This window comes from Dasypus novemcinctus, chromosome 22, assembly GCF_030445035.2.
Source record: "Dasypus novemcinctus isolate mDasNov1 chromosome 22, mDasNov1.1.hap2, whole genome shotgun sequence".
NCBI classification, from domain to species: Eukaryota; Metazoa; Chordata; class Mammalia; order Cingulata; family Dasypodidae; genus Dasypus; species Dasypus novemcinctus.
This window is the reverse complement of record NC_080694.1, coordinates 63,657,544-63,780,651: the sequence shown is the minus strand read 5'-3', so window position 1 is coordinate 63,780,651 and position 123,108 is coordinate 63,657,544. Positions and strand designations below refer to the sequence as shown.

The 123,108-nt window shown below is 42.1% G+C and overlaps 4 protein-coding genes and 2 pseudogenes across 6 annotated transcripts; 2 read left to right on the top strand and 4 right to left on the bottom strand.

Moving 5' to 3' along the window:
• The first annotated feature begins 4,480 nt into the window (after positions 1-4,480).
• On the top strand, positions 4,481-20,487 carry LOC101433851 (integrator complex subunit 13-like; annotated as a pseudogene).
• ZSCAN31 (zinc finger and SCAN domain containing 31) lies at positions 15,550-30,592 on the top strand. Of its 2 annotated transcripts, none has more exons than XM_012531243.4 (4): positions 15,550-15,646; positions 26,606-27,080; positions 27,844-27,988; positions 28,494-30,592. In XM_012531243.4, exons 2-4 carry the CDS (start codon positions 26,700-26,702, stop codon positions 29,273-29,275), a joined length of 1,308 nt encoding a protein of 435 aa, XP_012386697.1. In that variant the 5' UTR covers positions 15,550-15,646; positions 26,606-26,699; the 3' UTR covers positions 29,276-30,592. The 2 variants fall into 2 exon arrangements, with proteins under 2 accessions (XP_012386697.1, XP_004474232.1); XM_004474175.5 differs by having other exon boundaries at positions 15,553-15,714.
• A 3,069-nt stretch (positions 30,593-33,661) lies between these two features.
• On the bottom strand, positions 33,662-62,685 carry PGBD1 (piggyBac transposable element derived 1). The gene is made up of 5 exons (XM_004474188.5): positions 62,313-62,685; positions 60,011-60,477; positions 58,748-58,895; positions 44,496-44,592; positions 33,662-42,140 (listed from the first exon to the last, which is right to left on the bottom strand). Exons 2-5 carry the CDS (start codon positions 60,431-60,433, stop codon positions 40,580-40,582), a joined length of 2,229 nt encoding a protein of 742 aa, XP_004474245.2. The 5' UTR covers positions 60,434-60,477; positions 62,313-62,685; the 3' UTR covers positions 33,662-40,579.
• Positions 62,686-69,415: 6,730 nt separating this feature from the next.
• LOC101422252 (zinc finger and SCAN domain-containing protein 26) lies at positions 69,416-83,963 on the bottom strand. 2 transcript variants are annotated; one of them, XM_004474181.3, is made up of 4 exons: positions 83,645-83,963; positions 77,088-77,573; positions 76,687-76,804; positions 69,416-72,857 (listed from the first exon to the last, which is right to left on the bottom strand). In XM_004474181.3, the coding sequence occupies exons 2-4, from the start codon at positions 77,505-77,507 to the stop codon at positions 71,953-71,955; spliced, it is 1,443 nt and encodes a 480-aa protein (XP_004474238.2). In that variant the 5' UTR covers positions 77,508-77,573; positions 83,645-83,963; the 3' UTR covers positions 69,416-71,952. The 2 variants fall into 2 exon arrangements, with proteins under 2 accessions (XP_004474238.2, XP_004474239.2); XM_004474182.3 differs by having other exon boundaries at positions 80,777-83,946.
• A 5,811-nt stretch (positions 83,964-89,774) lies between these two features.
• Positions 89,775-91,081, bottom strand: NKAPL (NFKB activating protein like). The gene has a single exon (XM_004474179.3). It carries the CDS (start codon positions 91,079-91,081, stop codon positions 89,855-89,857), a length of 1,227 nt encoding a protein of 408 aa, XP_004474236.2. The 3' UTR covers positions 89,775-89,854.
• A 20,653-nt stretch (positions 91,082-111,734) lies between these two features.
• Positions 111,735-114,800, bottom strand: LOC101421365 (cation-dependent mannose-6-phosphate receptor-like; annotated as a pseudogene).
• Between the last annotated feature and the right edge of the window lie 8,308 nt (positions 114,801-123,108).

Sequence of the window (123,108 nt, the reverse complement as noted above, 5' to 3'; positions counted from 1 at the left end):
GAGCGGGAAAGTGTTACTCTGCGCTTTTTAAAATGTATTTTCAATTTTAGAGCTGATTGCATTACCTAATTAAAACATTAAATATAAATACGTAACTGTTTTAAGGAGTCTGCTGAATTGTTTCTATAGAAAACCCAAGATTCTAACATTTAAATTATAACGGTTAATAAGTTGGTTTATCAAGGTTGCTGGATTTTTAAAAATTCATATTCACAATTGCTTTACCCATCACTTAGAAAATGTTATTTTTAAAAGAGCAGTTATAGAACAAAGAAGTACATAAAGTACTTTAATGGGAACATAAAACCTTATTTATTAAGGAAAGAAGATGGTGAAGATGTATATACTAGGTCTATGCATAGAAAAATTAATTATCATAAAGATTTCTTCATAAATTAATGCACAAGTTCAATGTAATGCCAGTCAAAACCCCAAGTGTGTTCATGGAACTTTAATTGATTCTAAATTCATAAGGAAAAATGAAAAAGTGAAGAAGATCCAAGGAATTTTTTGAGCAAATGAAGAAGTTACAGAAACCTATTCTATCTGATATAATCAATAATCAAACGGAAAAACTGACAGAACATGCACAGGCAGTTCACAGAAGACGACTTTTGGATGGCCCATAAACGTTAGTAAATATGCTTAACTCAGCAGTAGAGAAAGGCAAATTTTAAACCACTCCCATAACTCAGCAAAATATTAGTCTTTCAGAAACATTTGCTGATTAGAATGTAAAACATTGGCAACTCTCATAAACAAGTGTTGTGCGTGTAAATTGGTACACACATCTTCAGAACCAATCTCAAAATATATAGTAAACTTGAACACAATATACACATTGGCCCAGCAACTTCAAATGATTGAACCTGTAGGAGTTCTTGCACATAAATAAGAATGTTGACTGAATAACTATCCGAGGCCAGTCAGAATTTTAGGTACTCAAAATACACTGGTGGGAAGCGGATTTGGGTCAATGGATAGAACATCCACCTACCACATGGGAGGCCCAGGGTTCAAACCCAGGGCCTCCTGACCCAGCGTGGTGAGCTGGCCCATGTGCAGTGCTGATGTGAGCAAGGAGTGCCCTGCCATGCAGGGGTGTCCCCTGCGTAGGGGAGCCCCATGCTCAAGGAGTGCGCCCCATAAGGAGAGCCACCCAGCGCAAAAAAAAAGTGCAACCTGCCCAGGGAGGCACCGCATACACGCAGAGCTGATGCAGCAAGATGATGCAACAAAAGGAGACACAGATTCCTCCGGGTGCCACTGACAAGAATCCACGTGGACACGGAAGAACACACAGTGAATGGACACAGAGAGCAGACACCTAGGGGCCAGGGAAGGGGAGAGAAATAAATAAAAAATAAATCTTAAACAAAACAAAACATAAAACGGTGACAAAAAAAGACAAAGATCTCTGCCCATATAGAGCTAATATTCCAGTTGGGGTGGCAAAAATTAAACACTAAGTAGAATAAATACATAAAGAAGAATGTTTTATAGCAAAAGCAAAGATGGCACTCTATTAAATGTGGGAAAAAAAGATGGGGTTTGTGCGATATGAATAGGATTAAGCATTAAAAAAAGAATGGTGGCAGCGGACTTGGCGCAGTGGTTAGGGCGTCCGTCTACCACATGGGAGGTCTGCGGTTCAAACCCTGGGCCTCCTTGACCCGTGTGGAGCTGGCCCATGCACAGTGCTGATGTGAGCAAGGAGTACTGTGCCACGCAGGTGTGTCCCTGTGTAGGGGAGCCCCATGCGCAAGGAGTGCGCCCCATAAGGAGAGCCACCCAGCGCAAAAGAAAGTGCAGCCTGCCCAGGAATGGTGCTGCACACATGGAGAGCTGACACAACAAGATGACACAACAAAAAGAAACACAGATTCCTGTGCCGCTGACAACAACAGAAGTGGACAAAGAAGAAGATGCAGAAAATAGACACAGAGAACAGACAAAACGGGGTGGGGGGGAAGGGGAGAGAAATAAATAAATCTTCAAAAAAAAAAAAAAGAAGAAGAAGAATGGAAGTGGACGAGTGCTATTGTAAAAATAAATATACAAACAAAATAAAATCCGGGTAGAGAAACTAAGAAATCCTGGAAGGGGAGAAGGTTAACTGCAGTATCAAATAGGAAAGTCAATGTAAGCCATGTTGAGGAGGTGACATTTTAGCCAATATCCGAAGGAGGTGAAGGAGTTACTCTTGGGCATAGCTGAGGAGGAGTGTTCCTGGGAGAGGAAACAGCAAGGAGGCCAGTGTGGCTGAGGTGGAGTGAGCAGGGGGGAGCGCAGAGATGAAGTTAGGGAAGCAACAGGGCTCAAGTCATGTAAGGCTCCTAGGCCATTGCAAGAGCTTGGCTTCCAAGCGAGATGGAGGTCTTTGCAGAGTTTTGAGGAAGAGGGTGGCATTCTGACTTGTACGACAGCTGTGGCTGCCGTACTGAGACTATGTTGTAGGGTAGCAAGGGAAGTTTGCTGAAAGCTTTTGGGAGCAATATACCAGAAATGTGTTGATTTTTACAAAGATAATTTATTAGGTCAGCTTAAGTTCCGAGGCTGTGAAAATGTCCAAATCATCACCAGAGATGCTGTCTCACTGAGGGTTGGCTGCTGGAGATCCTGGACTCCTGCCACCTGGCAAGGCACAGTGACAGCTCTGCGGTCTCTGACTTCTCCTCCAGGCTCACTTTCTCCCGAGCTCAGCTGTGGGTGATCAGGCACTTGGCAGTGTCCGCTCATCTCTCCCCTCTCGTCCAGGCCTCCTTGCTAGTTCTGCTCAGGCTGCTCTGTCTGTGGCTTCTTCTCTCCCGTGTTCCTTGCTGAGCTCCTGGATTCCTTCTCTCCATCTCTGTGGCTTTTTCTCTTTGTCTGCAGTTCTTCATTCCTCTGTTTTCAAAGGACTCCAGTAAGAGGGTTAAGACCCACAGTACTGGAGCAATCTAATCAAATGGCCCATACTGATCTAATCTAATCAAAGGTTCACAATAGGTTCAATATAGGAACCTAATTTTCTGGGATCCACAAAAAAGACTCAAATCAACACACCACCCCAGTTTTCGCAGGTGCCTAAGGGATTGCAGAGAGCCTGGCCACCACCCTGACTCTTGAAGATGTTGGAGCCTTCACCGCCGCCTTTGGGGAGAGCATGGCTGCCTCTCCATCAGAGTTCCACAGATGACTCTCAGACCTTGAAATCTCAAGGAGTATGTCTTGCAGGGTTTTTGACATTGTTTGGGACCCATAACCCCTGTTTTCTTTCTAATTTCTCCCTGTGGGAATGGGAATGTTTATCCTATGCCTGCCCCTCCTTTGTATATTGGAAGCAGATAACTTGTTCTATAAGTTTCACAGTTCCACAGAGGGGAATTGTGCCCCAGGACAGACCACACCTATAACCTATTTTGATGAGACATTGTACTTAATTTTGTTACTGAAATGGCTTAAGGCTTTTGGGATATTGTGATAATATGAATGTATTTTGCATGTTGTAAGAGCATGTCTTTTTGGGGTCCAGAGGGTGAAGTGTTGTGGTTTGAAACTGTGTACCCCCAGAATCATGTTCTTAAAGCTAATCCATTCATGTGGGAGTAAACTTATTTTATTTTATTTTTAAATTTATTTATTTATTTCTCTCCCCTCCCCGTCCCGGTTGTCTGTTTCTGTGCCTATCTGCTGCATCTTCTTTTTTGTCCACTTCTGTTGTCAGCGGCACAGGAATCTGTGTTTCTTTTTGTTGCATCATCTTGTTGTGTCAGCTCTCCGTGTGTGCGGCACCATTCCTGGGCAGGCTGAACTTTCTTTCATGCTGGGCGGCTCTCCTTACGGGGCGCACTCCTTGCGCGTGGGGCTCCCCTATGCGGGGACACCCCTGTGTGGCACGGCACACCTTGCGCGCATCAGCACTGTGCGTGGGCCAGCTCCACACGGGTCAAGGAGGCCCGGAGTTTGAACCCTGGACCTCCCATGTGGTAGGCGGACGCCCTATCCACTGGGCCAAGTCCGCTTCCCTAAACTTATTTTAAATAGGACTTTTTGATGAGGTTGCTTCAGTTAAGGCATGGCCCAGGGTGGGTCTTAATTCTCTTATTGGAGTCTTTTACAGGAGAACCTAATTCAGACATCGAGAGAAAAAGCCAGAGAAGCAAGAAACTGAGAACAATGAAAGCTGAAAGAGAAGGGAGAGACCAGCAGATGCCTTGCCAGGTGAAAAAGGAGTCCAGCGTCACTGGCAGCCAGTTTGGGAAGAAACTGTTGCCTGATAATGACACATTTTGGACATTTTTCTCGGCCTTAAAATCGTAAGCTTGTAAGCTAGGAAATTGCCATCGTTAAAGCCAATGCATTTCATGTCGTTTGCTTTGAGCAGCTCAGCAAACTAAAACAGAAGAGGTCTTATTTATCATCACTTGCCTTCAAATGGGATTGGTCCCCTCATGATGTGGTACCACATTAAGGACTCAATATTAATTTCTGCCAGAAAATGGGCATTCAGCAGGAACTGGACACGGCTGGTGACAGGGAATTCATGCTTTGGGCCCACAAGAAGCTTCCTTTCCTGCGATCCTTTCCACTGTGCTCATGAGGCCACTGGGGTGGTCAGTGGCAGAGGCTGGCTGATACAAACCAGCTGGGTCATTTTGTCTGCTTATTCACCCATTATATCTTCCACAGATGTTCTGTGATGGACTTCCACATTTAATACAAAGATCTTCAAACTTTCTCTGACTCTCATAAGTTCATCCACATGCCTTTTCCCCAGACCTTCTTGTTTTCAGTCTTCTGATCTCTTTTCTTCCAGGCCCCATTCAAATAAGCCACGACATTCACCATTGTCCATGAACGTATATGTACTCTTACCTGTGGCCATTCTTTCCATCCAATAGGCGACCAAGTCTCTGCTCGGCCCACTGGGTGGAATTCACCTGACTGCTAATTCTCAGGGCCACACTTGAGATGGGCCTAAAACAGCTGCTATCCATTTTCAGCTTGCCCTGACATACCAAGTCAATTCATCCATGCCTGAAACTCTGCATTTTTCCTCTGTCAATTGATGACGAGGACCCTCCCCACAACCACCACCGCCACATACTCAAAAAGCCATAAGGGTAAGCTGAGGGAGAGGCTCAGCTAGTGCAAAGGAGAAGAATAACAAGAGTGTGGGCAACCTACTCAGACAGCTGACTTGTGCTCCAGCCCTCTCCATGTCCAATCCTGAACATCCAACTCCCATCTTATGATAGACCATTGCTTCATCTTGGTGTATCTGACAGAACTGTTCATGATGGGCAGCTCTGGCCAGGTGCTCTGTCTCTACCACAGCCCAGTAGTATACAAGGAGGTGTTTTTTAAAAGAGGTATAATTCACTATGGATGTTCTAGCATTGCTCCAGAGCCATAGAGGTCTAGGTTGTGATTCTTTTATTAGGGCTTGTTATGAACTCCGCCCAGAGTGTTTTCCAGACGGAATACTTGCAATAACTGTAAAACCATTTGTATTAGTCAACCAAAGGGGTCCTGATGCAAAATGCCAGAAATTGGTTGGTTTTTATAAAGGGTATTTATTTGGGGTAGGAGCTTATAGATACCAGACTATGAAGCATAAGTTACTTCCCTCACCAAAGTCTATTTGGAGCAAGATGGCTGCCAACATCTGCGAGGGTTCAGGGTTCCTGGGTTCCTACGTTCCTATGCTCCTGGGGCTTGCTTTTCTCTGGGTTCAAAGTTCCTTCCTTCCTGGGACTGGCTTCTCTTTCCTCTGCATGCTGATTTCCCAGGGCTCCAGCTTAAGTCTTTAGCATCAAACTCCAATATCAGAAACCCTCAACTCCGTTCTTCACCAAGTGGTAGGGACTCAACGCCCTAATCATAACTCAATCATGCCCAGGTACAGATCAGATTACAAGCATAATCCAGTATTTCTTTTTGGCATGCATCAGTAATATTAAACTGCTACACTGTCATACATCCTTTTTTGCCTTGAAACCAATTCAAATCTGGCAGCTTTGTTGCCATTCAGTAAAAAGGGTCAGAATTTTTCCCATGTGTAACCTATGCTGCTTCTAGAACCTGAAGAAGCAAACCAGGTGTCTTCCTTCCTTCTTAATGATGGAAGTGTGAGATGCAATAATTTCTTTTTACTTTAGAGAGGATGGCCTGGAATGTCCTGGACATCTAAAATCTACACTTATGTGGCTAGCAACTGAATCGTTGTTGTGTGTCTCTCCCTCCCTCTAGAGCACATGTATCTTACCAAGGCCTCCAAAATATTGTCATTTTTTCTTATGTGGTCTGAATAACATATCATCAATAGAATGAACCAATATGATGCCCTTAGGGTTGTGGACATTGTCTATAATATGATAGAGAACAAGAGAGTTCACATAGTACCTAGGAAACAAACAGAAATGTACACTTTTGTCCATCTTATGCAAACACGAATGGCTCCTGTTTCTTCTTTTCAAGAGAGATGGAAAAGAACACATTTACCTGATCAATAACTGCATTTTATGTACCTGCAGCCATGATAATCTGTTCTAGAAAATATGTCTGGCATTGTAGCTGAACTGGAACTACTATTTGGTTGAGCTTGCAATAATTAATTGTCATTCTTCAGGATCTGCCTAGTTTTTATAGGGTCCAGACTGGTGACTTAAAGATGGGAATGTGAGGGCCCTTGCATTCTTTTTGTCTTAAGGGGACATTAACCTCTCTTTTGTGCTGTTATTCTTTTTGAAAAAAGTTATTATCATGATTGTGGCAGATGTAGGAATTTCAGAAGCCTCCAGTTGGCTTTCTCCACTATGATAGCTCTTACCCCACAGCTCAAAGGGTCAATGTGTAGTTCTTTCAACTCTCAAGTAACTGTCATATGTCCCATTCATAGACAAGGAAAATGACCAATGCAGGCAGAGGGTCTCTGTGTATCTAACATGACCCTGATCTGGGTCAGTACTTCATTTATTCCTTGGCCTCCATGTGCCCACGTGCTAACAAGGAACCATAATGATGCCTTGGGTATTAAAGCACCAGTGTCAACTCAGACTTTGTGTCAATCAGTCTTAAAAGTGTTTGAGTATTTCCCCTTTCTCTAGTGTACATTTAACCAAATAAATGCCCTGGGCATTTATATAGATCCCTTCGTGGAAGGATTGGGGGAATCCTTACCATATACATTTGGTGTAGCATCAAAGGGTCTTTCCTCATGAAAAGGTAGTAGGGGGTGTGTGGATTGTTAGTGGCAATAGTTAGATGATGTCCTTTCATAATCTGTAGCAGATGTTCCACAATAATGTAGGGTGTTGGTGGAGGGATGATGAATGGGAATTCTGCACATTATGCCTGATTGTTTTGTAAGCTTAGATTATAATCAGCTGGCAGACTTTCTGACCTTACATAGTATGCTCAGTCTAGCATGCTCACTTCTCTGAGCATTTTGACACCTGTCTCCACCATTCGCCACAGCAGCGCTGTATTTCTACTTCACTTACTGTGCACAATTGCTTTTTTCCCCACAACATTCTATTATGAACATTTTCAAACATTCAGAAAAAGTGGAAGAAATCTATAGTGAACACCATATACTCACAAACCTAGATTCTACAATTAATATTGGACTATGGTTGATTTATCATATATCTAGTCTTCTCTCTATCAATCCATCTCATTTTCCTTAACATGTTGTATATCAAAGTAAATTGCAGATATCATCAATACACTTCCTCCTAAACATTTCAGCATACATATCATAGATTTCAATGTTTCTTTATAGCACTTTTATTCTGAGATAAAATTTTACAGAAAATATAAAATGTATGTATCTTAAATATGCATTCACTGAGTTTTCACAAATGCCTACACCTCTGTAATCTAAGCCTCTATCAAATTAGAGAACATTACTGTCGTCAAAGAAAGTTACCTCATGCCACTTCCCAGAAATTCCCCCACCATTCTCAGAGACAACAACTCTTCTGATTTTTTTCCACCAAAGTTTAGTTTTGTCTGTTCTCAATATAAGTGGAACCATGCTTTCAAGTGCCAAATTCTCAGTGTATTAGCACCATCTCCCAGGCCCTTGCCAAAGCATTAAATCCCACATCATGGGAAAGTGCCTCCAGATTGATACACTCTTCCTTATCCAACTTTGTATTCCATTTCCCTTGATCCAGCTCTCTCAGGATCCAATCCCATATATATGCTCCTAGCTCCTGACAATGCATGTTGGCTAGGTCTTGCAGTTCCTTTGGCATATAGTCACTTTCCCTTATCAGATCTAGTTCTTCCCCATTTGGGTTTTGTTGTGACGAGACCTTCAGATTTGGCCCGTGGCTATCTGTGAAGGTAGGGGTGGATACTGAGAGGGTACATTCTGTCTTTAAAGCAGAGGCTCTGCATCATCTTCAACCAAGCAGGGATGATTAGCTCTTATCAGGGAGGCACGGAATACTTCTGCAGGACCAGCAAGTACGGAGAATGGAGAGATTCAAGACTTCTGAGTGCTTTGATCTAATATCCCTATCCTAAATTCTCTGTTTTCCAGACCGAATAATCTCGTTGATCTGTCTTTATGTTTGCTGATTCTTTCTTTTGCCACTTCAAATCTACTGAACTGCACTAGTACTTTTCAAGTCCTGAATTTCCATTTGGTTCTTTTTTTTTTTTTTTGCCCCACCCCCACCCTGCTGATTTCTGCTGTTTGTGTCCATTCACTGTGTGATCTTCTGTATCTATTTCTCTTCCTGTCTTCCCTTCTTGTCTTTCTCCTCTAGGATTCATCAGGATTCCATCCTGGGGACTTCTGATGTGGAGAGAGTTTCCCTGTCAATTGAGCCACCTCAGTTCCTGGTCTCTGCTGTGCTTCACCTTGACTCTCCTCTTTGTCTCTTTTGTTGCGTCTTCATCTTACTACATGACTCACTTGCACAGGCACTGGCTCACGCACTGGCACTAGGCTTGCTGTGTGGGTACTCGGCTGGCCATGCATGCACTGGATCGCCAAGTGGGCACACATGCAGGCACTGGGCTCACCACAAGGACACTTAGCTCACCACGTGAGCACTTGCCTGGGCACTCGGCTCACTGCATGGGCACTGGTTCACCATGCAGGCACTTACATGGGCACTTGGCTCACCACAAAGGCACTTGCATGGGTGCTTGGCTCACCACACAGGCACTCAGCCCGCCATGTGGGCACTTTGCTTGCCATGTGGGCACTTGTGTGGGCACTCAGCTCACCATGTGGGCACTTGGCTCATTGTGTGGGCACTCGGCTCGCCACACAGGCACTGGCTTGCCACACAGGTATGCTTTCTCTTCTTCTTTTTCACCACGAGGCCCCAGGGATTGAACCTGGGTCCTCCCATATGGTAGGTGCTAGCCTCATCTCCTGAACTACATCCGCTTCCTAGTCAGTTCTTTTTTTTTTATTTTAATTTTTTTTATTAAATTGCTGTTTTTAAAAAAAAGATACATAGATCACAAAAAACTATTCAGTTCTTTTTAATCATTTCCATCTCTTTATTAATATCCTCTATTTGAAAAGACATTTTCTTTTGTCATGTTTTCCTTTAGTTCTTTGAACATATTTATAATAGTTGTTTGGAAGTCTTTGTCCACAAAAACCACCATCTGGGTGGTTTAAAGGGTGTTTCTATTGCCTAATTTATCCCCATGTAAATGAGTCATACTTTTCCAGTCCTTTGCATGTTTCATAATATGTTTTGTGAAAACTGGATATTTGAGAAAATATATTGTAGCAACCCTGGAGGACACTGGTTCTTCCTTCCCCAGGGTTGTCATTGTTATGTGCTTGTTTATTTATGTTTCTAAATGATTTTGTTGAATTAATTCTGTGGAGTTTATTTCACCCTGTGGTTAGAAGCTGCTTATGTCCCTGATCAGATTTTCTTCTTTTGTTTTCATCTTTTATCTTGGCTACCTAGGTTTGACCCCTATATCAGCATAAGCCACTTGTCAGTCAAATATTGTGCCTACCTGCAACATCAAAAGGCTAGGCCTTTTGAGTAAGGTCCACTATTCTTGAGTAAGGTCCACTATTCTTGAGTAAGAACTTCTTTATAGCCTCCCTAAGAAAACCTAAAATGAAGCTTCTTTAGGATCAAGGAGAGTTATCAGTAAATTAACTGCCTTCCAGAACAAAAATCGTTAAAAGAAGAAAACATACACCATAATTCTTATAACACATTATCTTCAATGTCCAATTTATAATAAAAATGTCTAGACATGCAAAAATGCAAAAATGGCCCCATAACCTACCTCCTTCAAGAAGTATGTAGAAAAGACCCAGAGATAACCTAAATGTTGACTTAGTAGACAAAGACTTTAAAGCAGCAATTTTTATAAATGTTCAAAAATTTTAAGGAAAATAATCGTGTTAATGAGTGAACAGGTGGGAAATCTTGGAAGAGAAATCAAAACTACAAAAGAGTAACTAGCTGGGAAATTCTAGTTCTTAGTACATTATCTTAAACTAAAAATTAACTTGAAGGAAACGGGTCTGGGTAGAGAAACCGAGAAGGGGAGAGCGGGTGGGAGGGCCCTGCGCTTCGGGGGCCGTGGCTGTTAGCCGGTGCTGTGGTTGGTACTTCGCTGTTGGGGAGGCTCTCCGGTCACTGACGGGAAAAAGCAGCGGGTAGAAAACACTGAGGGTCAAGGGCATTTCTTTCTCCTTGGCTCCGCGCTCTTCCCTTTTGGTTCGCGGCTTGGCGTCTAGCCCACCAGCCTGGAGAGGGAGCTTGCGTGGCTATCGACCAGCCTTCTGCGCACGCAGGAGCCTGAGTGTGTGCACGAGCTGGGGCATCTGGAAAGTCTGGGAAGAACCGATGTGCTGGGAGGTGAGCGGGAAAGCTGGTCCCTTCTCTGCGGTAGCAAACACTGTGGACTCTGAGCTGACCTTCCTCACCCGGCCAGCAGCCTTCTCCAGAGGGGCTGTGCTCCATAACCTCTGTTCCTTTCCACTGCAGGACCAGATAAGAAAGTTAAAACGAAGATTTTTTTTTCTGCCTCTCATAAACAGTCTTTGTTGTAGATCACTGCCCCTCCATGGCAGAATCATGCAGACTGCATGTGGAATCTGACATGCTGGTAAGTAGGACCCAAGGAATCATCCCTCTGGCTCCCATATCTAAGTCATTGTGCACCTGTTCGGTAGAATCTTCCATGGCCTATTGTAGAATAATGTATGATACATTTCCTTTCAAAAAGTTGGCGAATTTCATTGTGAGTGACTCTGGAGCACATGTTTTAAATTCTTGGGCTCAAGAGGACCAAAATTTGCAGAGCTGATGGCAGTGTTAGCTGCTGTTGGGCCTCCTAAACTTCATGCAGACCTGAAGTGCTTCAGTATGCTGCGCGGGCTAGTTGCAGCAGTGGAAACCCTCTGCAAAATTACAGAGTACTAATATGAGGCTCCCATGCTCCTAAGGGAGAATGCAGAACGTGTTGGAAATAGAGGAAGGATCATTTGTGTTACTAATGCAAAAAGTGATAGCGATGTGCAAATGCTTGAGGACTGTGCCCAAGAGACAACTCACAAGCATAACAAGCTTGCTGCAAATTCAGATCATTTCATGCAGATTGAGAAGTGTGGGTTAGTCCTGTTCTATGCCTACCCAGGTGGTGAAGACAGCCTTGTGTCTGATCGTCCTGAAAAAGATTCCTCCCCAGTTTTAACTAGCAAAGTCCACAGTGCTCATGCAGGATGGCATCTTGCTACCACATTGAATATTTTAGTACAACAGCATTTTGACTTGGCTTCAACTACTATACAAATATTCCAGTGAAGAAAGAACAGCATGCAAATACATCTGCCAGTTATGATGTGGAAATACTTCATCACAAAGATGCACATGTAGATTTCCTAAAGAGTACTGATACCCACTTAGGTGGCAGCAGTAGAGTAGCCTCATTTAAAGAAACAATAACATTAAAGTGGTGCACGCCAAGGATAAATAATATAGAATTAAAATATTGCACTGGAGTTTATCGGATTTCACCTGTAGATGTAAATAGTAGACCTTTCTCCTGCCTTACTAATTTTTTTCTAAATGGTCATTCTGTTTTATTGGAACAACCACAAAAGTCAGGTTCCAAAGCCATTAGTCATATCCTTAGTAGCCATGTAGGAGAAATATTTTTGCATGTCCCTAGCAGTTCTCGATCCATTCTAAAAGACTCTCTGTATTAGTCAGCCAAAGGGGTGCTGATGCATATTTACCAGAAATCAGTTAGGTTTTATAAAGGGTATTTATTTGGGGTAGGAACTTCCAGATACCAGGCCATAAGTTACTTCTCTCACCAAAGTCTATTTTCACGTGTTGGAACAAGATGGCTGCCAATGTCTGTGAGGGTTCAGGCTTCCTGGGTTACTCCCTTCCAGGATCTTGCTCCTCTCTAGGTTCAGGGTTCTGTTCTTCCCAGGGCATGCTTCTTCCATGGCTCGGGCTTCCTCTCTTCCTGGGACTTGCTTCTCTTTCCTCTGTGGCTTACTTCCTAGGACTCCAACTTAAGGCTTCAGCATCGAACTCCAACATCAAAACTCCAACATCAAAAACCCTCACTCTGTCCTTTGCCATGCCTTTTATCTGTGAGTCCCCACTCACCAAGGGGTGGGGACTCAAAGCCTTAATGATGTGGCCCAATCAAAGCCCTAATCACAATTTAATCATGTCCAGGTATGGGCCAGATTACAAACATAATCCAATATCTATTTTTGGAATTCATAACCATATCAAACTGCTCCACCCTCCTTCAATTAGTGAAGGCTGTGGAAGAAGAGTTACAGATACCAGATTACAGATTTTGGTGAATTTTTGAGGGAAAACAGATTAAGTCCTTTTCCAGACTCCAGATATAAAATTGATGGAAGTCTTGAGATGCCTTTGTAATAAGCAAAGGATCAGTTAGAAAAACACATGTTACTGGCCTATGGTTAGAGGAGGAGAGTAATAAATTAAAAAAAAAAAAGATAATTTAGAACGTGGAAAAGAAGAGTTGGCTGAAGCAGAGATTATAAATGATGCTCTCAATTCCTCAGAATCTCCAAATAAGAAGCTTCTTGTTGAAATGGATGAAACTCCACCAGTGGACAAATCAAAAGGGCCAGTGTCCTTATTATCCTATGGAGTAATAGAATCAATACCACCAATTCCAGGAAACATGAGGAATTTACTGGACATCTGAACTCTGTTAATTATAGAGCTGAGTTATATCAACATCTTAAAGAGGAAAATGGGATGGAGACCACAGAAAATGGAGAAGCCAGCTGGCAGGAAAGAGTGATCTGAGGAACTAAATTTAGTATATTGCATAAATATTTTGTGTAGCATTTGGTATAAGTATTTTTATAGCAAGATTGTATAGTTATGGTCCCTGGACTGGTTTTTACATTTTGAAAATATTTCGGCTAACTTTATCTTTTTTGCACTAATTTTAAAATTGGCACATATGTGAAAAATATACCTTTCAGATCTGTCTTAAATCACACAAATTTATATTATGGTAAAGGGTGTTCCTCTGGAAATGATTTTTTAAAAAAAATTCTTAGGCTTCTCTTTGCCAAATTAAAGTATCTGAAAAAAAAAAAAGAACTTGTTGGGACTAACATCAGGTTGGAGATATGTGAATAAACAGTCAGTATACTAGAAGACAGATCCATAGAAACTTCAGTGACCTGTGGACATTTTTAAATGGTCTAACAGTCATGTAATTGGCGAACATGAACTACATGAACAAATTTGAAGTGATGGTCAAACTTCCCCAAATTTGGTGAAAAACATCAATATCCAAATCCAAGAAATTCAGTGAACTCCAAGATGAATAAATACAAAGGAAATTAAGCCTGGGTAAATCAAACTGCTCAAAACCAAAGAGAAAATCTTGAATGCAACCAGAGAAAGAAGAGCCATTGCATATATACATATAGAACAATATATATTCTCCTATATATATATATAACAATGATGTGAATGATAGATGACTTCTCAGAAACAATGTAAGCCAATGGAGAGCAGAATTATATCTTGAAAGATTAAATGATAAAAAACTATCAACCCAGAATTGTGGATTCAGGGAAAGTATCTTTCAAAAATAACAATAAAATAGACATTTTTAGTCAAATGAAACCTGAGAAAATACATCTCCAGCAGATCTGCACTGAAAACAAAACAAAACAAAACAAAACAAAAGGAAGAACTTCAAGCTGAAAGGAAATGATAGGTGGAAGGTCAGATCTACGAGTAAGAATGAAAAGCATCAGAAATGATAAATACGTATGTAAATATAAAATTCTTGATTTAGTCTTTGTAATTTCCTTCAAAAATAAATGACCATTTAAAGCAAAACTAATATCATTTTAATGGTGTTTATAAAATGTAGCATTAAAATATGAGAAAAAAGAATAAAAGAAAATATATGACAGTAGCATCACAAGAAATGGGCAAACAAAAGACATTTACTGTTTTAAGTTTCTATTGTAAAGGGTGAAATGTGAAGAGTGAAGAATGAAGTAATGCAACATTATTTCCAAATTAAAGATGTATATTGTAATTCCTAGAACAACCACTAGATTAGTCCCATTTATTCCCATCGCGGCATTTGTTCTGAGGTAGATTTACTGTTAGGTTAATGAAATGTAAGTTGCTCCACATATCTCTTTGAAGGCCCTCGGGTGGCCCTAGCAACGGGTTCACAAGTTTCATATGCTTGTAAAATTTGCAAAGGTTATATATTTTAGCAAGAAGTGCTTAAAAACATTGTGGATTTTTTCCTTTCTTTTCAATTTTGACTCCCCTTCCCTCATATTTTCTTCTTGTTGGCTTGCAATGAAATAGTCGTAGGCAATTTGGGGTTATGGTAAGAGGATATATGCCATTTACACTGCAATTTGTAAAGATATTTTCAAACGACTCAAGAAGATGATAAACTACACAAAAATAATTTTTTATTGGAATGTGAGAAACAAAACCAATAAAATCAAAACAAATTATTCTGACATCAAGAAGGAAATTATAACCCATTTCAGATTATACCATAGCAGTAGTTCATTAAGAGGAAAAGCTAAGTTTTGAATAGCACAGTGAATAGGTTCTTGGATTTTTTGATGATCTAATGAAGATAAGTGAATCACATGAACACACTGAAGAGATTTAAATTTCTTGCACATTTTTATTAATTTTACTTCATCTTATTTCGTTTCATTTCCCATGCAAACCAGTTTTATGCAGTTGCCTGTTTATCGGGTCCACGTCTCCTGAATCTCTGTATTCTCGTACCCACCACCACCATCAGCCCGGGTGATGAAATCCCTTCCGGCGCTGTTCTGTGTTTCTATGACCACCTGACTCCCTGAGGTCGGGAGACGCTCGGCCGCACAGAAACTCCTCACTGGGATTTCTCTTCACACCTATCGGGCTGGGATTTCGGGATCGGGTTTTTGTAATAAGGTGATAAGAAAGGAGCAACCGCCGGATTTCCTAGTGAGTAGAAGAAAACTCTTAGGGCGGAAAAAGCGCCCTATTTTCGGCGACTGGTCGCAGAACGATGACGCACTTCCGGCGTCTGCGGTTCCTCGGCTGTCCGGGTATCGCGACTCCGCCAGCGAGCGGATCTGGAGCTTCCCTGGGCGCAGACGGTGAGTCTGAGGTCCCGGACCGGACCCGCTGGGCCCCGCGGAGATTTTATGTTCGTGCCTTGGAGCAGGTTGGACGGGGACTTCTGCGCAGGCGCGACCCCCCTGCGCCGGCACATTCCTTGCCAACGGCGGGGTGGGGGCGTGGTGGGAGGTCCCGGTACGGTGGACAGAGAGACCCCTGCAGGGGGCGGGGCTTGTGACGAGACGAGAGGTGAGAGGTGGGCGAGGGAAGCGGGTGCAGGGCAGGCTTCTGTCCCGCCAGCTGCCAATCTGGGCTCGGGGCCCCTTCTCTGTTTGGCCCAGTCTCTTCTCTTGGCATGAAAAAAATATATAATTTTTTAGTTTTACGAGAAGTTTCAAAACACAGGAAAGGAAGGAGAATAGTATAATGAAGTCCCATATACTTTTTTTTTCTATGTAACAATTGTTAACGTCATTTAGTATTTGCCACATTTCTTTTTCCTTCACGGTTTAAAATAAATTGTCAACCCTAGATAGTTCCATGTACATCTCTAAAAATTAAGGATAATTCCTAAATAACCACAAGAAGTGGACTCACTTCCCTGATATCTAACACATAATTCATTTTCATATTTTCCCTAGTTGTCCCACAAATGCCTTCTGCAGTGGTCTGTACTAAGATCCAAAGACCACTCATTGTGTATGGCCATCTGTACTCTTTCATCCCAGAACAATGCTGCTTACCTCTTCCCTTCCCCCATCCCATTGCCTTGTTGAAGAGGAGATCCCGCCATTCCTTCTGTAGAGTATCCCTATTTCTGTGTTGTCTGTTTCCTCTTGGTATTTAAGCCCTTGCTGTATTTCTTTATCATTGCAGTCACCCTTTAGGATTTATTTTACAACTCCAGTAGTTTATGATTTTCACTATCTCTTTGTTGCTGTTCCTAAATACATTGAAGCTAATTTTTAAAATGCACACTTGTGCTCCCTCTGGCATGTTTTTAATTCAGTGAAGATGAGGATGTATTAGCAAACTCTGCATTTGTTTCAGTCATTTTAAAAATCATGTATGTGCTTCCTGACACATAGTAGGCACTTAGAGTAAATATTTGTGAATTCCCTTTTGACTTTCAGATAATGTGTAGAAACTAAATATTGAATTTAGGATGAGTTCTCTTCTTCCAGCAGTACACATCCAAAATTATGACATTATATCTTTAGAAAAGTGCACGTTTTATGTTTCCATATATGATGTATTTAAGCTTGTATGTACCTTAGAAAAACATGTTCTTAAATCTATTCCATTCCTCTGGCTCTAAACCCACTGTAAGTAAGATATTTTGATGAGGCTACTTCAATTAAGTTGTGAAGTTGTGGCCCATCTCATTCAGGTGGGACCTAATCTTATTACTGGAGTTCTTTATAAGTGGTATGAATGGAGATAGGGAGGGAGTTGAGAGAAAGAGAGAGAGTGCCACAGAAGCAAGAAGCTTAAAGCAATGAAACTCGGTGGAGAAGGGAGGGACCCGCAGATACCGCCATGTGCCTTGCCATATGGCAGAGGAGCCAAGGCTTGCCAGCAGCCAGTCTTTGAGAAGAAAGTATTGCCTTGATGATGCCTTGATTTGGACGTTCTTTTGACCTCAAACTGTAAGCTGATAAATTCCCATTGTTTAAGCCAGCACATTTCATTGTATCTGCTTTGAGCAGCCTAGGAAACTAAAACAGATTTTGGTACCAGATGAGTGGAGTGCTGCAATTGCAAATACCAAAAATGTTAAAAACAAAGCAAAAACAAAACAAAAAACCCACAAAAGGCTTTGTAATTTGGTTATGGGTAGAGGCTAGAAGAATTGTGAGGTGCTTGATAGAAAAGGCCTAGATTGCTTTGAAGAGACTATTTGGATGCTAAAGGTACTTCTCATGTGGCCTTAGAAGAAGATTGTGAATGTGTTATTGGAAACTGGAAGAAAGGCAATCCTTGTTTTAAAGTGGCAGAGTACTTGGCAAATTTGAGTTCTGATTGAACTTGGTGTTGGGTGGAAGGCAGAATTTAAAAGCAATGAGCTTGGACTTAGCTGAGATTTCCTAGCTAAGAATGGAAAGTGCAGCCTAGTTTCTCCTTGCAGTAAAATGTGAGAGAAAGGGGTTAAGCTCAAAATTGAACTCATGGGCACACACACACACACACACACACACACACACACACACACACACACAAAGAAATTGATGGTTTGGAGAATTCTGAGCTTCTGCAAAGCTAGTCCTCAGAGACTAGTGCTCCATGTGAGGGTTTAATTAAACATGCATCCAGTCAGCCATTTGATTTCAAGTCAGGATTGGAAATGCAGTTATCCAGAAAGGATTTGTGGAAAGTCCTATTGTCTGATGGTTTGGACCCCTGTGTACTACAAACAACAACAAACAACTTTTTGTGAGAGCTGTATTGTAGCAGTTTGATATTTATAAATTCCAAAAATAGATATTGGATTATATTTGTGAATTGGCCTGTTCCTCTGGGCATATTAGATTATATTAGATTCAGAGGTTTCACTTTTACTTGATTAAATTATGATTAAGGCTTTGACTGGGCCACATCAGTAGGATGTCCCTCAGTGGGCCGGAACTCACAGACAAAACTACATAGCAGAGGAGTGAGTTGGAGTTTTTGGATGCTGGAATCCCAGGAAGTAAACACATAGGAGAACACAGAGGAATAGTGACTGCTCCATACACATGGCAGAGGCCCTGGGAAGAGAGAGAGCCTGATAGTCTACCTTGTGGAGAGAAGAGAGCAGCTGAGCCCAGAGAGGAATGATCCCCAGGAGAGATGAGACTTACCCCAGCCTACAGCTGATACTGGAAGAAGCTGGGACCACAGAGCCTTAAGAGGAAGAGAAAGGCTGAACATCGGCAGCCATCTAGATCAACATGCGGCAACAGACTTTTGTGAGGGAAGTAACTTATGCTTTGTGGGCTTATGACTGTAAGCTTCTACCCCAAATAAATACCCTTTATAAAAGCCAACAGATTTCTGGTTTTTTGCATCAGCACCCCTTTGGCTGCTAACACATGTATAAATGGAACCACTGCCAGCTTGTACTAAAAAGGACTGGTTGAAGGAAAAATGACCTCAACGGATCATAGTAGCTGAGGTCTGGACTGAAGACATCTTGAGCCAAGAGAGCACAGCCACCCATCTGGGAAAGGGTGAGTATGCCCTGAAGCTTGGAGAGGGCTGCCTTTCCCCTCTGTTGTTCAGAGAGAGTGCTGATACCTATTGTTCTAAGAGGGTGGAGCCTTTGGCCCAGGGATGATGGAGAGTCTGGCCACTGCCTCAGTGACTGACAAGGCTGGTACTTGTGCTCTACCATTTGAGGAGAGTCTGACCACCATACTGATTCTTGAAGAGGATGGAGCCTTCAACCCAGTGTTTGGAGAGAGAGTGGTTGCTGCACAAGACTTGCAGAGGGTAGGGCTGTTGCTCCATCAGGCCCAGGGGACAAAATATCATTTCCCTGGATGACTCTCAGACCTTGATATCTAATTGAGTATACCATGCAGGATTTTGACATTGTCTGGGACCTATAACCCCTGTTTTCCTTCTAATTTCTCCCTGTCAAAATGGAAATATTTATCCTATGCCTGTCCCTCCATTGTATATTGGAAACAGATAGCTTGTTATGTAGGTGTCACGGTTCACAGCCTGAGAGGAGTTGTGTCCCAGGACAGACCCCACCTATAACCAATTTTGCTGAGACTTTGTACTTAATATTGTTACTGAAATGACTTAAGGCTTTTGGGGATATTGTGATGGAATAAATGTATTTTGCATGTTGTTAAGAACATGTCTTTTTGAGACCCAGAGGGTGGAGTGTGGTGGTTGGAAGCTATATGTACCTCATAAAATCAAGTTCTTAAATCTAATCCAGTCCTGTGGGTATTAACCCATTGTAAGTAGGATCTTTTGATGAGGCTACTTCAGTTAAGGTGTGGCCTACTTTATTCAGGATGAAACTTAACCCTATTACTGGAGTTCTTTATAAGTGAAAGAAATACAGAGAGAGAGAAAAAGCCATGGAACTCAGAAGCTTAAAGCCACAAAACTGGGAAGAGAAGGGAGAGACCAGCAGAAGCTGCCGTGTGCCTTGCCCTCTGGTGGAGAAGCCAGGGATCGCTGGCAGCCAGTGTTTGGGAAGAAACCATTACCGTGATGATGCCTTAATTTGGACATTTTCTTGGCCTCAAACTGTAACCTAAATTCCCATTGTTTAAGCCAACCTATTTCATGATTTCTGCTATGGTGAAACTAAAAACTAAAGCCTAGGAAACTAAAAACAACATGTGATGAATTTTTACAAAGTGAAAATCATGCAGTAATCAAGAACATTCCTAGCACCTTGGTAGCCTCACAAATGTCCTCTCCCTATCATAACCCTGACCAAAATTCTGAGTGACAGTTGTTTCCCTCATTTTGATGGCATCCTGAACTATATTTTTGTTAATGAGCTGTAGCTGATATTGCATGCTTCCTTTGTAGGTAATCTGTCTCTGTTCCTCTGGTAGCTTTTAAGATAGTCTTTCTATTCTCAATAGTCTGCAGTTTCACCACAGTATGTCTAGGTGTGCACATCTGAGATGTTTTGCTTTCCCTTCTGGAAAATTCTTAATTTTTTTCCTGCGGCAGCGGCGGTCTGAGCCTGGCCGAGGGACGGGCGGCAGTGGGCCTGCGACTCTTCCCGGAGGCGAGGGCGAGGCGGCAGGCGACTCTTCCCGGAGGCGAGGGCGAGGCGGGAGACTTGGCGAGTCTCCGGCGGAGGCCTGCAAGGTGTGGAGGGCGGCGGGGACGAAGGAGGCGAGACACCCTTGCGGAGCTGTAACAGAGCCGTTTATTCGGGGATGTACACAGGTTATACAGGGCTGTCGCGGGGGCCGGGCGGAGCTCTTGCTGGGATGCCCTATAAGGCGTGCTGGGGAGACCCGCGGCAAGGATTGGCTGTGGGAAGACAGGGAACTGCAAGGATGGGAGGGGTGCTGGGAGGAGTAGGCGTTTGCGCAGCGGGGGACGGGGGTGTATTTGCTAGGGGAGAAGGCTGGTACCTGAGGTGGCAGAGGTGGTGGCAGGGGATTGGCTATTGCTGTTGCTGGGGCTTGAGCTTCTTAGGCTGTGGCGGGAAATAGAGAACAAGGCAGTTGCGTGGGGGGAAGGGAGCGGGAGAGGGAGGGGAGGGAGAAGGGCGGAGTGGCAGGGGCCGACCAGATGTTGCGTTTAGGCGGGAGGTCATGGGCGCAGCCTCTGCTGGTGCCTGGGCGGGCTTGAGGGCGTCACGCCCGTGCCGGCTGAGGACGCGGCCGCCCTTTCCAGCCGCCCTGTAGTAGGCCTGGGCAGCCTGAGGGCTTGCGCCCGTGCCAGCCACCCTGACCCCTGGCTCCAGGCTACGCGTCTGCCTTCCGCCGGGGCTGGCCGTGCCTAGGGAGGCTTGCTGTCCCACATTTCCTCATCAAATATTGTTTCTTAGTCATTCCCTCCATTCTCATCTTCTGGAGTTACTATTACATTAATGTTGGATTCTTTTAATATAGGTCCTTTCTTCTTAACTGCTCTTTCACATTTTTCATCTCTGGCTGCAGTTGGAGTAAAGTCTCTAGGCTTGTCATAAAAATCATTAAGTTAGTCTTCAGTTGTGTCCATTTTGTTGTTTATCCTCTAATGCATTTTAAATATCAAAGTTTTTTTTTTATATTTCTAAGGTTTCTAGCATTTATTTTTTAACACTGACCTGACATTGACTTTTTCCGTTTTGTTTTCATTATTTCTTACACTTTTCAAAATCATTTATTTTAGTTTTAAGATTTATTTATTTATTTATTTATTTATTTATTTCTCCACATCCCCTTGTTGTTTGCACTTGCTGTGTCTATTTGTCTTCCTTGTTTCTTTAGGAACCAAACCCAGGACCTTTGATGTGGGAGGGAGGCACCTAATCATTTGAGCCGCCTCTGTTCCCTGCTTTGTTGAATCTCTCATTACGTTTTTTTCTTGTGTCATCTTGTCTTTTTTTTGTGTCATCTTGTTACATCAGCTTGTTGTGCCTGCCCATTGTTCTAGCTTGCTGTCTTCTTTAGGAGGCACTGGGAATCAAACCAGGGACCTCCCCTGTGGTAGGTAGGAGCCCAATCACTTGAGCCACATCTGCTTCCCCAAAATCACTTATTTAAAAAAATTTTTTCTTAAATCACTTATTTTAAAGATTCTTCAAATTATAAAATAAATTTCATCTGGAATGAATTTCAGTTCTGATTGTTATTTTTCTTAGGGTTAGATTTCTTCATGTGTTTTGGAACTTAGGTTGTAGGCTTATTTTGGGTGGGAAGGTTTCTGTTTAGATTTCTGTTTTTCTCCTGCCTATGCTCACTGCTCCCAGTCGATCAGTTTTGCTCCGCCAGGGCCTCTCTGCTTTCAGTCTGGGTCTCAAAACCAGTGTTTTGGTGTTGCTGCCCTCAGGGCTTATTGGGGTGGAACAGACCCAGTCTGGAGCCAGCAACTGCTGGGTCCATTTTCTGGTACTGAGGCTGATCCTTCCCTTGCCTCCTAGGCCTTATCTTATGGGAAAGCCATAGCCCAAGTCAGTACTCTATGATTTTTTATTTTTCTGACCTTTTCATAAGGGTGGATCTTAACTACAGCTCCAGGTATGAAGCCTTGAGCCTGAGACAGACTACCTTGAGATTCTTTAACCCTCAGAGGTTGAATTCTAGGCTCTCCCTGACTGCTTGTAGACCCATTACCGCACAGCTGCAGCTCCACTAGGTATGGGGCTCATGTCAGACAAAACAAACAAAACAAAAAACTGTCTCTGGGAAGTGGATGTGGTGTGAGTGGTTGAGCACCCGCTTCTTACATGGGAGCTACCAGGTTCAGTCCCTGGTGCCTCCTAAAAACAAACAAACAAACAAAAGCAAGCAAACAAAAAAACCAACTCAGGGGAGCTGATATGAATGAGTGATTGAGCATTGGCTTCCCACTTAAGAGGTCTGGGGTTCAATCCCCAGCCCTGATACCAACCCCCCCCCAAAAAAAAAACCCACCCACCCACAAAAAAACACAAAAAACCAAGACTATCTCCATGGTTTCTTAGTAGTATTAAGGTACAGAATCAAAATCAGTATTCAAAGAATACATTTGACCTGTAAATCTAATCCCATGGGAAGCCTAATGCAAATTCACACTTAAAAATTCTCAGACTTTCAGTCTTCTTGGACTGAAATATCAAAAAACCTAATACCCAGCTGCTGTAGAAAGCAGTAAAAAAAAACACAACTGGCCCTGAACACTGATGAAGAATAAGACCCATGATCTTTGTAACTCTCCTTGTTCTCACACTGCAACAATTTCATGTAAATACTGTATTAAAGTCTGTCTCTCCCACAGTAAATCCCACAAAGGTAGACCATGTCTGCTTCCTCTCACTGTTTTGCCTTATGCACCCCACACTTGAATGGCGTCTGGTAGGCAGGTAATGCTTAAATGAATGGAATGAATACATTTCTCGCCAATAAATCATAACTGAAAAACTTCTGAACGATGCTCTTAAACATAAATGATGCTATTAACACAGGGACAAAGACATATAAAAACTCAGTCCTACTACTACTACAGTAAAATAAACATTATACCAGTGTATAATTAAACATCCCAACAATGAAAAACTGTGAAAACTGCCAAAACTCTACCACATAGTCTTACCACTTCCTCCCTGAATCTTACTCAGTGTTCCTTTAAAGTAGAGATCTAACCTATGGCCATGAAATAAAACTATTGAAGTCTCTTAATTATCATATAATAATGTTTAGTCCTGTTGTACATTTTTGCCCACACCCCACCCTCTATAGTTCAGCCACCAGTACTCCCTGCCAGCCCTTAGAGCCACTATGCAATGTACCCTTTTTTTTTCTTTTTATTCTTTGCAATTGTACCCTTAACTACTTTTGCTCATGCTGTTTGCTTGGCCAGTGATGTCAAATCTCCTCCCATCTCCCTTTCTCTGCCTTACAAATTCCTGTTCATTATTTTAGGGCCTAAAATTTAGGCCTAATTCAAAAGTACTTGTTCCTAAGCCACAGTCTTTTACTGCTCCACACCTAGTCACAATTACTTTTCCCCTGTTCTTTCCTCCGTGTATATTCGGTTGAGGCCTCTATTATAGGTCTCATCTAACATTAGCTGATATTCTAGCTAGTTTTATATACCCTATTCTCCCCTTAAAGTTACCATATATTGTCTACCAGGCCTTTAAATCACTATAATCATTTATTTGTTCATTTATTTTCTTGTAGTAAGTACTTTATTTTAAATGGTATAAAAATCAGAAAAAGTACAGAAGGGTATTCAATGAAAAGTAAATTTCCCTTCCTGTCTTGTTTCCCATGTTCTCAGTCCCCCTCCCAAAGGACTACTCCTTTGTGTAAGTTGTCTGTTGTCATTATAATGCTGTGTAACAAACAACCACAAAATGGTAGTGGCATTCAACAATAAACATTTATTTAGCACATGAGTCTATGGGGTGCAGCTGATCTGGGGTGGGCAGGGCTCACTTATACTCACTCAAGGCGGAGGGAGAAAAGGGGAGGGCTTGTGGTGATCCATTGTAGTTTGGCCATAAAACTCTGCAGATCTCAGCTGGGCTCGCTTGTCTGGTAGATTGGCTATTAGCTGACCTAGGATGGTTGTATCTGCTCCACCAGGGTGATTTGGCTCTGTTAACATGTTTCTTGTCGTTCAAAGGTTAGCCTGGCCATACCTTGCTCCTGGCAATTGCAGAGGACAAGAACAAGCAAACCCAGTCACACAAGTACTTTTCGAGCCTCTACTTCATCACAAATGCTGATATCACATTGGCCAAATCAAGTCACATGGTTGATCCCAGAGTCACAGTGGGAGGGTACTACAAAGTATATAGCTACAGGGAGGGTTTAGAATTGGAGCTATTAATGTTAATAATATTGAGAACAGGGTACTCTGCTTCACCCTTTTTCTAGTTTTTAAACATATATAAGCTTAGTGCTGTGGCTCAAGACCATTCTATATTTGATATATTTATACTGTGAGTCCTCTCATGTCACATTAAGGCAGATTTTTGACCAATGGCTTTCCCATACATGTACCATTCATATAGTTCTCTCCAACGTAAATTTGCTCAGGTTGACTGAAGGATGAAGGATAACTGAAGGCCCTTCCACACTGATTACAGACATAGTTGTTTCTCTCCTATTTGAGTTCTTTTTATAGGAATGAAAATTAGCAATCTGGTTGTTTCACACGTTCACTGGATTTATATTGTCTTCAATGTGAGTATTGGTGTCTATAAGGGTCAGTGTTCTCTTGGCATTCTTTTCCACATTTATTTTCTTTCTTTTTTTTTTTGTTTACTCTTTTCCCACATTTATTACATTTATATATATATATATAAATATATGTGAATTTTCTCGAGGTGTCTAAGTTTAGAGTGAAAACTAAAGGCCTTCCCACATTGAAAACATTCGTATAGTTTACCTACAATGTGAATTTGCTCAAATCGATTAAATGATGACTATTCACTGAGGGCTTTTTCACATTGATTGGTGATACAGGATTTCTTAAACGTATGAGTTAATATATATTGGGTCTTTGGGGAAGTCTGTGGCAACCTGCAAAATCTTTACATTCAGGATGTTCCTCTCCAGTGTGAAATCTCTGCAGTGACATGGTAGTGGGTATGTCCTTGCAGATATTTTGCATGGGTATCATTCCTTATTTTTCAAAGCCTCTTTTCCCTGCTGAAGTCTTGTACTCCCACTTACAAGACTCCCCCTCATATTAAAGCATAGGTTCCTGGAGCTCAAGTGAACTCTTGCCTTGGAGAAATCGTCTACCTTGCCTCCACACTTGTCTCCTTGCTCCAATGGGGAAATCACATATAATTTGCAGTTTGACGCCCTGAACATAGATTGTTAGTTCATTGCTGAGAGGATTGCATGATCTTCAAGTCCAGAGCAGGCGAGTTCAGATGTCTGATGCTGTCTTTTGAATCTGCCAAGTAGGGCCCACTCTTCCTGGGTGAAATCTATTACTACATCATCAAAAGCCACTGCTATCAGAACCCAAAGAGGTAGAAAATCCAGGCACACAGGGTCATTATTGAGTATGCTGTCACCACATTCCAGAGCTAAAAGCTTTCCTGTTCTAGCTATAAATAAATACTTCTCTCATCACAGAATCATGTAGAGTGTGACTGAAAAGGTGTTAATTGATAAACTGGCAAATATTCCTCTCCTCAAATTATTGTAGAGACTAATTTGATGCTGGTTCTCATAACTTGGCAAAAAGAGCTGTGGAGGGCAGAGGGGCAGGGATTGGCTTCACATGGGGCCATAGGAAGGGTCATCTGGTCTGCCAGATCAGGCCTACCTTTCCTTCTGGGAGCCTACAGTGCTGAATTTTGAGGTTGAGGTTCAGATAACCATTTTTATTGACAGATCTGATTTTGTTTTACATCCTTTAAAACCATTTTTTCTTGTATTTTAAAAAAATTTTTATGAGAGAAGTTGTAGGGTAACACAAGTATCACACACAAAATAAATAAAATATAGCATTCTCATATACCAATCTATTAACACCTTGCATTAGTGTGGTACATTTGTTATAATTCATGAAAACATTTTAATAATTGTACTATTAACTATAGTGCATTATTTATGATAGAGTACACTGTGTTGTACAGTCCTATGGAATTTTTAAAAATTTCTTATTCTGGTAACATATGTATGACCTAAATTTTCCTCCTTTTAGCCACATTCACATATATAATTCAGTGCTGCTAATTACATTCACAATGTACTATATATAACTTTTTAAGAAAACATAAGTGATAGCGTGCTATTCATTGTTCCCATATTTTACTTTAAAAACTCCACTAGTTTTTTATTTATTCCTGTTAATATACTATTTTTTATCATCAGGTATATCCTGAAGAAGATTAAATCAGGGAATCTTAAATCTTAGTTGCCCTTCACCCCAAGCAGAAGTGATCCTTCTGAGTTATTTAATCTCAGAATGGCTTCAACAGAAGAACAGGATGGATTTAAGATTGTGAAAGTGGAGGAAGACCCTACCTGGGACCAAGAAACCTACCTTCAAGGGAATTGCTTTTCTGGCCAGGAGGCCTACCGCCAACTTTTTAGGCAGTTTTGTTACCAAGAAACTCCTGGTCCCCGAGAAGCACTTATCCGGCTGCGGGAGCTCTGTCATCGGTGGCTGAGGCCAGAGACACACACCAAGGAGGAGATTCTAGAGCTTCTGGTGTTGGAGCAGTTCCTGATTATCCTACCCGAGGAGCTCCAGGCCTGGGTGAGAGAGCACAATCCAGAGAGCGGGGAGGAGGCAGTGGCTGTCGTCGAAGATCTGGAGCAAGAGCTTAGTGAGCCAGGGAAACAGGTGAGAGGAGGAAGATGGGTTCCTAGATATTGAATACAAACTAATGATAAAGTTTGGTGACTCTGGTTAGTTGGTGATAGCCACATATACTAGTTATTTATTACTGCATAACAAATTACCCTCAAACCTTTATGGCTTAAAACAAGAAACATCATCTCAGTTTCTGTGAGTCCAGAATTTGGAAATTACTTAGGAGCATCTCTCATGAGGTTGTAGCAAAGATGTCCATGACTGCAGTTATCTCGGGTTGATCTATTTCTAAGATGGCTCATTGCATGGTTGCTGGTAGGGGTTCCCTCGCTAACTGTTAGCAGGACGGCTTAATTCTTTGCCATTAAGTCTCTCCCTTGGGCAGCTCTAGTGTCCTTATAACATGTCAGCTGCTTCCCTCAGAGAGAACACAGATGAAGCCATAATGTTTTTTTTGGACTAGTCTCAGAATGTGTTACCTCTGCCATACATTCTATTTAGTAGAAATGAGCCACTAAATATAGCCCATACTTAAGAGGGGGAGAGATTAGGCTCCACCTTTTGAGGGGAGGAGTACCAAAGAATTTGTCGACATATTTTAAACCACCACACCACATTTGACCACTCTTGCTTTGCCCTTTCCCCTTTGGATGTGGAATGAAACTGGTCCTTGCATTGTGCCATCTCTCTAGGAAATGTTTTATATAGTTCTGTAAGATCTCTTTCATTGAGTTTTAGCTTGAGCTCCTGTAGTCCTCCTCTTATGAACCCAAATATACCTACCTGCCTCCAGCCTCCAGATCATGAACATGTACAGTCCAAAGTGCTCTCAGAGGATGTGGCACTTCAGAAGGCCAAACAGGAATCAACAGTCACTCAGCTCATGGTGACCCAGCTCAAATGTGACTCTTTCAGCCCCCACAAATTTCAAGTACAAGGTAAGGGCTTTGACAGGTCCATTCAGGGGATCTCTGGTGGTCAGTATAGAGCAATAACTAAGACCGTGGACTCTGGGACCAGACTGCCTAGGTTGGAGTTTAAGCACTGCTACTTCTAGCACTCTGACATTGGGTAGGTCATTTAATCTCCCTAAATCTTCAGTTTATATATCTGTAAAATGGGGATAATTATAGTCCCTCTCTCATGGGTCATTTAAGGATTTAATAAGTTTAAAAGTAAAACAAAATAGTGCTTAGCTTGTATTAAAATGCTCTATATCGGGATACATCCTTTCCGGGACTGTTATCTTCTCTGGGCGATCCCCTCTGGCCATTTCTGCAGTGCTTTTTGCCTTAATATACCTGTTTAATCCCTCTTTACATTATGCTGCCAGTTTTGCATTCCTAGAACATGTTTGATATGGATCTTCCTATTCCCCATCCAATGGTTTCCCTCTTTCATAAAGGAAAGAGATGACATTATTTGGTCCACTTACTATTACAGATGGTGAAACTCTACCTGAAAACAAGGAGTTGGCACCAAAGCAAGAAGTCTTTAAAAAAATGGAACATTTTGGAGATATATCTAGCAGACTCCAAAGAGATCTTCCTCTGGATTCTAAGTACAGAGAAACTTGTAGACATGAGAGCGGGGTAGAAAAGCAGCAAGGACAACCCAATGTAGAGAGACGTCACAAATGCAACCAATGTGGGAAAAGCTTCACTCAGAGTTCCGTCCTCATTCAACACCAAAGAATCCACACTGGGGAGAAACCATATGAATGTGAAGAGTGTGGGAAGGCCTTCAGCCAGAAGTCAGGCCTGAATGAACATCAGCGGAGCCACACTGGAGAGAAACCCTATCAGTGTATAGAGTGTGGGAAAGCCTTCAGTGCCAGCAATGGCCTCATTCGACACAGAAGAATCCACACAGGAGAAAAGCCATATGGTTGTGAAGAGTGTGGGAGAGCCTTCCGCCTGAGCTCATACCTTGTTCAGCATCAGAGGATACACACTGGAGAGAAACGCTATCAGTGTAATGAGTGTGGGAAAACCTTCAGTCAGAATGCTGGGCTTTTCCAACATCTCCGAATTCACACTGGTGAGAAACCGTATCAGTGCAGTCAGTGCAGTAAAAGCTTTAGCAGGCGAACCCTCCTCATGAAACATCAGAGAAGTCACACTGGAGAGAGACCATATGAGTGTGATGAGTGTGGAAAAGCCTTCAGTCATCACTGCAACCTTATTAGACATTTTAGAATCCATACTGTTGCTGAACTGGATTAATTCCATGGACCCCTGGGATTCTGACTGGGGGTTATCTTGGAAAGTAAGATTTTCAAATGTCTTATTCTGCTCTTATCAAATTCATTTTGCTTTGGAATGAGTAGCTTGTCTACAAACCAGGTGCTAACGTCTCCTGAGTGTATGTCTGTGGGTGTGGGAGGTTGCTGAGTAGCTCCCCTTTCTCTATCCCGTGGTTCTTTTCCAGTGATTCCCCTTAAAGGGAACACTCCCTACCTGGAAATAAATGCTATGGAGGGGCTGTTCATGAATAATACTGAATTTTGAATGACTGTAAAAGACAAATGTCTGTGTAATTTTAAAGATTGGGTAAGTTCAAGGGATATTCAATAGTGGGTCTTTTCTGTAAGAGTTACATTTTAAACACATCAAAAATTTTTGGAATAAGAATGGTTTGCATTTCCACCAGAAACCTTTGCTATTGTCTCCCCTGGGAATGTGATAGACAGCCTCTTTGGTGCTTTCTTTAGAAAGTAGGACATAATAATCAAACAGCATCATCTCTGGTTTGAAACTTGTATTCTTGACAGTTTAGAAAGCTATGTCCTGTTTGATATTTAATTCCAAATTCTCAGTGCAGGTATTCCCTTATTTTGGGTATCCATCTTTGTTTTAAATAATTGATAAGATGATACTTTAAAACCTCTGTTCTTTGCAGTGTACCTCTTTAATTCATAGCCTTTTTTGTCAGCATTATTCCCTTCCCACTACCTCTTGGGTGCCATTGCAAGAAAGATCATTGAAGCTCTAAAGGAAAGGAGTCTGCGACCTCAGGCAGCTTGCTGTTCAACTGTGGCTGTTTACTGTCAGGGTTAAACAGCCATGCTCTGGCACCAGACTGACTGGGGTTAAGATCTGCCTTTACATTTGTGAACTGTGGAACCTTGGCAAACTTATTTCAATGCCCCTGTGCCACAGTTTCCCTATCTGTAACAATAGGAGCCATAACAAAACCGTCCTTTGTGAAGATTTTGAAGATCGGGATTGTTATGAAGATTAAGTGAACACAAACTTGTAAATCACTTACACCTTAGTTCTCAATAAACATGCACTGTGATTTACATAAGAAATAACATTACAATCTGATGAATGTAGGTGGAATTGTAAGTATATGTTAGAATTAAAATAGGGTATTAAATGCCTCTACTGACATTCTCACTGTCCTTTTCTCCAGAGTCAAAATCTGAGTCAAATTTTTCAAGAAAGTTCAATTTAAAAGTATATTGTTCCAAAACCTTTGTCTGTTCTCTTGGCATGTGAAGTTTATATTTTTTAAAAAGTAAAATAAGTATGTATGTATGCATGCGTGTACATATAAAATTTGTTTTTTTCTTATAGTATAGGGACCATACCAAAAAAACTCTAATATTCTATGACTATTTCATTTGTAGAACTAACGATTAACTAAATTCATGTTATTTATTGTATACTATGTTATTATTTATAACATTATAACATGTTAGTACTCCTGCATATCACCTGGGATCTTGTTAAAATGCGGATTCTCAGTCACAAGGTCGGAATGGAGAATCTGTATTTTTAACAAGCTCCGGGGGTGCTGCTGGTTCATGGACCACACTTTGAAGAGCAAGGCCCCAGTCAGCTCTGATTCTTGAGAAACCAAGAAAATCATAGTTCCCTTCCCAGCCTTCTTCCACATGCAACCTTCTGCACCATAGTGATCCACTGCCCGCCCACCCTGAGAGCAGTGAGATGCCAGTGACGTACAGCGGGCAGGTATGCTGAGGTGGGTTTGGGCAACAAGGCAGAGTCCTCTGCCCTGGCTGGCCAATCCAGCCAAATCTTTCCCCAAGAAGTCTGAACAGTACTTATAAAGGTTTGCTTTTGAGAAAAGCTGCTGCTGCAGAGCTTCTGCTGTTTCCCCCACTCTTCCTCATGTGAGCACCCAGAGAGGAAAGGCGCCGTTGCCTGTTTATGAGCACACTACAGACCTGTCAGTCCTCACCCCACACTGCCTTTGGGAATCACTGAGCTCCTCAGGCCACAGAGACAAGGTCCCAGCTGAAGGGTCCTTACCTAGGGCGCTACCACATGCCACACTTACCTTTAATTCTGGCTCATCCTTTCTGTGATCGCAACCGTGTGCTCATTCACCTGTACAGAAAGGCAAAGAAAAATGCACAGAGGAGAAAGTAGCCACAAATAGAGGCCAGAGAGTAAAGGATAAAAGTAAAGGGGAGGAGGAGCCTCCCAAATGGGCGAGAGAGGGAGAGGGAAGAGAAAAGGGAAGAAGAAAGACCTAAGAGGGCAAGCCTGCAGTAAAAAGAAAATTAAAGGGAGAATTTGGAAATGTTCTTTTTTTTTTTTCAGATCCATTTTACTGATCTGGTCCAAAGTGTCACAGTAGCTACTTCCCTGCATTCAGCCTCACTGATAGTTATAAGAAGTATTTTCACTGCTGGTGATCAGAGGAGTACCAAAAGTGACCTAGAGAAGGAGAGTTCAGATGGGAGGAGTGCTCGGTCCATCATCAAGTATTCACTGAGCACCTGCTCTGGGCCAGCTGGCACCATCGTAGGGGCTTGGGACACATTGGTGCACAGAGCAGATGGAGGTCCCGCCCTCACAGAGTTCATATTCTAGTGGGAGAGAAAACAATGAACAATAAGCTTAGAAGTACATTATACTGAACATTAGATGGTGATAAAGTACTTCGGAAATATAGGAAAAGGGGGAGCAAAGGTTCATAATTATATAGGGTGGTTAGGAAAGCCTCATTGAGAAACATTTGAGTGAGGATTTGGAGGAGAGGGTGTCAACCCAGTGCTATTGAAGATGGGAAAGTGCTGGATTCCTCTAGGCTCTTGGCTCTGTCACATAAAAGAATTTACGAACATGCCAGTTCAGTTAGGCCAGTAAAAAGAATGTATTGGGAGATGGAGGCAAAGAACGACTGAAAGCGTTGGAGGTGGGAGGGGCTATGTTTTAGTTTGCCAGAGTTGCTATGACAAATAATCACACAGTGCATTGGTTAAAACAACAAGCATTTATTGTCTCACCGTTTTGAAGGCTAGAAGTCCAAAATGAAGATGTTGGCAAGGCCGAGCTTTCTCCCAGAGTCAGTAGCTTCCTGGTGGTGGCAATCCTCCATCACATGGCCATATTTCTCCCTCCACCCTGCCTGTTTCTGATTTCTGGCTTCTTTCTCTGACTGCTTCTGAATTTCCTCTCTTAAGGCCCACTTCATCTAAATAGGATCTTTGAAGATCTACTCACAAATGAAGAACATCTTCAAAGGTCCTATTTAAATAGGGTTCACACCCACAGGAGCATGGATTAACACTTGAACCTATCTTTTGTGGGGGACACAATTCTATTCCCAACAGGCAGATAACCTATTGATATGAAGAAGAAGAAATGGGCAGAATTCCAGAAGGCCAGGTGATGTTAACGGTTGTGTGAGAGGCTGGGTAGTTAGGGCGCAGAGGTGCAAAGGCTCTGGAAAGAGGGGCTGGGAAAGAGCACAGGATAACTGCTGATGGCTGCTTTCTAACCTTGTGACTGTGAACAAGTTGCAAATTATTTCAACCTCTCCCTACACTTGTGGAAAGACACGGAGGTAGGTGGAAGAGATCTCAGAAGGTAAAGTGACAACTATTTATTTATACCAAATACCATTGATTATACACTTAGGATGGATTTATGCTTTATTTATATATCAATAAAAGTGCTTTTTTGTTTTTTAAAGAAGGTAGGGCGATATGGGTGAGCATGCAAAGTCCACTTTGGGGCGAAGGAGGGGATAGGAATTGGGAGGCAGGGGAAGGGGAACAGACACCTGTTTGTATCCTTGCCCTGGAGGGGCCCATATCACGGAAGTCAGTGAGATGCCCCAGCCTCCGAGCTGCCTAGAGAGGAGCAGGGGCATCCACGCGTGGGGTGTGTGTGTCCGCGGTCCAGCGATTGCCCTGGTCAGAAGGGCTCGGCCTTGGAAGCGTCTCTCTGAGCTCTGCCAGGTCTAGGGTGCGTCCCAGGGCGAGAGGGGACAGCGGTAGTGCCTTTGGCCTGGGGCTGAAGCTGCCAAGTGACCTGAGCGCACAGTGTGGGGTTACTAGGGACCATCTCTGGATAAAAGTCCACATTTCAGGAGTAAATAGGTAACATTTCTGTAGAGCTTTCCATGCACCTTGCACTGTGATAATTGCTTACATGTTTTAACTCCTCAAACACTGAGGTAAACATGATTATTATCAATAGCATTTTAAATAAGGGTTAACTGAGGCACACAGGTGAAGTGACTTGCCCAAGGTCACAGGGCTTGTGCTGTAGAACCCATTCAGATAAGGCAAAGCCTGCTTGATCATTGATTTGCTTTCTCTACCCATGGAAGCCACATCAATGAATTCCTTTTTTTTTTTTTTTAACAAATCAACTTTATTAATACATATTAATAAAGCAACAATTCATCCAAAGTGTACAGTCAATGGTATTTGGTGTAATCACATAGTTGTGCATTCATCACTTCAATCATTATTAGAGCATTTTCATTATTTCAATAATATTAATAAAAAACAGAAAATGAGAAAATTCTTCACCTCTCAAACTTCCCCTGCTGTACATTGCTGCTATTTCTGGCTATTCTTGCACAATTATTTATTTATTAAGTAGTTTTATTGAGATATATTCACATACCATGCAATCTATTTAGAGCATAATCTGTGGTTTTTAGTATAATCACAATATGCATTCATTATCACAAAAAAATTTTAGAATTATTTCACTACTCCAAAAAGAAAGACTCCACACCCCTTAGCATGCCTTCCCTAACCCTGCATAACCACTAATCCAATTTCATCTTTATAAATTGATTTATTTTTACATTTTATATAAATGGATTGCTTTTTAACAGTTACCCCAGTTAGAATTCAGAGCAGAGTTTTACAATATTCCTGTTAATAGGCATTGAGGATATGTCTTGTTTTTCACTATTAGGAACAGTAATGCAGTGACCAGTCTCAAACATGCTTTCTTGACCACAAGTGTTAAGGCAGGGCCATAGCCTATGTACATTTTTTAAAGTTTTTATTACAAAGAATTTAAAACATCCAATGAGTTGAGAGAATAGAATAATGAGCCCTTACATACCCATCAGCCTTCAACAGTTAGCAACTCATGGCCTATTGTTTCTCACATATCCCCATCCACTTTCTTTTTTCCCTTATTTTGAGGCAAATCCCAGATATATTATTTTACTTGTAAATATTTATTATGTAGCTCTTACAAATAAGACTCTTTTAAAACATATTCATAATACTTCAATGAAAAATTAAGTTACTATATCATTATATACCCAGTAGACATTTACATTTCCAATTCTTAATGTTATAATTTGTTTACATGTGTTTGTTTGAATCAGAATCCCCATAGTGTCCACACAGTGTGCTTGGCTGATATATCTTATATAGCACTTTTAATCTAGGGTTTCCCTTTCATCGTTTTTCCTCATTGCATTATATTTATTAGGGGAAAAATGACAACCCAAAAACTTTTTCTACCCCTTAGTTTCCCACAGTGTGCATTTTCATTAATATATCCCTATAATGTAGTTTAAAATGTTTTGTTGTCCTCTTTTATTTCCTGTGAATTGGTAGTTCAATCTAGAGCCTTGCTCAGAGTTAGGGTCAACCTCTTTGGCTAAACCACTTCATTATGGTGTGTTCTTCCATGAGTAAGGATTGTCTGGTTTTCCCTTTTTGTAATGTTAGCAGCCATTAATGAGCAGTGTCTACATCCATTAATTCATTGGTGGTGGCAGAATGGTGATATCCTATCATTCCTTCTTTATTCACAAGTAGAAATACATCTATTAAAAGGAACTTTTCCTTATCATCTATATGGTTACCAAGTGGTTTAGTTTATATGGAAAAAAGCAGGATACATGCTTGATTGCTTACCTTTATTGACCATTTTCCAAAATGCTGAGTTGGTTTTTTAGCATTGTCCAATGGTGACCAATTTTCAGAAATTATGGACTCACAGATAAAAATATATTTTAAGTATTTTAATCCATTATTGTCATCTTTATTGATGCTCAGATTTGCCATCTTTGGCCAAGGGCAGCTCTTCAACTTGGCTCCTGAGACCCTTGTAGTCAGGAACTTCCTTGTAAGGTGTGATAAGATGTTACAGGTTCATATCATACACCTCCTGCCTTAGATCTGGAGTCAGTCAGCCACTTCTCCAAGGAGTCCCAGGTTATTTTTGTGGAAATGAAATTTCAAGACCTCAAATTGAGTACTTGTGTAGAGCTGTTCATTGTTTACAATTCTTTTCAATGGTAAGAACTAGGGAATATATATATTGTATTTCCAATTCAAGTTCATGACTCTGGGGTTTTTACTCTTACATTTGTATCACCCCCTGTATTAATTATCTATTGCTGTGTAACAGACTACTCAAAACTTAGTTGTTTAATACAACAGACATTTACTATCTCACAGTTTCTATGGGTCGGGAATCTGGCCACAGCTTAGCTGGGTCCTTTGCTTCCAGGGCTGGGGATCTCATCTGAAGGCTTGACTAGGGAAGGATCTACTTCTAAGCTCATATGGTCATTGGCAGAATTCAGTTCCTCAAAGGTTGTCGGACTGAAGGTCTCAGTTCCTTGATGGTTGTTGGCCAGAGGACACCCTCAGTTCCTTTCCAAGCAGGCATCTCTAACATAATAGCTTGTTTTATCAGCACCCCCAAGGGAGAGCATCTGCCAGCAAGACAGAAGTCACAATTTTTTGTAACCACACCTTTCCCCTGTCTCAAGAATCCAAGTTCTCAAGGATAGTGGGATTAAGGAATTAGAATATCCCACCATATGTGCATTTTAAATTTTAATAACTACTACTAAAGTCCCTCCAAATTGGCCAATTTATATTTCTACCAGTCTGGTATAGAATATGGTTATTATCCCATATGTTTGTCAATACTCTGTCAATAGCAAACTTTTACATACTTGTGGGTCTGTGAGATGTGTAATGGTATTTTGGTTTTTAGTCCCTGAGTACTAATAAAATTAGGCATCTTTTTATACATTTATTGGTCATTTGCATCTCCCCTTTGGTGAATTCTTTACTTATAGCCTTTGTCCATTTTTTTTTTTTTAAGATTTTTATTTTTTATACCCCCTCTCCCCCCCCCCCCCCAATGTGTGTTCTTCTGTGTCCACTTGTATTCTTGTCAGTGGCACTAGGAATCTGCATCAGCTCTCCATGCATGCAGTGCCACTCTTGGGCAGTCTGCGCTTTTTTCATGTGGGGTGGCTCTCCTTGCAGGGCGCAATCCTTGTGCATGGGGCTCCCCTACATGGGGGACACCCCTGCGTGGCACGGCACTCCTTGCATGCATTAGCACTGTGCATGGGCCAGCTTACCACATGGGCCAGGAGACCCTGTGTTTGAACCTTGTACCTCCCATATGATAGTGGATGCTCCATCAGTTGAGCCAAATCTGTTTCCTGGACAGTTTTCTTTTGAGCTTTTAAAATTTTACTTATCAGGGAAACGGACTTGGCCCAGTGGTTAGGGCGTCCGTCTACCACATGGAAGGTCTGTGGTTCAAACCTCAGGCCTCCTCGACCCGTGTGGAGCTGGCCCATGCGCAGTGCTGATGCGCGCAAGGAGTTGTGTGCCACGCAGGGGTGTCCCCTGCATAGAGGAGCCCTACGCACAAGGAGTGTGCCCCGTAAGAAGAGCTGCCCAGCGTGAAAGAAAGAGCAGCCTGCCCAGGAATGGTGCCACACACACGGAGAGCTGACACAACAAGATGACGCAACAAAAAGAGACACAGATTCCCGTGCCACTGATAACAACAGAAGCAGACAAAGAAACAAGACGCAGCAAATAGACACAGAGAACAGACAACCGGGGTGGGAGGGGAGAGGGGAGAGAAATAAATCTTTAAAAAAAAATTTTTACTTATCAGTGGGTAGAATTTCTTTATATTCTAGATACTAATCCCTTGTCATATGTGTGTGTGTTTATATTTATTATATAATTATGTAGATGTATATATATTTATCTCATTCTTAAAATTAGGAATATCCCTGAAAATGCTGAATTGGAGTTCTATTAGTCAGCCAAAGGGGTGCGGATGCAAAATACCAGCAATTGGTTGGTTTTCATAAAGGGTATTTATTTGGGGTAGGAGCTTACAATACCAGGCCATAAGCTTAAGTTACTTCCCTCACCAAAGTCTATTTTCACATGTTGGAACAAGATGGCTGCCGATGGCTGCCAGGGTTCAGGCTTCCTGGGTTCCTCTGGGCTCAGCTCCTCTGTTTTCTCCACAGGTCAGCTGTAGACTATCAGGCTCTCTAGACTTTGCCTCGCTCCAAGAGGTCAGCTGTAGACTATCAGGTGAATGGCTCTGTCTCTCTCCCTGGGGTTTCTGCCCTAAGGAACCTTCTCTATTCCTCTGTGTTCTCCTGGCTCAGGTCCTCTGCTCCTGGGACTTGCTTCTCTTTCCTCTGTGTGCTTGCTTCCCAGGGCTCCAGCTTAAGACTTCAGCATCAGATTCCAACATTAAAACTCCAACATCAGAAACCCTCAAATCTGTCCTTTGCCATGCCAAGGGGTGGGGACTCAATGCCCTAATGACATGGCCCAATCAAAGCCCCAATCATAACTCAATCACGCCCAGGTACAGACCAGATTACAAACATAATCCAATATCTATTTTTTTAGTTCATTACCATATAAAACTACTACAGGAGTCTTTCTGAATCTCAGACTCCAGGCAGAGTGAACCCGTTAATAAATTATCAAGGTTCAGACTATCTGGAGAACCAAAGGAAGTCCCAGTTGTGGCCACACCAGTTCCATGAGGTACAGGAAAAGGTTTTGCAAGTCAAGGTGGAGAAAATCAGCATCACAAAGAATCAGGAATTCAGCCTGCCAGGAAAGACTCTTTCACACCAGGAAATCTGCAGACAGCCCTTTAGGCATTTCTGCTACCAGAATTCCCTTGGGCCTTGAGTCACCTCTGGGAAATCTTCCTGGTGGTTGTTTCTTCCCCTGCCCTGGAGATTAGGGAATAACCAAGCCTTAATGCTTTTGAAGAATCTCCTTTGTCAATTACAGCTTCCCTGCTCTCATCTGCCTAATTCTGTTACTGACTCAGGTGACTCCCCTCAGAGATGACAACCAATAGTAGCCATGTTGAAATTCAAGTGTTACTAGGAAGAGGTAGAAAACCCTGGATGGCCTCTGCAGAGCACACATCTAGATTCTGGACAACTTTGGAAGAAATCCCTTAGGGATTTTAGATGATTGGGAAACCACAGCTGAAACAACCTGCCTTGGGCTAAAATTATCATAAGGCTACTTCCACTGACAAATTGAGTTTGGGACAATGATTTCTCACAGCCCACTGGCCTTGAAACCTGCATCTTTAAGTAACAAAGTACCTGGGCGCTGTTGTACTTCATCATCCTGCCCATTCTTGCCCTCTGACCTTTTTCTCTAAAATTTTCCCAGATCCACCTCGGCTTTATATGTCCAGTACCTTACATTCTCCTTTCTCCAGTCATATGCTCACTTATGAACTCAGTTCTTTGGCACTAGAAGAAAATGTAAGCTGCCTGATATCTCACCCCTTGTCCTCATTGCCCGGCTGGGAAATCCCAGATCTTAATCTGCATATCCTCATCTGCCCAGCAAACTTTAGTTTTGTCCTTGTGGATCTGTACCTCAAAGCTGAAATCTTTATTGCCTCCATTCTACCAGCTTTTCCCTTGATGCCTTGCCTTTATGCCAGGTGAGACTCATACACTATTCTAATTCTCTGTCAACCACCTAGCTTCCCTCCCCAACTCTTGGGCTTCCTTGAACCTACGATGTGGAGAAAAAGAATAATTAGAAAACCACATCCATATTTTTTCCCTTTGACTTTCCATAGATTCAACAGCATTTATTTGCTTGCGGCAATTTGTGTTTTTTGGGTTTCAGTTCAGTGCTGTTTTTCTGCTGAAGGGAATTAGGAACATGTGCGTAACTTAAACACATTCAGATAGAAACTGGTGGTCAACACGCACAATTGGGAATAATGATTCCTAAATTTGAAAATTTAGATTTTATGCATACATGTAAAAGTTCATGGATCAAAAAGTCATCTTCTTTGTTAACTACACAGCCTTAGACAAAGAATGATTATACGGGGTTCTGTCAGTACTGACTGTGGCTCCCCAAGATTCAGAGTCCAACTTCAGCACAATACTTTCCGTCCTGATTTATCACAAACTCCCCTCTACTGGCTTGTTGTTCACGCTAGTCATGAAACTAGAATTCTTTCCAGGCTGGTGTTTCATCTTTGCCAGAGGAATTGCGGTTGTCTTCTCACTGTCTTAAAAATGTCTATAATTCCCTCTGTAGCTCTATACCACTTTTTAAGCAGTTCATTTATTAAATCCTTTTACAACTTAACTGTAAAAAGACTATGAGGCCACTGTGTAGTCTATCCTTGTGTGCCTTCTTCATCTCCTTAGCTGCTTTGGTCAAGGGCCTCTGGATGGCCTCCAATTCATCTGATTAATTTGCCCTTCTTTACTTCTTAGCAATTTTCCTTCAGCATGCCTTTCTATGTCTTCAATAGGCCCATCACCTCCTCCTCTGCCTTTTTTACCTGATACTACTACAGGTTGCTCCTACTTGGCACCTCGCCTGGCATCAGACCACTGACACCCCTGACCACAGCCCAGGTCTTTCCCTAAAGCATTCTTCCTTACATTCTTTTTAAATGCCAAAGTCTATTCAGGATGTCCCTTTCCCACGGCTGCCAGATAACAAGCTCATGCCGGTGTCCTCTTTTTCTCTCCATGATGGTTATCTCCAGACCTTCATGGATGGATGAAGGTCCATCCTTTATCCTTTAGATGTTTAGATCATCCTTACCTCATGTATCTGTTTCAGTTTTGGACTATGGATTCAGTGCACTCTATGGCTATTATAACACTGCCTGCATTTTAAAACCGGCATTCTCCAGAGACAATTACAAAAAAAAAAGCAAGATTTCATTCTTTAAATGCACAATGTAAACAATTAAAATTATTACCCAAGTGTCTGACACCAAAATTAGACATCAAGAAAAGTACCAACTTGAGTTCAACATTCTTAGGGGTAAATTCTTAACATTATTTGCTACGATAGTCTTTGAAACTATATATGTTTCATTTTAAAAAAATAGTTATTTCATTACATACATCAGGTTTGCTTTGGATGAGTACAATCTAATGTGTAGCTGTGTCTTGTTAATGTCTGAATTGTGCCTTTATCTACATTAATCTAACAGATTAGCATTGTGCTCCAAGTAGAAATGTGCAACATATCTTCGAAAATCCAAGAGGTCTAGAGAGGCTCCTGGGTTACAGGCTCCGTGTAGCTGCCATGCATTGTTCATGGCTGTGTCAATCATGTAGTTCACCAAAAGCGAGTACCATTTCTTGCTTCTTATTCTCACCCTGTATTTGGAAATGATTTGATCCATTTTAGCGACACCTCCCCTGCATTCGCCATACAGTTTCACTATGGATGGTTGATTTATCGAAAGGAGCTCCTCATCACTGGCAAAACAGCAGCTTATTTCATTTACTGGTTCTATGCCTACAGCATTGGAGCACAGGTTGACAATGCCATCACCGTGCCAACGACACAAAATTATTTCATCATTTTCTTCCACTTGGAAATCGAAATGCCCCTTCTGCATTTTTCTCATATGTTCTGCAGGCATAAGGGGACATTTTTCACTCCTGTTCTCACGAATTGCTCCCGTTGCCCTTACTCCCTTCTTCTTCAAGGCTGACACCAATTTGACACTTGTAAAGAAGCTATCAAAACATAGGTGATAGGGATACTGACCTTTCTCCAAAAGAACATCAGCAAAGTTCATCACCAGATTTCCACCTAAACCGAGATCAAGATTCTCATCTGCCTTCACAGTTGATTCTTCTTGATAGGGCTCAAACCAAACCAGATAACCCTGTGTGGTTGTACCACACCAAATTTTATAGCCAATTCTAATAGGCTTTCCATTCAGGAATTGGCCACTATCGAAGCATTCACACATTGACTTATCAAAGCAGTAATATTCTTCCAGGGGAGCATATAAGAGGAAATTTTTATTCATTTGCTTTATGAGAGGCCTCAATTTTGTAAACTTATCTTTTTGATCTAGGCAATTATTATCTGCAAAATGTAGGTATGAGAAAATTAATTCAAATCTGTCCCTTCTAATTGCATTTCTGACCAGGTTCTGACTGGCATCAGAGATTTCCCAATACATTCCCCTTCTGGGATGCCTCACAACTCCACTGAAAAGCAGGACACCAAATACACACTTCATTTCCTGAACTGTGACATCCAAGGTGACATTTTTCTGAGAAGCGTAAATATTGGTTTCATTGACAATCATGTTAAATGTTTCATCGTCAAAAAATAACTCAAAGAGCTCTACTGGGTTCAGCTTTTCACTCTTGAGATTCAGAAGTCCAGAATCCAGTGCTGACCAGTTTGGAAAGTTGGGTTTAATGTCTCTTCTGGTCCAGTTCTTCTCTGGAACACTTGACACCTTCAGTTTCTTCTGAGCTGCCTGGATCTCATGCTCGTTATCTTCTCCTGCATCCGAGTCACCAGAAAACGCGAGGCCTTGGAGCAGTTCGCTCACTCGAGCTTTGTCTCTCTTCCTCCCTTTGCGGGTGATGTCTCCTGCAGCGTATTCCAGGGATAAAATGTGCATCCTGGCCCACAAGTCGCTAGGGTGAGGATCCTTCAAAGTGTTCAGGTGTGTGACTGTCCTTTTGGAAGGGACAGAAGTACTGCAAGGCACCTGGGGTGCACACTCTCTGGAAAGATAAAAAAAAACATGCTATAAAAACCCTGACCTTTTTGTGTGATCTTTTAACTTAAAAAAAATTAAAACAAAAACAAAACATTGAGCAAGTAGGCAACAGAGTGATATTTTCTCTCGAATTTCAGTAAATTAAAAACTATTCCAAATTAAAAGTTTATAGAAGTTAAATCGATGCCAACGAAAATAAAAATCACAAAAAATTTTTTAAAAAAATCCTGACTTGTTCTCTCATAAATAATAAACCCTCCATAGCCTAAGCCATCTTTTGGGGGGTTACTTACTTTTCCCTCCTCATTTTCCTACAGGGAGGACTTTAGCTAGACTTAGCATTTCTGGTTTCCCTCCTCACTTGTCACTCCTTCCTCATAATTCATTTAATTGTTGAACCTGGAAGATGGAACTGCGCATTTTTAGGAGATTCTCTGCTCCTTTTACCCAAGTTGTGAAAGGCAAGCCCATGCCAGGGGAAGTCTAAGGCACTCCAGCTCTGCCAGTGCAAGTCCATTGAGCTCTGCCTTTGAGCTCTGCCTCTGCCTCTGGCCTCTCCAGCTTCTGTCAGTAATAAAGCTGAGGTTCTCAGCACCAACTGTTTGATGCTTGTGTGTCTGTCAATTGGTTCTGAACTTGGACAAGGAAGAGAGTTGTTATGTACAGGGCCCCCTCAGAGAATTTCTGAAAATAGAAGGATTTAGCCTCTCCTAGTTGTGCACTTTTGTGGTGGACAGGGTGTTTGAACTGATTTCTATGGGGTTCATAATAAGGAAGTTGAATAACACCGACTGTCGAAGGGGATGTGGAGATAAACGAACCCTCCTTTACTGCTGTGGACATGTAGGTGGTACAGTCTTTGGAGAACTCTGTTTAGCAGTACTGAATTAAATTTAGCATAAGCACATCTATGACCCAGCAATTCTGTGTATTTATCCCAAAGAAATTCTCACACAGGGACAGGTTTGAGGATGTTTACTGTAGTACCACTCATGTTGGTGGGGAGGTGAAGGCAATCTGAACAATCATCTTTGGGGACACTGAGGCAAAATATGGTGGAAATACATCAAAGAACATTATGCAACAGTTATAAACAAAGGAATAAGTGTTTACACAGAAATATAGATGGATCTTAAAACATGCTGAGTGAAACACTAAAACAGAACAATATCTATGAATACTATTTTTAAAAATTTAGAACACATGCACACAAAAGAGCATATTTTACATAACTACATATTAATAATAGATACACATTAAATCCAACATGCTAGGGGAAGGGAATGGGAGTGGGGAATGGGTAGAAGAGTGATACAAGGAAGTGTGTGTGTGGGGTGGGTGGCTGGATCTTTGGCAAGGTTGAGCGGCTGCACCAAACATAAACAGACTACCTTCAGAATTGTTTTTATGTGAAACAATAACATGTCTCTGCTTTTGAGGCGCTGTGAGTTATGGTTTCATTTGCCTAATGCTGAATGCATACAACAGGTAAAATAACAGGTTCCTATTCTCCAGTTATTACTCTGCACTAAGTCACTGAATGTTCTTTCTCTTCCTTTGGCGGAACTTGACTCAGGCCACAGTAGGTTTATGAAAACTTTCACTTCTCTTAAACTTCAAGATACTCTATTTTAGCTGAGATTTAGCTCTGTTTCCCTAACACAAATTAATGCAAATAAGGAGAATCCCTGCCTGCCCTGCTCTTCAGCCTAATTATCCCACCTTGTCTCGTTTCCCGTCTTCTCAACTCTCTGAGGAGTTAATGCTCTCACAAGCAGCAGCCCTCTCCTTGAGATCTGCCCCCCGCTCTCCTTCAGAAGTATCTATGTTATGCATTAATCCATTGCCATAACCAATACCTATTCGGCACCTACTACTATCTTTAAATTTCTTTTTCTTCATCGGCTACTTTCATTTGGACCTTTTCCTTGTATAGGTATTTCCTGAATAAAGGTTGAAAATACCCTACTTGTCCCCTTTCAGCTCTGATGAGATTGCTTTTTTAACTCTCGTGGCAGCCTCACCTACAGCCCTCACTCTGGTCTAAATCCTCTGCCTTCTGCCTTTTCTATATACAGCTCCATAGAAACATAATGAGTGATCAGGTGGGGTGGACTGGGTCAGAACAGGTTTCTTAGAAACAAAAAAGGTCTGTGCTCCAAATGAAATCTTTAAAAATTACTGCATTTGATGGGTCACTTTCCCGGCATAGGGCCTCCCATGACCACAGATGTGAGAGTGGCACTCTTCCTGTATTATCCCAGGGAAGCGGGCTTTTCACCAACTGGTGCCTCTGACCCCATTTCAATTTCTCCTTAGAGCTGCAGGATTCACTCCACTCAGGACCATGTACACTCACCCGCTGGGTATTCTCGGGACCTCCCAACCTGGTTCCATTTCCTTGGACGTTTCTTGCTTTGCATTAAACAATACATCTTTAGGCACAAATTCTTCAGCTGAAATAATAAATCAAGAATTGAAATGGGCTCCAGGAAAGATGGTGTCAGAGTAGGTAGACAGGGCTAAACTCTCTTATAAAAACAATGGAGGAAGAGCAAAAAGCTGCCTGAGGGAGCTGTTTTGAGGATCTGCGGACCAGGAGAGTGCTGCACATCATCCAGGAGGGTGGCGGACAGAGAGACGAAGCAGCCAAAATGAAAACCCTGCGTTACTAGGTCCCATGTCCAGGAACGGCACCCACCCCCCACCCTCAAGACAAACAAGGGTAAAACCTTTGCTCACTGCAGCCAACTGAGGGGGGACAGATGTCTTCCCTCCCCGGGAAGAGGGAGAGTGTGGCAAACGGCAAAGAGTGGTTTCTCTTCAGTGTGTTTGGACAGCAGAACCCACTTTGAATTTCTGCCCTGGCCAAACCAGAATCACAGGCAAGTGGAGGGTGAAGAGACACTCCAGTGGAAAGATTTGTCAAAGACCACCATCTGCTGGCAGACCAGGAAACTGCAGGAAGAAAAAATGCTTGTTGACATCTCTCATGTCCGACCCCTTGGATCTGGCCTGTGCCTCATTAATGGGTCCCTGGTCCTGTTTTGATAACTTAAGCTGAGCACTTTTAAAGACTTAGAATAAGTTGAACCAAAAATCAAAGAAGAGCCATGAAACAAAACCACTAGGCAAGAGAGAAAAACTGTCAAGAGTAAATTTACCAACATAATCAGATGCCTAGATATCAACGAAAAATTAAAGCCATACTAAGAAACAGGAAGAGGTGGCACAGCCAAATGAACAAACCAAAAACCCTGATGAGACACAGGATATAAGACAACCAATCAGGGATAATCACATGAATATCCTAAATCAATTTAAAGGCCTTGAAGGAAAATATGGCTAAAGAGATAAAGGATATTAAGAAGACACTGGTTGAGCAGAAAGAACAATTTGAAAACCTGCAAAGAAAAGTAACTTATGGATATGAAAGACACAATAGATGAGATTAAAAATACACCAGAGGAAAAGGAAATATACTAAGTGAAAGAAACTAGACAAGTACTACATCCGGTCTCACTCCATCTATATAAACTATAAATATAAATAAATTAGAGAGATGGAAACAAAATAGCTGCTATGTATAGCAGGGAAAGGATAGAGAGAATGAGAGGTGATTATTAAGGGGCAGAGGTTTTTTTGTGCCTGCTTTTTGCTTATTATTATTATTGGAGTAATGAAAATGCTCTAATATTGGTTGAAGTGATGATTATACCAAATACCATTGATTGTACACTTTAGATGGATTAGAAGCTTTATGACTATATCAAAACTGATTTCAAATAAATAGAGTAGAGGCATATAAGAGCAGATTTGAAATGGCACAAGAATGAATAAGTGAAATTGAGGACAGAGCATCTGAACTTAAAAAGAAGAACAGACAGAAATGACAAATACCAGAGATAAAGAGAGGATTCTGAAAGCAGCAAGAGAAAAGCAATGCACCACATACAAAGAAAGCTCAATAAGACTATATGCGGGGAAGCGGATACAGCTGACTGATAGAGCATCCGCCTACCATATGGAGGGCCCAGGATTTGATCCCCAAGGCCTCCCGACCCGTGTGGTAAGCTGGCCCATGCATAGTGCTACCACGTGCAAGGAGTGTGCCCCACAAGGAGAGCCACCATGCGTGAAAAAAAGCACAGCCCATCCAGGAGTGGCACCGCACAGGTGGAAAGCTGACACAGCAAGATGACACAACAAAAGAGAGACACAGTTTCCCAGTGCCATTGGATAATGCAAGTGGACGCAGAAGAACACACAGCAAATGGACACAGAGAGCAGACAATGGGGGGGATGGTGTACAGCATCCAGGGATGAGCAGGAGGAGGAGGCTAATAATTTCAGTAAAGAACTGTAAATTGCTCTTGTCACATGGTGGCTCCTGACACCAGTCCTCCACTCTTGTGGCAGGCCACTACACATTCCAGCCTTGCTAGCTGCTGATAACAGAAAGGGACGTAAAGATCCTCTTCTCCAAGAACAGGGCGGGCACTGTCTATCACTGATCATGGCTTTTAATTAGCAAATTCAGATTGCTGGGTTCCAGCTCAGAGGGCAGCTATTGTTTCCACCTGCCCTGAAAATAGGCAGTGGCAGCCACTGTTACAACCCTTGCCAAACAGGGGCAGTCGCTGGGGATTTTTAATTTTTTTATTTTTTTAAACATCTGCTTTTTTTTTTTTTTTAAGACTTATTTAATCCCACCCCTCCCCCCTGGGTTGTCTGTTCTCTGTGTCTATTTGCTGCGTCTTGTTTCTTTGTCCACTTCTGTTGTTGTCAGCGGCACGGAAGTGTGGGCAGTGCCATTCCTGGGCAGGCTGCACTTTCTTTCACGCTGGGCGGCTCGCCTTACAGGTGCACTCCTTGCGTGTGGGGTTCCCCTACGTGGGGGACACCCCTGTGTGGCGCGGTACTCCTTGCACGCATCAGCACTGCGCATGGGCCAGCTCCACATGGGTCAAGGAGGCCCGGGGTTTGAACCGCAGACCTCCCATGTGGTAGACGGACGCCCTAACCACTGGGCCAAGTCTGTTTCCCTCATTGGGGATTTAAAGACCCAGCTCTTTCTCAGGGCTGCGGGGGACAGTTAGCTGAAGGGCTGCATTTGCTGGGCAGGCCAGGAACGCTCAGCTTTGGGGAGTCATTTATCAGACAGGATTTTGATGCCCATCCTAATCCCCTCCCCAGGGCACTGTGGAGCTTTCTGCAACCCCTTCTTGGGTCCCTGGTCTATTTAGGCTGGAAAAGACTGAGCTGGTGAAGTCCTCTAAGGGGTGACTCTCCTCCCAGAATTTGCCCTCCCGGCAAAAGCAGTATGAGACAACAAAAGGACTGTAAAAACTATTAGAGGTGGGCAGTCTGGGGAAAAAAACCTGCCAGATTCACATATCAAGAGAGGGAGGGCTATCTCTGGAAAGCAGAGGGGATGATCAAACTCCTGTAAAAAGGAGAACTCCAAAATACTAACAAGCAAAAAGCTCAGGACAAGAGAGAGGCCCAGAAGGACAGGGAAAAAACGCTGCATACTGCATTTGCCTAGGGCGGACCTTCCTGATGGGAGGGGTGACACGCAAGGAAATCTCTGTCCTATCACCAGTTAGTTACAAAACCAAGAAACAGACATTCCTGGGAGTAAATTCCAGAGTAAACATTTAAAAATATTAAAAGGTACAGAATGCAACAAAGGAGTAAAAGACAAAGGAACAGGAAGTGATGGTCCATCCAAAGGAAGAAGATAAAAATACAGGAAACACTAACAAAGAGGTAGAGAATGTGAATATACCAAACAAAGTCTTTAAAAAAAAAGATCTTAAAAGCACTCAAGGAGATGAATAAGAGTATAAAAAAGAACTAAAGGATATCAGGAAAACAATAAATGAACGATATGAGTGTGTAAGTAAATAGAAATTTTAAAAAGGAATCAAATAGAACTACTGGAGTTGAAGACCACAATAATTGACATGAAAAATGCCCAGGAGAGTTTCAAGAGCAGATTTAAGCTGGCAGAAGAAAGAATTAATGAACCTGAGACAGTACACTTGAAATGAGTCAGGCTGAGGCACAGAAAGACAGAGGAAATATTAAAAGCATAAATAACTGGGAAGCGGACATGGCTCAACTAATAGAGCATCTGCCTACCATACAGGAGGTCCAGGGTTCGATACGCAGGGCTTCCTGGCCTGTGTGGTGAGCTGGCCCATGCACAGAGCTGCCACATGCAAGGAGTGCCGTGCCATGCAGCGGTGCCCCTCATGTAGAGGTGCCCCCCACATAGGGCAAGGAGTGTGCCCCGCAAGGAGAAAACAATGAAAATAAAGCCCACATGAAAAACACGAAAAAGAAAGCCCACCCAGGAGTGGCGCCACACAGATGGAGAGCTGATGCAGCAAGATGATGCAACAAAAAGAGACACAGATTTCCGGTGCCACCTGACAAAGAATACAAGTGGACAGAGAACACATAATGAATGGACACAGAGAGCAGACAACGGGGTGGGGTAGAGAAATAAATAAAATAAATCTTTTAAAAAAAGAAAATAGCTGAAAACAACTATGGGACACATAAAGCACACCAAAATATGTACTATTGAAGGCAGAAGAAAGAGAGAAAGAAGCAGAAGGAATAGTCAAAAAAATGACAGAGAACTTCCCAAACTTAGGAAAACCCATGGATGTGCACATCCAAGAGAACATCGAACAGGATAAACATGGAAAAAACCCATCCCATCATATACTGATTTTCCTGTCAAATGCAAAGGATAAGGAGAGAAATCTGAAACCTGCCAGAGAAAAGCACCATTTTGTGTACAAGGGAGTCCGAATTAGATTGAGTGCCAATTTCTCATCAGAAACCATGAAAGCAAGAAGGTAGTGGGTTGAAATACTTAAAGTGCTGAAGGAAAACAACTGTCAGCCCAGAATTTTATAACTACCAAGACTCTCTTTCAGAAGTGAGGGAGAGATTAAAACATTGTCAGATACACAAAAGCTGAGGGAGTTCATCACCACTAGTCCTGCTCTACAAGCGGGAGTTCTTCAGACAAGAAGGAAACAAGAGGCAGTAGTTTGGGAGCAGATGTGGCTCAAGTAATTGAGCGCCTGCTCCCCATGTACAAGGTCCCAGATTCAATCCCCAGTACCTCCTAAAAACAAAACAAACGAAAACACCAACTCTCACTGGTGAGTGGATATAGCTCAGTGCTCAAGTGCCTGCTTCCCATGCACAAGGTCCTGCATTCAATCCCCAGCACCTACTTAGAAGAGAGAAAGAGAGACAGTGGTTCAAAGCAGCTGAAGAAATAAAGACCTGTGGTAAACGTAATCATTTGGGTAATTATAAATGCCAGTATCATTGTATTCTATTCTTTGGTATGTAGCGCCACTTCATATTTCCTACAGATGCTAAAATTCAAATACATCAAAAGTAATGATAAAGAATAAAGAAAAAAAAAAAAAAAACTAAAAAAGACCAAAAAAAAATATATATATATATATAAGTAATGATAAATCTAGCTTTTTGATGCACAATGTACAAAGTTATAACTGGTAAAAAGTACCAAAAAAATGGTGGGGGTACAGATGCGTGTATGTGCATGCTACTGAAATTAAGTTGATATCAAACCAATATGACTGTAATATATTTGGGGCTTTAAATTTTAATCTTATGGTAATCACAAGGAAAAAAGATGAAAAATACATTGAGATAGAAGTGAGAAGGCCCCCCAATAGGGTATAATACAAAAAAGCAAATAAATATAAAAGTAGGCTTTAATGGCAGTGAGGGACAAAAAAAGGTGTAAGACTTACTAAATAGCAAATGGCAAAAGAAAGTCCTGTAGCATCAGTAGTGATTTTAAATGCAAATGATTAAATTCTCCAATCAAAAAGTAGAAATTGGCAGAATGGATAGAAAAGCATGACCACACTATATGTTTGATGCAAAAGACTTACTTTAAAATCAAAGATAGGGAAGTGGATTTGGGTCGACTGATAGAGCATCCGCCTACCATATGGGAGGTCCAGGGTTTAAACCCAGGGCCTCCTGACCCATGTAGTGAGCTGGCCCAGCACAGTGCTGATGTGCACAAGGAGTGCTGTGCCATGCATGGTGTCCCCCGTGTAGGGGAGCCCCACGTGCAAGGAGCGCACCCCTCAAAGAGAGCCGCCCCTTGTGAAAAAAGCGCCACCTGCCCAGGAGTGGTGCCACATACACAGAGAGCTGACACAGCAAGATGACACAACAAAAAAAAGAGACACAGATTCCCAGTGCTGTTGACAAGAATGAGCGCGGACATAAAGGAACACAGAGCGAGTGGACACAGAGCAGACAATGAGGGGCGGGCAGGGAAGGGGAGAGAAATAAATAAAAAATAAATCTAAAAAAAAAAGAAAATTCAAAGATACAAGTAAGTTGAGGGTGAAAGGATAGAAAAGAATATACCATGCAAGTAGCAGCCAAAAGAGAGCTGAGGTAAGCTGTACAAAATTGGATAAAATATCCTTGAAATAAAAAACAATTATAGGGAAGCAGACTTGGCCCAATGGATAGGGCATCCGCCTACCATGTGGGAGGTCCATGGTTCAAACCCCGGGCCTCCTTGACCCGTGTGGAGCTGGCCCATGCGCAGTGCTGATGCGCGCAAGGAGTGCCTTGCCACACAGGGGTGTCCCCCACGTAGGGAAGCCCCACGCACAAGGAGTGAACCCCATAAGGAGAGCCACTCAGTGTGAAAGAAAGTGCAGTCTGCCCAAGAATGGTGCTGCATACACGGAGAACTGACACAGCAAGATGACGCAACAAAAAGAAACACAGATTCCCAGTGCTGCTGATAAGGATAGAAGTGGTCACAGAAGAACATGCAGTGAATGGACACAGAGAGCAGACAACTGAGGGGGGGGGGGAGAGGAGAGAGAAATTTTAAAAAATAAAAATAAATAAATCTTTAAAAAAAAACAATTATAAGGGATGAAGATGGTCATTATATACTGATAAAGGGGACAATCAACAGGAAGATATAACAATTAAAAATATATATGCACCTAAGAGCAAAGCTCTATAATAATAGAAGCAAATACTGGCAGATTTGAAGGGAGCAAATGACAGTTCTACATTAATAGTAGGAGACTTTAACACGCAGCTCTCAATAATGGATAGAACATCTAGTTAGAAGATCAGTAATCAAATACAGAGTTTGAATGATACACCAAACCAACTAGATCAAACAGACATATGTAGAACACTGCACCCAACCAAAAGAGAATAAACATTCTTCTCGAGTACATATGGATCATTCTCCAAGTTAGACCAAAACAAGCCCACAAAATTCAAAAAATATTGAAATAATACAATATATATTCTCTGACCACAACAGAGAGAAGCTAGAAATCAGTAACAAAGGGAGAAAGGGAAAATTCACAAATATGTGGAATGGTTTAAATAGCCAATGGTTAAAATGGAAATCAGAAGTGAAAGTAGGAAATATCTTGAAGTGAATGAAAATGACAACATAACCTAAGAAAACACATGGAATGCAGTGAGGCAGCACTGAGATGGAAATCTATAGCTATAAATGCTATTATTAAAAAATAAGAAAGACTTCAAATTAGAGATCTAACCTCAAAACTGTAAGAACTAGAAAAAGACCAAACTAAACCCAAAGTGAATACAGGAAGGAAATAGCAAAGATTAGAGTGGAGATAAATGACATAGAAAACAATAACGACAACAACAAAAAGAATTAAGAAAACAAAAGTTAGTTTTTTAAAAAGATCAACAAAATCGGTGAACCTTTAGCTAGAAAAAGAGAGGGGTACAAATATGAAAATCAGAATTGAAAAGGGGTACTGACCTGGCTGAATTAAAAAGGACTACAAGAGGATACTATGAACAATGTATGCCAATAAATTAGATAACATAGATGAAACGGACAAATTCTTAGAAACACGTAAACTACCATTGACTCAAGAAGAAATAGAAAATCTTAACAAACCAATTACTAGTAAAGAGATTGAATCAGTAATCAAAAACCTCCAAGCAAAGAAAAAGTCCAGGGCCAGATGGCTTCACAGGGGAATTGTACCAAACATTCCAAGAATACTTAACTCCAATTCTGCTTAAACTTTTCCCAAAAAAAGTAAAGAAGACACTTTTTGCTAACTCATTTTATGAGGCCAACATTACACTCACACCAAAGCCAGATGATACCACAAGAAAACTACAGATCCCACCACACCATGGAGCCTAGAGTGTCTACAACTGAAAGCAGGAGGAGTGCATCCAGTATCCATGTGGAATCTAAGCCCCTACTTGACATAGATGTGCAATGGACACAATCAATCCAATGTCCACAGAGAAAATGTGGCATTGGTGTGGGAAGGGTGGCCATGGTGGCTGCTGGGTGTGGGGAATGGGAGGAAGAAATGAGATGGGGAGGCATTTTCGGGACGTGGCGTTGTCCTGGGTGGTGCTTCAGAGACAATTACCGGACATTGTAGATCCCCCCAGGTCCCACTGGATGGAACGTGGGAAAGTGTGTGCTATGATGTGGACCATTGACTATGGGGTGCAGTGATGCTCAGAGATGTACTTACCAGGTGCAATGGATGTGTCATGATGATGGGAGAGTGTGTTGCTGTGGGGGGAGTGGGGGGTGGGGGTGGTGGGGTTGAATGGGACCTCATATTTTTTGAATGTAATATTTTTTTAAAAATTAAATTAATAAAAAAAAAAGAAAACTACAGATCAACATCTCTTATGAATATAGATGTAAAAAATCCTCAAGAAAATACTAGCAAACTGAATCCAATAGTACATTAAAAGAATCACACACCATGATCAAGTGGAATTTATGCAAGTTTTGTTCAATACAAGAAAATCAACGTAACATACCACATTAATAGAATGAGGGAAAAAAGCACATGATCATCTCAATTGATGCAGAAAAGGCATTTAACCAAACCCAGCAAAACTTCTTGATAAAAATACTTAGAAAACTAGGAATAGAAGGAAACTTCCTCAACATGATAAAGCATATATAGGAATAGCCCACAGCTAAATCCTACCTAGTGGTAAAAGACTGAAAGCTTTCTCCCTAAAATCAGGAAAAAGAAAAAGATGCCCACTGTCACCACTGTTGTTCAATATAGTACTGGAAACTTCTTGCCAGAACAATAAGGCAAGAAAAATAAATAAAAGATATCCAAATTGAAAAGGAAAAAGTAAAAATTTTCCTGAAAAATCTACAACAAATTTCCTAAAGCTCATAAATGGTTCAACAAAGTGGCAAGGTACAAGATCAACACCCAAAAACCAGTAGTGTTTCTATAAACGAGCAATGAGCAATTGGAATAAGAAATCAAGAAATAAAATCAACTTACAATAGGAACTAAAAGAATCAAATATCTAGGAATAACTGTATCCTAGAATGCAAAAGTCTCATTACAGAAAACTATAAAACATTGCTAAAACAAATCAAAGAAGATCTAAATAAATGGAAGGACATTCCATGTTCATTGAAAAACTAAATATTTAGATGTCAATTCTACCCATAGCAATTTATAGATGGAACACAATCCCAACAAAAATTATAACAACTTTCTTTACAGAAAAGGAAAAGGCAACCATCAGATTTATATGGAAAGGTAAGGGAACCAAATAGCCAAAGCCATCTTGAATAAGAAGAATGAGGGGAGTGGATGTGGCTCAAGCAGTTGAGCACGTGCTTCCCACATGGGAGATCTGGGGTTTGGTCCCCAGTGCCTCCTAAAAACAGATGACAGGTGGGGAATAAATTAAAATAAAATAAAATAAAAAGACAACCTATTCCCCAATGGAAAAACAAAACAAAACAAAACAAAAAAACACGACAAGCAAACAAATGAAAAAAGCAACACAGAGGAGCTGGTGTAGCTCAGTGGTTGAGCATCAGTTTCCCACATACGAGGTCTCAGGTTCAATCCCCAGCAGCAGTAAAAGAAGTGGAAGACTCATCCTTCCCAATTTTGAAACTTATTACAAATCCACAGTAATAAAAAAAGCATGGTACTGGCACAACAACAGACATAATGGACCAATGAAATAGAACTGAGAGTTCAGAAATCAACCATCACATATATGGCCAACTGATTTTTGGCAAGGAACAAAGACCACTGAACGTGAAAGAACAGTTTCTTCAACAAATGATGTTGGGGAAATTGGATTATCTGTATGCAAAAGAATGAAATGGATCCCTGCCTCAAACCAAATGCAAAAATCAACTCAAAATGGATCAAAGACCCAAAAATAAGAACCAGAATCAGGACCATAAAACTCCTAGATGAAAACAAAGGGAAGCATCTTTAAGACCTTGTGTTAGGCAGTGGTTTCTTAGACTTTATACTCAAAAGCACAGGCAACAAAAGAAAATATAGTTAAAATGGGACCTTATCAAAATTTAAAACTTTGGTGCCTCAAAAGCCTTTACATGAAAGTAAAATGACAGCCTACACAAAGGGAGAAAATATTTGGAAACCACATATCTAGTAAGGTTTTAATATCCAGAATACATATATATAAATCCTTCAGCTCAACAACAAAAAGACAAACAACCCAATTAAAAAATGGACAAAAATCAACCAATGAATGAATAAACAAAAGAAGGTATATACATACAATAAAATACTATTCAGCTATAAGAAATGAAATTGGTATTCATATGACAAGGATGAAACTTGAGAATATTATGTTGAGTGAAATAAACCAGACACAAAAGGACAAATATTGTATGGTCTCACATATAAACTAAATACGATAAGTAAACTCAAGGAGGTAAACTCTAGAGGACAGGTTAGTAGGAGATGGACTGTGGGTTGAGAGCGAGAAATGATGCTAAATGTATATAGAATTTTTAATAAGGTTTATTTTTAAAGTGTAGAAATGAATAGAGTTGAGGGTAACACATTATAGTGAGTATAACTAATGCTGCTGATTTCTAAATTTGAGTATGGCTGAAAGGGGTAGTCTGTGGACATAAATGTCAATTGAAAGGAAGCTAGAGAATAATCTAGGGAATGTATAACAGTGATTTTGTAACAAAATGCAGGGTGGTGGTGGTGGGGTGACATATGGGAACATTGTATAATGATATGCATATTTGTTTTATAAACTCACAACTTTTACTATACACTTACTGTTTGTGTATGTTCATGTATTATGAATGACATAATTCAATAAAATTGTATAAAATTTTTAAAAATGGGCAAAAGACTTGAATAGACATTTCTTCAAAAAAATATATATAAATGGCCAAAAAGGACATGAAAAGATGCTCTACATAACTAGCCATTAGGGAAATATAATTCAAAACCACAATAAGATATTACTCCACACTATTAGAAGAGCTACTATTAAAAAATGGAAAAGTACAAGTGTTAGAGAGGATGTGGTAAATTAGGAACACTCATTCACTGCAGGTGGGAATGTAAAATAGTATAGTTGCTATGCAAAACAGTTTTGCAGTTCCTCAGAAAGTTAAGTATTGCATTACCATATTGTCTGGCAATTCCACTTTTAGATATATAACCCAAAGAATTGAAAGCAAGGACTCAAACAGATATTTGCAAACCAATGTTCATAGTGGCATTATTCACAATTGCTAAAGACAGAAGCAACCCAAGTGTCCATCAACTGACGAATGCATTAACAAAATGTGGTATATACATCTCATGGAATATTATTCAGCTGTAAAAAGGAAAGATGTTCTGATGCATGTGACATTGATGAACCTTGAAGACATCATGCTCAGTGAAATAAGCCAGATGCAAAAGGACAAATATTGTATGATTGCACTGATATGAAATACATAGTACAAGAAAACTCAGAGTCAGAATCTAGATTATAGGTTAGCAGGGGATGGGGTGAGGGTTGGAATTGGCAGTTAAGGCTTAAAATGTACAGTTTCTATTTGGGACAATGGAAAAATTTTGTCCATATATAGTGATAATGGTAGCACAATATTCTGAATGTAATTAACAGCACTGAATTGTATATTTGAATGTGGTTAAAAGGGGAAATTTTATGTTATATATAAGTTAATAACTTTTTAAAATAATCCATAGAACTCTATAACACAGTGAACCCAAAATTAAACCATGGACTATAGTTAATAATACAATTATAAAATGTGCATTCATTGATTGTAAGAAATGTAGCACATCCATGCAAGGAGTTAATAATAGTATGGTGTAATAGTTTGAAGATGCATGTATCCCATGAAAACATGTTCTTGAATTTAATCCATTACTGTGGGTATAAACCCATTGATAAGTAGGATTTTTTATTAGGCTACTTCAGTTAAAGTGTGACCACCTCAATCAGCATGGGTCTTAATCCTATTACAGGAATACTTTCTAAAAGAATGAAAATCAGACAGAGAGAGAATGCCACAGAAGTGAGAGGCTGAAAGCAGAACCTAGAAGAGAACGGAAAGACCAGCAAACACTGCCGTGTCTTGCCATGTGACAGGGAGCCAAGCCTCGCCAGCAGTCAGTCTTCAGAAAGAAAGGATTACCTTGATGATGCTTTCCTTTGGATATTTCCCCAGCCTCAAAACCATAAGCAAATAAGTTCCCATTGTTTAACCTGATCCATATCACAGTATTTACCTAAGAAACACAAAACAGTGGTATAGGCATATCTTACTTTATTGTGCTTCACAGACACTGTGTTGTTTTTTTTACAAACTGAAGGTCTGTGGCAACCCTACTGAGCAAGCTATCAGTGTCATTTTTCCAATAGCATGTGCTTACTTCATGTCTCTGAGTCAAAATTTTAATTAAGGTATGTACATTGTATTAGACATGATCCTACTACTATAGACTATAGTGTAAACATAACTTTTATATGCACTAGGAAACCAGAAGCTTCATGTGGCTCACTTTATTGGATATTTGCTTTATTGTAGTGGCCTGGAACTAAAACTACAGTATCTGCAAGGTATGCCTATAGGTTTTAGTTTCCTAGGCTCTTAAAGCAGACACTATGAAATGGGTTGGCTTACACAATGGGCATTTATTAGCTTACAGTTTGAGGCCAAAAAATGTCCAAATTAAGGTAGCATCAAGGCAATTCTGAAGACCAGCTGCTGGTGATCCTTGGCTCCTCTGCCCCATGGCAAGGCAATGCTGACATCTGCTGGTCTCTCCCTTCTCTTTTGCTTTTTGCTTCTGTGGCTTCCTGTCTTTTTGTCTGAATTTCATCCTCTTATAAAGGACTCCTGTAATAGGACTAAGTCCCATCCTGAATGAAGTGGGTCACACCTAACTGAAGTAGCCTCCTCAATAGGTCCTACTTACAGTGACCCAAGAAATGGACTGTACTTAAGAACATGTTTTTCTGAGGTACACACAGCTTCAAACCACCACAATGTATATGGGAGCCTTATGTTTTCTCTATAAACACACAACTTCCTTAGTTAAAAAAAAAAGGGTGTGTGTGTGTGTGTGAGAAAAACGCTAATGAGAAAGGAACGCTCCAGTAGAGATCTGTGCTGTGACTTCTCTTTCTGGGCCCTTTCCCTCCCCCTTCCTCGGTCCTGGGGAAGTAACACCTCTCTCTGTTGCAGGGGTGAGGACATGCTGGAAAGTGGCTCTTCCAGGCCCCAGTTCACAGCACCCTCAGGCCACCCTGCCCTCTGGTCTCTACCATGAAAGACAATCCTGACACCTGGGCTGCCTAAGTCGATAACTGTGTTTAAAAGGTGGGAAAATTAGAGGCAGGGAGGACACTGAAGAAAATGGTACCACAGGGAAAAGGATAAGTTTGTGGAAACTACCAAGTAAATATTTAAGACACTCACAAGTGTAGAATTAGAAATACAGAATGTAAAGAGGTGGCAGAGGAAAGAGCTTGGGCCAGAAGGTCAAAAGACTTAAATTGTAAAAGTTGTTCTGCCTCTGCTGGCCCTGGTGAGTCACTTAAACTCTCTGGATTATGGTTTTCCTAACTATTGATTGAAGGTGTTGGATAAGAAGGTCTTAGAACTCTAACATTTTACAATTCCATGTTTTAAAAAACTTGCTAAGTGGATTTGGCTCAACAGATAGAGCATCCGCCTACCACATGGAAGGTCCAGGGTTCAAACCCACAGTCTCCTCACCAGTGTGATGAGCTGGCCCATGCACAGTGCTGATGCAGCAAGGAGTGCCGTGCTATTCAGGGGTGTCCCCTGCGTAGGGGAGCCCCATGCGCAAGGAGTGAGCCCTGTAAGGAGAGCCGCCCAGCATGAAAAAAGTACAGCCTGCCCAAGAGTGGTGCCGCACACACGGAGAGCTGACACAGCAAGATGACGCAACAAAAAGAAACACAGATTCCTGGTTCCACTGACAAGAATACAAGCTGACGCAGAAGAACACACAGCGAATGGACACAGAGAACAGAAAACTGAGGGGCGGGGAAGGGGAGAGAAAGAAATAAAAAAATAAATCGTTACAAAGAAAAACTTGCTTAGATAGATACAAAGTTATACAAAAAAAAAAAACAACCCAAAAACACAAGAATTGAGGACACCGATGTACTTTCAGTAGCCTTGTCCCAATGCCCCCACTAAACTCACCCTCTGGCACTCACCATTCACTTCTTGGGGCTGGAGCTCTGGAGGTTCACATTTCAGGACGGTTCCCCCAGGCAGGAACTGGAGGCTCTGACACTCCAAAGAGGCTCCTTGATATTCTGTCACCACTGGAACCATTTCCTGTCCCTGAGTATAGTCTGAAGCCTGGGGACAAAAGACTCAACCTGAAAAGGCACCTTGGTGGAAACTGGACCTAACAACTGTTAGGAACATCCCCAAGTTAAAAAAAGACATACCCTACTTAATCCTTTAAAAAAGTGGAGAGGACGACAGAGCAGCAAGATAGTCATTCATTCAGCACACAATGGTTGTACACCTGCTAGGAGCCACGCCCTGTTCTAGATGCTGGGGATACAGAAGCAAATAAGGCAGACAAGACAATGAAGACTCCTTGGCCAGAGAAAACAAACAAGAAAACCCAGATGGATGAACTCTGATGAGGAATGGAATATGTACACTGTCTCAAACTATCTCCCACAGATTATTAATTGCAAGTAACTTTATAGTGGAGAGAAATCTGACAGGCACAACATTAACATCATCAGTAATGGGAGAAACCATCGCCATGTGCCTTCTGATGGAATGCGCGGAGGAGTTATTCTAACCAAAATGCACAACTTGGATCTAATTATGGAAAAATATGAGGCAAACCCAAACTGAGGGGTATTCTACAAAATAACTGGCCTATGCCCCTTCAAAATGTCAGTCATGACAAAGAAAGATGGAGGGAAAGTTCCAGATTAAAGGAGACTAAAGTGGTCTGGCAACTATTAATAGATGCAACCTATGAAACTGAATTGTATCCTGGAATGGGGGGAATGACCATTAACTTTACTGGGGTAATATGGTAAAACTGGAACAAGGACTACAGTATAGATGATAGTACCATAACAAATTTTAGTTCCCCAAACTACATAACTATATTCTGATTATCTGATTATTCAAGAGAATGTACTCATCTTAGGAAATATACACTGATATGTTTAGAAGTAATAGGGCATGATGTCTGCAAATAATTCACATAGTACATGAAAAACAAAACGTATGTCTGTACACAGGTAGAGAGAGAATGCACGTCAGGGAGGGGCATCGAGAAACAAACATTACAACTGGTGAGTCTGGGTGGAGGGGCTATAGGAGTTCTCTGTACTAGTCTCCCAATCCTGTAAGGTATACATTATTTCAAAATAAAAACTTTAAAAGTTCAAACGTACACATTCCCATGTCCTCCCACACCAGCACATATCACGGCTTCCCACCTGCTGTCCTGTATCTCCAAGTTCTCCCTCCACATTCTCCAATGCGGTCACTGCCTCCTCCCCACTCTGCAGGTGACGCGTCTGCACACAGGCCTGCAGCTCCTCGGGCAGGATGGCCAGGAACTGCTCCAGCACCAGCAGCTCCAGCATCTGCTCCTTGGTGTGGGTCTCTGGCCTCAGCCACTGACGGCAAAGTTCTCGGAGCTGGGCCAGGGCCTCCCGGGGCCCCGAGACCTCCTGGTAGCAGAACTGCCGGAAGCGCAGGCGGCACAGCTCCGGAGCCTGGGAGCTGCCCTCTTGTAAGCCACACGCCTGCTCCCACAGGGGCGCCTCCTCTTTCACCTTCACACCGGCTTCATCTTCAGGAGCAGGGCCTGACAAAGCTTCACACATGTTGAACTCGGATGCTAGGAAAGCGTTCATTTAGCTGTGCTCTATGCTTCAGAAATGTTTTCCCAAATGTGAATCTGAGGCATGAGAATTTATCAGTAACATGAAAATTACAAGTGCTTCAAAATTCGATGTGACACTACTACTAATTTCATTTCCACCTTGGGTCACGATTGAAAGCTGACTCTGCTTGGCTATATTACCAGTGAAATTAATCAGAACTGTATCTCGAACACTAAGGGGGCGGGGTCGGCTGAGAGATAAGAGGTGTGGGATATGATGGAAGAAGGGCTAAGGAGAGCACTTGAACAGCTTCCGGTTAGCTGGGAAAGAGGGATAATTTCAGCCATGGAGGAGCCAGAAGACGGCTCTCATGGACGGATATACTGCACTCTCAAAGGACTTCTCTGTTTCAAGCCACCAAGTTCTGTGTATCTCTCACTGAATATTCCACCTTCAATGTACGGTGGCAGGCTCTTTCCAACGATGGCTGAAGCAATATCGCCCACCCCCAAACACATTTGGAAGAGATTTTGCTACTGCATTCCTCAAGAGGTGAAACCTATTTCCCCTTCCCTTGTATCTGTGCCTTTGACTTGCTTTGATCAATACAATGTGGCGGAAGTGACACTGTTAGAGGAGGTGGCCTTGGGGTTCTGGGGACACTGTCATGAGATTACCATGCTGAGGAAGCCCAAGCCATTCATGCAGAGAGATCATGGGCATGAACAACCAAAGCTCTACCAGCTGAACGAAAGCATGAGTGGCCCACGTGAGACCAGCAGCAGAACTGCCAAGTCAACCCCAAGAATCATGAGAAATAATAAGCCGATGTTCAGTCAGTGGCTGTATTTTGGATTTTTGTTTATTGTATATTTTTTATAACAATAGATGATTGAAAGAAACAGTAGGCATGCTGCAAGTACTTTTACTCTCCCCAACTTCTCCTGTTGTGATCTCATCAATCAGTTTCAATACATCTCCATTCTAAGGACGCTTCTGGCTCCAACTTGCCTTTTCATACTCCAGATCTACCTCTGGGAATGCCAGCAGACCTCCAGCTGCAGAACTCTCACCGTAATTTTACCACATCCCAAACTGAAATTAGAGTCTTCCAAGCACGCAGGCTCGAAACCAGCCCCTAAATCCAGTCATTCCAAGTCCAGCCAATTCTTCCTCCAAAACGCCTCCCGCAGCCCTTCCTGCTCTTTTTATTCCCTTATTACCATTGACGTACATGATCACAATCATTTTCTGTTATACCTCACCCACTGACTGGATTAATATTTCCTAAAGCACAATTCCGACCACACGGAACATCCCCTCAAAAACAAAAGAGATTCAATTGCTCACTTAACTATAGTCAGATTGTTTAGAGGGTCATTTCAGGCACCCCCAAGACCTGATTTTTAGTGTTTTTTGTTTGTTTGTTTGACAATATTTATTGAGCGCTTCACTATTTTCCAGGCAGAAAGCCAAACCTGGAGTAAAAGACATAGACCCTCCTTTCTTGAAAGCCTTGGTATTCCCAGACTCCTCACGCCACTGCCACGCCGACTGCTCAGTTTTCTCCACCCGCATTTTAACTGAGGGCTCGGGTCGCCCTTGGGATAAGGTAAACCCCCCAGGCCCGGCCCCCGTGCCGTCTCCTGGTAAAACCTTCCCTGGCCAATCCCGGCCCTGATGAACAGACAGGACAACCGTTCCGTCCTCCAAGCCACACACGCGGAGGCGGGTGCTGCCATGGAAGGGAGAGCTCAGCCCGGGCACGGCCTCCTGCCTCCTGCGTCATCTGGAATTACAGACAGACGCCCCCTGGGCGCGCTGTTCGCGGCGCTCCTCGCCTCCTTCCTTTCCCCTTACGCAGGGCCGAGCTCCCTGAGGACAGGGTCTTCTCCTGCCTGGTACTCACCCGGCACTCAACACATCCCGGGCCTCTCGTCTGCGCGCAGGGACGGGGGCTGGCGGGCCCGGGACGCTGGGCGGGAAGGACCCCCACCGCGAGGGCTGCCCGGCGCCCCGCTCGGCACGCGGCGAGCGCTCCGTCAAGGCCCGTCCCCGGGGACCAGGAGTTCAGGGACGCCGCCCTGCCCCGCCGACCTCGCGCAAGGCTTCCCCGCGGGCCACACTCCGGACCGCGGGGGTCGAACCCGCCCACCCTCCTGGGCCCAGGCCGCGGAGCCTCGCGGGGCCCACGGGGCTCGTCGGCGCTTCCCGCAACCGGACCGGGGGCTCCGCGGGCGGCTGCCCTCACCGGGGGCCTCCCCCGGCCATCCCCGCGCCCCGCCCCGCCCCGCCCTCTTGCCAGCAACCTGGCCGCGCGTTCTCCAGGCTGCGGCCCCGCCCCGCACCCTCCCGCCCGAGGCCCCCGGCTCCGCCCTGCGCCCGCGCTCCCGCCTCCGGCCACGCGCCTCGCCCGCCTGCGGCCCGCGGCCCCGCCCCGCGCCCGCGCTCCCGCCCCCGGCCCCGCCCCTCGCCCGCCTGCGGCCCGCGGCCCCGCCCCGCGCCCCTCTAGGCAAGCGGCCGCTCTTCTCGCTGATTCGTCGGGACGCCGGCGCGCGGGGGCGCGGGGGCGCGGGGGCGCGCCCGCTCCCTCGCGCCCCGCCCACCCCTCTCCCGCCCTGTGCGGGGTGCCCGGAACGCCTTCCTCCTGCAGTGTGGCCGACTCCCGTCCCGGGGCAGAGGTGCGCGGCCGGCCACGGGGCCACCTCCCGCCACGCCTCCCTCCGCGGTCCCGACCCAGGCCCGTGGGTGCGTCCAAGCAGCAGTCCTCTTTTAGAGAAATCATTTCCCTTAAAAACCTCCGAGGTGGTAAAGACGGAACTGAATCGCTGTTCTTGGGGCCTTGAAGGCTAGTGGGGGAGACAAAACAGTAAAGATACGATTGCAATACGGCAAGTAGCACAATTATCTAAATTCAAATATGCTGTTTATATAGGGACAGTAAAAACCCAAGTAGGTAGAGCTGAAGATGGAAAGTTAGCGTCCCGTTCTCTAACCATTTTTAATATTCGTGTATATCTTTCCAGAACACTGCCACTCAGTAACACTCAAAGACATTTGTTTAGTGAATTCGTATTTATCTGTATTTTAGAAATTATGGGATCCCAATATAATTTTGCAACTTAGCAGCTTTTTCAGTTAAAATAGCTTGGAGATCTTTCCATACTAGTTTATTTATTTTCTAACAGCGAGATAGTATTCTATTGTATTGGTGTATCATACTTCACTTAACTGTCTCTATTGATATTTTAAGCAATGCTGCAGGGACGCCATTGAATATCCTTACATTTTTTACGAGTATATTTCTAGGATAACTGGTTAAAGAACATGTGCATTTAAAATTTTGATACCACAGAACCCTTATTTAATTTTTTTCCCCACAGGTCTTTCCTTTTTTTTTTTTTAATTATTTATTAATTTTTTTAAATTACATTATGAAAAATATGAGGTCCCATTCAACCCCACCGCCCCCGCCCCCCACTCCCCCCACAGCAACACTCTCTCCCATCATCATGACACATCCATTGCACCTGGTAAGTTCATCTCTGAGCATCACTGCACCCCATAGTCAATGGTCCACATCATAGCCCAGACTCTCTCACGTTCCATCCAGTGGGCCCTGGGGGGATCTATAATGTCCCGTAATTGTCCGTGAAGCACTATCCAGGGCAACTCCACGTCCCGAAAACGTCTCCACATCTCATCTCTTCCTCCCGTTCCCCACACCCAGCAGCCACCATGGCTACCGTTCCCGCACCCATTCCACATTTTCTCCCCACAGGTCTTTTCAATGTTAATATAGAGGGAGGTTAGTGAAAGGATATATATATATTTTTTTCCATCATCGTGGGACATTCATTGCACTTGGTGAATACATCTCTGAGCACTGCTGCACCACATGGTCAATGGTCCACATTACAGTTTACACTCTCCCCCAGTCCACCCAGTGGGCCATGGGAGGACATACAATGTCCAGTAACTGTCCCTGCAGTACCACTCAGGACACCTCCAAGTCCTGAAAATGCCCCCACATCTCATCTCTTCTTCCCATTCCCACCCTCAGCAGCTACCATGGCCACTTTCTCCATCTCAGTGCTACATTTACTTCCATTACTAATCACATTAGTTCCAGGATAGAGTATGAGTAAGTCCACTCTAATCTATATACTCTATTCCTCCATTCTGTGGACCCTGGGATGGTTATGTTCACTCCACCTCTGTATTGAGAGGGTGCTTTGATTCCACTTGGATGATGGATGCAATTCTTCTGTTTGCAGTTATAGGCACTCTTGGGTCCCTGGTGTGGTGGTTGACCTTCTTCACCTCCCTATTAGCTGGATGGGGTAAGTCCGATAAACCAGAGGGTAGGAGTTGCAAGTATGTTGAGGCTCAGGGTCTGGCTATCACATGGACAGTCCAGAGATTCAGGTCCCCTGAGTATACACTAAACCCCGGTGCCAACCACAGGTCCGGTAAAAGTGACAGGAGAGGCTTCTGAACAAAGATCACATCTGAGTCCTACTCCATCACACTCTGGAACACAAACTCCAAAGTAGGGCCAACTGACATGGCACTGAAGTCCATCTGCCATGACCATAGAACCTGTGGGTCTCTGCAGCCCTCAGAAGAACCAATACCTGGGGTTGTATCTACTTTAGCTGTCTCTGGGACTCTGCTGAGGTGTGCGTAAGGGTGACCCCTCTGATGACCTCCCAGCTCTTTTTTAGAGACTCATAGCCATATAAACTCATTTGTCCTTTCCATTTTTCCCTTTTATTCACGGTCAAAAGGCATTTTTAACTCCTGATATTACATGTAGGCTTAGATATTCTGCTGGTCTGAGTTGACCCTTTTATTCAAGGTCGTTCTCCAGCCACATCATCAGCTGGTACTTGGTAGTAATCCCTCGGTGCCCTATTTAATTTTTAAGAGCACCGCAGTTTAAAAGTAAAAGGAGGGAATAGATGTGGCTCAAGTGGTTGAGTGCCCCCTTCCCAAATGGGAGGTCTCGGGTTTGGTTCCCACTGCCTACTGAAAAAATAAGCAAAACAAAAGAATAAAAACCACTGAGCCAACCAGCTTTCCACATACAAAGCACAAAGTCCTGGGTTCAGTCCTCCATCCCCTGGTACCTTAAAAAAAAAAAAAAAAGGAGACCCTAATGGAAAAATCAGCAAAGGTGGCTGTGAAGGTTAGACTATTGTGTCAACTCGGCCAGGTAATTGTGCCCAGTTATTTGGTCAAGGAAGCACTGGGCTAACTGTAATACAAGGGCATTTATGGACTTTAGTCACCATTGACTTTACTGCAGTGGTAAATCATAGATAGCTGGTTATAATTACATCAATCAGGGAGACTGCCATCAGCAATGAGTGACACTTAGCCCTATCAGTTGAATCCCTTAAAAAGGGAAGTGATTCCAGGATTGAGAGAGAATTTCCCAGCTCGTATTTGGACAACCAATATCTCCCAGAACTCGTCAAGAATCTTCATTGGACTTTCATCGGAACTCCTGGTTGCAGCCTGCCTGTGGAACCTGGACTTGTGCATCCCCATGGGCACATGAGAGACTCTGATAAATCTCTTACTATCAACAGATATCCCTTGTTGATTCTGTTTCCCTAGAGAACCCTAATGCAGAAGAGAAAGTGGTTGTCCATAAAGAATTACCAATTAACATGTGAAAAGATGATCAACTTTGCTAACAAAAATATTTTGAACACCTTCACTGTTGGTGGGAATGTAGAATGGTGCAGATTCTGTGGAAGACGGTTTGGTGGTAACTCAAGAAGCTGAATATAGAACTGAAATGATCCGGCTTTCTACTACTAGGAAAGCAAGGACTCAAACTGACATTTGCACACCAGTGTTCATAGTAGCATTATTCACAATTGCTAAAATATGGAACCAGCCCAAGTGTTCACCAGCCAATGAATGGATAAACAAATGTGATATATACATACAACGGAATACTATTCAGCTGTAAGAAGAATGAAATCGGCATGCATATGACAACATGGATGAACCTTGACAACATTATGTTACTGAAATAAGCTGGACACAAAAGGACAAATATTGTAAGACCTCACTAGTATGAACTAAATAAATGAATAAACTCACAGAGGTAAACTTTAGAGACAAGGTAAAGTAGGAAACAGAATGTGGGTTGAGAATGGGAGCTGATGTATGTAGAATTTGTAATAAGGTTTAGTGTAAAAGTGTGGAAATGAGTAGAGTTTATGGTAACACATAGTGAGTTAGCTAACACTGATGATTTATAAATATGAGTGTGGCTAAAAGGGGTAGTCTGTGGATGTTTTAAATGTCTATTGAAAGGAAGCAAAACAATATTCTAGAGTATGTACAATATAGTGATTTCACTGTAGATGAAGATTGTGGTTAATAGTATAAATATAAGAATGTTTTTCCTTTACAAAGTGTTAAGAATAAGGTGATACATGGGAAATTACAACTAATATAACTTATGGATGATATTTAACAGTAATGTAATATTTTTGCAGCAATGGCAAAGAAGATGATCAATTCGTAGGGACAAATATAGGGTGGTATAAGAGTTATAGGATTTTTCCTTGTGGAGTAATGAAAATCTTCTAATATTGACTGAGGTGATGACAACATAATTCTGTGATGAAAATGAGAGCCAGAGTGTACACTCTGAATGGTGAATCCTGTGGTGGAAAATGGACTTGGGTTAGCAGAACAAATATGAGAACATTCTTTCATGAACTATACTAATACAAGGTGTTAATAATTAGGTGGGTTGGGGAAAAATACACCAAATGTTAAGATATGGGCTATAGTTAGTAGTAATATTTTGATGATGCTCTTTCATAGCTTGTAACAAATACTTCACAACAATGCAAGGTGTTGTTGGTGGGGTAAAGTATGGGATATGTATGATGATATGCATGTTTGCTTTCTAAGTTCACAACTTTTACTATAAACTTATCATTATATTCACGTATGAATGATATACTTCAATAACAAAATTTTAAATAAAAAATTTTTAAACCTCTTTAAAAGGCAGATCCATTTTTTACTCATCAGATTGTCAGATATACAAAAGAATAATTCTAGGGTTTATGAAGGAAAAATGAGTATTTTCACAGAAAGCTGACAAGTGTGCAGATGAGTATAATCTTTTTGAAGAGCAATCTGACAAATGATTCCAGTTATAGGGACTTAATGATGAAAAAATAATTTTACAGGTGAGTAAAGTTATGTATACAAAGCTATTCATTGAAATAATGTTTTTGCTGATAGAAGGTTAAATAACTTAAATGACTAAAAATAGGGTCACATACTTATGGACACTAGATTTTGTAGCTTATATTGAAAATTATTTTCCATGAAGACTTTTAGTGATTTGGGTGTCTTATTCAGGGAGCTTTTGTTTATTTCTAAGGTTCAAAACCCAGTCAAACTAAGCAAGAGGGGGTTCCTTTATTGGAAACGTGCAGGGATTCTACACACTTCCAGGACCAGCACGGCGACAGGCCTAAGCAGCTGAGGGCTGAGGTTGCCCGAGTCTCTCTGGGCCCTAATGGGATCTCTGCTTCTGGGGTTGGCTTCATTCTTTTGCTTCTCTTTGAGCTGGTTTTTCTCAATTCACTTTTTACATGATCACAAAAATGGTTCCAGCTGTATATTATTTTCTGTTTCAAAAGTCTAAGAGACACCAACTAGAATCTCTGATCCAATTTTAAATTCCTGGGGATAGCTAACTGGCTAATCCTAGTTTAGGGGTCCCTAGCTGGTCCAATAAGAAGGGTCACATGCCAGGCTGCCTGCTCAGGATTATGACAGGAGAGTGGCCTAGACTAGGGTGGGCAGATAGGCAAATTGATTGTACTGTCTGCTACAAATGAAAACTGTTCATGATACAATTAAAGTTCAGCGAGAAACAAAGTGTATTTCTATGCATAGGAATGATGATTGCTATCTGGAAATGTATATCAAGAGGTTACATCTGGACCACAAGATAGGGTCATTTGTTTTCTATATATTTTCCAAGTTTTCCATAATGAATATGAACTTCTATCATAAATAAAATTAATAATTTATGAAGACATAACAAAATTATTTTAAAAACTGAGAAAATTATCAATACCACTGTTCATAATTACATTAGTGTACATACCTATATACAGATACACACATAAACAAACACACAAACATACACAAATGTTAATAGTGATTATTTTTCAGAGATGGGACTAAGGGTGATTCCCCACCCTATTTTCTATTTTTCCCGTAACTACTTTTACAGTGGCAAACTATAAAATAAATTCACCAGTTTTTTGAAACAGAATAAGTAATAGGGACACAAAAAAACTTCCCATTCCACTCTATATTTGGGTATTACAGGATAGTTCCCAAACAGAAATACCTGGTGAGTAAAGAATATTGTTGAAATATACTTCATTTTTCCTGAGTTCCTGTCCTCTGGATCGATTTTTTTTTTTTTGATGGATTTTTAATTTACCATTTAGAGTGTCTAGAGTAACTTCTTATACTGCAAGCAAAACCTTAATAGGGACCTGTTATATTTGCCCTTTGTTCTGTAACTGCTGACTACAGCAGTTAAACTTGTTATGTCATGGTTATATTAGCTTAGTTATTTGTTATTGTAACTGCAACTACCCATGTTTGAAACCATAAAAACCCTAAACTCTGTAGGCTTTTGGGGAAAGATTTGAGCTGAAGGGCTCTGTAGAGCTTGCATTAAAGCACTTTCAAGCAGCCATATAAGCATCCTTTTGAGAAGAAACCTTTCTTCTCATTAATGCTACTCCTGCATTAATGGAACTTCAGCTCAATAAACTTACTCTGTACCTTTTTTTTTTTTTTTCACCAAGCCCAGAACTGAACTTCCCAATGCCTAATACAGGCATACCTTATTTTATTGTGCTTCACTTTACTGCACTTTGCAGACATTACATTTTTTAATATTTGAAAGTTTGTGGCAACTCTGTGTCAAGTCATTTAAAAAAAAAAATCAATTTATTGAAGTGTATCACTCATACATAAAAATACATAAACAATAAGTGTATAATAATAGTTGTGAACTTACAAAACAAACATATATAACATCATACAGGGCTGTCATAACTCACCCTACCACCAATAACTTGCATTGTTGTTAAACCTTTTTAACTAATGATTACAGAGCATTGTCAAAATATTACTACAAACCAAAGTATTTTCCCCCAACCAACCCTATTATTATTGTCTTTGTATCATTTATATTCTGCACCCTCTTTTTAAGTCTATTTTCAGCCCAACAGTTCTTGGTGTCAGAAGTGGGACCTGAAGATGGCACCAGGTTGATGTCTCTGACACCTCAGAGAAGAGCACAGTATCTGCAGGAATCTTTTGCATTCCATTCTCAATTTTTATCACCTGGCTTACTCCGCTAACCCCTTAGGTCTTTGAACTCCCTCCACATTGAAGATGAGGTCAAAATCTGTTTGTTGCACTAAAGTCTGGTCGGACCCTATGTCATAACTCGTTTACGACCAAAGGTAAGAGAATTCTCTTCTGTTACCTTACTATTTCTCTACTGTTGCTAGGGGAAAGTCAGTCAGTCAGTTTTTGAGAAAGGCCTCCACAAAGGATGGCCACTCATTTTATGCCCTCTAATTTTAGGCCCAATTTTTGTTCTTTTCTAGGTAAATGGACAAAATTAACCTCTGATGACCCCAAATTTACCCATCCTCAGTGGGGATGTTTTGATCATTCCAAATTTAATTATCTTAGGGAAAAGCTGAACTATTCATCAAAAGGTTCCACTCCACTAAGCTCCCCAAGTGGGATGCATTTAGGAAATAACTTTTAGAAGCCAGTAGGTGTGAACACAGAGGCCAATTAGAATCTATTAAAGAGAAAATGAAGGACCTTAAAACTGAAATTAATCATCTTGTAAAAGACCTTAAGATAGAAACCTACAGACTTGTAGAGATTTTAAAGCAGAAATGTGAGACCTCTGTGAAAAGAGAAAGTAAAATCTGTGGCTTAGATTTCATGCCAAACACTTCTAGAACCCCTTTATCCCCCCTTGCCTAACCTTGATCATTTCCCTACGTCTTTCCTTCCCTAAGTTAACCCTCCTTGCCCCAACCCTGTTCCTCAGTTCCTTTAAAATCAAATCCTGCACTGTCTGGGATGAAGAAAATAAATTTAAAGAAGTGCCCCATTATATGTATGCACCATGGACTCAAAGTGAACTGGCCAGTTTGGCTAAGAGCCTCAACAACCCCCATGGAGACCAAGCTAGCTTTCGCTGGCAGTTTGAAATTGTCACACATAAGCCGGATGTCCCCAACCTCTTTCAATTAGCCCAGCTCCCTGCTGGCCAAGGACATGCTCTCCACTGGCTCACTGCTGGGGGCATGTCTGACACTCAGATATCATATGCAGCTGAACTTAGTCCTATTCCACACACGAGTTCACCAATCTGCCCATGCCCAGGGCAGACTAAGATGCCTTCTCCAGACAGTAGGACACCTACACCACCACGACCACTCAGTGATGTTTATCATCCTGGTGCTGTGCTCCAGAGTGGACTCCCCTAAGCTTAATACTGATTATCATGACGTTTTGGAATTCACAATACAAAGGTCTTGATCTCCTCTAATCTGTCTCAATTGTTTGACTTTCAAAGAATTCCAGGACAAGCTACATTTAAGATTGTATAATAAATATTAAAGAAAAAAAAAGTATAATTTCTTTCACGAGACATTTATTGAATAGTGTTGATGCACCAGCCACTTTATGGGCACTAGGGTTATCAAGTTAGACAGTTGCTACTTGGGATTAACTCAGCACAACTCAGTCAAATGACTCATGAACTTCCTACCAGTCTAAGTAAAGACTTGATTTATAACTTGAATCAATGAGGTAATGTGTCAGGGATGGGGGTGGGAAATGTAAAATTATATTAAACTGACTCTGAGGTCAAGATCTATAGCAAACCAGCAAAAAATTATGTTTATTTTCCAAAATACTCTCACTGATTGGGAGAGCCTATGGGTGAGAACAATGCCAGTAGGGAAAAATGGTTACCATTAAACTTTACTTTAGTATACCTTTGAGCGATATTATTTCCAAACATCACTAGTTTAATATTTTATACAAGTCTGTTGCTACAGCATATGCAAAATATATCAACCTGTCCTTGTTCTGCTTAAATCTGTAATTCTATGGACACTTGATTCCATAAGCCTTCACTCAGTCATGAGGGTCTCTACTATTTGGAGAGTATAATACTTATTTACCATGTTAAAGGCTCTGAGGAGTCCTGCAATAAAGAATGCTATTTAAGTTTGATCCCACAGTGCCATCTGGGATCAAATTATTGTGGTCCAAAGCTGACTCAAGGAAAACAAAAGGACAGGGAATAGAGGTAGACTGCCTCCAACCCGGCTCCCAAGAAGTTTCTGATGCCAGAGTTGACTATTGTGACTTTTCCCAAAGTGCTGTTTGCTTGGCAGTGCAACCTCCCCGATGTCCCATAACAACAGGACACTTCACGAAGCCAATTTATTTTTGTGGTGATTTCTCTGATGTTGAGAAAGACCGGATCTCTGCCTAAAGGCTTCTCCACACTGAACACACTCATAGGATTTTTCTTCATTGTGGATCCTCACATGCTGAGTGAGGTGTGAGTTTAGTCGGAAGGCTTTCTGGCAAACGTTACACTTGAAAGGTTTTTCTCCTGTGTGGATCCTGTGATGTCGAACAAGGTCTGAGGTCAAACTGAAGGCTTTGCCACACTCACTACACTGATGGCTCTTCGCATGGCTGTGGATTCTCTGGTGGTGAGTGAGGAGCAGGGCCTGACTAAAGGTTTTTCCACACTCCTTGCACTCGCAGGGCTCCTCCTGACTGTGGACTCTCTGGTGTCGATTAAGGTGAGAGCTACGCCTGAAGTTCTTTCCACAGTGGATACATAGATAAGGTTTCTCTCCAGAATGGATTCTAAGATGTTCTAAAAGGCCAGCATTCTGACTAAAGACCTTCCCACACTCCTTGCACTGATAAGGCTTCTCACCAAGATGGATTTTCTGATGTCTGACAAGGTGTGAACTCCTCCGAAAGGCTTTCCCACACTCGTAACACTGATGACCTTTCTCTCCAGAGCAAATTTTCTGATGTCCAGTAAGACTAGAACCCTGACATAATTCGGATTCACAGAGCTTTTCTCCCATGTGCACATCATCATGTTTAATCAGATCTGAGTGATGCATAAATCTCTCCCCACATTCTGAACATTTATAGTCAGTCTTCTTGTTGGGCTTGGCCTGCTGGCTTTTCAAGTTAGTATCCTCATAATGAGCTTCTATGGGTTCAGATAATTTTCCAGATGATTCCAATGATCCACAAGAGTCTGTCTCTATAGCCAGCTTCCTATTCTCAATCCTTGTCTCCTCACCTGAAACATTAAATAAATAAAATCAATCACTTGTTCTTTTATGCTCAGGGAAAGCAATCTGCAACTAGGAGGGAAAAAGTTCAATCAAGCATGTGTGAAAAGTATGTTTACTAATTGTAAATATGTGATAATGGATGGAGTTGATGGTACCACATTATAATGAGTATAACAAACACTGTTGATTTACAAATGTGATTGTGGATGAAAGGGGTAGTCTAGGGAGGTTAATGTTAATAGAAAGACAGCTAGAGGATAATCTAGGAACTGCATAACAATGATTTTGGTCATAGATGAGGACAGTGGTTAATAATATAAATACAAGCATATTCTACTACAACATGTTAAGAATGTGGTGATACATAGGAAAAATACAACTAATGTAACTTATAGACTATAGTTAACAGTAATATTGTAATATTTTTGTAGCAAAGGCAAAAAAAAACTATATCAATGCTAAAGGTGAAAAAAGAATATGGGGTTTGTTTTCTGTGATATGAATATGACTAATATGATTAATATTTTTTTTCTTCTTTTTCTCCATTAATAAGGAGATCTTGGTCATATCATTTAAGCAATCTCTGCTCATATATGTATCTGTCCAACTACTGGAGAAACAACTGAGTTTGTTTTTAAGATTAAATGAGATAAATGTGGCTAGTGAGAATTTTTTAGAGTAATGCTTCCATAATTCGTTAAGATTGCCTTTTAGTCTGTTATTTTATTTTTTGAAGTTGAAATAAAGTTTACTTATAAAAATAAAAGTAAGTATGCTTGTGCATGTATAAAATAAATAAGTAATGATACACAAGAAATTTTTAACAAAGGCTGCCTTTTAGCATGTGATGCATGCATGCACACTACACAGAAGCTAGCAAGTAAGCAAACAAAGCATCTTAAAAGGGCATGGCTGTACATTCTTGAAAATGGTTTGTCACATGGAAAGTAAAAAAAGCTAGGTCAATTAAGGACTGGGACCAATAAGAAAGGGATGGCAGAGAGATAACATTTTAACTGAAAATGAAAAAATGTAGACATGATGCTAATTTTGTCACTGACTATAGCTATGTAATCTTAGCAAGGTAAACAACGCCTCTGAGATCAGTGTCTTCATCAATAAACGAAAAGCACAGGACCACGAGACCTTGAGGGTAACTTGAAGTTCATGAAAATGCCTTGGCTTCTATTGACCTCCTCAGACAGTAGTAGCTACTTTCCTGTATGTTCCAACAGAGCTATTATATTACAGTGCTATAATCTGTATTCATTCATGTCTGTTGCCCCACATCTCCCAATGCCTTAAGAGACTGTAAGTGAGGGAAGTGGATTTGGCCCAACGAATAGGGGCATCTGCCTACCACATGGGAGGTCCAAGGTTCAAACCCAGGGCCTCCTTGACCCATGTGGAGCTGGCCCATGTGCAGTGCTGATGCGCGCAAGGATGCCCTGCCACACAGGGGTGTCCCCTGTGTAGGGGAGCCCCACGTGCAAGGAGTGTGCCCCATAAGGAGAGCCGCCCAGTGTGAAAAAAGTGCAGCCTGCCCAGGAATGGTGCCACACACACAGAGAGCTGATGCAGCAAGATGACACAACAAAAACAAGACACAGATTCTGGGTGCTGCTGACAAAAATACAAGCGGACACAGAAGAACACACAGCAAATGGACACAGCAGATAACTGGGGGGTGGGGGACGAGGGGAAGGGGAGAGAAATAAATAAAAAAGAAATCTTTAAAAAAAAAACTGTGAGTACATGCAGAGCAGGATTTGTTTTGTCTAGCACAGTATCTAGTATATATCAGATGCTAAACAAACGTTTGCTGAATAAAATGGTCTGTGTCCTAAGGGAAATTAAATGAAGATGAAGAAAAATCTAAGTTCAGACACACGCAGAAGGGAGAGGGATGGGTAAATGGGGAAGAGTCTTTTAAGGTCAGGCAGCATAGAAATAGGGATGCAAAGTCAGGATGAGTGAGTGAAAGGGGATATGGATAGAGAAAATAGAAGAGGGAAATCCTAAGTAGCACAACTAACAAAGGAATAAGGGTAAGTCAGTGTGAGCAAGGTCAAGGCAGTAGATAATTAAAAAGGAGAGAGGTTTATAGCAGATGGGGGCCAGAGTGGGGGCAATTAAACAATGTAAACAATGCATTGTATATAAAGGTCCTTTTCAAGAGAACAAAGTAGCCTCATAAGGGAAGAAATGAGAGATAAGGGAGAGGGAATAAGAGATTCTTTTCCAGCAATGACTTATAAAACAAAAAGGGGAGGGGCAGTCTGAAACTCTGAATATAAAACACCATTTTTCACAGATCCAAAAGATAAGGATTTTCAAAAATACACTCCCATTACATTTGCTTTTCATTTTTAAAACATACACTCATCATTGATGACATGTTTTTAATTCATTTCTGAAAGATTATTCAGAGAAGGTAGGCCTTTCTCTTTCAAGCTACTTTACCCAGAAGGTAACCTTTGAAGTAGACATGGAAATTCAACAGGGAAATAGCAGTAGGTAAAGGACAGCTTCAGACATAAAATCAGCCATTTATCAAATAGGCATTTATTGGGTATCTATTCTAGGCTGTCCTGAGGAAACCAAACAAAGTCCTTGCTGGGAGAAAAGAGGAGGTAAAGTCTGGTGGGTGAAAAAGGAAGTAAACCAGCAACTATAATAAAATGTGATCAGTTCTATGTTAGGAGAAATCTTGGGGCTCTAGGAACATAGGTGGGGAAACTAACCCAGACTTGAGGGTCTTGGGGAAAGATAGAGAAAGTGGTATCTAAGATAGGCCCTGAAGGATGAATAGAAATTAATCAGGGAGCACGAGGAAAAAGTGTTCCGGATAGAAGAAACAAAGCAGCAGAGACTCGGAAGAAACAGGGAGCACATGGGAAATGGAATGTAGCTCAGCATGATGGGAACACAGTTTGAGCAGGTGGGAAACAGGTGACTCATCTGCCTGGAGGGGAGGGTTTCCCAGGATGTTTGAAGTCTTGACAAACTGGTTACCCTAGTGAACGTGAAGCGGAGTAGATAGCCGATACAAGCGCACGCTATGTGACCTTCATTAATGGCGATGAGAAGGTGGTGTATTTTTTTTCTCATTTTCATTTTTTGCTTCCTCTTATAGAATTCTTCAAATATCCATCCAGCTCACTTAAGGATTTTAAGCATGGAAGCAACATTACTGAATTTGTGTTTAAATGACAGAGAATGAAAAGGAAGTTAAGTTTAATGTCAATGGGAGTACTAAGACGACAGTAAAACAAAAAAGGAGCAGCAGGGCTATATCAAACTAGAAGGAGGAAAAGAAAAAATTATGGGACAGAAATTAGATATTTCAGTAACAAAGAAAATATAGTAGAGGGGAAAAATCCAGGTGACATTTAAAAATAAAAGACTGTAGCCATTTACAATAATTTTAAGGAGATAAGAAAAAAATGAATAACGAAGACTGTGGCTGGGATCCTTTGCCTTCTGTGAGAAACTAGCACTACTTTTAAAAGCTCATCTCTACAGTAAGGGGGAAAAGAGTAAAGTGAAGGTCTAGATAGGAGAGGACTTTGTTTTTAATAAAATAAAAACACCAAGGGAGAGGTACAAGGGAAATGCTTGGGTGAGAGAAATCTTTTATATCTTGATTGTGGTAGTGATTATATGACTGCATGTACACTTAGAAAGGGTCAACTTTACTGTATGTAAATTAAACTTCAATAAACCTGATTCCAAACAAAAACAAAAAACATCAAGGGTTCTGAGTAGGGTCTCAAGAGAGAAATGCACTGTCCACCACACCGTACACACAAGAAGATGCAATCTGTTTCTTACCCTTCTCTTTTTCAGGTTTTGGAACTTCACACTTGGGCTGGACCTGCTGCTCCTGCACTGCTTTCAGAGAGGCCATCTCCTCCAGAAGCATTTTAGGTTTCTTTGCCTGCTTTGGGTCCTAGGGACAATTAGGTATAGGTGGGCTTAGGCAGGAGCTGCTGTTCAGAAAAACACTTCCATGTTAGAAAAGAGAACAAAGAGAAACACTAGAGAGGCAAAGAAAAGGGGATGAAAAATCTGGAACTCACTCAGTTTCCTCCCAGCAGAAAACAGATAGCTTTGAAAAGAGAGCAACAGAAATGAACGGCCAGACTGGAAAGAAACTAAGTTGAGCAATTCTTCTCCACTGGCCAGAGGTCTCACTTCCTGTGTTTATGTGAAAGAGCAAGCCTGAGCCTTACCACCTCTGGGCCTGTCTCTCCAAGCTCTGGCTCCAAGTCCTTCAGTACAATGACTATGTCCTCCCCGCTCTCCGGATGCTGCTCTCGCACCGGGGCCTGCAGCTCCTTGGGCAGGATGGCCAGGAACTGCTCCAGCACCAGCAGCTCCAGCATCTGCTCCTTGGTGTGGATATCGGGCCGCAGCCACTGCCGGCAAAGTTCTCTGAGCCGACTCAGTGCCTCTTGAGGTCCCGTGGTCTCTTCATAGCGTAACTGCCTGAATTGCTGGCACAACATCTCCTGCCTCAGGACTCTGCTTTTTTGTTGCAGCTTGAACTCCTGTTCCCAAGTAGAGCAGTGATCCTCCCTCACTACCCGAAGGCCCTCCTTCTTCAGATTCAGGGGAGCCAAGGACTGTGCATTCACGAATACTGTCGCCATCTCCAGCTTTAGACGGCTGTCGCTGTTTTAGATAACTTTCTTTGGACTGTTTCCTCAAGGGTACTCCTAAAAATATAATAATAAGAATTACAGAAACAGCAATAATAGTAATAAGAACAATAGCATTATTGTATGCATTTCCGATAGCTACTATCCTAGTTTTCCTCTTCTAAACAACCATTCCTTAAAAAGGTACATATAAAAATGACAAAAGTTTTTTTTATAGAAGATTGCCAACTAAAGTAGAAGGAACAATAATTTACAAAATCACCATTTCATAATCCTCAATGAAATAAATGATCCAGTCAAGGACCACAAATGGTTGCTAAAACCACTGGGTGAAAGGAGTTGGGGGGTGCAAGACATGTTTGCAGTATCAAAACGTCACCAAGCCTCTTATGTGTTTTATGTTTCTTTTTATGTTTTTTAATGTAATGTTGTGATCTATTAACTTTAGTAAAAAAAGTGTAAAAAAAAGAATGTCACCATACTGATTTCTTAACTAATTGCAAAAGGAAAAAATGGAATTTTCTGGCCAGTCTCAAACTTTGCCAAACAATCAAACTTAGGAACTGGACATCATGTGCCTCATCACCTATGCAGCATTTTCACAAAAATGCTTAACATGAGTTGAATAATGAGGAAGCTTTTGGATAAATCCAGAATGCCGCGCATTCTATAAAAGGCATGGACTCTTCAAAACCAGTAATTTCACAAAAATAAAGAGATGATGTAGGGAGGACACTGTCCTAGATTAAAGAGACAACTAAATGCAAATTGTGAAATCATCTTTTTTTTTTAATTAGGCAATTACGAATATGAATGATTTGGCAAACTATAGCTCAGGAGGCCAAATACAGCTGAAAGTCCATTTTTTTTTTTTTAAGATTTTTTATTTCTCTCCCCTTTCCCATCTCCCCTCCCCCAGTTGTCTGCTCTCTGTGTCCATTTGCTGTGTGCTCTTCCATGTCTGCTTGTATTCTTGTCAGCGGCACTGGGAATCTGTGTCTCTTTTTGTTGTGTCATCTTGCTGAATCAGCTCTCCCTGTGTGCAGCACCACCCCTGGGCAGGCTGCACATTTTTCACACTGGGCAGCTCTCTACAGGATACACTCCTTGCGCGTGGGGCTCCCCTACATGGGCAACACCCTTGTATGACACGGCACTCCTTGAGCGCATTAGCACCCCGCATGGGCCAGCTCATCACACGGGTCAGGAGGCCCTGGGTTTGAACCCTGGACCGCCTATGTGGTAGGCAGACACTTTATCCATTGAGCCAAATTCGCTTCCCAAAAGCCCATTTTTGTACATCAAGTTTTACTGACGCACAGCTACATCCTTTTGTCTACATACTGTCCATGTTTGCTTTTGCACTGCAATGGCAAAGTTCAGTATGTGCACAGAGATCAGGCAAATCCAAAAAATTTTACTATCTGGACTTTTATAGAAAAAGCCTGCTGATCCCTGTATGAGAATATTCTTATTCTCAAGAGATGCATGCTAAAACTTATCTTCAAATGTTTCAGGGAAAAAAAAAGAATGTGCAGGTGTGTGGAGAAAGTGTACAAATACAGCAGGAAATTCACAACAGTTCCTAAAAGAGGGGTATATAGACGTTAATTATAGTATTTCAACAATTCTGTACGTTTCAATATTCTCAAAAAGTTGTGGGGGGGGAAAAGACACAAACACTCAAAATAAATGTAGCCAATTCTCATTATTTACAATGTTTGCAGTCTGTAAAGTCACTGTGAACAATGAATTATCCAAAAGAGAACCATTTCTCGTAGGGGAAATACAGGGTTATGTTCCTGTGACCCTCTGGTCACATTTTCATCAACCAATCAATACATAATCTTGGCGGCGGACTTGGCCCAGTGGTTAGGGCGTCCATCTACCACATGGGCAGTCTGCAGTTCAAACCCCGGGCCTCCTTGACCCTTGTGCAGCTGGCCCATTTGCTGTGCTGATGCGCGCAAGGAGTGCCCTGCCACGCAGGCGTGTCCCCCGCGTAGGGGAGCCCCACGCGCAAGGAGTGCGCCCCGTTAAGGAGAGCCGCCCAGCGCGAAAGAAAGTGCAGCCTGCCCAGGAATGGCACCGCACACACGGAGAGCTGACCCAAGAAGACGACGCAACAAAAAGGGACAAGGATTCTCGTGCCGCTGACAACAACAGAAACGGACAAAGAAGATGCAGCAAATGGACACAAAGAACAGACAACCAGGGTGGGGGGGAAGGCGAGAGAAATAAATAATAAGTCTTAAAAAAAAAAATCTTGTTTTACGTGTGTTTTTATTTAGACACCTTATTTGATATATATTGTTGATTCATTAACATTGAATTCATGGCCCAGGGTACTATAATTCATGTCCTAAAAAAGCTCACATAACCTGTATTTCTCTGAAGGCACCCACAGCCTTCTTGTACTTGGGGACACAAGACAGCACTTTAAGGCTTCACTTGGGGCCATTTTAAACAGTAAAATCACCAATGACGAGCAAAAAAAATGTGGTACTAAATATGCTACAAAACTGTTCCTAGTATGAGAGCTGAAATAAGGAGAGTGTCACCTTATTCAATCAGAGGTGGGAACGTGCGCAGCGGGACTCAAGCTTTTTATCCTCTGCACATAACCACAAATGATGGCAAAACCATGTCAATACTGATTCAGGAGTTATGAATACATTTTAGCAGGTAGGGGAATTTGCAAATGCAGAATTTGCATAATGAGGACTGTATAACGTACATGTTAATTAGAGCTAATCAACAGAATTAACTAAGAGAATGTGAGGATCTGCATAACTCATCTGACTTACACTGTCTACTAGCTGCCAGGATCTCTTAGATGCTGGGAATACAGAGATGAGAGACAATTCCCTGGCCTCTAATAGTTCTCTGCTTTCAAGACATCTTAGGTAAATAAGCAATTTCAATCAGTGTACTGCGTGCCACAAGGAAGGTATGCACAGGGTGCTAGCAGGGCACAAAGATAAAGCACCTAATTCCCAATAGCAGGTCTTCCTGGAGGTGAGTCCTTCTGAGTCTTAAAAAGCAAGTGAAAGTTAGTCAGACAAAGAAATGGTGAAAGGATTTTGCAGTCAGACAGAATGGTCTGAGCATAGAGCTGGTGGAAAACCTGGCACATTGAGGATAGTAGGTAGTTAGTTATGGCTGGGAAAAGGCTATGTGGAGCTAGAATGCTAAGAAACAGCACATGTAAGGAAGAGAAGGAAGGAGGAGCAACCAGAGAAAGAGGAGAACATACTTACAAAGACAGCAGTATCCAGAAGGCAAGGTCTATTTCTCTAAGAGTGGAGTGGTGGAAAGAGCCTGTGCCACAGACAGGCCTGGGTTCCAATCCAGCTCTTTCACTTATGAGCTTGGTGACCTGGGACAAGTTACTTATTCTCTGTTAGTTTACTCATTTGTAAAATGACAATAACGTTTAGTTCACAGAGATTTTTGTTTTTCTTTGTCATTCACAAATAGTTTAAAAATAAATTTTATTAGAGCAGTTGTAGGTTTTAAAGAAAAATCATGCAGGAGTACAGAGTCCCCATATCCACCGCTCCCCCCCCCCACAGTTTTCCCTATTATTAATATTTAGTATTAGTGTGGTACCTTGTTTACAATCAATACAACATTATTATAATTATATTATTAACTATAGCCCATAAGTTACATTAGGGTTCACTCTTTCAGAGATATTTTAAGGTAAATGAAATAACTGTGAAGAACAGGAATTCATTGACATATAAGTGAACTTATAAGGCAGTGCTCAAAAGTGGAAAATGCTATAGGAGGTGAATTAATCTAAGACCTGACAAAGCCACTTGATTCAAAACCAGAGGTCTTTGGTGACCTCTAAGAGAGCAATTTCAGTAGAGGGATGGGGAGAAAAGCAGCCTGACATGGGAAAATGAGAAAATGGAGAGTGCGCAAAAATTCTCTCTACAAAAAGTAAGATATTGAATGTTAGGAGAGAGATAGGCCAGAAGCTAGGAAGGGGTAGAGGAGAGGTGTGCTTATGACTTCAGTTACTGTCTCTATGCTGAATGATTTTCTTATTTTGCAGCCCAGATCTCTCAAGAGTGCCAGGCTTACATTTCCTTCTGGCTATCTGGTACCTTGACGCTCTTCAGAAGCCTCTGAAGCCCAACATAACAAAAATGAACCCAAAATATGGCACCACCATCCTCCCTTGGAGCAGGCCCTTGGTTGTGTAGGAATTTAGCATTCTTGAATGTAACTATTCAAGTGACTCTAAAGAGCAATGAAATATCATCCTGCCATCTGCTGATATATGCCTTTGAATCAATGTGTGTGTGTGGGGGGGCGGCAAACTCCTTCAATTAGTGACTATGCCTGGATAGAGTTCAACTACATCTTGCTATTATGTACTTCTGAACCTACATACAGTAACACTTCCCAGGTGATAATTTTTTTCTTCATAAAAAATGGACTTAAGGGTAGCGGATATACTAATAGCTCAAGTGGTTGAGCACCTGCTTCCTATGTACAAGGTCCCAGGTTTGATCCCTGGTACCTTCTAAAAAAAAAAGGGGGGGATACTTAAAATAAAAAGTCTAATCCTGCTGTATTTTTATTATAAAAAAATTTTATTGTAAACACAGGGAATTGTTTGATCTGTAGAAATTGGATTACTTCACAATTTCTATTGCTTCTTGTCGATTTATGTTATAAATGTTGGTCTCTGTTTCATATCTGGGACTTCTGTTAATGATATTTTTTATTTTTAAAGAAGCTTTAGATTACATAAGTGTTACACTGAAAAATAGGGGATTCCAATATACCTCACTCCCTCCCCACTACTATTCTTAATCAAAGTAAAAAAGTACAAGAAAGCGATTATTAGCTAGAAAATAAATGTTCATTATAAAGTATATGGTGTTGAATAAGTTAGCGATGGCTGATTACTATGTGATTAAATGTGCCAAATACGATATAAAATAAGTAATATGATAAACTGTTTTTGGCTAGACCTCCACCCACCAATATTTTGGGCCAGAAAACTGCTCTGCCCCACCTTTCATATCTTGCACAACCAATCCATCGAGTTCTATTGATGGTGCTGCCTAAATCTCTCTCAAATTCTTGTCATCCTCTGTGACCATCTTCTACTGTAATGGGTCTTTCTGACTCACCAATCTATTTTCCACATTGCAGACAGTGATCTTTCTAAAGAGAAAATATGAATACGTCTCTGCCATGCAAATTACATTTAAGCACATGCCATTTTTCTTAGAATCAAGTTCAAACCAGTTAACATGGTGTAAAAATTTCTTATTATCTAATGAACTACTTTCAGTTTCTCAGACTTGTAATATTCTTTCTTGTTCCTGGGTCCTTCCACATCTTACTCCTGGAACACTTTTCAACCTTCCAATTTTCTTCTCATTAACACCCACTCATACTTCATATATCAGCATAACAATAAAAACAATAAGCCGTCACAGCTGTTACCTGCATCTTAAGGAAACTGAGACATGGAGAGTTCAAGAACTTAAACAAGGTCCCAAGCTTAACCTCAGATCCTTCCTCCAATAGCTCTTCCCTCCACAGGCCAAAAATGTTTAACTCACCTGTGTCTTCTTATTCGTATGTGCCGCATTTGATCCATGAGCAAACCCTGTTGGCTGTACTCTCAAAGCGGACCAATAATCTCTTCAATTCTAACCAAGACATCCTTCTGGCCCACTTGAATTACATGCAACAGTCTCCTAATTTCCCTGATTCCATTCTTGCTTCCCTAGTTTATTCTCATCATGTTCCCACCTAAGAGATGCTTTAAAACATAAGTCAGATCATGTTTTTCCTGGCTCAAAACCTTCCACTGACCGTTTTCACTCCAAGAAAAGGCCAAATTTCTTATACAGTACAAGGCCCATGTATTCTACACGCCCTCCAGTTTCTGCGATATCATCGCTTATCAATTTCACCCTTACTTATTCCCCTCAACTACTCTGGTCTCTTGACTATGCCAAGGAAATTTTCACTTTAAGGTTTCTGCACCTGCAGTTCCCTCTGCCTAGAAAGCTTGTGCCCCCAAAAGTCACATGGGTCTTTTCACCTCCTTCAGATTTCTGCTCAAACACTACCTTTTCATTGACACCTACCTTGAATACTTATTTAAAATTGCATTCAATCGAGGAAAAACACGCAGCAGAGGAGAGTCTGCGTTAAGCCCATTAATAGATCCAGTTTCGCTCCTTCCATAGGCCCCGGGACCGACGGCCCGTCTCGGCGAAGGTTTCTCCGCGCCCGCCGGGAGCCACCCAGCGGCAGGTCCACCTCGGCCCTAGCCGAGGCCGGGGGCAGGAGCGGCCTAAGGCCCTCGAGCCCGCCCCTCGGTGCACGTCCACCTCAGCCCGGGCCGAGGCCAGGCGCCCGGAGCAGAACCCGACGCTTTCGTCAGAGCCCGGCGCCGCGCCCCCTGCGTTCCCGGGCGCACTCTCCGCTCTAGGAAGCCGGGAGGACTCGGCTCGGTGGTTTTCTGCTTCAACCTGGCAGGAAGGGGTGAGACGCCGAGGCCTCCAGTGGGCGCCTGGGAGGGGCGTAACGGTGTAAACTGAGGTGTTTACGTTTTACGGCCGAAGTTCATTACATTTGTGTAAAAAGTGGCCATTTCTAGTTAGTGTCATCACAAACAACCAGCATTTTCATAAATAAAACACACACACTTTACCATTTTCCCCCAATTAAAAGTCGTCAAATACATAATAGTAGCAAAAATAAATGTCAAGGTATTTTGAAAAGTAAATTGAAAAGCAAGACATGTTTGGATTAAAAGCTTTAAGGCAACAACAACAAAATCTGAACAAACTTTTCTGTTTAATTAATCTGCTGATACTAGTTTTGGAACATCATGAATTACCACACTAACAGTTATTTTATGACATAGGTAATTCATGCAGTGTTTCTAAGCATTGAAATCACACAGCAGGAAAAAAAAAAGTTTCATTATGACAAGAAAAGTTATCTTTTTCTCCTGGTCAGAAGCTTGAAAAAAAAAAATATATATATTTTATCTTTTTTTAAAAAATACATAGATCACACAAAATATATACTTAAAATAAAAGTTAAATATGTTTAAAACTTCTTAGGCTAACAAATTCAGTCAGTACAAATGTTTTGCTAACTAGAAGTTAAGTTTTCTTTCTTGAAAGGAAGTCATTTATCTGATACTATATTTTTATCTCTAAAGAAGGGTTTATATAGTTTTCTTCAAAAATTATATAAGGGATAAACAGAGAAAATTTAACTAAAAAATAAAAGGAAGTAAATATATTCTAATTCATTTACTCCACCTCTCAAGACTCCCTACCATGGCTGACTTCTTAAATGTCACTCTTGTTATCAGGGCTGAGATTACTGACATTGAAGTTGATATCCCGTGAAAATGAAAATCCTTAAAGTAGTTTAAAAAGAAGAGTTGTTTTAAACCCAAGGTGTACATTTTTAGTCTAAGTAGTCTGTATCTTTTGGGATGTAGGGTGAGAATAAATCAAAATGTCATTTTTACCAGGACAGACTACATATTGCTAACTACTCAAACTAATTTTCACATAAGATTTTCATTTTCCAGGATTATCCTGTTCCCCCCACCCCCCAGCTCCAATTGTCTGTTCTCTGTGTCTGCGAGTTCTTCTTTGTCTGCTTCTGTTGTTGTCAGCTGCACGGGAATCTATGTTTCTTTTTGTTGCATCATCTTGCTGGTCAGCTCTCTGTGTGTGCAGCACCATTCTTGGGCAGGCTACACTTTCTTTCATGCTGAGCAGCTCTCCCTACCGGGTGTACTCCTTGTGCATGGGGCTCCCCTATGCGGGGGACACCCCTGCGTGGCACCTTGCTCGCATCAGCACTACGCATGGGCCAGCTCCACATGGGTCAAGGAGGCCCCGAGGACCACAGACCTCCCATGTGGTAGATGGACGCCCTAACCAATGGGCCAAGTCCGTTTCCCTATCCTAATTTTTGTAAACTACAGTGGTTTCATATATGTTAACATCAGGTCCACTCACAGCATATTCAGAATAAAAATTTCCTTTCCCCTACTGTCAGTGGAGGTAAGCCATTGCAAGTCATGCTTCCACACTATAGCATAAGATTTAAAGCTCTCTTTTCTTAATGATGCTTTCTGCTCTTCTCTATAGATCAGGAGTTCATTGATTACTCTGAATTTTGAAATAGAAAATTATGTGGCCAGTGATTGTTCTAAACAATCAAAACCCCTACAAATGAATCTAATAAATTTAACCCATTGTTTAATAATGCGAAATATATTACTTTGTCATCATACTAATAGATCAATAAAGAATAATCATGATTATCTCCACAGATGTGAAAAAGTCATTTAATAAAATCCAACATTCATTTCTGATTAGAAGGAAAAACTCCAAATAAAATAGGAATAGATGGATACTTTCTTTTTACAGCAAAAACAAATACGTCTGCGAGCAGATGTAACTCAAGTGTTTGAGTACCTGCTTCCCATGTATGAGGTCCTGGGTTCAATCCCCATTTACCTCCTAAAAAAAAAACAAACAAAAAAAACCTCAAACTAAAAGCCCCTATCACAGATGATAGTGAAATATTAGAAATATTCCTATAAAAATAAGACAGAAATTTTTTTCAGGTTAAGGATAAAAACAGCAATTATGGCCAAATCTCTCATTTTTTTATTCCCTACACTGCTGGTAGCCAAAAGGGAGATCCCCCTTCCCTCTAGCTACCCAGCTTTAAAAAAAAAAAAGAGATGTACTGTGAAATATCCACTAGGCCCTGTTAGGCCAGTGGAGTAAGTTTAGTATTTTGTGAAACATTATTCTAGATCATTCCACAAAGTCATAAATGCTTCATAGTTTATCGATTATAAATTAATCAGCAATAACCTTACTAGTTTGCTTTCTTGGGCACTGAATAAACTCAGTGTTACTGATAATTAAGACAAGCAATTTGATCTGTTCATTCTGATAGGTTCTTTTTATTTTTTTAAAAGATTTATTTTATTTATTTCTCTCCCTAACCCTTCCCGTCGTCTGCTCTCTGTGTCCATTTGCTGTGTGTTCTTCTGTGTCTGCTGGTGGCACTGGGAAAATGAGTCTCTTTTTTTGTTGTGTCATCTTGCTGCATCAGCTCTATGTGTGTCATGCCACTCCTGGGCGGGTTGCATTTTTTTCACACAGGGCGGCTCTCCTTGTGGGGTGCACTCCTTGCCACTTGGGCATGGCAGGGCACTCCTTGTGCACAGCAGCACAGCGCATGGGCCAGCTTACCCCATGGGTCAGGAGTTTCTGGGGATTGAACCCTGGACCCTCCATATGGTATGGCGGACGCTCTATCAGTTGAGTCACATCCGCTTCCCTTGATGGGTTCTTAAAATCTAAACACAACATAACATTTTTGTTGGACAGTTTTTCTTCTATTCCACAATCCATTCTCAGGTACTCTGAACAAAATACTTCAAAGGAAAGAGTTCTTCTAACTCCTTTAATTAACTCCCTTGGGCAAAAATGAACCACAATTGAATTCCAACTCTCAAAATGTCTTTTAAGGCAGATTTACTGGCCACGTCCCTCTCTAACAGCATTAAACAGCAAGTTAAGCACTACTACAGCACAGAGAGCTGTCAGAGAAATCTGCTGTAGGCATTACACGTACTGTTAGTTGCCCAGTGTGTAATTTTATCTTTTTGGAAAAGATACCCACCAACATTACCTTGGTTTCCATAGAGGCCACAGTTTCTCAGCTGCAACTTTTTCCCAAAGATGTTTCATTATATGACTAGAGTTAGGGAGTCTTTTGAAGCCTAACAAGTGTTTCCCAGAACAGTAGATCAAAAGACAAATAATAGAGAAAATTATCTGCGAAATATGTGCTAAAGAGCTAATTTATTATTTGAAGAGCTCTTATCAATAATAAGAAAAACACTAACAATCCAATAGAATAATGGACAAAGGTTATAACATGGGCAGGTCACACACAAAGAGACTCAAATATATGAAAGAAGTTCGACCTTACACATAATTAAAGAAATGAAAACAAACAAAAATGACATTTTCATCTCTCGGATTAGCAAAGATCAAAAAATTTGAAAGTACCATATTGGCAAGGATATAGGCTTGAATATAAACCAGTGTTTCCGTGGAAGGCAATATTGTGGTAACTATTAAAATTAAAAAACACATAGAGTTTAAATGTGATATTCTTGGCCTTTCCCTGATCACTGTATCAAAAAAAGTCCCCCCCCCCCTTAATTCCTTTTTTTCTTCACAGCACACTGGAATTTGAAATTATTTCTCTTTTAATTTTTTTTAGTTTGTCTCCTGCGGTAAAGTTCTATGATGGTAAGGATCAAGCCTATCTATTTCTCAGTCTATTTCCAGTACCTGCCATAGTACCTAGCACATATTAATAGAAAGCACCACATAAATATTTACAAAGTATTTTTCTTTTGATACAATAATTCCACTTCCAGGTGGCCATTTCTAGATGACCCAAAAAATTCTTTTGACCCACTAATTCTACTTCTAGATGAATATCCACAGATGTACTCTCGCACACCTAAAAAGATCTTCACTGAGGTACTGCATAATATAAAAATATAGATAATACCTTAGACAGCCAATAAAATATTGTTCTTTCATACACTGGAACACTATACAGACATTAAAAAGAATGAGGTAGATTTCGTGTGTGTGTGTGTGTGTGTGTTCACATAAAACATCTCTGAGATAGGCTGTTAAGTGAAAAATCATGAGGTAAACTTAAGAGTATGCTGTGGTGTGGTTTGTTTCTAAAACTGGAAATATGTATATGTAACTGGGTGGCTTCCACCAGTGTCTCCTGTGGCCCTTTGAGGAAAATCTCAAGCAACTTTGATCCAAACCCAACTAAGTACACATCCTGGGGTGAGGGTGTCCTTCCATGTCACACTGCCCTGCCAGGTTCTAGGACCCCACCCACTCATCTTCAGTTTTAGGGATCCTGACCCTTTGAAAAGGGAGTTATCCAGGTGAGACAATTTAATTAATGTTGAAGTCTCAGGGTCATAAACCAAGAATGAGGCTACTCTCAGGTCTTTTCCAGTGCTTGTGCTAGTCCATAAATCTTGGGCCTGCCTCCCGATGCTAATTCTCTTGTCTGTTCAGTCCCTCCTCATCTGCCTCCTCTCCAAGAGATCTACCAGATGCCTCCTCCTTTACCTGCTCCTTTTCTCGCTCTCCTCCTAGCCCTAGTGGCCCTAATTTGCACTTCAGAAGACAAGCTTTCATCTTTTCACTTTTACATTTATTTTTATGAATAAATTCTATGCCCTCTTCAATTAGGATTTGGCTTCTAATAGTCAAAGCCAAGCTTTTCTTCAAGAAATGTTTGGCTTTCAGAACATAGAGTAGCTATTTTATGTTTTTTTAAACGTCATTCAAAACTGAAGAGGACATGTTTTGGTCATCTGCACATCCTTGCTAACATTTCCCTGATTTTCATTCATTCCTTTCCCGATGTAGTCCATAAACTGACTACACCTATACAGTCAAGGATAGGCTATTCTATTTACTTACACTAGTCCTGTTAGTCACTATTTCTCAGGAATCTTGCTTGGAAATTTAAGACAGAAATATTCTTTCTTTCTTCAGAGGTTGACCAAGAAACATATAACCAAACTTGTCAGCTTTGGCAGGCATTTTGCTATGTAAGGGAAATCAACTTGAGAAGGAAAACCGAGGAAGGTGGAAAAGAAAGCCACAAAGTCCTACTAAAACCATGTAGGACCACTGTCTTCCTGTTGGACTTTTCAGTTACCCAAGCCAGTAAATCTCCTCCATTTTTCAACCCAGTCTGTTAACTACAATCAGAAGCATACACTCAATTGACTCTTGTTTTCTCTGGGGTTCTTTTGGTCTTCCTGGGGGCCAATGAATGGCTCCAAGGGGCAATGAAGCTCTCAAAGAGAGAGGAAAGTCAGGGCAACAGGGAAAAAACTTCCTAACTCCAGCCTTTATCCTGCAACATATACACTCTTATATGCAGAGAACTTATGGTTACATATTGAAGACATTAGATATTTATTTGGGGAAAGAGATCAGGGACTGGGATGGAAGACTTTTTACTGACACTTCTCTTATAGTGTTTGCATTTTCCTTAACCCTATGTGATAGTACTTTTATAAGTTAAAAATAATTAAAATTTTAGAGATATCTCAAAAAGCAGCTTTTTTGAGGAACTTACTAACAATGGGAACAGTAGCACCATAGAGCCTTTTAATACTATTTTGGTCATACAGTATAAATCTTTTGTTAAAAGTCCTGCTGTACAACAAAAAGTCCTTACTTGTCATCTTTCCCTTTTGTCTTTCTGTACACCATCTCTCGGAAACTGGCCAGAATCTTATTCTCTCTCTTTCGTCTCTCTTCTTGGTTAAAGGATGCAAGGGCTCTCTTCTCATCGGCACTGTAGATCTGGTTCTCTTTTCGCAGGCGTACAGCCTCCATCCTGCGATGCCTGCTGCCACTCATGACGTAACCTGAGCTTTCAAATGAAGCGATCTCTTCACTTGTCAGCCCGATTTCACCTCTTCGAGGGATGCGCTTTCCAGCTTTTACATACTCAGCCATTGCTGCACCTTCACCTGGCAGCAGAGCATGGCCATAGTTCAAAGGTTTCTCATCTTGAGAGGTGTGTATTACAGGTGCTTCTGGACCTATTAAATCCATGGTATCTGCAATCTTTGTATGCTCAGTCCAAATATATTCAGTCAACTCCCCTTCTGAATCCTTATAGCTTGAATCACTGGGTTCTTTTCTAGTCTTCTTCTTCTTTTTCTTGGGCTTTTTTGTTTTGTATTTCTTTTTCTTCTCTTTCTTCTTGGCTTTTCTGACTCTCTTTTTATCATCACCAGAGCTACAATTAGTGTCAGAGTCTGAATTACTGTTACTATTATCCGAATACTTCCTATGTTTTCTTTTGGATGACTTTTTCTTTCTTTTTTTCTTGTTTTTTGAATGACTGGTCTTTTTCCTTTTTTCTTTCTCTTCAGAGCTGGACTCTAAACTGCTGCTTTTCTGAGTCCTTACTTCTTCTTCCACATTTGGGGTGTGTTCATCAGAATCCTGCTCAGGAAACTTTGGAGACAGCCCCCACACCTCAGGTGCTCCCAACTCCCCAATCCTCTCTCTCTCTCTCAGCCTCCTCTGCCAATGTCTCTCCTCCTTTTCCTTCTCGTAGCCTTGCGCCCAGTGCCGATCGCCAGCATAGCTGTGGTGATGGTAGCGGTGGGCGCCATTATAATTTATGGAGGAGGCCGAGAAGGCGTAGTTGCGTGGCCCGGGAGCTGGCTCTCTAGACCCTGAACCTCTAAGCGGGTAAGGAGCGGTGACTGCCGACCCACCCCGCAGGGGCCTGAGGACATCGCCGCTGCACGAACGATTGCGAGAGCGGCCGCCCAGAGGGGAGTGCTTGGCCGGCGCGGAAGGCGGGCTTCCCGACGAGCTGCGTCGCCGTCTCCCAGAGCCCAGGGTGTCCTCAGAGTAGCGGGACCGGGACACCGGGGCCATGAGCTGCGCTCCCACAGAAGACCAAACAGTCAAGGCACGGCGGTTACTACACGACGCCGGAAGGCCGACGATTCCTGTCCACGCCTGCGCACTAGGAGCGGGACAGCTCGCCGCTTCCGCTTCCGGTCTGTAGCCCGCGGAGGGTCAAACTCCGCACGTGGCCGGGAGGCATCGGCTAAGGCAGAGGCTTTGTGGATGCTTCTTGTCTGGAATACAGGAGGGACGAGGGTCCGCCTGTTTTTATGCCTTATGTTTCCCAGCATAAGCCCCGAGAGCACCAACAAGGAGGAATTCAGGTGCACCCTCACTGTTGAAACACTCCCCTTCTTTATGCGGATAGTCTCCTTTCACCATTTTGCTTCCCATCCTTTCTTTTTTCCATTCTCACTTTCTCTTTCACGTTTACTCTGACTGCATCCCTGGGTGTAGGTTCCCTACTTCCCATGTGCCTCCCCCCCAGCCTGTCTTCTAAAAAGGAGCTCTTGTCTGCCATCTCCTTTGTGGAAATACTTCCCACCTCTGCTTGTCCCTGCAGGAAGAAGAAACCCAACTTTTTTTTTTGGAAGCCAATTTTGATCTCGGCCTGTGAGGTAGAAGAGGACCAGAATCATGATTTTAATTCTTAAGTTTTCAGATTTTTCCACCATAGAAACTCAGGAAAGCATCCAACTTAGTCTTTCAGATTTCTCTCTAAAAAGATACATTTCTTCAGAAATTTTATGAGTTTGGAGCCACTTTCTGTATACCCCTTAGAGCTCACTCTTTGGAATGGTAAACATATCCTAAAAGATAATTTTTCCATGCTCTTAAAATATACTATAGTTTGCTGCAAAAAGAGAAGACCCTGAAGGTCATCTGCCTATCTGTCCCTCCTGCCCAGGTTGGGCAATCTCCTCAATCAAGCAGCTCGCCATTTCCAAATAGCCTGGGAGCCAGGCAGAAGGCTGTCTGTAAGGCAGCCTTACTCCTAATAAGAGGTGGATTTTTTTGTAATGGCAGTAAGCAACTCTTATTGAACTTGGAATACTTCATTGATTGCCAAACCTCTAACCAGATAACCTTAAACAAATTGTGATATGCCTTGACCTGCACAGTGCAGTAGCTGCCGATCAGGGTCTGTGCAGTCCCAAGGAGGGGGAGGTGAGAGGGTGAAGAAATGAAAGACACAAAATAGTGGGGACCAGGTGGGCTGTGAGGAGACTGCAGGAGTATGGCAGCTATTTCAGGCACCCAGTTTAATCGGGCACGTAATTTTATACCTTAAGTGACATCAGCATATTCAGCAGTTTTCATGCGAAGCTTTTGTTTCTAGGTCACTACAAATACAATAGTTATTCTTCTTTTCAATAGCCCTCTGATAACAGTTCTCCTGGAATTCTAATCCACACTTAGCATATTTTGTTCAGCACATAACCTTGTCTAGGGGCACCTCCCTCTTTATCTACATTCTTCCTGTGAACTTTGGAGCCTGCTATGCAGGGCTCCCCACATCTCCCCCTTTTCTGTTATATAATGAGAAAAAGGCTGCCAGCTATGACTATGCCTGTCTTAGGTTTGCCTCCTCTGAGGCTCTTACCTGTCATTGACTACCAGCCAGCAAGGACAATAAACTTGTCCAAGGCAGTTTTTTTCCAAGGGGGCTGTTCACATCTTACTATGCCATAAGGCCTTTTGAGATAAATGTATTTGGGTGCTTTCAGCTTGTATGTGGTTTATTTGACATAGTAAAGGTGCCCACACTATGGGCAATAAGCACCAGAGAAGTAGCAAAAGGCAGGCCAGGGCTAACAGAAACCAAAAGCTGTGACAGAGGAGGTCCAAAGGGGCAAAATTTTGCAAACTGCTTAACAGACTGATACCGATAACTTCAGGATTTAAAGTAGCAAGATTAGCCAATTGAAGGGCCAGGATCTCATTGTGCAGGCTCTGTAAGTCTATACTAATATTTTCATGATTCCAAACTCCTTGTAAATGGAGATGGACAGTAGTCCAATTCCATTTTGTATTATTGAATACTACAGGGGTAACATAAACAGAAGCTTATCAGGGATGACATTGTAGGTGCCTCTGACACTGTAAAGCATCAAGTTGATTACCCAAGGAGATTACACTTTCCTCTAAAACATCAATTTGTTCCTGGTCCTGAAGGTATCTAAACATACAGGAAGCATAATAAAAGGAGGCTGATGAACTATCAAAAGATCATCATCCCAATTAGCAGTGGTGACACAGTGAATTAAATTACAATGCAAACAGTGCACATAAAAATAACCTTCCAATAGGAAGCGGATTTGGCTCAACTGATAAGCATCTGCCTACCATATAGGAGGTCCAGGGTTCAAACCCAGGGTCTTCTGACTCATGTGGTGAGCTGGCCCATGCGCAGTGCTGATGTGCACAAGGAGTGTCATACCGAGCAGGGGTGTCCCCCACATAGGAGAGCCCCACGCCCAAGGAGTGTGCCCTGGGAGGAGAGCCACCCCACGTGAAAAAAGTGCAGCCTGCTTGGAAGTGGTGCTGCATACATGGAGAGTTGATGCAGCAAGATCATGTAACAAAGAGACACAGGTTCCCAGTGCCACTGACAAGAATGCAAGTGGACACAGAAGAACACACAGCAAATGGACACAGAGAGCAGACAACTGAGGGGTGGCAGGGGAGGGGAAATAAAAATAAATAAATAAATAAATAACCTTTCGCTTTTGTAATGTTAATAGTTCCTGCTACAATAGCATAAGGGGAGGGTATGCAGTCCTGAAGTCCATAGACAGACACAAGCCGCAAGCATGCAGTTCCAGGATTTGTAAAGTTAATATGATGCATGGCAGCTACCAACTGCCACAGGTCTTGCTGAAGTATTCCCCTTTTTTTTTAAGAATTATTTTTTATTTATGTCTCTCCCCTTCCCCCTACTCCAGTTGTCTGCATCAGCACTGCGCATGGGCCAGCTCATCACATGGGTCAGGAGGCCCTGGGTTTGAACACTGAATCTCCCATGTGGTAGGTGGATGCTCTATACATTCAGCCAAATCCACTTCTCCATTTCCCCCTTTTTGTTTCTGCAAAGTAATGAATACAGCTGGGGCGGTTTCTTGTTGTATTACTCCCCAGATGGTTTCTAGCATGCATTTGAGGGCTCATCCCTCCCAAGAGCAGGAGGGATCTGATGTCACAGTCATTGGAGTAAGCATGAAGGAACTCATGGGGGATGTCTATGAGCTGTTGGTGAGTAACAGGCAGCCAGAACTGCTGGGCTAGGACCACAAGTTTTTGGTACCCACAGTGTTCGCTTTTCGGTGGAGCAACTTTGCCTTCTCTCAGGTTTTCATGGTAGGGCTCTGGATTTTCACAAAGGCATCTGCCTCAACAGTTCCTAATGTCATCAGTTGGGTTTCAGCCACAGATTTTTTCTATGCAGCCAGGTTTTTGCCTCCAGGCCAGGAAAGATGGTTGGGCTATGCACACAGCCTTGGGGAAGTACTGCAAAAGTCCACTGTTGGCTTTTTTACAGGTAGGAGAATGTGGGCTGACTTGCCTTGCCTAAGGAGATACTGAAGAAAGTCTTAGCAAGTTTTAAAACAAACTGATAATAATATAACTGGATATTAATGTCTTGTAATAAACTAGGAATATTTGGGACTGCTGCATACAGCAGTGGTGTTACTTTAATTTACAATAAGCAGTTGTTGTGACATATAATATTTTTAAAAATAATTAAAACCATGATTAACTACATTATACTTTCATCTAATATTATGGTGAAACATTAAATTTTCAGGAATTTTATACACTCTCTAAGCATTTATATGAACGCTTTACTCATAAAACTTCAACTAACAGAGGTTAAAGAATCTCTTTAACACTTATAACACTTTTAAACACTTTCCATTCAACCAACAACATATCAAAGGAACTTAAGTATTTTATTACTTTAATTTTTTTTTAAGGTAAAAGAACAAATCTTTTGCAATAGCTTGAAATAAAAAGATACTTTTCAGGATTTGACTTTGAGAAAGCAGGTTTGAACACTATGTTCCTCCAAAAGTGATAAGACTTGCTTTTTCTTAGAAAACCAAGGAAATGATAAGGTTAAATTACAAGAAGCTATTTTGATAAAACAGACTTCTTTTGGTATACTGATTATTCAGGAGAAAAACTCTATATAAACTTCTACTAAAACAGACTAATGACTTGAGAAACCCTGAGAAATAACAAAATTTAACTTTGTATTAGTATAATATTTGCTTTTAAAGCTTTTAAAACTTTATAGATAGACCCATCAAATCTTACTCAACTTTAACCATAAAAATTCCTTTTCCACGAACCTTCTGCACTTTCTGTATTCATTCAGGTTTTGTCCCACATTTTACTCTTTCTTAAGAACTAATCATTTTGTCTTATATGTCTTACATACATAAGTTACCAGAATGATTTTGGAAACCATGTCCAAGCAAACCTTTTACAACATTCGATTACTATTAACACCAAACAAACTTGTCAAAATAATGCTTTAGTTTGGTTATATGCAAATATAACATTTTTTCACTTTAAATACTTAGTAGCATGCAAAACTAGAAACAAGTTGGTAGGGGAGGCTGGTTGCCAACATATTTTTCTGTTATAAAATTACTTTTTGTTATTATTATTAATTCAGTTTATGTTTAATAATGATTTTTTGGAATTAGCCATTTAAACACTTCAATTCAAACAATGCCTCCATAAACTTATTATTATTTATAACCATATAGACTATAATTATAATATTTGAAGACAAATTTTACCTTCACAGAACACAGTCTTTTACCCAAAGTTACCACAATACCTTCTATAATTTGCCACATGCATTCAAGTCCCATCCTTCATATGTTTATTCTGATTTTGTGAAAACAAGCCATCTTATTTTAGGACAAAATTTACTCACTTCCACAAACATTTTAATTAAGGCAAGAACTGTATTTTTTATGAAGAGACTTATAGTAATTTCATTATCAAGACTTACAAATTTTTATCATTGTAGAGATATTATTTAAAATTATGTATTAATATAAACACTTATTTAATTTTTGGCCATTTGAATAGAGCTCTTTTAGAAATTTTTATTTATTAATTTATATTACCATCTGGAGGTATCAAGATATACACTGACATTGAACAAACAAACACAAAAAGAATTACAACACACCAACAGAAACATAAAGTTTACAATTTGACTCATAATTCTTACTCATTTAACATCTTAGATTTTACTGCTTTTAAATTTTTTTCTGGAACCCATGTTGCCTGTAACATGCAAGCTTCTTCTTGGAAACACTTTTATTAGCAATTAGCAACCAGTTAAGATAATTGGAGCAGCATAAATGCAGTTAAGTTCGTATTTAGCAGTTTAGGCAGTTAACACACATCTTTTGGATTACTACTCTTTAAGACTACACTGAAACTTGAAGTTCAGGAGTAAGCTATTGATTCAAAACCAAAAATTCCTTTTAACACCTTGATAACAATTTTGTACTAATTTTATTAATTTGGCTAAATAGGCCCAATCTGAATAAGCATGGAAAGAAAACAGAACACCAATGTTGCCATATTTTCCTCCTCTTCCAGCAGTTTAATTCTGTCAGCTCCCACTAGCTCACAGCCACATTATCATGTAGGCAGCAGGGGGTTTGCACAGTTGCTGCCAGAATATTTTCCTTATCTTAGTTAACAGTTTAACAGAGAGTTTTCTTATAAGCATGATTTCACTAAAAAGGGCTTTATTTAGCACTTTTACCATAATCCATACAACAATTGCTGCTGTAAAGATTCATAAGCTCCAGTGCCTGTAAGTAAGTCCAAGGTAATAGTGATATTGTGAATCCAATTATGTTCAGCTTTGAGGGCAAGCATGCAAAAGTTTGGCTCTCAGAACTGGCCGCCTCCGAGGTCTGAGGCACGAAATACGCCTCCCTTGGTTGGCCCCTCGGGACGAGGTATGCACCTACGCCTCCCCACAGGGGAAACTCACGCAAGCCCCCTCACACCACCTCCGTCTGGGCCAATCTCAGGGCCTCCTACCTCGTAAAGACACGCCTGCTCTCTTCCACCTATCAGCGAGCTATCCAGCTCAGCCCTCTCAAATTTAAGCTCTCCCTAGTAACTACTGACCAGCCTAGTAGACGAGTTCTGCTTCTATGCCCTTATAAGGTAACAACAGCTAATCTAGCCTATCAGAACCCAATCCTCTCCACCAATCCCCTCTCTTCATACTCTATAAAACTGCTTGTACTTCCTCAATAAAGTAGACCTGCACCATCTGCCTCATCTCTGCAGTTGTCCTTCGAGCCACCGTGCGTCCTCTCACGCCTGCGCCTCCCCACCCCGAGCCCCCTGTCTAGAGAAGCGGGGGCTCCTCACCTCAAGCTTGAGCACTGCATTCTTCAAACCAATTATTTTTCCATAAAAGATAATTGCCCTCTTTTAGGAAGGCTTTAGCCAAAACCATCCAATCTTTGGAACAAAGAGGATTGTGACCTATCAATTCTACCAAGGATAAGGTGAATGGGGCAGTGGACCCATATGTGCTACTAGCAGAGTTGAATTCTTTTAATAATTTAAAAGGAATGGGTTCATGCAGATGTACATATTGGCCAGGATTGCTGGGATCAGGGTGTTCTATGACAGGAGAAAGAGTAAATTTAGAAACATCCTAGCCCTGCATTCAGGCAGACCGGTGACTGGTCTGTAAAGGAGACAGAACAGGAGGGACCACAGCTGTGGGAGACACTAGGGGAGGTGAGCCCACATTAGGGGGAAGGCACTGTTGACCCACAGGAGTGGCTTTCTGCAACACTTGTTGATTGTCCAAAGACAGTTGTGATAGCTATCATTGGTTGGTGGCAGGGGAAGACTCACAATCGTCTTCCTCACCCTTTTTATTACTATCTAGGTCTATCAGAGGAGCAGAAGGCTGTTTTAACAAAGTTTCACAACCATGTGTTGTGGAGGCCAGAGACGGCAAAGAGGAACAGTAGCACCTCTTTCACTTTCACGAACCGGATCCAGTGAATCACAAATTAAGGCCCACAAAGTAAAAGTATTTACTGGAATATTACTCGGGCCTTCAGCAGTATAGTGGTCTCTCAATCTTTGAGCCACCATTTGCCAAGTATTCTCATCTACAGTACCTTCCTCCAGAAACCAAGGACAAGTTTGCTGGACAAAATCTAAAAACAGTTCCAGCTGTTGGGTAGTGACCTTAGAACCTCGGTCAGAAAAGAGTGCCTTCAACATCTGAACACACAAATCATGGTGAGAAGAAGTGCAATTCCCCATGTTTTCTACCTGGTGAATGGCCCTGTGCTTACCTCTAGAAAAGGGCAGTGGCCGATGCATCTATCCCTTTACTGCGCTCGCTGCTGCCGACAACCTCCCTCGGGATAGGACCTCGTCACCCATTGCATCCAGACTCCTTGAAATTTCCCCATGCCTCGGGTCCCTGTTTGGGTACCACTTGCCACGACCCGTGCAGTATAGTTGCAGCTGAACAGGTTCCGTGCAGTTCTGAGGAGGGGGGGGGGTGAGAGGGTGAAGAAATGAAAAGACACAAAATAGTGGGCACCAGGTGGGCTGTGAGGAGACTGCAGGAGCGTGGCAGCTCCCTCAGGCACCCAGTTCAGTCAGGCACGTGATTTTATACCTTAAGTGACATCAGCACATTCAGCAGTTCTCCCGGGAAACTCTTGTTTCTAGGTCACTACAAATATAAGTTATTCTTCTTTTCAATAGCCCTCTGATAATACAGTTATCCTGGAATGCTTATCCACACTTAGCATGTTTTGTTCAGCACATCACCTTGTCCAGGGGCCCCTCCTTCTTTATCTGCATTCTTCCTGTGAACCTCGGAGCCTGCTTTGCAGGGCTTCCCACAGTGATATATTTAAGTAATTCAAGACTATATATTTCTGCCACTCTTTTAAGGCATGTATTCACATGCGCTTAACATGTAGTAAAGCAGGTAATGCATGAGGAGCACTTAGCATAGTACACGAAATACATGTTCTATAAATGCAAGCTCTTAATATTGTATTTGGATATTTTATGTATGTCTTCTGTTGATTTAGTCTACAGGCTGAGTCCTCTTTGTGTTCTCCACATAGTCCTCAGATGAATGCACCCAGAATACATTGTGTCAAATAAGAGTAGGTTTTTGGGTGAAAGCTTTTCTGTACAAGGGATTTTTAAAGTTTTTTCCTTCAGTGATTTTCTAATATTGACTAAGGTCTGAGCTTTGAATAAAAACTTTCCCCACATTTATCAACTTTTTATTGTTTCTCCACAGACCTTGCTCACTGTTTAAAACCTCCTTGGTTTAAGACATTACCATGCCTTCAGAAATATTCTGCTTTGGAGCAAGCACCTCATTTTCAATTCTTGATATATTTGCAAAATCACTTATAGAACATCTAATATTATGAATTTTCTATAATGTGGAATGGGTATAAACTATAAAGACCCTTAGAAAATGTAGACAAAGAGTATATACCTTTCCTTTCATAACATGTCAACGTATGGGAGGGAAAATCTAAGGAATAGCAGTAAGCACACAGAGATCCTTTCTACTGGGTAAAGAGTACTACAATTCTCACTTTCCATCACTGCCAAGATTCTTTAGCTCCATACAGCTGTTTCTGTGAACTTCAACTATTTTTTGGTGGAGGATATTTGCATTTTTACCAGCCCAGCATCTGAATATATGAAAAGGTGAGAAATCAGATACTTGCTTTTCTCTTTAGTTAGGTCATGTTGGGGTTTTGGACAGTAAGAAGCTATGGAAGGTTATAAAAAGGGAAGGAACAATCTGATCTCAGCTTGTGAAAGTTCTCTGGATGCAGTGTGGAGAACAGATTGGTTGAGAAGTAGAGTGGATGCAGGGAGACCACTTATTATTTTCTAACAATGCTATCAGCTGCCTAGAAAATATAATCCAGGCCACAGACAAACTGAAACTAACAAAATTTAGCAAGCTTGTGGGATATAAAGTCCACTTAAAATAATCATTAGAATTTGTGATTCAGTAATATTGAACTAGAAAATATATATTTTTTCAAGTACATTCAGAGGCAATGGAACACGGAGGCACAGGGCGCTGCTGTTGCATGGGGCCCTTCCTTGGAGAGTGAAATCCGGGGCAAGCTTGGGCCTCAGCCCCTGCTGCCAGCTGTAGGGTGACCTCCTGGGGGGCTGGCTCTCTGCCAGGTCCTGGGCCCAGCATGCTGCCTGCATGTGGTTTCCCGGACTGAGGAGCAGATGGACACGGCAGCACAGCAGATAATACTAGTCCCAAATTTTACTTCAATATGCTGGTTTCACTTCTAAGGCAAGAAAATGCAATGACATTTGCATGATCAAGATTCTTCCAGAGATGAACTACACAGATGCCTTTGTGATTGGGAGCGGCACCTCCACTGACACTTACAAGCCATGGCCTATTACGTTATAAAAATGTACAAATTCGTGAAACATAAAAGGGAGTCCCATGTTAGGATCGAAGGGACGGACACTGATGACTGGCTTTGTGTGGACTTTGATGGTGCGAGCCCTGCAGCCACTGCTGCCAAGACAGCAAAACCAAGGCTGGCATCCATGCTGGCCCCTCAGGGATCTGCCAGTGCAAACTGCACAAGCAAGGCAAAGAAAGAAATCTCCTTAAATGAGAAGACAGCATTGTGATTCATTTGATGCTTCCAGAAATCAGAGAAACCTATGAATTCGAGAAATTAGGGACCCTGCATTCTTAGGATGACCGGTTAGCTCAGATACCACCTGAGACATTACCTGCAGACTTCATTCTTGGTATAGAAGACAGCATCTTATGGCCAACTCGAGTGGACTTCAAGTGTGAATAAATGATAGGAACTGCTTTAGTAAAAAAAAAAACAAACAATTTTATGCATGATTTTCCTGTAAACCTACAGTTTTTCTATCTAAAAAAACATATTCACAACCGCAACATAGATATAAAATATTTAAGAAATGCCTTGATAAAATATACATTTCTATGAAAAAAAACTAAACTGCATTAAAGGATATAAAAGGGAATAAACAAAGAAACAAATAAAATGAAGGTCCTTGCATGAATCAACTGAAGGGTATGATTAACTCACCCCTCTGTATCTGAGGTCCAACAAACAGGGTAAAAAAGAAAATAAAGGAAGGAAAAGAAATTAGATTGAAATGGTTGATTATCTAACGACATTCTACCCCCCTTTGGTTCCAGGATGGCCATGTACAGGCCATTTTCTCTCCTAATCTTCATGTTCTTTAACCAGAGTGGTTCTGCTGCCCTGAAAGAATTTCTCTTAATACAGGCCTCGACTTTTAACTTTCGCCCCTTTGTACCTACAGACCTAGAGCTGACTGATCCTTTCTACTTCACCCGGATGCCCACCCCCCAGTACACTTCCTAGTCTCTTTTGCGCCTATGTCCTTCCTCTACATCTGTCCCCAGCCCAAGATGATCTGTTTTTTCCCATTTCTACTCTGGGGTCATCAAGAACTGCCAATGGAAAAAAAAAATCATAAAATCATTCTGACTAGACCTCAATAAATTTATGACAAAATGAAATGGCTTCTCAGTGATCCTTTGCAGTTCTTGTGAATGATTTCTGTTTATGTTACTGTTTTGGTTTCCTGGCTGCTAAACAAACACCATTCAATGGGTTGGCTTAAACAATGGGAATTTATTGGTTCAAGGTTTTGAGGCAAGGAGAAGTCCAAAACCAAGGTGCCATCAAGGGGCTGCTTTCTCCCAGATCACTGTGGCACTCTGGGGCTGACTGCTGGTGATCCTTGGTCATTGGCTCCTCTGTCACAGTCACATGGCAATGCACCTGACGACCTCTCCTGCTTCTCCTTTCTCTTCTGGGTTCTGTTGACTTCCTCCCTGTGGCTTTCTTTCTCTCGGGGCCTTCTCAATAAGCCTTCAGTAATAATATTAAGACCCATCCTGATTCAGCTGGGCCACACCTCATCAAAAGTTAGAGTTCACACCCACAGACGTGGATTAAGTTTAAGAACATGTGTTTTGGAGTACATAGCTCTAAACCATCATAGTTATTTAATAGTAGTAGTCAATATTTTCAACAGCAATTCTCAGTCATTCCCTGTAACCACAAAAGCACACAATTTTACCTCCTGAGAAGTGGGAGACCATCTGTTGTGAGTAACTTCACATAGTCCCCATCTCAAAACATTCCTGGATCTTGGGCTATCTCTTCTTCCCTCTATCCTCATAGGCAGAGGAAGTGGTGCCCCTCATTTGGAAGCCTGAATGCACAATTGTACCCCTGGGTCAGCCTCCTCATGCATCTTCTTGGATCTGGCTCCAAGAATGACCCCCCTGCCCCCATCTTGCATGCCCATTCCCCCTCCCATCTGCTTTATTCATATCTACTAACATACTCAAATGTCCCTTATCTTGACAAGGTCTTCCCTATAACTAACTCTTGGTCCTACTTATCTCCTTCCCTTCAAAATGTACATTTTCATCCTTTCATATGGCTTTTACCATAATCCCAGTCCACAAGTGTCTCCTATATGAACCTCCCTAGCCCTGATAGCATCTGCCACATCTTAAATTGATTTTGGTGCCATATTCAGGGTCTCTCAGAAGTGTAAGGGCCTTTAGAGACTATTTAATATGCCCTCCTCCTCCCAATAATCCATGTTTTAGGTAGTACTTTACTTGTTGCATAGGGGACCCATGCTAACCTTCAATGATAATGCTTCCAGGGCTAATCCATCATTGTTTTCATGAATGCTTCTTCTTTTGGCATTATTTAGATTGTCACCATAACTGTACTTTTTGAGGATCCTGCTTCCAAGACTGGTTGCAGAGTATAGAGAGGCCTATCCAATTCCCCACCTCCTCATGGTCTTGATGATTTTTTTACTACCTGAAATGTAAAAACTCAAATGTAAGAATGACTGTCCCTGTAGTTATAGGTATCAGTGGTTAATAAAACCCCACCTGGCAATGGTAAGGCTCAGGAAGGAATGAGGGTCCAACAGTGAGCCCCTGATACTAATGACTATGCTTGTGAGCCTATACGCCTGAAATAAGAACAAGGCCTAGAGCAGCACTGTGCCTAGCAGTTCCCTCTTGACAGCCTCCTTGTTACTCAAATGTGGCCAGTCTTGAAGCCAAACTCAGCATGTAAATGCAATGCCTTCCCCCCAGCGTGGGACATGACACCCGGGGATGAGCCTCTCTGGCACCGAGGGATCACTACCAAGTACCAGCTGATGATGCAACTAGAAAATGACCTTGAATTAAAGGTTCAACGTGGACCAGCAGAATATCCCTGTCTACATATAATAACAGGAGTTAAAAATGCTGTTTGACCTAAAGTAAGGGGGAAATGGAAAGGACAAATGAGTTTATATGGCTATGAGTCTCTAAAAAAGAGTCTGGAGGTTGTCAGAATGATTGCCCTTATGCACACCTGAGTAGAGTCTCAGAGACAGATAAAGTAGAGACAACCCAAGGTATTGGTCCTTTTGAGGGCTAAAGAGACCCACAGGTTCTATGGTCATGGCAGATGGGGTTCACTGCCATGTCAGTTGGCCCTTCTTTGGAGCTGGTGTTTCCAATATCCATGTGGAATCTAAACCCCCTCTTGAAATAGATGTGGAATGGACACAACCAAGCCAACGTCCACAGGAAGGAGGAATTCAGTAAGGATCAGAGTGGACTTAATGATATTCTATTCATGAACTATTGTGGATAATAATCGAGAAAATGTGGCATTGATGTGGAAAAAGAGGCCATGGTAACTGCTGGGTGCGGGGAAGGGGAGGAAGAGAAGAGATGTGGAGGCATTCTCGGGACTTGGAGTTGTCCTGGGTGGTGCCCCAGGGACAATTGCCGGATGTTGTATGTCCTCCCAACACCCACTGGACGGAACGTGGGAAAGTGTGGGCTATGGTGTGGAACGCGGGACATGGGGTGCAGCGATTCCCGGAGATGTACTCACCAGATGCAATGGATGTGACATGATGATGGGGGAGAGTGTTATTGGGGGGGGGGAGTGGTAGGGTGGGGGCAGTGGGGGCGAATGGGGACCTCATTTTTTTTAATGTAATATCTTTTTAAAAAATCAATAAATTGAGTAGAATTTGAAGAAAAAAAAACCCACCTGTAGGAAGAGCAGAGTACAGAAACATGGTATATGGTGAAAGAAATTCTTTTACTTTGACAGTCTGAGAAACACTGGCCTAGAATCATAACTTTCGACTTCCGGCAAGATGGTGGCTGAGTGAGCTTGCCTTGCCGTCTCTCCTGGGAAGAGGAAGCTGGGCACCGCCAGAGGTTCTCTGGGACCAGGCTTTTTCGGGATTTTTGCAGGGCAGGAAGTGTCTGGACATCGATTTGGTGGAAAGATAACAGAGAGGATTGGTCTATAAGATATAATTTTGGTTCTATTGCCCAGAGGTGAGACCTGCACACGGGTTGCTCCCTCCTTGGGGGTGGGTGGAGCCGTGGAACCCGCACTGCGGCCGCGCTTTTTGGTGGCTCTGCGGTGTTGGGGAATTCGCGAGTCCTGGGCAGGCTGTTGGGGGATTGACGGGACGGGACGCCTTTGCGGATCGATTTGGGGAGACAGACGGTGTTTTGTTGTGAAGCAGGGGAATTTTTGATTGCGGACACAAATAATAGCGCTTCCACCTGGAGCCCTGCCCCCACAGGCCTGGCTGCTGATCTGCAATGGAATCAGATTGTTGGCAATAAAGGGACGTAATTGGGAGGTTGTTACAGGGTGTGGCGAGGGAGGGGGACACATCTGGAAGCCGACTGGGGAATATTTTGTGAAGCTTGGGAATTCCGGTTGTGGAATCTGTTTCCGGAGTTTCCAACTAGAGCCCAACCCACGGGTCGGGCTCCGGAGCTGTGTCATTAAATTGGCTGCTGTGTAGAGGCGCCCCCAGATGGCCGTTTTGTGGGATCATAGGGTGGGAGCGGTCTCAGAGTCTGTACATCACTTTAAGTAAATATGATATGAAAAAGTTATAAGAATATTGCTGTGGAAGGGAAAAGGTTTAATGGTAGATGTGGGGGAGTACTGTATATTGTATATATGAATTACTGTGGACTAGGGCTCTTGTGAAGAGAAGTTCAATAATTAGGGGAAAAAAAGAAAAAGAAAAAGATAGGATGTAGAATTTTTCCAAGTCAACATGTATTCTATATCTAACCTTTAAACCCATCGCTGTACACCATTTTACTAGTAAGGGAACCTGACATTATATTGGGCTTCAATTTTCAGGAAGTTTTGGATCACAGAGTGGTTCAACAATGGCAGCAGAGGAATACTGGTATAGGATACTATTGACAGGTGATATATGGCTGACAGGGAGCTGTACAGGGCATATGTTCAGTGTGCATGGTAATGTTTGGATATACTCATAGTGGCAACAATTAAAAACTACAGCTGGGGGGGTACTGAGTTCCTGGCCAGAGGTGCTCTGTCATGGTCCCTAGGGGAACAGTGGCAATCCCCCAGGTACAACGATAAGGATCAGGAAGGAATGAGGGCCCAACAGGGAGAGCATGATACTAATGACTATGCTTGTGAGCCTATATGCCTGAAATAAGAACAAGGCCTAGAGCAGCACTGTGCCTGGGAATTTCCTCCTGACAGCCTTCATGTTACTCAAATGTGGCCAGTCTCGAAGTCAAACTCAGTATGTAGATGCAGTGCATTCCCCCCAGCATGGGACATGACACTTGGGGATGAGCCTCCCTGGCACCGAGGGATCACTACCAAATACCAACTGAAGATGGAACTAGAAAATGACCTTGAATTAAAGGTTCAATACGGATCAGCAGAATATCCCTGTCTACATATAATAACATGGCCTTAAAATGCTGTTTGACCTAATATAAGGGGGAAATGGAAAGCAGAAATGAGTTTATATGGCTATGAGTCTCTAAAAAAGAGTCTGGAGGCTGTCAGAAGGATTGCCCCTGTGCACAGCTGAGCAGAGTCTGGGAGACAGATGGAGTGGATGCAATCCCCAGGTGTTGGTTCCTTTGAGGGCTAAAGAGACCCACGGGTTCTATGGTCATGGCAGACGGAGTTCACTGCCATGTCAGATGGCCCTTCTTTGGAGCTGGTGTTTCTGCGTGATGGAACTGGACTCAGATGGGATCTCTTTTCATAAGACTTTCATCCTACTTTACTGGAATTGTAGTTGGTGTTGGGGTTTAAGATATATTTAGGGGATTTGAATCTCTGGACTGACAATAGGATAGCCAGGCCCTGAGCGTCAACAGACTCCAGCTCCTACAATCAGATTTATTGGACTCACCTCACTCAGCTAAGATGGAGTTGAAGAAGGACAACCACCACACCATGGAGCCTAGAGTGCCTACAACTGAAAGCAGGAGGATTGTATCCAGTATCTATGTGGAATCTGAGCCTCCTCCTGACATAGAGGTGCAACAGACACAACCAATCCAAGGCCCACAGAGAAAAGGTGGCATTGGAATGGGAAAAGTGGACATGGTGGCTGATGGATATGGGGAATGGCAGGAAGAGATGAGATGTGGAGGCGCCTTTGGGACTTGGAGTTGCCCTAGATGGTGCTTCAGGGGCAATCACCAGACATTGTAAATCCTCCCAGGGACCACTGGATGGAATGTGGGAGAGTATGGGCCATGATGAGGACCATTGACCATGAGGTGCAGAGAGGCCCAGAGATGTACTTACCAAATGCAATGGATGTGTCATGATGAAGGGAGTGAGTGTTGCTGGGGGGGGGGGGGAGTGGTAGGGTGGGGGTGGTGGGGTTGAGTGGGACCTCATATAATTTTTTTTAATGCAATATTTTTACAAAATCAATAAAAAATTTTTTAAAAAATCATAACTTTCATGTGGGTACGCCTTCCCTACTCGCTGTAATATCCTAGGCAGCAAGGTGTATGTGTTAAATGTACTTCTTTGTATATCAGAAAGAACTTGGGCCACACAGTAATACCAGAATTTAGCTACAGTGGTTCAACTACTACATGCCCTGAAGGAGGTGTGCAGGATATAGCTCCTAGGATGGATTAAGAGTTAGTTTTACCTGGCAATATATTGGGCTTCACTCTTCAGGAAGTTTTGGATCACAGAGAGGATCAACAATGGCAGTGGAGGAATACTGGTGTGGGATGTTATTTACAGGGGACACATGGTTGTCAGGGAGTTCTACAGGGCATATATCCAGGGTACATAAAAATGTTTGGATATTTTCATAGTGGAAACAAAAACAACAACTGAGGGAGTGCTGGGTTCCTACCCAGGGGAGCTCTATCACAGTCCCTAAAGGAACAGCAACAATCTTCCAAGTGCAATGGCAAAGACCAAAAAAGAATGAAGGTCCAACAATGAGCCCTTGAGACTAATGACTTTGCTTGTGAGCCTGTGCACCTGAAATAAGAACAAGGCCTAGGGCTGCAGTGTGCCAAAGAGTCACCTCCTGAGAGCCTCCGTGTTGCTCAAATGTGGCCAGTCTCTAAGCCAAACTCAGCATGTAAATGTGTTGCCTTCCCCCCAGCATGGGACATGACTTCCAGGGATGAGCCTCCCTGGTGTCAAGGGATTGCTACCAAATACCAGCTGATGATGTGACTAGAAAAGGACCTTGAATAAAAGGTTCAACTCAGGCCAGCAGAATATCTCAGTCTACTTATAATAACAGGAGTTAAAAATGCTTTTTGACCTGAATCAAGGGGGAAGTGGAAAGGACAAATGATTTTATATGGCTATGAGTCTCCAAAAAAGAGCCAGGAGGTTATCAGAGGGGTTGCCCTTATGCACACCTCAGCAGAGTCCCAGAGACAGATAAAGTAGATACAACCCCAGGTATTGGTTCTTCTGAGGGCTACAGAGACCCACAGGTTCTATGGTCATGGCAGATGGAGTTCACTGCCATGTCAGTTGGCCTTTCTTCGGAGTTTGTGTTTCTGTGTGATGGAGCTGGACTCAGATGTGATCTCCTTTCACAAGCCTTTCCTGTTACTTTACCAGAATTGTAGTTGGTGCTGGGTTTTAATATATACCCAGGGGATCTGAATCTCTGGACTGACCATATGATAGCCAGGCCCTGAGCCTCAACAGACTTCAACTCCTACACTCTGGTTTATTGGACTTACCCCACTCAGCTAACATGGAGGTGAAGAAGGTCAACCACCACAGCATGGAGCCAAGAGTGCCTACAACTTAAAGCAGGAGAATTGCATCCAGCAACCATGTGGAAACTAAGCCCCCTCTTGATATAGATGTGGAGTGGACACAACCAATCCAAGGTCCACAGGATGGAGGAATAGAATATGGATTAGAGTGGACTTACTGATATTCTATTCATGAACTATTGTGATTAGTAATTGAAGAAAATGTGGCATTGGTGTGGAGAAAGTGGCCATGGTGGCTGCTGGGTGTGGGGAATGGGAGGAAGAGATGAGATATGGAGGCATTTTTGGGACTTGGAGCTGTCCTGGGTGGTGCTGCAGGGACAATTACTGGACATTGTATGTCCTCCCGTGGCCCACTGGATGGAACATGGGAGAGTGTGGGCTATGATGTGGACCATTGACCATGAGGAGCAACAATGCTCAGAGATGTATTCACCAAATGCAATGAATGTCTCATGATGATGGAAGAGAATGTCACTATGGGGGGAGGAGTGGGGTGAGGGAGGTGGAGGGTATATGGGGACCTCATTTTTTTTTAATGTAATATTAAAAAAATGAATAAAGACCAAAAAAAAAAAAAAAAGAGTCAGTTTGCTTCATGTAGAAGTTTGATATGGTTATGAACTCCAAAAAAAAAATAGATACTGGATTATGTTTGTAATCTGATCTATATCTGGGCATGATTGAGTAATGATTAAGGTGTTGAAACCCCGCCCCTTGGTGAGTGGGGACTCACAGATAAAAGGCATGGCAAAGAACAGAGTTGAGGGTTTCTGATGTTGGAGTTTTCATGTTGGAGTTTGATGCTGAAGTCTTAAGCTGGATCCCTGGGGAAAGAAACAGATCCATTCGCCAGATAGTCTACAGCTGACCTTGTGGAGGAAACAGAGGAACTGAGCCCAGAGGAACCCAGAAAGCCTGACCCCTCACAGACATCAGCAGCCATCTTGCTTCAACACATGGAAATAGACTTTGGTGAGGGAAGTAATTTATGCTTTATGGCCTGGCAACTGTAAGCTCCTACCCTAAATAAATATCCTTTATAACGCCCAGCAGATTTCTCATATTTTGCATCAGTACCCCTTCGGCTGACTAATACACTTCATTTACTTTTTCTTTTTTCTTTTTTTTTTAATCTTTTAGTATTTCTGTACAAAAAGTAGGGGTTTTGTGTGTGTGTGTGTGTTTGGCATTTTAAAGTACCAGGGTGTGGGGGAAGGATGCAAACAAACAAAAGATGCTGCTTTTATAACATTATTTTCCCTATTTTAGAAAGAAAAAAATCAGCCTAATTGAACTGAAAGTCCAAAGATGAAATAATTTGCTTTTCTTTAAAATCTTCTTTATTAGTCAGCCAAAGGAGTGCTGATGCAAAATACCAGAAATTGGTTGGTTTTTATAAAGGGTATTTATTTCGGGTAGGAGCTTACAGATACCAGGCCATAAAGCATAAGTTACTTCCCTCACCAAAGTCTATTTTCACATGTTGGAGCAAGATGGCTGCCAACATCTGCGAGGGTTCAGGCTTCCTGGGTTCCTCTGGGCTCAGCTCCTAGTCCCTCCACAAGGTCTGCTGTAGACTATCAGGTGAACAGCTCTGTCTCTCTCCCTGGGGCTCCAGCTTCAGCATCAAACGCCAACATCAAAACTCCAACATTAAAAGCCCTAACTCTGTCCTTCGAGATGCTTTTTATCTGTGAGTCCCCTCCCACCAAGCAGTGGGGACTCAATGCCCTAACGATGTGGCCCAATTAAAGCCCTAATCATAACGCAATCATGCCAGGTATAGATCAGATTACAGATATAATCCAATATCTATTTTTGGAATTCATAACCATATCAAACTGCTACAGCTTCTAAGAAGCCCCCTGCCTACTAATTTCATCCCTTTTGTGTCCACTGGAGCCATGCCTCTCTTCAGTGGTCCAGGGGGGTCACTATAAGAGAAATATAAGCCCAGGTTTCTGGGCACATGGCCTAAACAGAAAGGTGGAAGCATTAGAAGATAGAAGAGCAAAGACCATTCACCACAGAAATGTAGTGGGCAAGAAGCCATTTCCCTGAGCCAGCCAAAGGGACAGGTGCAGCAGCTTTCCACACCTGAGGACAGCAGAGCCTAGCTGCCCCACTTCTGCTTCTATTCCCTTTCCAGATAATATGGGGGGAAGGGGTATGTGTGTCAAAATGACATGCCTGTGAAGAAAGTGCAATATATGTTCAGAAACACTGTGATAGGGAAAGTCTCAGGAATTTAAAACAAATCTTTGCCAGCTTTTACCATAAATGGGAGAAGAAAATCCTCAATCTTATCGTTAGAAGGTAACCTGACTTCTCTTTTCTGGGACCCCTGAAGCACAGGAGGTCACTTGTATCTCCCTCTCCAACTGACTGGATTTTCTGAATCGTCGCTACCCGTGTAGTGCAGTCGCTGTAGAACAGAGTCTGCGCAGTCCCGGGTGAGGTGAGGGAGTGGAGAAAGGAAAGACACAAACAGCAGGGATCAGGTGGGCTGTGAGGAGCTGCAGGAGTGCAGCAGCTACCACAGGCACCCAGCTAATTACACAGTTTACTTTATATCCTTAGTACAAACAGTGCATACAGCAGTTCACACCGAAGCTCTTGTGTCTAGGTCATTACAACCATTCAAGTTATTCTTTGATCTTATTAGCCTTCTGAAAACATGGTTTTCTTAGACTTCTTATTGGTACTTAGCATAGTTTGTTCAACACATAATCTTGCACAGGGGCACCTCCTTCTTTATCTCCAGTCTCTTCAGGGGCACCTCCTTTATCTACATTCTTTCTGTGAACCTTGGAGCATGCTTTGCAGGGCTTCCCACACTGAATCAGGCATTTTGGATACATACGGACTGATACCAGGAGACCACCATCCATCTATAAGGTCACCCCAATACCAACAAATGATTACAATCCTGTAATTGGGAAAATATACATTTTCTTCCCATCCAAATTCCAAAGGTGGGAGAAACAAGTCTAGAGAAGCAACCCTTCAGGCTCAAGCCAAATAGCAGTATTTGGAACCCAACTAAGTAATCACTGCAAAGTAGTTTTTTTTTATTTTATTTTTTAATGTCTTTTTTTTTTTTTAAGATACATAGATCACACAAAACGTTACATTAAAAATTTGAGGTTCCCATATATCCCATTCTCCACTACCCACCACTTCTCCCAGATCAACAACCTCTTTCATCAGTGTGGCACATTCATTGCATTTGATATTCAGTGCATTTTATTTTTTAAATTTTTTATATATTTTTGAAATTAAAGTTAATAGATCATAAAGAATGTTACATTAACAAACATAAGAGGTTTCCATATAACCCACTCCCCACCCCCACCCCCATTTTTGTAAATTGTATTTTTAAAGATATATACATCTCAAAAAATGTTATAATAAAAAATATAAGAGGTTCCTGCATACCCCTCACCTCCCCACCATACTCCTCCCACACCAACAACCTCCCCCATCATTGTGGCACATGCATCGCACTGGGCAAACACATTTTAGAGCACTGCTACACCACATAGATAATAGTTTACCCTGTAGTTCACACTCTCCCCCAGTACATTCAGTGGGTTATGGCAGGATATATAAAGTCCAGCATCTGACCCTGCAATATCATTTAGGACAACTCAAAGTCCCAAAAATGCCCTCCCATTACATCACTTCTTCCCTCGCCCTGCCCTCAGCATCTACTGTGGCCACTTTCTCCACCTCAATGCTACAATTTCTTCTGTTACTAATCACAGTAGTTTTATAGTAGAATATCAGTAAGACCACTCTAATCCATATTTTATTCCTCCATTCTGTGGACCCTGGGATGGTGATGTCCTCTCCACCTCTAGATCAAGAGGGGGCTTAGATTCCACATGGATGATGGATGCAATTCCTGTGCTTACAGTTGTTGGCACTCTTGATTCCCTGGTGTGGTGTTTGACCATCTTCACCTTCCTGTTAGCTGACCTGGGTAAATTCAAAGAACCAGAGAGTAGGAGTTGCCACTCTGCTGAGGCTCAGGGCCCAGCTGGTACATGGGCAGTCCAGAGATTCAAGTCCCCTGAGTATGGACCATCCCTAGCACCAACCACAGGTTCAGTAAAAGTGACAGAAGAGGCATGTGTAGGAAGGTCACATCTGAGCTCAGCTCCATCACACTCAGGAGCACAAATTCCAAAGTAGGGCCCTCCAACATGGCACAGAACTCCAGATCCATCTGCCATGATCATATACTCTGTGGGTCTTCGTAGCCTTCAGGAGAACCAGTACCTGGGATTTTATCTACTTTGGCTCTTTCTGGGGTCATGCTGAGGCTGCAAAGTAGTTTTAAGCAGCAAGCAATGACACCCAGATTCTCATAGAAACTACTGTAGGGCACAATGGGAAAGCAATCAAGCCTTGTATAAATTTTTTTTTTTTAATAAAAGAATTCCAGGGGAAGCAGCCATGGCTCAATCGATTGGGCTCCCATCTACCACATGGGAGGCCTGGGTTTGTGTCCCAGGGCCTCCTTGTGAAGGCAAGCTGGCCTGTGCCCATGGAGAGTTGATGCCCATAGAGAGCTAACAGCTCACACCTGCAGAGAGCTGACGACCCGTGTCTGCAGAGAGCTGACATAGCAAGATGATGCAACAAAGGGAGACAAGCAGACACAGAAGACAGCACAGCGAATGGACACAGCAGACAGCAAGCAAATGCAAGGGGGGGGGGTGATAGATAAAGATAAATCTTAAATAAAAAAAAAGAATTCTAGTGTCTTAAAACCTTGTGAAAAATGTGTTATTAAAAAACCAGCCAGGGAGCTGGCCATACCCTTTTGCCCACAGTCACTATCCTTTTTGTGCCTTCTGATCTTAAACCTCTTACCACAGGCTATTAAAATATCTATTCTATAACTGTACCTTTCTAGAGGAAAACAAAATAGGGAACAAAGGGAAGGCAGTTATACTAGTGAGACCAGGATGCAAATCAAAAGAAAAGCAATATTAGGGGTGAGATGAGAGACAGGAATGGAAACTGCTTGAGAAATCTGGCTGAGTATGCACTTGTTTGGGGGACTGAAGAAGAAGCGGGACATTCAAAGTGCAATCACATTGGTAATAAATGGTCATCCCTTTCTTCTGAATCCTCCCCCAGCAGGTCATCCCCCACACCACGATAAGCAGCAGGCATATTTCGAGGTTTAGAGTGGCAAACAAAGTCACAACCATCTGCTACCAGGTTGCCAAGATCCTCCCAGAAGGCTAAGTGGGAAAACTGCTCCATTCCCTTGGCTCTCACCACCAGTCGCTGGGACCGGACCCCCCAGTAATATAGACAGTGACCAGTGGTGCCAATGTGGTAAGTAACACAGAGCCCACACCGAGGTGAGAGACTTCTGGGGAACAAGCCAGGCCACCAACCATCTTGCAGAGGTAGAAACAATCTTGGACTTTTCCTCATTCCTCAGGTACAGGGTTAAAATTGTCCGCCAGGGTATATCGATTGCAGGAGATCATCACCACTGCACGGCGCTGCTCCTTGCCACACTGACTGTCATATTCATCACCCGCTTTAGAGATCAGCAGGACCCAATTACTTCTATTGAAAATGAGTCTGGTTGAGTCTTCCCACCACATCTGCTTCCCATTACCTTCGCTGATCTGCATCAGGCCTGCCCCAGGGTGTGGGTGCCAGCTTCCCGCATGCCCTGAACATGTAAATATATGTGCCTGGGCCCTGGCTTGCGGTGCTCTCAAAGAGTTGAGAAATAAAAAGCATAATTTGGCAGAAAAAATAATGAATCCCTCCTGCCCCCACTTCTGTAAATCAGCCTGTGAAAACAGCCTTCACAGGAGAATATCAAACAAACTACTCCGGCCCCCCACTTCTGTAATCTAACAAACCACTCCTGCCCCCTCCCCACAGTAAATCAGCCCGCAAAAGCATGACCTTGCACCTGCATTCTGCTTCCGTAACCCGGCTTGCAAAATTTCTCCTAGCAACGCGTTAGCCAACGAGCAAAAGTCATGCTGATCCCCCATAAAATCCTATATAAACCTATGAACACTGAAAAACGGGGCTCAGAATTTGGAGATTACTCTCCTCTGGGCCCGCGCATAATAAATCTGTTCCTCCACTTCTCCGCGAGCAGGCTTTGGTTTCTTCTGCAGTCCAGAACTCCTGGCTTTGCTGCAACAAAAGCTTTTGGGGTTTCAGCCTCTTCCGTAGGGCCAGCCCCGCCTCTGACTCTTTACCCTTTCCTCCCACTAGGTCGCAGGTTTTTTGTCTGCCAGGTTTCTCCCACTGCCACAGTCTGGAGTCTCAGTAGATTCCAGGCCTCCAGGGGCTGTGAAACGGGAACATCGTGCCACGAGACAAAGGCAGTAGCCACCGATCAGAATCTCCCGTGAATATCCGCCTGGGACTGGGAGTCTGGGCTCACGAGGGGCCAGCCGTGGGCCCGGTTCCAGGGCTCGTGTCAGAGGCCACCGTCCCCCAGGCACCTCACTGTGGACCGCTCCAAACCGGAAACAGGAAGCTCCCAGCCGCCAAGGCAGGATGTGCTCCTCCCACTAGACCCCACTGCACGTGACCCCAGGACCCTTTAGCCCCTTTCTTCTCCCTGCGTCATTTACTTTCTATCTCATATAACAACCTTAAGTATATGCTTCTCATATTACAGGTAAGGAAGACAGACCCAGAGGGTACCGTTAAGGAAGAGCGTCCAGGGCTGTCCAGCCCCAATGCCCCTGTTCCCTGTGGGGTCCAAGACTCCAGAAGCCTTACTCAAAGCCCAGAAGTTCCCCTGAAACTCTAAACTATCACTACTTTCTGATATAGCAACAGGTTTCTGATATAGCAATAGTTTGGAGGGCTACAATGAAGAATATAAGTTTAACTATATATATATTTAATATTTTATATATATTTCTGTATAATAATAAACCATGCTGCCACTTCTGAAATGTAACTGTCTTTGTTTGCTAAAGGCTGCCAGTGCAATATACCAAAAATGGGTCGGCTTTTATAATGGGAATTTGTTAGGTTAAAAGCTCACAGTTCTGAGGCTGTGAAAATGTCTAGTTCAAGGCATCATCAGAGATGTCTCCCCAAAGGTCAGCTGCTGGTGATCCCGGACTCTGCCACATGGCAAGACAAATGGCAGCTTTGCCGAGGTCTGTGCTTCCCCTCCAGGCTCACTTTCTCCCCAAGCTAAGCAGCGGGCAATCAGGCATATGGGTTCTCTCCCCTCTCCTGCAGGTCTCTCTCTCAGCCTCTTGGGGGCCTCTTTCCTTGTCTCTAGTCTCCGCTGAGTTTAGCCTCCAGCCTCCAGGACCTCTCTCTCAGCCACTCCCGGTTTCTTGTCTCTTTTCTTCTGTGTATCTCTGCTTTCAGTCCTCTGTTTAAGGACTCTAGCAAGAGGACCAAGACCCATCTTGGGTCACTGAAGCAATCCCCGGCTGAATCCAATCCAAAGAGTCCCATACCGTCAAGAATGGGTTACCTCCAAGAACATGTTCTTTCCTGGGATCCACAAAAAGCTTCAAACTCTCACAGTTGTTCTCCTATTGAGTTAAATGCCTCCACTATGGAGCTGCCATCTTTCATTTATTCTGTTTTATCCTTAAATATTTTGGCATTGGGTTAGTGGCTTGGAATGTGCACTGAAAAAATGCAGAAGGTTTCTTGAGGAAAGTCTGGAAGTCTGGGTCCCCTGACTCTGACTTGTCCTGAATACCAAACCTGGTCCAAATTCTGACTCTGCCACTCATGATTTAAAAAACAAACAGAAAACATGGGTTGAAGTTGCTGACCTGTAAGGGCCATTCTAACTTCAAAATTCCATGCCTTTTCCATAGGGCCTAGTTGGTCTTTCTCAAACCACTATGGACTGAAAAGGGCCCTCTGTAGGAAGAAAAGCAAAACAACCTCTAGACACAAAGAAAGAACAAGCAAATGCCCTCTGCCCAGATGAATTCTTTTGTATAGCAAAGGATCACTAACTGAAGTTTGATTTAGAAAACAAAGAGGAAGTATTTTCATGGTAGGTGACAAATGGAGTCCATGCTAGTTTTTCAAATACATGTTATGCTGCTTCTAAAGTCTGACCATGGTTCAAAATTCTCTAGAACAGGGATCAGCAAACTATGCCATTGGACCAAATCCAGTTTGCTGCCTGTTTTGTTTTTTTTAAATTGCCTTCAAGGTAGGATTATTTTTTTTAAGATTTATTTACTCTTCCCATCCTCTCATTGTTTTGCACTTACTGTCTGCTCATTTTCTTCTTCTTTTTTTTAGGAGGCACCAGGAACCAAACCCAGGACATCCCATGTGGGAAGGAGGTGCCCAATTGCTTGAGACACCTATGCTCCCTGCTTGTTGTGTCTCTTAGTGTTTCCTCATTGCATCACTTTGTTGTGTCAGCTCACTGCACCAGACCCTCATGTCAGCTTGCTGTCTTGCTCCTCATCTTCTTTAGGAAGCACCAGGAACTGAACCCAGGATCTCTCATGTGGTAGGCAGGCATCCAACTGCTTGAACCACATCTGCTTCCCAAGAATTTTTTTTCTTAAAGATTTATTTTATTTCTCTCCCCTTCCCCTCCCCCAGTTGTCTGTTCTCTGTGTCCATTCACTGTGTTTTCTTCTGTGTCCACCTGTATTCTTGTCAGTGGCACCAGGAATCTGTCTCTTTTTGTTGCGTCATCTTGCTGTGTCAGCTTTCTGTGTGTGTGGCCCCACTCCTAGGCAGGCTTCACTATTTTCACGCAGGGTGGCTCTCCTTATGGGGTGCACTCCTTGCGCATGGGGCTCCCTTACGTAGGGGATAAATACCCCTGTATGGGGTAGCACTCCTTGTGCACATCAGCCCTGCACATGGGCCAGCTTCACCACCCAGGTCAGGAGGCCCTGGGTTTGAACCTTGGATCTCCCATGTGGTAGGAGGATGTTTTATCCATTGAGCCAAATTTGCTTCCCATCAAGAATGTTTTTTACATCCTTAAATGGTTAGGGAAAATTCAAAGAAGAATATGAAAGTAATATGAATTCAAATTTCATTGTCCATTTAAAGTTTTTATGAAACACAGTCATGTTCATTCATTTATGTTATACCTATGGCTGCTTTCACACTACAATGGCAGAATTGAGTAGTTGTGACAGAGACTCTGTGTGACCCACAGAGTCTAAATATTTACTACCTAGCACTTTACAGTAAAAACTTGCTGACTCTTGCTCTAGAAGTATAATGCCACTCAAAATGTGGTCTATCATGAGAAAAATATAGAAACAGAGAGTTGCATTTAGAAACTTTCATGACAATTTGACATTACCTTGGTTAGTAGACTTCTTTTCGAATGGGGTATAGAGCAGTTCCTGTGCTGTAAAATTTGTGGTGAAATGCAAATGGTGTGTACTATGTACTAGTAGTCGTGTGCAGTAGGACCACATATTCATCCATGATGGATTAGAAATTAAAAACAAGAAAGCATTCTTTTACCACAGAAGGATTGAGAAGTCCTGTCTTAGTCGATGAAATATCTAGATAAGTTTAATGAGACACTGATAAGATATACATGAGTTTCCAGATTATATCAAATATTGGTCAGTGTATCACCAGAACATTGAGTTACATAATTACAGGTATACAAGTCATTTCTGGGAAAGATACCAAGTTTTAAAAATGAAATTCTCTAGAAAAAAGCAGTAACTTGGGAATCTCATGCTGTGACCAGTAAAACAATTATGAAGAGTGATACAGTCCAATGACTAGTGTCCTGGCTTTGGATCGCCTTTGTGCGGAGCCCTGCAAAGCAGGCTCCAAGGTTCACAGAAAGAATGTAGATAAAGAAGGAGGGGCCCCTAAAGAGACTGGAGATAAAGGGGGTACCCCTGGGCAAGGTTATGTGTTGAGCAAACTATGTTGAGTATGGATAAGAAGTCTAAGAAAACTGTGTTATCAGAGGACTAATAAGAACAAAGAATAACTTGTGTATTTGTAGTGACCTAGAAACAGTCTTGTAAGAACTGCTGAATGAACTGTTTGTATTTATGGTATAAAATAAAATGTGTAATCAGGCTGAGAGCCTGCGGTAGCTGTTGCACTCCTGCAGCTCCTGAGCCCACCTGATCCCTGCTACTTTGTGTCTTTCATTTCTCCATCCCCTCACCTCTCCCTTCTTGGGACTGTGCAGACCCTGTTTGACTGCGACTGCACTGTGTGGGTCATAATACTCCTTGGAAGAAACAAGGATGTCTTTGTAGTAGAAGTCAAGAGGTTCGGTAATTGGTAATTGCATATGGAAGGCTGTGACACAGAAATAATTTTGGGAAGGAAAAAAAAGAATTTATTTACAACTGGCTGGGCTTGGGAGCTTCTCTGTCCAAAAACTTGAGTCCAGAATAGAATCCCTGGGTTCCTTTTATACAGAGGATGTAGGAGTGGGAAGTTAAACTGTGCTTATATGCAAAAGGACTTTTTGTTAGTTTCTTTAAGTGTTTTATCTGAGTATTAGATAGGTTATTTCCTTCAGGCAAGCTTGAATTAACAGATATCCCTCACATTCCAGATAAGCTTTTAACATGAACCCCACACATTTCAGGTAAGCTTTTAACACATTTGGTTTGCATCCTTCCTGAATATTTAAAGTTTATAGAGCTTACATTGTTAATTGGCTTCCCAGGACTGGAATGGTTGTCATGTTTATGAAGGGTGAAGTGTGACATTGTCTGACACACACAGCCCAGCTTATTTACGAAGAGACACACAGTCCCTAACCATAGCCTACATCATCTTGGCCGAAAACTTCCATGGCTTCAAAAGGTATTCCTTTATTTTTTGATCTAGTAATTTTATTGAAACTCTGGGAAGACATCAAAATAATATTATTGCCATCCTGGAGAGATTGTAAAAATTAGTATAGTTATAACCCTATGAAGATATACAGCCAAGTATAGAAATAATAAGGAAATGAATTAAATATTTAGTGTCAATGTTTTAGGATTGGTTTACATTTAAGGAAATCGTATACTTTGTAAACACTATCCATATGACTATTTCATCAGTCACTTAATTTGTTTAAAGTATTTAAGAGAATCCATCATCGAGAATTTAAAAATACAGCTTTAACTCATTTAGATAATTAAATTAAAAATGATTCTTAAATGCTAAATAAAAATTAGCATTTAAGCACTTTTCAAAGCTTCATTTATTGGAAATCTAAATTTAATAAACTAAGTGTTAAACAAAGTTAAATGGTAGTAAATATTCTGTTCTATGCAAAAGCCCCTTGACATTAAAGAATCTAATCAACAACAAATAGGAACTCAAACAGATTTTTACTAATCTATTGGGATTTGCTTGTGTGGCAGTTTGAGAGTATTTATGAATTCCAAAAAATGGTATTGATTATGTCTGTAAACTGGTCTGCTCCTCTGGACATGGTACCCTTTGATTGTACTAAATTCAAAGGTTTTACATTTAATTGATTAAGTCAAGACTAGAGCTGTGATTTGACCATTGTCATTACAGCAACTCAGGGTTGAGTTCCCGCCCCTCTGATGGTCTATGTAAACAGACAGGCAATCAAGGAGACAGAAGTAGATATGCCAGAAAGAGAGAGAGCACCCTGGACATTGAAGAGGACTTGGATCACACGGCCCTGGGAAGAGAGACAAACCATTTGCCTGACAGTTTGCAGCTGAAGAGAACAGAGCAGCTGAGCCCTATGCCAGCCCAGAGCTGAGATGGGAAGAAGCTGGAACCACAGAGCCTTAAGAGGAAAGAGGAAGGCTGAACCCTTGCAGACATCACTCGCCATCTTGTGTCAACATGTGGCAACAGACTTTAGGTGAGAAAATACCTCTTATGGTAACCTTGAGTTGGACTCTTTAGGGCCTTGTAACTGTAAGCTTTTACCCCAAATAAATACCTTTTATAAAAACCAATAGATTTCTGGTACTTTGCATCAGCACCCCTTTGGCTGACTAATACAGCTTGTCACTGATCTTACTTTGATGCTTGACTGTTCCCACCTCCCATGGGTTTTGGAAGTTCCAAAGACCTACTGATGTCTCCTTTTGTTCCAAGAAGAGAGCTAGCAATCTCTCTTCCTTCCTCAGACTGCTGTCATGTCCTGTGGGAGGAGGGGCACCCGGCTTGCCTCAGTGGCAAACAGTGCGGCAAGAGGTGACACCGCCTCTGCCCACTGGGCCTAGACAAGGTGACCACGCCTGACTAGGCCTTGGCTGCTAACGGCTAGCCGGCACCGCCCTCCCCCTTCCTATCTCCCGCCTAGCCCAGCTCTCACTTCCCCTCCCCCTCCCTTAAACCTAATCTCTTAGTACGCTGTTTGCCCAGCAACAGCTTACAACCACCTATCAGCTTAGTAACAGTGTCAGCCTATCAAGAGTTAGCACATACTCTACTGGCCAATCACTAGCCCAATGCCAGAACATTGCCTTATATGGAAACAGCATTTGCCCTAGCCAATCAGAACCCGCCACACCACTCCCCAATCCTATAAATCTGCATCCCCCCCGCAATAAACCAGACTTGTGCCATCAGCCTGTCTCTGCGACTTCTTCCTGGGTCGTGCGCCCTTCACTCCTTCGGGGCCCCTGAGGGAAGCCTCAGCGACCATACGAGGCTTTCTTCCCCACACCAGGGACCCCTCTCGTCCCACAAGGGGACCCCACTCATCCCTTAACAGGGACCCCACTTGTCCCACAACGGGACCCCACTCGTCCCGCAACAGGGACCCCGCTCGTCCCTTAACAGGGACCCCGTTTCGTCCCTCAATGTCCCCTAACCTAAGTCAAGTCAGTTCACCCAAGAGAATGCTGCAATTCACAAGAGGACTAATCTGAGGATTACCTCACAGATGTCATTGAAAACTCAGCCATCTACTCTTTGGTTATTTCCACATTGTCAAGTTTATTGCCATTTATGCAAGCTCTGAATCTTGGAATCAGCCAAGTAACCATTCTTCTTTATTCCCCACTTTGCTCTGTCAATGTTTTCAGTAATCACTTGAGAATCTATGACTTCTATGTTATGCTACTACTTTCATCATCAAATACACCTAAACAATTGCAAAAAATCTCAAAATTTCTTTCAGTATCTTTCAGTATCTTTCTTCCCTCCTTCCAATCCCTTCTTTCCTATACAATAGAACAAATTTTCCTAAAACACAAATTTGTACATATCAATGTTCTTCAATATTTTCCTTTTGTCTGTAGTATAAAGGTTAAATTGCATTACAAACTCAGGCATTCAACCAATTTTTAAAAACATGTATAATCAGAAAAAAATGTATTAAATGTAGAAATTCATATGTGTATATGGACTATCTGAAGCCATTTCATTTCAACAGAGCAGCTCTCCCCCAGCGGAGGTGAATTGAAGTCAGTAGCATCTTTCTAGAAGGGAGCAGCCAGAGGCAGCCTGCCCCCTTTCTAGCCTCTTAAAGGGGGTTGGGCTCATGAGGCTGGAGGTGAAATTTTAGGGATTCTTGAGTTTTTTGGAGATGTAACTCCTCCTTTCTCACTTTCTGCCTAGAAGACTACCTGTGACCTAGGAGTAATTAAGAATATTTGGACTCAATATTTTCAGTCCAACATTTGGACTTAAGAGTAATTAAGAATATTTGGACTCAAAAGGCAATCATTATGGTAAATATTAATACACTTGAGGACCTCTAGTGTCCATCATATCTTCAAAAGGGTCTGAGAACTAATCAAGGTTAAGCACCACTGCTCTAGGAGTGGCAGAGATGACAGGATAGAAAGGAATAGATGGGCATGATGGAGCCTGTTTAGATAGGGCCCTGACTCCACCATGCTAATTCTGTGTCTCTCTCACACACATAATCTCACCTCAATCTTTCACCTGCTGTCCAGGTTCATTAAGTTCTCTCAAGCACAGTCTCTGACTCCTCCCCACTCTCGGATGGTGTCCTTATACTCAGACCTGGACTTCTTGAGCAGATGGTCAGGAACTGCTCCAGCATTGGTAGTTCCAGGACCTGCTCCTTAGTGTGCATCTTGGGTTTCAGCCATTGATGCAAAGCACCTGGAGCCAGCTTAGAGCCTCTTGGGTCCCAGTGATTCCTTCTTAGCAGTGATGCTGCCTGAAGCACTGATGGAATATCTCCCAGTCAGGACATTTGTTTCCATGAAGCCAAAAGTCCTGCTCCCAGGGGTGGCCCACTTCCTCCTTTGCCGTTCAGTTCTGCTCTGTGGTTCTCCTAACAGAGGGGCAAGTCTGCCCATTTATTCCAGTAGTTGGTCATCCTGCCCTTGAATAGTTGACATGATGATACCAAAGCAGAGGTCAGTGCTTCAAGGGTAAGCTTAAGGTATAGAAATCATGGTTTAACACAAAAGAATTAGTATCAGATGAGCTAATGAAGGCTGTCACCAGGAAATTTCCTGAAGCTCTTGTAGCAAGAAGTTAACTCAGAACTCAGTCTATAATTCAGGAATTTCTATATATGTCCTCTACACTCTAGTCGCTCCCAGGAACTCTACTTTGACTCCTTAACTCACAGATAAAATGCAGCTATTAGAAAAGGGGGAGAGAAAGAATATACTAGGTTTCTCTTTTGAGTCTCCTCAAAGGCTGGCTTTCATCACAGCTCACACTGTACCTTCCATAGTAGCAGTACCTGTTGTCCACATGCTTCGTGTCACTTCCTCTTTGCAAGTCCTCAACTTCTGTTATCCACTCTCCTGAATCCATCTCCTTGGATGTGACTGAAATTTGAGTCTTATTCATGAGATTATTAACTCCCCAAGACAAGAGAGTCACCACG

Bases quoted from the DNA above. Each gene is read 5' to 3' on its own strand.
- ZSCAN31 (XM_012531243.4), top strand. From the start codon at position 26,700: ATGGCTTCAACAGAAGAACAGGATGGATTTAAGATTGTGAAAGTGGAG. The intron at 27,081-27,843 runs GTGAGAGGAGGA...ACCTGCCTCCAG, and splicing joins TTAGTGAGCCAGGGAAACAG to CCTCCAGATCATGAACATGT. The intron at 27,989-28,493 runs GTAAGGGCTTTG...TTACTATTACAG, and splicing joins CCACAAATTTCAAGTACAAG to ATGGTGAAACTCTACCTGAA.
- PGBD1 (XM_004474188.5), bottom strand. From the start codon at position 60,433: ATGAACGCTTTCCTAGCATCCGAGTTCAACATGTGTGAAGCTTTGTCA. The intron at 44,593-58,747 runs GTGAGTGCCAGA...TTATTATTTCAG, and splicing joins CCAGCCCCAAGAAGTGAATG to CTGAAGAATTTGTGCCTAAA. The intron at 42,141-44,495 runs GTGAGTGTACAT...TTATCTTTCCAG, and splicing joins GTCCCGAGAATACCCAGCGG to AGAGTGTGCACCCCAGGTGC.
- LOC101422252 (XM_004474181.3), bottom strand. From the start codon at position 77,507: ATGGCGACAGTATTCGTGAATGCACAGTCCTTGGCTCCCCTGAATCTG. The intron at 76,805-77,087 runs GTAAGGCTCAGG...AATTGTCCCTAG, and splicing joins GAGAGACAGGCCCAGAGGTG to GACCCAAAGCAGGCAAAGAA. The intron at 72,858-76,686 runs GTAAGAAACAGA...TTAATGTTTCAG, and splicing joins AAAACCTGAAAAAGAGAAGG to GTGAGGAGACAAGGATTGAG.
- NKAPL (XM_004474179.3), bottom strand. From the start codon at position 91,081: ATGGCCCCGGTGTCCCGGTCCCGCTACTCTGAGGACACCCTGGGCTCT.